Consider the following 121,896-nt stretch of genomic DNA (forward strand, 5'->3'; position numbering starts at 1 on the left):
GCACCCAGTCTCCCCCTCTATCCAGACAGATTCCTCACCCTGTATCCCCCTCTTTCCTGACGGATTCCTCACTCTGTAGCAACGTCTATCCTGACAGATTCCTCACCCTGTCTCCTCTTCTATCCTGTCATTCCTAACCATGTCTCCCCGTCTATCCTGACCGATCCCTCACCTCGTCTCCCCCTCTATCCTGACATTCCCCATCCTGTCTCCCCCTCTATCCTAACAGATTCCTCACTCTGTCACCCCCCTGTATCCTGACATCCCTCACCCTGTCTCCGCCTCTATCCTGACAGATTCCTCACCCTGTCTCCCCCTCAATCCTGACAGAAACCTCACCCTACCTCCCCACATATCCTGACATTCGTCACTATGTCTTACCCCTCTATGCGGACAGATTCCTCACCTTGTCTCCCCTCTATCCTGACAGATTCCCCACCCTGTCGCCCCCTCTATCCGGAGAGATTACTCACCCTGTCTCTCCCTCTGTACTGACAGATTCCTCACCCTGTCTCCACCTCTATCCTGACAGATTCCTCACCCTGTCTCCCCCTCTGTCCTGACAGATACCTCACCCTGTCTCCCCTCTATGCTGACAGAATCCCCTCCCAGTCGCCCCCTCAACCGGACAGATTCCCCACCCATTCTTCCCCTCTATCCTGACATTCCCCACCCTGTGTCCCCCTTTGTCCTGACAGATTCCTCACCCTGTCTCCCCCTCTGTCCTGACAGATACCTCACCCTGTCTCCCCTCTATGCTGACAGAATCCCCACCCAGTCGCCCCCTCAATCCGGACAGATTCCCCACCCATTCTCCCCCTCTATCCTGACATTCCCCACCCTGTGTCCCCCTTTGTCCTGACAGATTCCTCACCCTGTCTCCCCCTCTGTCCTGACAGATACCTCACCCTGTCTCCCCTCTATGCTGACAGAATCCCCACCCAGTCGCCCCCTCAACCGGACAGATTCCCCACCCATTCTTCCCCTCTATCCTGACATTCCCCACCCTGTGTCCCCCTTTGTCCTGACAGATTCCTCACCCTGTCTCCCCCTCTGTCCTGACAGATACCTCACCCTGTCTCCCCTCTATGCTGACAGAATCCCCACCCAGTCGCCCCCTCAATCCGGACAGATTCCCCACCCATTCTCCCCCTCTATCCTGACATTCCCCACCCTGTGTCCCCCTTTGTCCTGACAGATTCCTCACCCTGTCTCCCCCTCTGTCCTGACAGATACCTCACCGTGTATCCCCTCTATGCTGACAGAATCCCCACCCAGTCTCCCCCTCAATCCGGACAGATTCCCCACCCATTCTCCCCCTCTATCCTGACATTCCCCACCCTGTGTTCCCCTTTATCCTGACAGATACCTCACCCTGTCTCCCCCTCTATCCGGACGGATTCCTCTCTCTGTCTCCTCCTCTCCCCAGACGGATTCCTCACTCTGTCTCCTCCTCTCTCCAGACGGATTCCTCACCTTGTCTCCCCCTCTATCCTTATGAATTCCTCACCCTGTCTCCCCCTCTATCCAGACAGATTCCTCCTCGTGTCTCCGCGTCTATCCTGACAGGTTCCTCACCCTGTTTCCCCCTCAATCCTGACAGATTCCCCACCCAGTCTCCCCCTCTATCCAGACAGATTCCTCACCCTGTCTCCCCCTCTATCCTGACAGATTCCTCATACTGTCTCCCCCTCTATCCTGACATTCCTCACCTTGTCTCCCCCTCTATCCTGACAAATTCCTCGCCCTGTCTCCTCTATCCTGACAGATTCCTCACTCTGTTTCCCCCTCTATGCTAACAGATTCCTCACTCTGTTTCCCCCTCTATGCTAACAGATTTCTCACTCTGTCTCCCCCTGTATCCTGATATCCCTCACCCTGTCTCCGCCTCTATCCTGACAGATTCCTCACCCTGCTTCCCCCTCTATTCGGATATTCCTCACCCTGTCTGTCCCTCTATCCAGATGGATTCGTCACCCTGTCTCCTCCTCTATCCAGACGGATTCCTCATCCTGTCTCCCCCTCTATCCTGACGAATTCCTCACCCTGTCTCCCCCTCTATCCAGACAGATACCTCCCTGTGTCTCCGCATCTATCCTGACAGATTCCTCACCCTGTCTCCCCCTCTATCCTGACGCATTCCTCACTCTGTAGCAACCTCTATCCTGACAGATCCTGTCATTCCTCACCATGTCTCCCCGTCTATCCTGACTGATCCCTCACCTTGTCTCCCCCTCTATCCTGACAGTTGCCTCACCCTGTCTCCCCCTCTATCCTGACAGATTCCTCACCCTGCTTCCCCCTCTATTCGGACATTCCTCACCCTGTCTGTCCCTCTATCCAGACGGATTCCTCAACCTGTCTCCTCCTCTATCCAGACGGATTCCTCAACCTGTCTCCTCCTCTATCCAGACGGATTCCTCAACCTGTCTCCTCCTCTATCCAGACGGATTCCTCATCCTGTCTCCCCCTCTATCCTGACGAGTTCCTCACCCTGTCTCCCCCTCTATCCAGACAGATACCTCCCTGTGTCTCCGCATCTATCCTGACAGATTCCTCACCCTGTTTCCCCCTCAATCCTGACAGTCCTCAATCTGTCTCCCCCTCAATCCTGACAGATACCTCACGCTGTCTCCCCCTCTGTCCTGACAGATTCCTCACCCTGTCTCCCCTTCTATCCTGATGCATTCCTCACTCTGTAGCAACCTCTAGCCTTACAGATTCCTCACCCTGTCTCCTCTTCTATCCTGTCATTCCTCACCATGTCTCCCCATCTATCCTGACAGTTGCCTCACCCTGTCTCCCCCTCTATCCTAACAGATTACTCACTCTGTCTCCCCTGGTATCCTGACATCCATCACCCTGTCTCCCCCTCTATCCTCACAGATTCCTCGCCCTGTCTCCCCCTCAATCAGGACAGATTCCTTACCCTGTCTCTCCTTCTATCCTGACTGATGCCTCGCCCTGTCTCCCCCTCACTCCGGACAGATTCCTCACCCTGTCTCCACCTCTTCCTGACAGATTCCTCACTCCGTCTCCTCCTCTCTCCAGACGGATTCCTCACCTTGTCTCCTCCTCTATCCTTATGAATTCCTCACCCTGTCTCCCCCTCTATCCAGACAGATTCCTCATCCTGTCTCCCCCTCTATCCTGACAGATTCCTCATACTGTCTCCCCCTCTATCCTGACATTCCTCACCTTGTCTCCCCCTCTATCCTGACAAATTCCTCGCCCTGTCTCCTCTATCCTGACAGATTCCTCACTCTGTTTCCCCCTCTATGCTAACAGATTCCTCACTCTGTCTCCCCCTGTATCCTGACATCCCTCACCCTGTCTCCGCCTCTATCCTCACAGATTCCTCACCCTGCTTCCCCCTCTATTCGGACATTCCTCACCCTGTCCGTCCCTCTATCCAGACGGATTCCTCACCCTGTCTCCTCCTCTAACCAGACGGATTCCTCACTCTGTATCCCCATCTTTCCTGACGGATTCCTCACCCTGTCTCCTATCCTGTCATTCCTCACCATGTCTCCCCGTCTATCCTGACCGATCCCTCACCTCGTCTCCCCCTCTATCCTGACGTTCCCCATCCTGTCTCCCCCTCTATCCTAACAGATTCCTCACTCTGTCTCCCCCCTGAATCCTGACATCCCTCACCCTGTCTCCGCCTCTATCCTGACAGATTCCTCACCCTGCCTTCCCCTCTATCCTGACATTCCTAACCCTGTCTCCCCCTCTATCCAGACAGATTCCTCCCCGTGTCTCCGTGTCTATCCTGACAGATTCCTCACCCTGTCTCCCCCTCTATCCAGACAGATACCTCCCTGTGTCTCCGCATCTATCCTGACATATTCCTCACCCTGTTTCCCCCTCAATCCTGACAGTCCTCAATCTGTCTCCCCCTCAATCCTGACAGATACCTCACGCTGTCTCCCCCTCTGTCCTGACAGATTCCTCACCCTTTCTCCCCCTCTATCCTGACGCATTCCTCACTCTGTAGCAACCTCTGTCCTGACAGATTCCTCACCCTGTCTCCTCTTCTATCCTGTCATTCCTCACCATGTCTCCCCGTCCATCCTGACTGATCCCTCACCTTGTCTCCCCCTCTATCCTGACAGTTGCCACACCCTGTCTCCCCCTCTATCCTAACAGATTACTCACTCTGTCTCCCCCTCAATCCGGACAGATTCCTCACCCTGTCTCCCCTTCTATCCTGACAGATGCCTCGTCCTGTCTCCCCCTCACTCCGGACAGATTCCTCACCCTGTCTCCACCTCCTCCTGACAGATTCCTCACCCTGTCTCCCCCTCTATCCTGACAGATTCCTCACCCTGTCTCTCCCTCTGTACTGACAGATTCCTCACCCTGTCTCCACCTCTATCCTGACAGATTCCTCACCCTGTCTCCCCCTCTATCCAGACAAATTCACCAACCAGTCTCCCCCTCTGTCCTGACAGATTCCTCATCCTGTCTCCCGCTCTGTCCTGACAGATTCCTCATCCTGTCTCCCCAACATATCCTGACATTCCTCACCTTGTCTCCCCATCTAACCTGACATTCCCGACCCTGTCTCCCCCTCTATCCTGACAGATACCTCACCCTGTCTCCCCCTCTGTCCTGACTGATACCTCACCCTGTCTCCCCCTTTATGCTGACAAACTCCCCAACCAGTCTCCCCCTCTGTACTGACAGATTCCTCACCCTGTCTCCACCTCTATCCTGACAGATTCCTCACCCTGTTTCCCCCTCTGTCCTGACAGATACCTCACCCTGTCTCCCCTCTATGCTGACAGAATCCCCACGCAGTCTCCCCCTCAATCCGGATAGATTCCCCACCCATTCTCCCCCTCTATCCTGACATTCCCCACCCTGTGTCCCCCTTTGTCCTGACAGATACCTCACCCTGTCTCCCCCTCTATCCGGACAGATTGCCCACCCTGTCTCCCCCTCCATCCATACAGATTCCTCCCCATGTCTCCGCGTCTATCCTGACAGATACCTCACCTTGTCTCCCCCTAAATCCTGACAGTTTCCTCACCCTGTCTCCCCCTCTATCCTGACAGATTCCTCACCCTGTCTCCCCCTCTATCTTAACAGATTTTTCACTCTGTCTCCGCCTGTATCCTGACATCCCTCACCCTGTCTCACCCTCAATCCTGACAGATTCCTCACCCTGTCTCCCCATCTATCCTGACATTCCTCACATTGTCCCCCACTCAGTCCTGACAGATTCCTCACCCTGTCTCCCTCTCTATCCTGACAAATTCCTCACCCTGTCTCCCCCTCCTCCTGACAGATTCCTCACTCTGGTTCCCCCTCTATCCTAACAGATTCCTCACTGCGTCTCCCCCTGCATCCTGACATCCCTCACCCTGCCTCCCCCTCTATCCTGCCATTCCTCACCATATCTTCCCCCTCTCTACAGATGGATTCCTCACCCTGTCTCCCCCTCAATCCGGACAGATTGCCCACCCTGTCTCCCTCTCTATCCAGACAGTTTCCTCATCCTGTCTCCCCCTCTATCCTGACGGATTCCTCACCCAGTCTCCCCCTCTATACAGAATGATTCCTCCCCCTGTCTCCCCCTCTATCCTGACAAATTCCTCCCCCTGTCTCCCCCTCTATCCTGACAGATACCTCCCCCTATCTCCCCCTCTATCCTGACAGATTCCTCCCCGTCTCCCCCTCTAACCTGACAAATTCCTCCCCCTGTCTCCCCCTCTATCCTGACAGATTCCTCCCCTGTCTCCCCCTCTATCCTGACAGATTCCTCACCCTGTCTCCCCCTCTATCCTGACAGATTCCTCACCCTGTCTCCCCCTCTATCCTGACAGATTTCTCACCCTGTCTCTCCTTCTATCCTGATAGATTCCTCACTCTGTTTCCCCCTCTATGCTAACAGATTCCTCACTCTGTCTCCCTCTGTATCCTGAAATCCCTCACCCTGTCTCCCCCTCTATCCTGACTTTCCTAACCCTGTCTCCACCTCTATCCAGACAGATTCCTCCCCGTGTCTCCGCGTCTATCCTGACAGATTCCTCACTCTACCACCCCAAAAAACCTGACATTCGTCACCATGTCTTACCCCTCTATGCGGACAGATTCCTCGCTTTGTCTCCCCCTCTATCCTGACAGATTCCCCACCCTGTCTCCCCCTCTATCCTGACAGATTCCTCACCCTGTCTCTCCCTCTGTACTGACTGATTCTTCACCCTGTTTCCACCTCTGTCCTGACAGATACCTCACCGTGTCTCCCCTTTATGCTGACAGAATCCCCACCCAGTCTCCCCCTCAATCCGGACAGATTCCCCTCCCATTCTCCCCCTCTATCCTGTCATTCCCCACCCTGTGTCCCCCTCTATCCGGACAGATTGCCCACCCTGTCTCCCCCTCTATCCTGACAGATTCCTCATCCTGTCTCCCCCTCTGTCATGACAGATACCTCACCCTGTCTCCCCTCTATGCTGACAGAATCTCCACCCAGTCTCCCCCTCAATCCGGACAGATTCCTCACACTGTCTCCCCCTCTATCCTGACAGATTCCCCAACCAGTCTCCCCCTCTATCCTGACAGGTTCCTCACCCTGTCTCCCCATCTATCCTGACATTCCTCACATTGTCCCCCGCTCTATCCTGACAGATTCCTCACCCTGCCTCCCCCTCTATCCTGCCATTCCTCACATTGTCCCCCGCTCTATCCTGACAGATTCCTCACCCTGTCTCCCCCTCTATCCTAACAGATTCCTCACTGCGTCTCCCCCTCCATCCTGACATCCCTCACCCTGTCTCCCCCTCTATCCTGACAGTTTCCTCACCCTGTCTCCCCCTCTATCCTGACAGATTCCTCATCCTGTCTCCCACTCTATCCTGACAGATTCCTCGCCCAGTCTCTCCCTCTGTACAGAAAGATTCCTCCCCCTGTCTCCCCCTCTATCCTGACAGATTCCTCACCTTGTCTCCCCCTGTATCCTGACATCCCTCACCCTGTCTCCGCCTCTATCCTGACAGGTTCCTCAACCTGCCTCCCGCTCTATCCTGACATTCCTAACCCTGTCTCCCCCTCTATCCAGACAGATTGCTCCCCGTGTCTCCGCGTCTATCCTGACAGATTCCTCACCCTGTCTCCCCCTCAATCCTGACATTCCTCAATCTGTCTCTCCCTCAATCCTGACAGATACCTCACCCTACCTCCCCACATATCCTGACATTCTTCACCATGTCTTACCCCTCTATGCGGACAGATTCCTCACCTTGTCTCCCCCACTATCCTGACATTCCCCACCCTGTCTCCCCCTCTATCCTGACAGATTCCTCACCCTGTCTCCACCTCTATCCGGACAGATTTCTCACCCTGTCTCCCCCTCTATCCTGAAAGTTTCCTCACCCTGTCTCCCCCTCTATCCTGACAGATTGCCCACCCTGTCTCCCCCTCTGTCCTAATAGTTTCCTCACCCTGTCTCCCCCTCTGCCCTGTCATTCCCCACGCTGTCTCCCCCTCTATCCTGACAGATTCCTCACCCTGTCTCCCCCACATATATCCTGACATTCCACACCCTGTCTCCCCCTCTGTCCTGACAGAATCACCACTCAGTCTCCCCCTCTATCCTGCCATTCCTCACCCTGTCTTCCCCCTCTCTACAGATGGATTCCTCACCCAGTCTCCCCCTCAATCCTGACAAATTCCCCAACCAGTCTCCCCCTCTGTCCTGACAGATTCCTCATCCTGTCTCCCCCTCTATCCTGACAGATTCCTCACCCTGTCTCCACCTCTATCCGGAGAGATTCCTCACCCTGTCTCTCCCTATGTCCTGACAGATACCTCACCCTGTCTCCCTTCTATGCTGACAGAATCCCTACCGAGTCTCCCCCTCAATCCAGACAGATTCCCCACCCATTCTCCCCCTCTATCCTGACATTCCCCACCGTGTCCCCCTTTATCCTGACAGATACCTCACCCTGTCTCCTCCTCTATCCGGAGAGATTGCCCACCCTGTCTCCCCCTCTATCCTGACAGATTCCCCAACCAGTCTCCCCATCTATCCTGACATTCCTCATATTGTCCCCCCCATCTATCCTGACAGATTCCTCACCCTGTCGCCCCCTCTCTCCCAACAGATTCCTCACCTTGTCTCCCCCTCTATCCTGACATTCCCCACCTTGTCTCCCCCTCTATCCTGACAGATTCCTCACCTTGTCTCCCCCTCTATCCTGACATTCATGATCCTGTCTCCCCCTCTGTCCTGACAGATTCCTCACCCTGTCTCCCCCTCTATCCTGAAAGATTCCTCACCTTGTCTCCCCCTGTATCCTGATATTCATGATCCTGTCTCCCCCTCTGTCCTGACAGATTCCTCACCCTGTCTCCCCCTCTATCCTGACCGATCCCTCACCTTGTCTTCCCCTCTATCCTGACATTCATGATCCTGTCTCACCCTCTATCCTGACAGTTTCCTCACCCTGTCTCCCCCTCTATCCTAACAGATTACTCACTCTGTCTCCCCGTGTATCCTGACATCCCTCACCCTGTCTCCCCCTCTATCCTGACAGATTCCTCGCCCTGTCTCCCCCTCAATCCGGACAGATTTCTCACCCTGTCTCCCCCTCTATCCTGAAAGTTTCCTCACCCTGTCTCCCCCTCTATCCTGACAGATTGCCCACCCTGTCTCCCCCTCTGTCCTAATAGTTTCCTCACCCTGTCTCCCCCTCTGCCCTGTCATTCCCCACGCTGTCTCCCCCTCTATCCTGACAGATTCCTCACCCTGTCTCCCCCACATATATCCTGACATTCCACACCCTGTCTCCCCCTCTGTCCTGACAGAATCACCACTCAGTCTCCCCCTCTATCCTGCCATTCCTCACCCTGTCTTCCCCCTCTCTACAGATGGATTCCTCACCCAGTCTCCCCCTCAATCCTGACAAATTCCCCAACCAGTCTCCCCCTCTGTCCTGACAGATTCCTCATCCTGTCTCCCACTCTATCCTGACGGATTCCTCACCCAGTCTCCCCCTCAATACAGCAAGATTCCTCCCCCGTCTCCCCCTCAATCCTGACAGATTCCTCAACCTGTCTCCCCCTCTATCCTGACAAATTTCTCACCCTGTCGCTCCCGCTATCCTGACAGATTCCTCACTCTGTTTCCCCCTCTATGCTAACAGATTCCTCACTCTGTCTCCCCCTGTATCCTGACATCCCTCATTCTGTCTCCGCCTCTATCCTGACATTCCTAACCCTGTCTCTCCCTCTATCCAGACAGATTCCTCTCCGTGTCTCCGCGTCTATCCTGACAGATTCCTCACCCTGTCTCCCCCTCAATCCTGACAAATACCTCACCGTACCTCCCCACATATCCTGACATTCGTCACCATGTCTTACCCCTCTATGCGGACAGATTCCTCACCTTGTCTCCCCCTATATCCTGACATTCCCCACCCCGTCTCCCCCTCTATCCTGACAGATTCCTCACCCAGTCTCCCCCTCGATCTTGACAGATTCCTCACCCTGTCTCCCCCTCTCTTCTGACAGATTCCTCACCCTGTCTCCCCCTCTCTTCTGACAGATTCCTCACCCTGTCTTCCCCTCTATCCTGACAGATTCCTCACCCTGTCTCCCCCTCAGTGTCCTGACAGATTGCTCCAAGGATTCTTCACCCTGTTCTGTCCTGTATCCTGACTGATTGCTCCATGGATTATTCATCCTGTCTCCCCCTCTATCCTGACGGTTTGCCCAATGGATTCTTCTCCCTCTGTCTCTCTCAGTATCCTAACAAATTCCCCCATGGATTGTTCACCCTGTCTCCCTCTCACTATCCTGACAGATTGCTCCTTTGTTTCTTCACCCTGTCCTGTCCTCTATCCTGACAGATTGCTCCATGAATTCTTCACCCTGTCTCCCTCTCAGTTTCCTGACACATTGTTCCATGGATTCTTCACCCTGTCTCCCCCTCAATTTCCTGACAGGTTGCTCCATGGTTTCTTTACCCTGTCTATCCCTCTATTCTAACAGATTGCTCCATGGAATCTTCACCCTGTCTCCCCATCTATCCTGACAGATTGCTCCATGAATTCTTAACCCTGTCTCCCCCTCAGTTTCCTGACAGGTTGCTCCATGGTTTCTTTACCCTGTTTATCCCTCTATTCTAACAGATTACCCCATGAATTCTTCACCCTATCTCTCCCTCATAATCCTCACAGATTACCCCATGAATTCTTCACCCTGTCTCCCCCTCAGTTTCCTGACTGATTGCTCCCTGGATTCTTCACCCTGACCTGTCCTCTATCCTGACAGATGCTCCATGGATTCTGCACCCAGTCCCCTATTCCCCACAACACCCCATTCCATCAGCCCCCAAATATAGGCTCCAGTGAATTAAACTAACCTCCTTCAGCATTGGGTCCTGACTCTAAATTCAGCTGTTGTAGTGAGGTGCTGCTTTTGATAGTCCAAGTGTGAAATTGGTGAACACAACTTTCAGAAAAAGATGAGCCACAGCACTAACTGACACTTCACTGAAAAAAGCCAGAAGATTGGCTTCTGTGTGGATTGGAAGTGAGCATCTCCCCTGAAGTCAGGTCAATGCATGTTCTCAAGTTCGCATCCTTTGAACATCACTGGTGTGTGTCGCTGTCACTGGGACAGCTATGTGATCTTCCCCATTCCTACCCCCAGACTTTGCTTCATTCACGCAAAATGTTGCAGCTTAATTATCATTCCCAGAACTTTTGAATCCCACTTGTCATTTTTTTAAGTAAACAATGCCAATGAATTTTGTGGGAATGCTCATTGAAAATCAGGACATGTTAATGTTTGAGGGAAATTTACAGTGTAAGTGAAGTAAAAACATTTATAACACCAAAATTTGAAATAAGTAGTATTAAAATCATAAACGTTAATAAAAGGGTGTGTAAATGGCAAATTAATTTTAATATTGACATGGGAGGTGGTATATTTTGATGGGGGGGGGATAAGGGATCCATGTACTCCTTGGGAAATAAGAATCTAAATGGGATAAAGAAGCAAAGGGATTTATGTACAGATATACAAATCATCAAAAGTAGCAATGCAAGCCCATTAAATTCAAAACTCACTGGGGTTCATTTTTAGAGGAATATAATTGAAAAGGAGGTAAGTTATGTTAAACTTGTTAAACTTTGGTTTGACCCATTCTACTGTATACATTTTTGGTCTCCAGACAACACATGCTGGTAGGTGCAAAAATGATTTACAAGGTTGTTACCAGAACTGAGGGTTTATAATTATCAGGAAAGACTGTACTCTCTAGAAAAAAAGATGGAGAGGTGACCAAACAGACACCATTGAATTTTGTAAGGGTTTGATGTGGTAGAGGCAGAGGAGTTGTTTCCTTACTGTAATTAACATAAATGTCAGGTAGTCACTAGTAAATCCAATGAGGAATTCTGAAGAAACATCTTTGCCCAGTTTGGTCAGAATGTGGAATTACCACAACAGGAATAGTTAAGGCAAATAGCATAGATGCATTTAAAGGAAGCTAGATAAGTACATGAAGGAGAAAAGTATAATGATATGTGGATGAGGTTGGATGAAGTAGGGTGGGAGGAGGCTTTTGCAGAGCATGACTAATGGCATCTTTATTTTCTGTAATTTCTTTGTAACCCTAACCTTGTCACTTGTTTATTCACTTTATGCACAGTTTCAATGTCCTTCCTGTAGTGTGGAGCCTAGAGCTGCACACAGCACTCAGTGTAATCTAATTAAGGCTCCATATATACACATTTAACATTTTCCCTGCAAGCAAAATACTGTGGATGCTGGAAGTCTGAAATAAAAACAGAAAATGCTGGAAAAACTCACATTTCTACCTCTTCAACTCTGAAGAAGAGTCACACTGGCTCTAACATTAACATTTCTCTCTCCCTGAATGCTGCCAGACCTGCTGAGTTTTTCCAGCATGTTATGTTTTTATGCCTGCTATTGTGTATTCTGTTCCTCTGGAAATGAACCCTTATATGTTTTTGTTCTCTTTAAAGCATTATCAACCAATGTGATTTACTTCATTGTAAATGCTGTGTAATTCTATGTAAGGGAACATGCAGTTCAATGAAATATAGACATGGATGGAAATGGATTGTAATTGCAGTAAGAGATTACACGTCGGAGCTTGATAACTATGACAAAATGATGGAAGGATAAGTGGAAATAAAAATATCAGTGCAGAAAGAAAATTAAATAGAACTGTAGAAAGAAAGAATTTAAATTAATATAACAACTTTTATGCACTCAGGACACCCCTGCAGGTAAATTGCATTTCACTACAACCACTGGTTTTGTAGTCAAACATGATAGCCAGTTTGTGTACAATAAAGTTTCAATAACCTCAAGTGGGAAACGAGAACAATTAGTGTTTTTGGTTGTAGGCAGGAAATCTCCCTGATCCTATGCCATCAACTCTGGTGTTTCCCAAGGATCTATCCTTGGCCCTCTGTTATTTCTCATTTACATACTATGACATCACTTGAAAACGTTGTCTGTTCCCACATGTTCCCACATTGACGACACCTCACCACCACTTCTTTCAACTCCTCCATTGCTGCTAAATTGTCAGACTACTTGCCCAAAATCCAGTCCTGGATGAAGAGAAATTTTATCCAACTGAACCGAAGCCATTGTTTTCAGTCCCTGCCACAAACTCCATTCCCAAACCATCATGCTCCCTGGCAATTTCCTGAGGCTGAGCCAGGCTGTTCACAACCTTGCCATATTTGACTCTGAGATGAGCTTCTGACCATCTATCCACCCTGTCTATTTCTACCATCATAATATTGCCCACTCTCTCTCTGCCTCAGCTCATATTGCTGCTGAAACCCTCATCCATGCTTTTGTTACCTCTAGACTTGACAATTCCAATGCATACTCATCTGGCCTCCCACTTTCTACTCTCTGAAAACTTGAGTTCATCCAAAGCTCTGCTGCCATGTCCTAAGTCACACAAAGTGCTGTTCACCTATCAGTCCTGAGTTCGCTGTGCTACATTGACTGGCTCCCAGTTAAGCAATGCTTCGATTTTAAAATCCTTACCCTTGTTTTTGAATCCCTTCATGACCTTGTCTCTCCCTGTCTTTGTAATCTCTTCCAATCCTAAAACCATACAGGACATGGGCATGTCTCCAATTCAGACCTCTTAAGCATCCACAATTCTAATCACTCCAATAATGGAGGCTATGCTTTTAGCTGCCCAGGCCCTAAGCTCTGGAATTCACTCTCTAAACTTCTTCGTTTCTCTAGTTCTCGTTCCTCTTTTAAAAAAGGACACTCATTAAAGCCTATTACTTTGGCAAACATTTTGGTCACTAGTCCTATTTTTTCTCTATATAGCTCAGTGTCAAATTTTGCATCATGCTCCTGTGAAGCACCTTGCAATGTAAAACAGCATTAAAGGCAGCACAATATATAAATGCAAATTCTTGGTGATGTTGGTTGAGGCAGGAATGTTGGCCAGAATATTGGAAGAAATCCATGTGTATCCATGGTGCGGGTGGTTGAAGATTGTGTGGCTGGGATGTTTGGTGGGTTGTGATTGTTTAGGACTGATCTGTGATTATGGACAGTGAAAAAGAGAAAACTTAAGAAAAGGAAGAGCAATAAAAACGGCAAACAAAGCCAAGAACCATCTAGGTTTAAAAATAAATGGATCAGAATGTCAATTGAATATTAGCAATTTGCAGGAGTGTGGGAGCAGGTCTGGTGATTTGTTTGATTGGGTGGGGCGAAGGGAGGGGTGCTCATACATGCACGCTGGGAACCTAATAAGGAATTTGAGTTAGGAAAATAGGTACACTAAAAGAATGATATCTGTATTGAAAGAGGTTTGAGTGAACAATGCCAGTGGGACAGAGGAGGTGTCCTGTGGTTCTAATGTATGGTGTTGCTAACAGTTGTCACGATAATATCTGATTGTGGGTTGTGGAGTCCAGTATTAGATACTATATGGTACTCGGCACTATATATATGGGGTCACCTGACCTGAGGGTTGAAGGTCAGATAGCACATTTTGGAGCCTATCTTGATCGAGCTCAGATACTGCAGATATGTGTTCATGTTAGGAAAATGTATTATCAGTAAAGTTAGCTCAACTACAATGTAGACGGGTGTGCATCTTTAAAAAAAGAAACAAGACAACAATGAGACAGATTTTATAAGAACTGTGGTACCAAGCAAGTAATATTATTAGAGACATTTAATTAATTAGCATTGGGAGTCATCCTGGGATCTCAGAGTAGAGTCCAGAGTCTGACTGCAATAGGATGGTATCATCAAGTCTAACAGTACTTCACAGAATCACAGAATAGTCACAGTGCAGAAGGAGGCCACTTGGCCCATTGTGTCTGCACTGGTCCTGTGAGCATTTTAGCTCAGGAGACTGGCACATGCCAATCTCCTGCCTTTTCCCTGTAATCCTGCACGTAGTTTCTATTTGGGGGAGGTGATGGCATAGTGGTATTGTCACTGGTCTAGTAATCCAGAGACCCAGGGTTCCTCTGGGGACCCAGGTTCGAATCTTGCCGCAGCAGATGGTGGAATTTGAATTCAATAAAAATTTAGAATTAACAGTCTAATGATGACCATGAAATCATTGTCAATGTTGTAAAAACCCATCTGGTTCACTAATATCCTTAGAGATTCCAGGAAATCTGTCATCCTTACCTGATCTGGCCCACAAGTGACTCCAGACCCACAACAATTTGTTGGCTCTTAAATGCCCTCTGAATAAGCCTAGCAAGCCACTCAGTTGTAAGAAACCACTACAAAGTCACAAAAAAGGAATGAAACTGAACAGACCACGCAGCAGAAACCTAGGCACCAGAAACGACAATGGCAATCGCAGCCCTGTTGACCCTGCAAAGTCTTCCTTACCAACATCTGGGGGCTACTACCAAAATTGGGAGAGCTGTCTCACAGACTAGTCAAGCAACAGCGTGACATAATCATCCTCATGGAATCGTACCTTACAGATAATGTCCCAGACTCCACCATCACCATCCCTGAGTATGTCCTGTCCCACCGGCAGGGCAGACCCAGCAGATGTGACAGCACAGTGGTATACAGTTGGGAGAGAGTTGCCCTAGGAGTCCTCAACATCGACTCTGGACCCCTTGAAATCTCATGCCATGAGGTCAAACATGGGCAAGGAAACCTCCTGCTGATTACCGCATACCGCCCTCCCTCAGCTGATGAATCAATGCTCCTCCATGTTGAACATCACTCGGAAGAAGCACTGAGGGTGACAAGGGCACAGAATGTACTCTGGGTGGGGGGACTTCAATGTCCAGCACCAAGAGTGGCTCAGCAGCACTGCTACTGACCGAGCCCTAAACGACATAGCTGCTAGACTGGATCTACGGCAGGTGGTGAGAGAACCAACAAGAGGGAAAATCATACTTGACCTCATTCTCACCAACATGCTTGCCGCAGATGCATCTGCCCACAACAGTATCAGTAGGAGTGACCACCGCACAGTCCCTGTGGAGACGAAGTCCTGCCTTCACATTGAGGATGCCCTCCATCGTGTGGTGCAGCACTACCACTGTGCTAAATGGGATAGATTTCAAACAGATCTAGCAACTCAAGACTGGGCATCCATGAGGCGCTGCGGGCCATCAGCAGCAGCAGAATTGTACTCGAAACAATCAGTAACCTCATGGCCCAGCATATCCCCCACTCTACCATAACCATCAAGCCAGGGAATCAATACTCTTTCAATGAAGACTGCAGGAGGGAATGCCAGGAGCAACACCAGATGTACCAAAAAATGAGGTGTCAACCTGGTGAAGCTACAACACAGGAGTACTTGTGTGCTAAAACGGAAGAGGCAGCAAGTGATAGATCTAAGCGATCCTACAGCCAGTGGATCAGATCTAAGCTCTGCAGTCCTGCCACATCAAGTCGTGAATGGTGGTGGACAATTAACTCACTGGAGGAGGAGGAGACTCCACAAATATCCCCATCCTCAACGATGAGGGAGCCCAGCACATCAGTGCAAAAGTTAAGGCTGAAGTATTCGCAACAATCTTCAGCCAGAGGTCCCGAGTGGATGATCCATCTCGGCCTCCTCTGGAGGTCCCCAGCATCACAGATGCCAGTTTTCAGCCAATTTGATTCACTCCACGTGATATCAAGAAACGGCTGAAGGCACTGGATATTGCAAAGGCTATGGGCCCTGACAATATTCCAGCAATAGTGCTGAAGACTGGTGCTCAGAACTTGCCGCGCCTCTAACCAAACTGTTCCAGTACAGCTACAACACCGGCATGTGGAAAATTGCCCAGGTATGTCCTGTGCACAAAAAGCAGGACAAATCCAACCTGGCCAATGACTGCCCCATCGGTCTACTCTCGGTCATCAGTAAAGTAATGGAAGGGATCATCAACAGGGATTTGAAGCGGCACTTGCTTAGTAATAAGCTGCTCACTGAAGTCCACTTTGGATTCCGCCTGGGCCACTCAGCTCCTGACCTCATTACGGCCTTGGTTCAAACCTGGACAAAAAAGCTGAACTCCTGAGGTGAGGTGAGAGTGACTGCCCTGACATCAAGGCAGCATTTGACTGAGTGTGGCATCAAAGAGCCCTAGCAAAACAGGAGTCATTGGGAACCAGGGGGATAACTCTCTGCTAGTTGGAGTCATACCTAGCACAAAGAAGACGGTTGAGGGTGTTGGAGGTCAGTCATCTCAGCTCCAGGACATCACTGTAGGGGTTCCCCAGGGTAGTGTCCTAGGCCCAACCATCTTCAGCTGCTTCATCAATGATCTTCCTTCCATCATTAGGTCAGAAGTGGGGATGTTCACTGATAATTGCACAATGTTCAGCACCATTCACGACCCCTCAGATACTGAAGCAGTCCATATCCAAATGCATCAAGACCTGGACAAGATCCTGACTTAGGCTGACAAGTGGCAAATAACATTTGAGCCGCACAAGTGTCAGGAAATAACCATCTCCAACAAGAATCCAACCATCACCTCTGGATGTTCAATGGCATTACCATCACTGAATCCCCTACCATCAACATCCTGGGGGTTACCATTGACCAGAAACTGAACTGGACTAGCCATATAAGTACTGTGACTACAAGAGCAGGTCAGAGGCCAGGAATCGTGCGACGAGTGACTCACCCCTGGACTCCCCAAAGCCTGTCCACCATCCAATCTACAAGGTACAAGTCAGGAGTGTGATGGAATACTCCCCAATTGTCTGAGTGCAGCTCCCACAACACTCAAAAAGCTTGACACCATCCAGGACAAAGCAGTCCACCTGATTGGCACCACATCCACAAACATTCAATTCCTCCACCACCAACGCACAGTAGCAGCAGCATGTACCATCTACGAGATGCACTGCAGGAATTCACCAAGGCTCCTTAGACAGCACCTTTCAAACCCATGACCACTACTACCTAGAAAGATAAGGGCAGCAGATAGATGGGAACACCACCACCTGGAATGTCCCCTCCAAGCCACTCACCATCCTGACTTGGAAATATATTGTCGTTCCTTTACTGTCAATGAGTCAAAATCCTGGACTCCCTTCCTAACAGCACTATGGGTGCACCTACACCACATGGACTGCAGCAGTTCAAGAAGCCAGGTCACCACCATCTTCTCAAGGAAAACTAGGGATGGGCAATACATGCTGGCCCAACCAGAGAAGCCCATCCAATGTCCCCTTGAATGCCTCTATTGAACCTGCTTCCACCACACTTCCTAGGCTGTGCATTCCAAACCCTAACTACTTGCTGTGTGATTTTTTTTTTCTCACCTCGCATTTGCTTCTTTTGCAAGACATTTTAAAACTGTGCCCTCTGGTTCTCGATCCGTCTATGAGCGGGAACAGTTTCTCCCCATCTACTCTGTCCAGACTCCTTGGGATTTTGAAAACTTCTATCAAATTTCCTCTTAGCCTTCTCCTCTCCAAGGAAAACAATCCCAACTTTCCCAATCTTTCCTCATATCTGAAGTGTCTCATCCCTGGAACCATTCTTGTAGACCTCTTCTGCACTCTCTCCTATGCGTTCACAATTTTCCTATAGTATGGTGTCCAGATCTGTACACAATACTCCAGCTGAGGTCTAACCAGTCTTATATAAGTTCATCAAAACCTCCCTGCTCTTGTACTCTATGCCCCTACTAATGAAGCCTAGAATACTGTATGCTTTAGCAACAGCTCTCTCTACCAGTCCTGCCACCTTTTATGACTTATGTACATATACACCCAGGTCTCTCTAGTCCTGTACTTCCTTTAGAATAGTATCTTTTATTTTATACTGTATCTCTATGTTCTTTGTACCAAAGATTATCACCTCACACTTCTCTGCATTGAACTTCATCTGCCACCCATCTGCCCACTCCACCAACGTGTCAATGTCCTTTTGAAGCTCTACACTGTCCTCCTCACAGTTTAGAATTCTCCCAAGTTTTGTGTTGTCTGCAAACTTTCAAATTGTCCTTTGCACACCAAGATCTAAATAATTTATATATATCAGGAAAAGCAAGGGTCCCAATACCAACCCCTGGGGAACTTCACTACAAACCTCCTTCTAGCCTGAAAAATATCCACTAATCATCACTCTCTGTTTCCCATCCCTCAGCCAATTTTGTATCCATGTTGCTACTGTCCCTTTTATTCCATGATCGATAATTTTCCTCACAAGCCTGTTGTGTGGCACTGTATCAAATGCCTTCTGGAAGTCCATATACAGCACATCAACAGCCTTGCCCTCATCAACCATCCCTGTTACCTCTTCAAAAAACTCCCAACAAGTTAGGCACAATTTTCCTTTAACAAATCCATGCTGACTCTTCCGAATCAATCCACATTTTTCCATGTGACTATTAATTCTATCCTGAATAATTGTTTCTAGAAGTTTCCCCACCATTGAAGTTAAACGGACTGATCTGTAATTGCAGGGCAGATCTTTATATTATTTTTGAATAAGGGCGCAATGTTTGCAATTCTCCAGTCCTCTGGCACCTCCCCTGAATCCAGGGAACATTGAAAGCTTATTGCCAGTGCCTCTGCAATTTCCACTCTCACTTCCTTCAATATTCTTGAATGCATCTCATCCAATCCTGGTGCCTTATCAACTTTAAGTACCGACAGCTTATCAAATATCTCCTCCTTATTAATTTTAAACCCTTCTAGTGACTGAGTTTCCTCCTCTGTCACCATGGCCTCGGCAGCATTTACCTTATAGGTAAAGACAGGTGTAAAGTATTCATTTAACACTTCAGCCATGCTTCTTGCCTCAATGTGTAAATCCCTTTTCCGGCCTAATTGGCCCTACTGCCCCTTCTGCCACCCTTTTACTGTTGATGTTCTTATAGAATACTTTGGGATTTCCTTTTATGTTAGCTGCCAGTCTTTTTTCATAATCCCTCTTTGCTTCTTGTGTTTGCTTTCTCATATCCCTTCTGAACCTTCTGTATTTGGCTTGGTTCTCAATTGTATTTGCTACCTGACAACAGTCATAAGCACGCTTTTTCTTCTTTAACTTAATTTCTATCTCCTTTGACATCCAGGGAGCTCTGGATTTGTTTGTCCTATGCTTCCTTTTTGCAGGAATATACCTGGATTGTGCCCAAACCATCTCCTCTTTGAAGGTAGCCCATTGTTCAGCTACTGTTTATCCCACCTACCTTTGGTTCCAGTCTATCTGACCCAGCTCCATTTTTAGAACCATAGAAAATTTACAGCACAGAAGAAGGCCATTTGGCCCATCTTGCCCATACCAGCCCAAGGACACCAAGGTGCCCTTTCTAATCCCACCTTCCTGCACCCGGCCCATAGCCCTGCAGCTTACAGCACTTTGGTGCCGGTCCAGGTACTTTTTAAAAGAGTTTAAAGCTTCTGCCTCTACCACCTTGGGCAGCGAATTCCAGACACCCACTACCCTCTGTGTAAAAAAGTTTTCCCTCATGTCCCCCCTACACCCTCTGCCACTTATTTTGAATCTATGTCCCCTGGTTCTAGAACTCTCCATCAAGGGAAACAATTTTATCCTGTCCACTCTATTCCCCTCATAATTTTGTACACCTCAATCAAGTCACCTCTCAGCCTTCTTTGTTCCAGGGAAAATAAGCCCAACCTATCCAATCTCTCCTCATAGCTACACTTTTCTAACCCTAGCAACATTCTCGTAATCCAACTCTCCAGAGCTATTATTTCCTTCCTGTAAACCAGAACTGCACACAATATTCTAGTTGTGGCCTCACCAGTGTTTTATACAATTCCAACATTATATCCTTACTTTTATGTTCTATACCTCTGCCAATGAAGGAGAGCATTCCATATGCCTTCTTTACAACCTTGTCTACTTGAACTGATGCCTTCAGGGACCTGTGTACTTGTACACCAAGATCTCTCACTTCATCTACCTGTCTTAGTATATTTCCATTTAATGTGTAATCCCTGTAACTGTTTGACCTCCCTTAATGTATGACCTCACACTTCTCTATGTTAAAATCCATCTGCCAGTTTATCACCCACTCCACCAACTCATCTATATCATTTTGGAGATTATGGCTATCCTCTACACTATCCACTACTCAGCCAATCTTTGTGTCATCTGCAAATTTCCCAATCATGACCCCACGTTCATGTCCAAATTGTTAATATATAACACAAGCAGCAAGGGTCCCAACACCGAGCCCTATGGAACACCACTTGAGACAACTTTTCATTCGCAAGGGTATCCATCGACCATTACCCTTTGTTTCCTGTTACAAACCTAACTTTTTATCCAGTTTGCCACATTACCCTGAATCCCATGGGCTTTTATTTTCCTGATCAATCTGCCATGTGGGACCTTGTCAAATGCCTTGCAAAAATCCATGTACACAGCATCCACTGCACTACCTTCATCAACCCTTCTTGTCACTTCCTCAAAAGAATTCAATCAAATTTGAGAGGCAAGACCTTCCTTTAGCAAATCCATGCTTACCATCCCTGACTAGTCTATGCCTTTCCACATGACATTTAATCCTATCTCTCATGATTGATTCTACTAATTTGCTCACCACTGAGGTAAGACTAACTGGCCTATAATTGTTTGGCATTTTCTTTGATCCCTTTTTAAACAATGGAACTACATTTGCATTTCTCCAGTCCTCCGGTACCTCCCCTGTATCTAGTGAAGATTGGAAAATCATCCTCAGAGCATCTGCTATCTCCTCCCTGACTTCCTTCAGCAGCCTCGGAAACAATCCATCTGGCCCTGGTGACTTATCAACTTTCAAGGATTTCAACACTTCAAGTACTTCCTTTCTCTTTATGACTATCCTGTCCAATATCTGTGTTCCTCCTGGCCTACTATATCTACATTCTTGTCCCATTGAAATCCGCTCTCTGCCAGTTCTTACTCTGCATTGACCAATGTCATTTTTCACCATAATCCTAAACTTTATGATACAATGATCACTGTCCCCTAAATGTACCCCCACTGTCACTTGATCTACTTGGCCCACCTCATTCCCATGAACCAGGTCTAGCAGTGCCTCCTTTCTTGTTGGACTGAACACATACTGCTGTAAGAAATTCTCCTGAACACAATCTAGGAACGCTTGTCCCTCACACTACCACTATCCCAGTATATATATGGGTAATTAAAGTCCCCCATTATATCTAAGCTACAATGTTTACACCTCTAATTTCCATGCAGATTTGTTCTTGCACTTTGAAGAACAGGAATTGGGGTACAGGGATGTGTCAGAGAGAATTTCTAGAAACACTGGGGCAAATCCTGGGATCATGAATTACTAGAAGAGAGGTTGTGGAAGCAGTGGTCCTTGGATCTGGGGCAATTCTCTGGTCTGGGAGCAAAAGGAAGGGTTTGGGGTCAGGAAGCACTGCTCTTGAGGTCCCAGGGTAGTGTCATGGATAGAATTTATATGTTCCTTTTTATTGCCCATGATCAATACATTTGTGTGTAAAAGATGTGTTTTCTTCTCTCAGAGTGATTGTACCAATTTAAGTAATCCCAGCAGCAAGCATTTTCTGAGTTTAAAAAAGTTATTTATTATCACACACTTGTCTCAGATGTTTAAAAAAGTGAAGTCGCACTTGTTCAACTCACACACAAAGCTTTATAAAGATGAAGTTAAAACAATGCAACTACAATTTAGGATTGCTTCAGCCTCTTTGGTGGCAGGCCCTGTAGTTTTAGATGGGTTGATTGTGAGTTAAAGTTAACGTCATGTAAAGCGGAGGATTCTCAGTAAGCTGTGAGGCTTCTTGAAGTTGAACGTCTAGGATATTGGTTCTTAGGCGAAATCAATGTTGGAACATATGTGGTGGGGGCAGGGGTGTCATCCTCCCACTGTCAAGGTATTACTGTTTATTACTTTGGCTGCTTAGCTGACTTGCAGCTGGTTTGCTGGGTTTCTGATGGAACTCTGCTTTTAAAATAAAGAGAATTTCTGCAGCCAACAAGATGGCTTCCTCGACATGCGGCTTGTACAAGTTCAGAGTCTTTTTTCCAAGAGTCGATTACACATCCTTTGTTGTTGTTTGACACCCTGAAATTCACCCAGTCTAGTATGGATGAGGGACCATCATAATACAATGGAAGGTCGATGGGATCATTCACATTCATCTAACACACATTGGGTTTCGATGTTTCTTTTGGCCATAGTGAAACAGAAAGGCGAGAACACAATAGTTCTTTTGGTGATGCATCATCCTTAAACAAAGGGATGTATGAATTCCCGGAGGTCAGTGAATGTCCATATGTAATTAGGTACTTCCTTGATACTCAGGACTTTTGAGAGCTTGAAGTGCAAATGGTCACATGCTTTGCAGTGGCCATTTTAAATAGTCTATGCTCAAAATTTTAAAGTATTAACTGAAAGTTCATAATACACTCAAACATGACAGTAGTCTGGGGTGTTTGTGAACAATGGAAGCGGGGGGGGGCAGGGGGGAGATGTACATCTGGGATTAAGAGGCTGCAGAGTCCAACCTCTCAAGTCCTTCAGGGTGCAGGAAGAACCATGGTGGGAGGGCTTTGGTGTCAGAATCTGATCATACTGTTGGAGTTGGGTGTAGAGGGTCTGGCACCTTGAAAAGGAGGAAGATTCAGTAAAATAGGGCTCACAGTGCCCTTGCAGTCTTTTGAACTGTGCAGCATCTTCCCAAGCTTTCCCTGCCCTCAGCTGGAATTTGCCTTTACGCAGTTAGTACATGATTAGAGTGTTTGGTAACTTATAGACTGGGGTTTCCATTTCTGTGCTTACCATCTCATAGCTTTCCACCTGTTAAAATGAACAGATGGTAATTGCTTTGCTGCTGAGCAAAAAGCATGGAAAAAGCCCAGCTCTACTTTTCTAAATAAACACAAATTTCCATTTACTCAGTTTATCTCAGAATACAGTTTCTAAGTTCTTTTACAAAATTTAGGATGAAAGGTTGACTATCATTACAAAAAAAATCCTCTAACTGAATTTGAAGCCAAAAAAAGAGAAAAGGAATGGAGAAACGGGGTCAGAGGGAACCAAACTATAATGCTTTTCACCTTTACCACAGAGAGGAAAAAACACATTCTTGACCTAGCCAGGTGTTTTTAAGCAGGGTCACAAAATACGATGGGTGGCTAGTCCACCCCCGACTCATAATACGGTCCCCATAATAGTAAGTGGGCGGGTGCTGATTTTGCCATTTATAAATAAATAATTAGTGGGCAATTGAGCTTGTTAACAAACCAACTGACCCAAATAATACTGTCCATGCCATAAAATGGAGTGGGTAGGTGGGCGAAATTCAGAAGGCCATTTTTTTAAGTTACTTTGTGGAAAATAGAAAGGAATTGGGGGGGGGGGTGCGGGGGATACATTTTTTTTTAGGGTGCCCCGTGCACATTGGGGGCACCACTCCTGATCTTGAAAACACACTCCCCACCCATCTCACCATCCTCCCTATAGGCCCCCTGATTCCTTCCCACCTAAAAGCCAGCGACTTACCCTAGTCCAGGATCCATCAATGTTTTCCGTGCCTCCTCGCAGTCTCAACAGCGCTCAGTGATTGGCCAGAAGCTCTCAAAGGCAGGACTTCCTCCCACTGAGGGGTTGAAGTCCGACTTACCTGCTTAAGGCCACCCGCAGCTTGTTATTGCTGTCGGAAGGCTTTGTTGAGCATTGGTCAATGCAGCACCGAGTTTCCTTCCGGGCAGGAGTCGGGGTGGCAGGATTGGCCAGAAATATACACCCATCCCCTCCCACCCTGTAAAATTTGTCCCATAATAAAATGGAAACCGTTTCACACATGCCGATCACAAAAATAGATGGCATTGTAAAAAAAGTGTGTGGATGGAAGCAGAAAATTAGAGATATTGATAAATTAAGTGGCCAAAACTATGGCAAATGGATTTCAATGTAGGCAAATGTAAGGTCATCCAATTTGGACCTTAAAAAGGATAGAACAGTACTTTCTAAATGGTGAAAAGCTAATAATAGTGAAGGTGCAAAGAGACTGGAGGATCCAAGTACATAGCTCATTAAAATGTCATGGGACATGTACAGAAAATAATAATCAGAGAGGGAAATGGAATGCTCTCCTTTATATAGAGGAATAGAAAACAAATGGATAAAAAGTTAAAAAATTAAACTTTTATTTTGCTAGCTATACAAAGTTCTTGTTAGACTCACCTTAAAAACTGTCAGCAGGTTTGGGCACCACACTTTAGGAAGGGTCTATTGGCGTTGGAGGGAGTGCAGCATAGGTTTCCCAGAATGAAACCTGGACTCCAATGATTAAGTTTCAAGGAAAGATTATAGTCATAGAGGCCTATAGCACAGAAAAAAGGCCCTTTGGCCCATCAAGTCTACACTGGTCAAACAAGTACCTAATTATTCTAATCCCATTTTCCAGCACTAGGCCCATAGCCTTGGCATCACAAGTGCAATCCAAATACTTCTTAAATGTTAATAGGATTTCTGCCTCTACCACCCTTTCAGGCAGTGAGTTCCAGATTCCCACCAACCTCGGTGAAAAAATTCTTCCTCACGTCCCCTCTAAACCTCTTACCCCTTACCTTAAATCTGTGTCCCCTGGTTATTGATCCCCCCACCAAAGGGAAAAGTTCCTTCCTGTCTACCCTATCTATGCCCCTCAATTTTATTCACCTCAAATCATGTCCCCCCCCCCCCCCCCGCCCCCTCAATCTCCTCTGCTCCAAGCAAAATAACCCCAGTCTAACCAATCTCTCCTCATAACTAAAACTCTCCAGCCCAGGCAACATCCTGGTAAATCTCCTCTGCACTCTTTAGTGCAATCACATCCTTCCTATAATGCGGATTCCAGAACTGCATGCAATACTCTGGCAGTGGCCTAACCAGCATTTTATACAGTTCCAGCATAACCTCCCTGCTCTTATATTCTATGCCTCGGCTAATAAAGGCAAGTATCCCATATGCCTTAACCACCTTGTCTACCTGTCCTGCTACCTTAAGGGAAGGTGGACACGCACACCAAGGTCCCTTTGATCCTCGGTACTTCCCAGGGTCCTACCATTCATTGTGTATTCCCGTGCCTTGTTTGTCCTGCCCAAGTGCATCACCTCACATTTATCCAGATTAAATTCCGCTTGCCACTGATCAGCCCATCTGACCAGCCTGTCTATATCCTCCTGTAATCTAAGGCTATCCTCCTCACTATTCACCACCCCACCAATTTGTGTCATCCACAAACTTACTGATCAACTCTCCTACATTCAAGTCTAAATCATTTATACGTACCACAAACAGCAAGGGACCCAACACCGATCCCTGTGGAACCCCAATAGACACAGGCATCCAGTCACAAAAACATCCCTCGACCATCACCCTCTGCTTCCTGCCATTCAGCCAATTCTGGATCCAATTTGCCAAGTTGCCTTGGATCCCATGGGCTCTTACCTTCATTTAAGAGTCTCCCACACAGGACTCTATCAAAAGCTTTGCTGAAGTCCAAGTGGACTTCCAAGTACATCAAATGCATTGCCCTCATCTACACACTTGGTCACCTCTTTGAAAAATTCAATCAAATTAGTCAAACATAACCTCCCCTTAACAAAACCATGCTGACTGTCCTTGATTAATCCATGCCTCTCCAAGTGTATATTAATTCTGTCCCTCCGAATTGCTTCAAATAGTTTCCCCACCACTGAAGTTAGACTGACTGGCCAGTAGCTCCCTGGTTTATCCCTTCCTCTCTTCTTGAATAACGGTACCACATTGGCTGTCATCCAGTCCTCTGGCACCTCTCCTAGCCACCAGAGGTATTGAAAATTGTTGCCAGCACCACTGCTATCTCCTCCCTTGCACACAACAGCCTGGGATATTTTTCATCCAGGCCTGGAGGTTTATCAACTTTTGAGCCTGCCAGACCACTTAGAACCTTTCTACTCTAATTAATTATAATCAGTTCTTCTGCCTGATTTCCATAACTACATCATCCCTCTGACTTGTGAATACAAAGTATTCATTTAAAACCCCACCTACATCTTCCAGCTCCACACACAAATTACCACTATGGTCCTTAATGGGCCCTACTCTTTCCTTAGTTAACCCCTTACTCTTAATGTACTTGTAAAATAACTTTGGATTTTTCTTTATTTTACCTGCCAATGTTTTTTCATGCTCCCTTTTTGCTCTCCTAATTTCCTTCTTAAGTTTACCCCTACACATTCTATACTCCTCTTGGTCTTCCGCTGTTTTGCGGTCTCTGTATCTGCCATAAGCCTCCCTTTTTCTGTTTATCCAATCCTGTCTATCCCTTGACATCCAGGGTTCCCTGGATTTTTTGGTCCCACCCTTTGTCTTTACTGAAATATATTGGCCCTGCACTCTCCCTATTTCCTTCTTGAATGAGTCCTACTGCTCTGACGCAGATTTACCTAAGAATAACTGCTCCCAGTCCACTCTGGCCAAATCATATCTGATATTAAAATCACCCTCCCCCAATTTAGAACTGATTTCTGGCCATCTGTGTCCTTTTGCATAACAACCTTGAATCTAAGAGTTGTGATCACTATCTGCAAAATGCTCCCCCGCTGATACTTCTACCACTTGCCCGGCTTCATTCCCTAAAATTAAGTCCAGGACCGCCTCCTCTCTTGTAGGGCCTTCTACGTACTGGCTTAAAAAGCTCTCCTGGGTGCATTTTAAGAATTCCATTCCCTTTAAACCTGTCACACTATGACTAGCCCAGTTAATGTTGGGGAAGTTGAAATCCCCCACCATTACTACCCTATTATTTTTATACTTCTCCAAAATTTGCTGACATACCTGCTCTTCTATTTCTCTGACTGTTTGGGGGCCGATAGTACACTCCCAATGTGATTGCTCCTTTTGTGTTTTTCTGTTCTACCCATATGGCTTCATTTGAGGAGCCTTCTAAGATGTCACTCCTCCTTACTGCTGTAATTGATTCCTTGATCAATATTGCAATACCCCCTCTTTTGCCTCCTGCCCTGTCTCACCTGAAGACCCTATATCCTGGAATATTGAGCTGCCAATCCTGCCCCTTTCTCTGTGACAGCAATGACATCATACTTCCATGTGTTAATTTGTGCCCTCAACTCACCTGCCAGACTCCTTGCGTTAAAATAAATACCATCCAACCTTGCCAAACTCCCTTGTGCCTTAACTGGCCTATAAATTTTATAAAGAAACAGAATTACCTGGAAAAATTCAGCAGGTCTGGCAGCAGCAGAGAAGAAAAAAGAGTTGACGTTTCGAGTCCTCATGACCCTTCCACAGAACTGTTTCGCAGAGAGGAAAAAAAACTTCAAGGTAGGCATTTCTTGAAGAGAAGTGGCAGTCAATTAAACACAGATAAAAACAAAAAACTGTGGATGCTAGAAATCCAACACAAAAACAGAATTACCTGGAAAAACTCAGGTCTGGCAGCATCAGCAGAGAAGAAAAGAGTTGACGTTTTGAGTCCTCATGACTATAAATTTTGTGCCTTCCAGACTCACTTGCTCTCTAATTTTGGCTGTGCATCTCCCCCTGCTGAACCTCCTCTCAGGATTCCATCCCCCTGCCAAGTTAGTTTAAGCCCTCCCCAACAGCACAAGCAAACCTCCCTCCCATTCTGGTTCAGGTGCAAACCGTCCGCCTTGTCCCACCGCCCCCAGAAACGGTCCCAATGTCCCAGAAATCTAAAGCCCTCCCTCCTGCATCATCTCCCCAGCCACCCATTCATCTGGACTAACCTCTTATTTCTAGAATCACTAGCACATGGCACCAGAAGTAATCCAGAGATTACTACCTTTGAGGTCCTGTTTTTTTAAACTGTTTCCTAGCTCCCTAAACTCTACTTGCAGGACCTCATCCCTCTTTCTGCCCATGGTGTTGGTACCAATATGTACCATGACCTGTCTGTTTGCCCTCCCCCTTTAGATGGCCCTACAGCCAGTGACATCCCTGACCCTGACACTAAGGAGGCAACACACCATCCTGGAATCATGTCTATGGCTGCAGAAATGCCTGGCTGTTCCCCTTATTATCGAGTCTCCTACCACTATTGCTCTTTCCCTCTTTTTCCTCCCCACTGTGCAGCTGAGCCACTCAGTGCCATGAGCATGGCTGCACTCCCCAGCGGAACCGTCACTCTCACCGTTTTCGAACATAGAAAAATAGTTCTTGAGTGAGATGCACCCTGGGGATTTCCTGACTACCTGCCTGACACCTTTCTTCTGACTGATGGTCACTCATTCCCTCACTGTCTGCACTTCCGTCAGCTTTGGGGTGATTACATCTAAAAACATGCTACCCACGAAAATCTCAGCCTTGCGGATGCCCCTCAGAGCCTCCGGCTGCCGCCTCAAGCTCCGAAACTCAGAGCTCAAGTAACTGCAGCTGATGGCACTTCCTGCACATGTGGTCGCTCAGAGCAGAAGCAGCGACACCGGCGGCAGGAGATGCTCCCCAGCTCGGGGTGATTGGATCAAAGTTTAAGATGTCAAGGGGAACAGATTGAGTATTGAATCATAAAATTGTTACAACACAGGAGACCATTTAATCCATGGTATCCATGCTGACTCTGCAAGAACAACTCAGCTAGTCTCACTCCCCTGCCTTCTCCCTGCAGCCCTGTCAATCTTTTCTACTTAGATATGCGGCGGGAAAGACGAGCAGGACCTCAGTGAACTGACTTCTGGCTTTGGAACAGGGCTGGATGTTGGGCCCTGCCCACTGCAGAACATCCCTTGTAGAACAGTGGGTCCCCACCAGCAGAGGCTGTTGGCCAGGGAGAACGACTGGCAGGGAATTCGGTCAGCCCTGTGGGCCCTCTTTGGGACAAGGGATGCCCTCGGCAGGTTGAGGGTGGAGCTTGAAGCGTGGGCTGAAAGCAGTGTTGCAGAGTCTGGAGCCCAGAGTGTGGGCTGGGGAGGCCAGAAACCAGAGGGTGAGGAGAGCAGGCAGCAGCAAGAAGCAGAAGTCCACAGCTGCTGAGTCATGGCGTCAAGGACCCCTAGCCATGAATATGACAGATCGTAGCTGCCGACAGTGGCTGGAACACCTGGAAGTGGCAGTGGAGTGGGCGAACAACTGAAGATCTAGGCAGGCCTCTTGGATAGCACTCCTGAGCTCGAGAGGCCTCAAGAACAGGGACATTCCCTTTGTGTCTGAGAGACAAAGTAACCTGGGGTCACGTAGTTATGGGAAGTTAGCAGTAGGAGCTCCACCAACTGAACTCTGCTACCCAGATCTCTCAATGGTATTCCATTGGATCTTGAGTATCAGCCATGAGCATCCATTGCAAATCATTTTTTCATTTAAATTATGGTTTTCCATTAACGTTTCTCAAGATTGATGCCAGTGTCATAAAAGATCCTAGTTTTATAACTTCCACACAGTCAGTGTGCTTGAAACTCTCATTATAGCTAATTATCCAATTCTTTTTGAAGGTCACAATTGAATCTGCCCCCACATGCTCAGGCGGTATATCCAGATCCAAACTACTCATTGTGTTAAAAAACCCTCTTCCTCATATCAACTTTGGTTCTTTTGTCCTTCACATTATATCATTGTCTCTCATTCTCGATCTTTCCGCCAATGGGAACAGTTTCTCCCTATCTACACTGCCCAGACCCTTCATGATGTTGAAAACCTCCTTCAAATATCCTTTCAACCTTCCCTCAGAAGAACAGCCCAGCTTCTCTAATCTATCCAAGTAACTGAATCCCTTGTAAAGCTTTTCTACACCCTAACACCTTGACATTGTTCCTAAAATGCAGAATTGGGCTCAGTACTCTAGTTGAGGCAGAACGAGTAGTGTTCTATAAATGTTATTTATAATTCCCAATGATTTGTGTCAGGTTCCTCTACTCCCTTTTAGAATTGTACCCTTTGTCTGTTCTCATTCTTCCTACCAAAATGAATAATTGTAATTTTCTGGGTTGGATTAAATTGCATCTGCCAATTGTCTTCCCATTCCACCAACCTGTCTATGTCCTTTTGAAATTTATCACTATCCTCCTCATTGAGTTCACAATACTTTCAAGCTTTGTCATCCACAAATATTGAAATTGTGCCCTGCACAAAGGGTAGTAAAAGGAGGAGTGGAGTCTCTTAGGGCCCTAAAAGGGGATTTATACATGGAGGCAGGGAGCATGACTGGGTACTAAATGAGTACCCTGAACACCCAAGTTGCAGTTATTAATATGCATCAAGAAAAGCAAGGGTCCTAACACCAATGCTCCATTCTGAAAAAATAACCATTCACCACTACTGCCTGTTTTTGGTCACTCAGGCAATTTCATATCCATGCTGATAGTCCTTTATTCCATGGATGGTAATTTTGCTGACAAGCCTGTTATATGGCACTTTATCAACTGCTTTTTGGAACTCCACCTACACCACATCAACCGTCCCTGTTAACTCCAAAACTCAAGCAAGTTAAACAAACATTTGCTCTTAACAGATCTGAGATAGTTTTCCTTGATCACCACTCGTTCAAGAGACTGTTAACTTTGTCCCAGATTATTGTTTCTAAAAGCTTTCCCACCACTGGGGATTAAACTGGCTGGCCTGTAACTATGGGGCTTATCTTTACACCCTTTGGTGTCAGAGTCATAATAACACAGTAAGAGTCTGTTTGGTCCATCAAGTCTATGCCGGTTGTCTGTGGAGCAGTCCAATCAGTCCCATTCCCCAGCTCTATCCCTGTATCTTTAAGTTTTTCCCCTCAAAGCCCATGCAATTTCTATTTGAAATCATAGTTTCCACGTCTGCCGCCCTTGTAGACGTTGAGTTCTAGGTCATTACTTTTTAGACAATGATGTAACATTTGTAATTCTCCAGTCCTCTGACCCCACCCATTTATCAAAGGAATATTGAATGATAATGGCCAGTGCCTCTGAAATTTCCACCCTTCCTTCAGTAACCATGAATGCATTTCATCTGATCTTGGTGACTTATCTAAGATTTTGGCCCAGTGATAATGAAGGAACGGCGATACATATCGGAGTCAGGATAATGAATGGTTGAGAGGAATTTGCAGATGTTGGTGTTCCCATATGTCTGCTGCCCTTGTCCTTCTAGATGGTAGTGGTTTTGGAAGGCACTGCCTAACGATGCTTGGTGAGTTTTAGCAGTGCATCTTGTAGATGGTACACACTGCTGCTACTACTGTGTGTAGGTGGTGGAGTAAGTGAATGCTTGTGGTTGGGGTGCCAATCAAGTTTTTGTCCTGGATGGTGTCAAGCTTCTTGAGTGTTGTGGGAGCTGCATTCATCCAGGCAAGTGGAAAGTATTCCATCACACTCCTGACTTGTCCTTGTAGATGGTGGACAGGCTGAGAAGTCAAGAAGTGAGTTACTCACCGCATGACTCCTAGCCTCTGACCTGCTTTTGTAGCCACAGTATTTATATGGCTAGCGCAGATCAGTTTCTGGTCAATGGTAACCTCCAGGATGTTGATGGTGTGGGAATCAGTGATGGTAATGCCATTGAATGTCAAGGCATGATGGAGATGGTCATTGCTTAGCACTTGTCTGGTGCAAATGTTGCTTTCCACTTGTCAGCCCAAGCCTGGATATTGCTGCAGTTGGACATGGACTGCTTCAGTATCTGAGGAGTCATGAATGGTGCTGAATGTCACACAATCATTGGTGAACATCCCCACTTCTGACCTTATGATAGAAGGAAGGTCATTGATGAAGCAGCTGAAGGTGGTTAGGCCTAGGACACTACCCTGAGGAACTCCTGCAGTGATGTCCTGGAACTGAGATGAGTGACCTCCAACAACCACAACCATCTGTTTGCCCTACTTTCCGCTTTGTGGGAATGACCATAAGACAAAGGAGCAGAAATTAGGCCATTCAGCCTATCGAGTCTGCTCTGCCATTTAATCATGGCTGATAAGTTTCTCAACTCCATTCTCCCTGTAACCTTTGATGCCCTTACCAATCAAGAACCTATCTATTTTGGTCTTAAATACACTCAAAATGACCTGGCCTCCACAGCCTTCTGTGGCTATGAATTCCATAGATTCACCACTCTCTGGCTAAAGAAGTTTCTCCTCCTCTGTTCTCAAAGGTCCCTTTACTCTGAGGCTGTGCCCTCGGGTCCTAGTCTCTCCTACTAATGGAAACATCTTCCCCACGTCCACTGTATCCAGGCCTTTAAGTATTCTGTAAGTTTCAATCAGATCCCCCCTCATCCTCCTAAACTCCATCGAGTATAGACCCAGAGTCCTCAAACGTTCCTCATATGTTAAGTCTTTCATTCCTGGGATCATTCTTGTGAACCTCCTCTGGACCCTCTCCAGGGCCAGCACATCCTTCCTGAGATACGGGGCCCAAAATTGCTCACAATATTCTAAATGTGGTCTTACCAGAGCATTATAAAGCCTCAGCAGCACATCCCTGCTTTTATATTCTAGTCCTCTTGAAATAAATGCTAACATTGCATTTGCCTTCCTAACTACCAACTCAACCTGCAAGTTAACCATAAGAGAATCCTGGACTAGGACTCCCAAGTCCCTTTGCACTCCAGACTTCTGAATTCTCTCCCCATTTAGAAAATAGTCTATGCCTCTATTCTTCCTACCTAAAGTGCATGACCTCACACTTCCCCACGTTGTATTCCATCTGCCACTTCTTTGCCCATTCTCCTAACCTGTCCAAATCCTTCTGCAGCCTCCCCACCTCCTCAATATTACCTGTCCCTCCACCTATCTTTGTATTATCTGCAAACTTAGCCAGGATGCCCTCAGTTCCTTCATCTAGATCATTAATGTATAAAGTGAAAAGTTGTGGTCCCAACACTGACCCATGCGGAACTCCACTAATCACCAGCCGCCATCCTAAGGACCCCCTTATCCCCCCACTCTGCCTCCTGCCAGACAGCCAATCTTCTATCCATGCTAGTACCTTGTCTCTAACACCATGGGCTCTTATCTTACTGAGCAGTCTCCTGTGCGGCACCTTGTCAAAGGCCTTCTGGAAGTCCAAGTAGATAACATCCATTGGCTCTCCTTTGTCTAACCTACTCATTACCTCCTCAAAGAATTCTAATAGATTTGTCAGGCATGACCTTCCCTTGATGAAACCATGCTGACTTTGCCCTATTTTACCATGCACTTGCAAGTATTCTGAAATCTCATCCTTAATAATGGACTCTAAAATCTTACCAATGACCAAGGTCAGGCTAAATCAGCCTATAATTTCCCATCCTCTGACTCACTCCCTTCTTAAACAGGGGTGTTATGTTAGCGATTTTCCAGTCCTCTGGGACCCTCCCTGACTCCAGTGATTCCTGAAAGACCATCTCCACTATCTCTTCGGCTGTCTCCTTCAGAACTCTGGGGTATAATCCTTCTGGTCCAGGTGATTTATCCACCTTCAGACCTTTGTTTTCCTAGCACCTTCTCCTTGGCAATGGCCAGCATACTCACCTCTGCCCTGACTCTTGAACTTTGGGGATGTCACTCATGTCTTCCACTGAAGACTGACGCAAAGTACCTACTCAGTTCCTCCGCCATTTCTTTGTTCCCCACTACTACTTCTCCAGCGTCATTTTCCAGCGGCCCAATGTCCAAATTTGTCTCTCTCTTACCCTTTATATATCTAAAACTCTTGCAATCTTCCTTTATATTACTGGCTAGTTTAACCCTCATTTAATCTTCTCCCTCTTTTTTTTTAGTGGTCCTCTGTTGGTCTTTGTAGGCTTCCCAATCCCCTGGTTTCCCACTGCTCTTCGCTGCATTGTATGCTTTCTCTTTAGCTTTTATGCTGTCCCTGACTTCCCTTGTCAGCCATGGTTGCCTCATCCTCCCTTTAGTATGTTTCTTCATCCTAGGGATTAATTTTTACTGTGTCTCCCAAATTACTCCCAGAAACTCCTGCCATTGCTGTTCCACTGTCTTTCCTGCTAGGCTCATCTCCCAGTCAATTCTAGCCAGCTTCTTCCTCATGCCTCTGTAGTTGCCTTTATTCAACTGTAATACCGTTACATCTGATTCCAGCTTTTTCCTCTCAAATTGCAGGGTAAATTCTATCATATTATGGTCACTTCCTCCTAAGGGTTCCTTCACCTTAAGCTCCCTTATCAAATCTGCCTCATTACACGTCACTAAATCTAGAATTGCCTGTTCCCTAGTGGGCTCCACCACAAGCTGCTCCAAAAAGCCATCTCGTAGACATTCCACAAATTCCTTTTCTTGGGATGCACTCCCAACCTGATTTTCCCAGTCTATCTGCATATTGAAATCCCCCATGATCACTGTAACCTTGCCTTTGTTACACTAGGAGATAGAAAAGGTGTGTATCTTGTACCCCACATCCTGACTACTGTTCGGAGCCCTGTACATAACTCCCATTATGGTTTGTTTTTTTTTTTAAACCTTTGCAGTTCCCCAACTCTACCCACACAGATTCTACATCTGACCATACATCATTTCTTGCTATCGATTTAATTTCATTTTTTTTTTTACTAACAAAGCAACCCCACCCCCTCTGCCAACCTGCCTACCTTTGATAGGATGTATTTCCTTGGATATTTAGCTCCCAGTCCTGATCCCCTTGCAGCCATGTCTGTGATGCCCACCACATCATACCTGCCAATTTCAATCTGCACCACAAGCTCATTTACCTTATTTCATATACTGCGTGCATTCAGATACAGCAACTTCAGTTCTATTTCCTGTCCCCTTTCTCATTGTCGTCCCTTTATCTGATGTGCTTGAAGATAGATTCCTGGCCCTTTCCAAACACTGTCCTATTTTGTGTTCTGCAGACTTTAATAGCCTCTCCTGGGCTCTTTCTTTTGTTTTTTCATAATTTTCCATGAAGTTGAATCCACACCCCCCCCCCCGGCTAACCTGCTGCTTTGTTTCCCATTAGTCATACGTCTTGGAGTTTTACCCTTCCTTCCCCCCACACCCCCCCCGGCAACTCCTGAACACAGGATCCCTCTACCTGCCTCACTTGCAGTCACACCTGCTGACCGTGACCACTGACCGAACTTGAGGTACTTAATCTACCGGGTGTGACCACATCCTGAAACAAAGCGTCCAGGTAACTCTCCCCCTCCCGGATGTGCCGCAGTGTCTGGAGCTCGGACTCCAGCTCATCAATTCCGAGCTGGAGTTCCTCCAGCAACCAACACCTGCAGATGTGGGCACTGCGGCTCGCAATGGGATCTGCCAGCTCCCACATACAGCTACAGCACATCACCTGCCCAGCCATCTCGACTTAGATAATTAATTTATTAATTAGCTTTGCAGTGTTTTTATTCAAATTTGGTGCAGATTTCCTACCAACTAATCAGGTCACAGCTTTCCTGTGACGTCACTTTTTCAGTTTTAGCTTCAGTTACTCTGTGCCCCAAGGTTACTGCTCTGGTGTTCCTCCCTCAGTCTGCTCCCTGGAGACAAGGCTGCAAATCCTTGAGGTAAGCTAGATTTATACTCACTGCTCCTGTGTGCCTCCCTCCTAGTCTGCTCCCAGGATTTACTCACCAATCAGCTGCTTTTTCTTTAAAATCCACTTTCAGAAGAGTGTCCCTCGCAGGTCTGGTGCACTCCTGAAAGCACTGCCTCTTCCTCTCTTTAGGTTTGGGGAGGAGGGAGTGATGTAAACACTACAGCAAATGTAATGTTTGGGGCTATTCCATTCTTTGACAGTGGGTCCTCCTCAATTCCCTCCTGAGTCATGGTGACTGCGATGACTTCTCCCAGAATGCTTCAGTCACTTCTCACCAGTGCCCTCTTTTGGATGGGCCTTGGCTGTACTCATTATCTCCTCTTTAAAGGCAGCCTGTTGATCAGTTATAGTTCTGTCTGCCAATCTTTGATCCCAATTTACCTGGGCCAGATCCATTCTTACCCTATTGAAGTTGGCCTCCCCCAATTAATTATTTTTTCTGAATTGCCCCTTGACCTTTTCCATAGCCAACCTAAACTTCATTGTCACTAACTGACCCACATCATTCTCCAGATCCAGCTTCTTCATTGAACTGGAAATGTTGTATTCAGAAGAAATTTCAACATCAGTCTAGAAACTATTGCCCATCTCTGCTGATTGCACTGTTACTCTTCAAGTCTATGTTAGAATTATTAAAGCCTCCCATTATAACTTGTAATTCTTGCACCTCTCCATAATTACCTTGCAAATTTGTTGTATATATTTCCCAATAGTTGGTGGCCTGTAGAGTGCACCCAGCATTCTAATGGTACCTTTATTGTGAATAGATCTAACCAAACCAATTTCACCCTTGATCCCTCTAGGACGTCCTCTGTCTCCAGCACTAATGTTCTTCTTAATCAATAGTGCTACTCCTCTTCCTTTCTTTCCTTCCCTACCTTTCCTGAACACCTTGTATCCTTGTACCAGTCCTGCTCATTTGAGCCAGGTCTCCATTATCACTATCATTTTATTTCCACATTGCGATCTGTGCCTGCAGCTCACCAACCTTATTTACCACAGTACACACATTCATTTCCATGCATATTAAACCTAATTTAGACCATATTATATTCCCTCTTACTCTGGACTCATCTCATACCTTACTCTTCCCTACTCTAGTGCTATCTGTCTCCCAGTATTCTATGCACCTTGGTTTTTCCTCTTACATTGCCTTCTGTTTCCCACACCCCTGCAAGCTAGTTTAAATGCCCACCCCCTCACCCCCACCAATAGCACTAGAAAAAAAACTGTTCTTGCAGAGTTCTGTTCAGGTGCAACCCTGCCTGTACAGGTTACATCTATCCCAGAACCAGTCCCAATTTTCCAGGTATTTAAAATCCTCCATTCTGCACCATCTCTCCAGCCACACATTCATCTGCTCTATCCTCCTATTTCTGTACTAACTCATACATGGTACTAGGAGTAATCCAAATATTACTCTGCCTTTGTTGTGAGGAGACTCCCAAGTTATGGAAAATGATCCACATTTTACTTTTACTCTGCTTTCTTACCTTTATGCCACTATCAGCACCTTTATTAGCCTTTACCAGCACCATTAACACTCCCTTTGTCCTTTAGTTCATCTCTTTTGTCAATCTCTTTGTCCCCCACCTTTCGTTGGCCTTCTATCCAGCTTCACTTGCTCCACTCACCCACCCCTTAAACAGTATGAATTTCGTCACATTTCTACTTCTCTTTAGCTCTGAAGGGTCATATGGACTCAAAACGTTAACTGTTTCTCTCTCCACAAATGCTGCTAGACTTGCTGAGTTTTCAGCATTTTCTGGGTTTTTTTCAGAATTACAGCATTGGCAGTATTTTGCTTTTATCACTTTTTCCAGGATCTCGTTGTTGATCTTGATTGATGGGGGAAGGTCTTTAGCTGTAGGAGCTGGTTGGACCCTAGTTTTTCCTGCATTACGTGAAAAGGTCAATTTTCTCATATGCTTTGGAGAAGCAGTTAATGACTGGGAGATCAGTTTGAGAGAGCAACCAGAACTGACCAGAGTACACAGTGTGGTCCAACCAAGGTTTAATACAAGTTTAGTGTAAATTTCACTACTTTAATTCCAACCCTCTATAAACAAACTTTTGGTTGGTTTGCTATTGTTTTGCCTTATAAACCTGCATCAGTACTTTTACAATTTGTGTATTTGTACTCCTAGTCCCTTGTCCTGCTATTAACACATTCTGCTTTCTTACCTTTATGCCACTATCAGCACGTCCTTTAGTCCTTACACTACAAAGATGTCTTTCCATCCATGACATCTTTGTCAATTTCTCCTTAGCCTCTATAATCGCTGACCTTCTTTCCAGCTTCACCTGCTCTATCCCCTTTAACAGTATAAATTTCACCATTTCTATTTCTCTTTAGCTCTGAAGGGTCATACAGACTCAAATGTTAACTGTTTCCCTTTCACACAGATGCTGTCAGACCTGAGTTTTCCAGCATTTTCTGTTTTTATTTCAGATTTCCAGCATCTGCAGTATTTTGCTTTTACCTTTGCTCTTCTACCCCATTTAAGCATTTAAATCATTTACCCCCTTATTTTCCCTCCCTCATATTTATGTTGAAATTTGTTTTCCACTTATACCCATTGAGTGTTTATTAACCTCTTGTAATTTGTTCCAACCCTCAGTATTGATTATCCCCCAATTTGGTGTTGTCTGCAAATTTAGAAACCATGGCCAGAATTTTCACTATGACGGAGAGCCTGACCCCATAGTGAAAATGGCAGATGTGCCAGGAAATTGGAAGTTCCGCCCCCAAACAAGGCATCTACTATTTTCACAGGAGTGGGAATTGGCCTGTGGTCAAGATTTGCATAGGTGCATTTTACATAGGTAGCTGTCCATATAAAATCAGCAGCTACCTCTACTTTTCAGACACCTGTGAGATCAAAATCTGAAACGTCACATGCAGAGTAAACCTGGTAGGAGCAGGTCTGAAATTTGTGCATGTCTTTGGATAGCCAGGGTACTCTTTGGAGAGGTGCAGGTAGCCCTGTGGAATTTGCTTTAAATTTGTCTTAACTGCCCCAGAATTGGCAAAAACTCAATTCAAACTGTCCTGTTTTAACACAATGGTATAGGAGAGTGGGTTTGTTCACAGGACAGTAGTTTTGTTGCCCCTCCTGACTCATGCATCCAGGTGCCAGGAAGAACTTCATGCTTGAGAAGGACAGTGCATTTTGTGCAAAAGGAAGATACAATTTGGGCATGGTACCCTTACACAGATGCCATAGAAACCAGTCAATATGAGCAGCCAGAGCAAGGGCAGAAGGTCAGGAGGAAGAGGTAGTGCCACATGCACCAAGAAGGAGGAGAGGCAAGGGTGCCTGTGGGAAAAGGTATATAGACCTAATACATCATACCTCAATATGATGGAGAACCTGGTGCTGAAGACAACTGAGACTAAGCTGTAAGGTGGTGGCTGACATATGTTGCATGGTCCAGCAACAACTTGAGCCAAACTATTGCCCCCATGCGCTGCCAGTGGCTGTCAAGGTAAATGTCAGTCTTAATTTTTATGCGTCAGGCTCTTTTTCTAGGGCTCAGTACATTCCAGGGTTCATCAGGAGACTTGATGGGTATATTCCAGTTAGCAGCACATAGCTACACTAAGGCTGTAACTAATGCCCTGTTTGCTCTTGTGGGGTTCACATTAAATTACTCTGTAGATTTGGTGTCTTGAAGCAGAAAGCCATGGCCTTTACCCAATTAGCAGGCTTCCCTCAGGGGCAGGGTGTTATTGATTGCACCCCCCATATTACCATGACTCAATTTGGACACTTTTGACAACTGAAAGGCCTTCCTTTCAATCAATGTACAAGTGGTTTGTGACCACAACACGTTGTGCAAGGTTCTCCTTCATATTAAAAAGGAGTTCCTAACTCCATTAGCTATTTCAGCCACCCTCGCAGATCCTTGGTTGGCTTCTAGGGGACAATGGCTACCCCTTAAGAGCCTGGATAATGACCCCCTTTAGGGGTCATAAAACTAGGGCAGAGTGCAACTACATCTGCAGCCATGTCATCACAAGGAGTACATATGAGCAGGGCATTGGCATTTTGAAAATGCTCTTCAGGTGCATCGATCACTCAGGAGCATCACCCAGCAAGGGTATCAAGAATAGTGGTATGCTGCGCTGCACAGTAGAGGGGCCTAGAAATCAAATTACAATGCCATGGGCAGAGTTCCAACCTCTGCAGATGAGGAGGAAGCCCCTGTCCATTCTGATTGTTCCCAAATGAGGATGGCCATTCAGATGGTTCCCAGGATGAGGAGGCCACCAATGGCAGAGCAGCTGGGAAGCATGGCCATGTACCCAGGGCTGACTCTGCAGGAGGGGATCATTGCCAGGTCTGTCCTTGTGCATAATCAATTCTTCTTAAATAAAATTCTTTGAAAAAGGTCACTGGCTAGGCCAGTATTTATTGTCCATCCCTAGTTGCCCTTAAGGTGGTGAGCTGCCTTCTTGAACCACTGCAGTTCATGTGGTGTAGATATACCCACAGTACTGTTTGGAAGGGAGTTCCAGGATTTTGAGACAGTGAAGGAACGGTGGCATATTTCCAAGTCAGGATGGTGTGTGGCTTGAAAAGGGAACTTCCAGATGGTAGTGTTCCCATCTATCTGCTGCCCTTGACCTTCTAGATAGTAATGTTCATGGATCTGGAAGATGCTGTCCAAGGAGCCTTGGTGAGTTTCTGCAGTGTTGTGTAGATGGTACACACTGCTGCCACTGTGCATCGGTGGTGGAAGGAGTGAATGTTTGTGGAAGGGGTGCCAATCCCAGGATGGTGTCAAACCTCTAGTGCTGTTGGAGCTGCACTCATCCAGGTAAGTGGAGAGTATTCCATCACACTCCTGACTTGTAGATGAACATGCTTTGGGAAGTCAGAGGTGAGAGTTACTCGCCACAGGATTCCTAGCCTCTGACCTGTTCTTGCAGCCACAGTAGTATTTAAAAGGCTAGCCCAGTTCAATTTCTTGCCAATGGTAAAACCCAGGATGTTGACAGAAGGGGATTCAGCGATGGCAATGCTATTGAAATGTCAAGAGGTGATGGTTAGATTCTCTCTTCTTGGTGATGGTCATTGCCTGGCACTTGAGAGATAGAAAAACCTTACAGTAACATTCATGCCACTTGCCATTGGCCAGTCCTTGGTGAGCAAAACTCAAGCCAATATTCTTTTACATTGGCTCCACAGTTACTCAAGGAATGAGAATCAACTTCAATGAGTTTGAATCAGTCACATTAAAATGTCTGAAACCTTCACCATCATAACCATGAACCTCGTCATATTACAGACACATGGTAATAAGTCCTGCATGACCTGGCCTCCTCACATAAATGCCAGTGTCTGTAAATGTGGTGATAAAGCTGCCACCTTGTCCATAATCAAACTATGTCCACAATCCTAAACGTGACATGACTTAAGAATTAACACCCTCTACATGCTGATTGAGATTGCATGTGCCAGCAACCATGCAGATAAGGAATATTGCGCACAATAGGCCACCAACTGTGCAACAACAGCTCTTTGAAAATCTTGTGCACAATCCATTCCAGCCAGTGGTCCAGTTCCTGAGATGGGTACCATATGCAACAATCCAGGCTTCCATAAACCTCTGCTTCCCTCAAAGCACATCCTCTGCCACCTAGATGCAAATGCTGCCTCATGGGGATAGCAGTTGAACAATATTCCCTGGAGCAGACATGGCATCTCAAGCTGCAATGCTTACACCTCAGCTAATGCATGACAGTGCTGTGCGGATAAGTGCGTTGTAGCCAGAACTCATGCTTGAATTGCATCTGCTGCCCAGCATCTGTTTGGGGAATCTGATCATTGAGCCTCCCTTAAAGTCAAGTTTGGATGGATGGTGAAAGATGCCAGGAGCATCAGTGCTTGAGCCTTTTAACACTGGATTCTTTTGTGATAGACCAAAAAAGGAAGCAGCCCTTTAATGCCTCACAAACATGGTTCATGATGTCAATGCAAGATGGACCTATGCTGCCTTCAGTGTCACTAGAATGCTGTATCATTCTTTTGGAGTTCTGTAGTGTACAAACACACCAGCTCATGAGTGCATTTAAATATATTCAAAAAGTGCTCAAATATATACAACGTGAGAAATATAACCATGGTGAACTCTAATGTTGTAGGCGAGACAGTGCCCTGCACTCAGGCACACTCCTACAATAGGTGCCCCCTTGCTGCCTCAGAGGGGGTGGAGGCAAGCTGCTCACTTCAGTCTAGACAGCAGTGAGGACCGTGGTGGTCGGCCTCTGTGCAGGCACCAGTTTGGGGACCTCCTTCAGACTGCAGCTTCTGCATCTCTACATAGGGAGTCATGGTCACTGGTAGATGTGGTGCAGACAAGGGCTCTGGCAGAGGGGCTGGTGGAAGGTAAGGGTGCTGGAACATTCCAGGTGCTTTTATCCTCCTCAGTTACTTCCACAGCCCTGAGCTGCCCTTCAGGTGGGGTAGACGGGGCTGGCTGCTGATGCACAGCAATCACTGCCCCCACTGTGACTGTCCTGTTAAGGATACGCAACTCCTTGTATTCCTGAATGTTAGTGCTCATTGGAGAGGACTGGTCCAGGCTACTGAGGGGTCTTTCCTGGCCAAAACACTTCTCTTCCATCCACTGAGTGCTGCTACATCTGTCTCTCCATGAAATCGGCCAGTCTCTCATGGTTGGTTAAGTCCCCAGGACAATGTGGAGCTCATAACAGTGATGAATCCACTATTCATGTCTTAGAGCTCCCACTGCCTCAGGGAACTCTGCCAGATGTCCACACATCTGCTGATTGTCCAAATATTTTGCCCCAAAAAAGTTTACTCCTGAGGTGCCACATTCCTGCCATTGGAGCATCATGACTTCCCTCCCTACTCCAAGGGGAATTGTACATATATATCTGACTGACACCTCCACTCTGGTGTGGTGACTTTTACCCTGTGCTACTGACTGTAGACACATACTACATCCCTCTGAAGTGCTTGTTTGTTCTGGCAGAGTGTGGCTTAGTCAGATGTTATGCTGCCTCCTTGGACATCTCTTTCTCCTCATGTCACCTGAGAGGGCTGATCTAGCCCAGATCAGGAGGTCAGGGGTGCATGCAGTGGAGGCAGAAATGGGACCCATGAGAGAGACAAAAAAAAATGAGTTCTGTAGGTTGTGAAAGTATGCTCTGATGCATGCCATTTCCTTTAACCATGCTCATCCTGCCCTTATGACCCAACCCCATCCTTGCACTCCCTCTCATGTCAATGTCCCCTTGTGCTCAGTGAACAGACATCATGACCTCCACCATTACCACCATGTTCCTAAGTCATTTTAACACCATTTTTAAAAATCACCTTCTACCAGTTGCCACACCTGGATGAAGACTTCGAAGGCATGGTCAGTGATTGCCTTCCATGCCAAGAAAGGAAGTCTTCTCCTGCACCTGGTCCATTCCATCCATGGGCTTGGCCTGACCCCCCATGGCAGAAACTTCATGTGGACTTTGCTGGACCACTTCTCAGACATACGTTCTGGATTGTGATGGCTGCCCGCAAAACAGTGGCCTCAAGTTATTCCAATGAAGTCAACTACTTCAGCAAAGACCATTGATGCTCTCTGGAATGTGTTCACTACTTTTGGATTGCTGGAGCAGATTGTGTCTGACAATGGCACAGTCACATCATGTGAATTTCAAACATTTCCTGAAAAACAATGGGACCAAGCAGATTCTCATCTCACCTTACCACCATCCTCAAATGCTGAAGCAGAGCACTTTGTCCAGACATTCAAATTGGCCATATTGAAGGGGAGGACACAAACAGATTGGAAGTTGAAGCTGATGAACATTGATGATGTATTGTAACACTCCACATTCAACAACAGGTGTATCTCCTGCTGAGCTGATATTTGGTAAATGACTGAGTACCAGAATGGACTTACTATGTCCAGATTTGAAAGGAAAGATTGGTTCAAGGCAACTTGATCAGAAAAGATCACATGACCCAAGTAAACCAGCTCATGAGTTTTATCTGAATCAGTCCGTTTGGGTCTGAAATTACTGTGGAACACCAAAGTGGCTCCTGGGAAGAATCATCGAGCGTCGATGACCACTTACCCATAATGTTGAATCTTCCTGTGGAATCTGGAAGAGACACACTGACCAGATTAGAGAAGCCAATCCAAGGAACCAAATTTCCAGGGATCTCTAGTCAGTGGAAGATTTCTGGGAAACATCTGCTCCAGTTGGTGAAACCTGAACTGATTCAGCTGACAAACCTGTAGCTACAACTGTTGAACCTGAACAGAAACAAGTGGAACAGCAGAATCTTCCATTTCTAAGCAAACAAACTGAGTACCTACGCCAATACTCCTCTCTAGAGGAAAGCAAATCTGCAAACCACCTGACTGATTTGTTCCTGGCTAAAGGGGGAAGAGATGTGACATTTGTGTTTTAATGTTTAAAATATCCTTTAACAAAAAAGCATATTTTACTTAAAAAGGTGCTATATAAAAAACCTGACAGTAGGATGTGCCAAATCCCAGATATATTGCCCTCTGGTTTAGAATAAGGAATAAAAGGAACCTTGTGTTTCTCCCCCCCCCCCCCCCCCCCCCCCCCCCTCCCCCCCCCCCCCCCCAACAGGAAGTTCAGGTTCAGAAGCAAGGGCGTGCATGCTCTTAATTGTTAAGTGACAAAACACTTGCAAGCATGCAGATGTGAGGGATCTGTTGAAGGTTCAACTGTTTGGGCACATCCTGATAGATGGGCAACAAGAGGCCAGTTGGATGGGATAACAACCACATATTGTTCATCATTCATCCACTGAGCCTTGGCAGCTAACTACATGACTGTGGAATATGTGTACCAGATATTGGTGGCAAGACAATGCCATCTCCATGGCTGTGTCATGTGAATTCACTCCATGGTTTCAGTGCTTCAGTACATTACACTGAATAGGCAGTGACATTTTTTTTCCCTTGGGCCATCCTTTCCTGGGTCAGCTAACAGTTGAACATTTACAGAGTTCCTACTCACCTGACAAGTCAATGATGTCTCCTATGGAGGTACAGTGACCCCACCACTATGGACCACCAACCTCAAATGGGCTTTTGAGGGTCCACTTTTCAGCTGTGCCCAAGCTACCCAACCTGTATTGGGCCTCTGACCGCCCCCCCCCCCCCCCCCCCCCCCACCCATCCCACATCTAGGGCCCTCTGCACTGACTCCTAATATAGACGCCCTGGAGCAAAGATCTGAAGTTCGGTCAGACACTTACAGAAGTCAGGTTCATAGATCTGGGAATTCTCCTGAATCTGCAGTGGACGAAAATCTAGGCCCATTTCCAAAGTCTAAATTGTTGATATAAATTGTGAACAGTGGTCCCACACTGATCCTTGTGGATCTCATTTCCCAGGTACTCTGTATAGCTACCCTTGATCTCTCTACATTCTGTCTTGAAGGCAACTTGTAGCAATTCATTCTGCTACTTGTTCCCAACTCTGCATGCTCTCACTTTATTAATTTGTCTATTATATGCTATTAATTTGAAGCCTTATGGAGATCTTGATATATTACCTTTAATAAATTAGCCTCCTCTATTCCCTGTTACCTCATCCAGGAATTCAATGAGCTCAATCAAGACTTTCCCTTTTGAAACTTTGCTGACCATTGATTTATGTTTTTCTATTTTCTCCTTAGATAGAGATTCCATTATTTTTCTAGCATCAATGTTAAGCTATCTGATTTATCACACTAAGCATGTACTATCTCCCTATAGCTCTAATAAAAAGTTCTCTGGCGCTACAAGTTTTTGATGTTTTTTTTAATGAGCTAGTGCCTCTATCTCTTCCCTATATTCTTTAAAAGTGTGGATTCAATCCGCCTGGAACGGGAGTTTTATTGTCTTTAAGTTTTCAGTTTATTTAATGGTTTCTCCTCTTTCTTATATGATTGTGATACATTTAAAATATGTTAAATCTCAAGTTGTTTCCAAGCCAAATAGGTAAATGTCACTAACTAGCACAGGTGGGTGACCTGAAGGACTGTAGAGCTTTTGAAGGGATGCAATCAGGTTTCTTGCAAGTATCTTTGTGCTGCCAAAACCAGAGATGGAAAAGCTACAACTGCAAATGGCTCTGAACAACAGCAGTGTGCCCCCTAAGAGTTCCTTTGTCTCTTCCTTATGTTGAAAGAAGGTTGGTTTGCTGACATTTTGGCTCACCTACTCCTATACACAAGTTAACATGTGGAAAAAGTTAATGTTGACAATTATCCTCCACTCCTGGAAGGAAGAAAGAAATGATGCAATATCAGAAGATTGGGTAACTTTTGATGGTTGGAATGCATGAGTGAGTTGGTTCATTCATTTTCTAGCTTTCTTTTAGTAGGTTCTGCTGACAGGGTCATTCAGGATTGATTATTTTCATAAGACCTTTGTAACTCTTGAGTACAAACACATTTCCATCTGTTCCTATTCAAGTTACATTGTTTCATAGTTTGCCACAGATTTGAACTCTTGATACTCTTTTGAGTAAACCTGTTTCCATCTGTTTCAGATGAAGTTACATTGTTTCATAGTTTACCATTGTGAGATGTGAACTCTTGATCTGGGGGTTACAAACCCAGTACCATAACCACTTGGCTATTTAGGCCAAGCATAAGACCTTTGTAATCAACAACAATTTTTTTGTTACTCACAATAAGAGTTTGTAATAGAAGAATTAATCCAGGCAGGTCTTTTGATGCAAGCTGGGTAATTTTTAAAACTGCTCCTCATTGCTACTGACTTCCACCCAAAGTGTTCCAGCTGTGTCTTTTTATTCTGTTTAGATGGGATAATCAATGCCCACCACCTGTTTAACTAACAATTGTCTTTAACAAGGTGACCACCATGTAGTGTGATTACTTATACATTGACAGATTCCCCTCTTCTTTAAATTAAAGCTTTGCAAAAAAATTAAACATTCTTTTTGAAACAAACAGAAAGAAATAATGTCACATTTCTGTATCTATAGATCTATTCTTAACCTTTTTTCAGTGACACTTTATCGAATGAACATTATCCCAAAGAGACTGGTTATCAAGATAACATTCTATGGGTAAATGTTTCTCACATTGTCAGTATATTGAATAAGTAAACTCCCATGTCTGATGCTCTACTAAGGCCAGTGTTTCAGCAGCTATGCTGCTTTTCATTACCTTTTATTTTCTTGGCCTCCCAAGCCAGCAGGAAACATGTGTCATTCCCACCAAAAATATATGATAAACCCTGCAGTGCTAGTGTACCCATCTGGAAGATTGCTTCACATGCCATTGCTAAAAATGACCAATCTTCTGGATCATCCAAGGCTGGAAACTTGAGCATGCATCTCAGAATTTAAATTTTTTTTTTTAAATGTTTTATTTGCTCTCAGAACTTAATTGTAGCATGTTTCACCACAATACTTAGCTCCAATACATCTTAACTAGCGTCAGGCCTAGTCTGAGTGCACAAAAAATTCAACTGCCTGATCAAACTTTTCAACTGCTCAGTTTCTTCCTTGGTAGCAGGATCCTCTTTGTGAGGACCTAACTAGAGTTATTGGGATTTGATTAACATTTTCTCGATAAGATTGTTGATTCAATGTCACTCCTAACTTGCTCGGCTTAATGTCTAAATCTATGTATTTAAAGACCCCTGAAGCCTGACTTCTGACCCTCATTTTCTTGGTTACCCATTGTTCAAATTCTACAGAGCCTCCCCACAGGAAATCATCAACATGCATGATAAAGATTCCAGCTACTTTCTCCTTATGGTACCAGTAGAACATTGCAGGGTCTGCCTTTAACTGAATGCCACCTGTTTTCAACAGGACATACCTCATGGTAAAATACCATATGCTTGATGCATCATTCAAACCATTAATGCACTTGTTCAATTTCCATAGCTTTCCTTCTACATCCCAGGCTTCTTTGGGCTGTTTCAAAAAACTTCCCCTTGTTTAAAAAAAAAATGCAGCCTTTATGTCAATAAATTTGCACTCCTAGGAATAGGATGCCAAAATACCTAAAAGCAATCTTCAAACTTACCTTCCCCACAGAAGGCAAGTCCACTCTGACATCCTGATCCTCTAGTCTCCCTTCAAAGCCTTGGGCTACTAATCTCACTTTGGCCTTATATGTGCCATCTGGGAGTACCTTTTCTGTACAGATCCATTGGCGAGATAAAGCTGGCTGTCCACTGTCAGGTATTTCAGAATATACCCCAAATTCCTTCCAACTTTCTAACTCTGTCTGTTTGGTTTCCTTTATCAGCTTATTCTCCAATTTATTAGCAGTGACTAAAATCTCAGTCATAGGCACTTCTCTTGAGATTCCTCGCTTGCTCTCTGGCCTTTATTCTTGTTAAGTTACAGCATCTACTCACATTCCTCTCCCTTTCTGGGCTGCTACTTTATGATCTCCCATGTGATTAGAACCCCGTTTGGAAGTCCGAGATTTTGTTTCTAGGGTCACAACCACTTTCATAACTCATACTGCACTTTAGATTTCTACATCTTTACCTCGGTTTGCCAATCCATAGGTCTTGTCTCCTATCCTTCATCCTGCATATTTAGCCAATGTTTGTATTTACCAGTAGTCTTTCCTGCTCTCCCTATGATGGTGGCATCCCTCCACACACTGCTCCCTTCTGACAAGTATGTTACCTTTCTTCCTACTTTGGGTAGTTGCCCTTTTGGACTAATAGCATTACCCTGTACCTCAGTGTTAATTTGTTCATAGTCAACCCTGTATCTGCTCCTCATAACTAGTGTTAGGCATGTGAGAGAGATGTGTATGGTGCCTCCTTGTGTTCTATGTCCTATTCAGAGCCTGCAAAAGTATACTTAGCACAATTTAGCTGTGAAGAATGTACCCTAAAAGTTTAATTGCAGTGTTGCACAATTACAGCTTTCCTATCACTCCCATTACCTTGCCAGGTCCTTTCCAATCTTTTTGGCCTTCTCTTTTAATATACCATGTCTCCTTATCTATAGTCCCGATTATCTTATGCAGTGCTGTAGGGTTCGCCGAATTTCCTCTGAAACCTCAGCTTTAATGAAAGCTTTTCTCCCTACCTGCAAAACATTTAGATGAACAGAAAAGGTGGAGTTAATGCTAGTCCCTTCTAGAGCATGGGGAGCATCCAATAACATAGAAGGCAACTTCGGATTACTTCCGTACACCAACTGGTACAGACTGTACCCCACAACCATTTAGAAAGAGTTCTTTGCGAGCACTGTCCATGCTAACACCGTTTTCAGTTTACAACCTGGTTATCAGCCAATATTTTATGTAACATGTTGTCTATTACTGCATGGTTTCTTTCGCAAAGACCATTACTAAAACAGGCTCAGCTGCAGTGTGCATAACTATGATGTTTAAATTTTTGCACATCTCAAAATTGCTCGTTGGCAAATTCCCCACCATTATCTGTGTGGAACTTCACTGGTGTTCCTAATCCTGTTCACACCCATTTCTCTATGACCTTATCAACAATGGTCCTTTTGTCTTTACTATGTATTACAGTGGATAGGCTAAATCTGGTTGCCATATCTATGAAGTGTAATTAAAAAAAATTACCCCAATCCTTGTCCCAAACTTTCAAGTCCATTCCCACTGCATCATTAAACTCCTTGGCTAGTGGCAAGCTCACAACAGGACACAGTGGTGACTTGTGATCTTTGAGACAAATTTCATACCGAGCAGTGATTTGTTCAATAAAGGTCATTGTATCCTTTATCAGCCACTCCCACATCACAAAGTAAAGTTTTCAGTTTCTGTAGTGCCAAATGTGCATACTGTCCATGTAATTTCAAAACCATCTTGTGGTCCACCAAATTCTTATTCTCAGCAGTTAACAAAACTTCTTGAACTTTTTGATGAGAAATCTCTGGCTTCCTTAGTGGCAGGCAGTAATGGCTTGACTGAGTAAATTTGTAGATCCACATTTTTTCCAAGTTTGACTGCTCTATCATTCTTCATATCTAGTGTCATCTGAGCCTTCATCACAGATCGACTTACCAATAGCAGTATCTCGTTAGAAACCACACCTGTACTGATAAAGATTGATCCCTGCTATCTTACAAGTGAGGACCACCCTTTTGAAGGATGTTAATGCATTGTCATCTCCAAACCTGAAGCAGATAGAGCTTTCATGTTCCTTAACCTTCCACTGGTCTTCCCTCATCGAGAAGCTCCAGATAGCAGTCAAGCCAGTCCATTCCACACACTGTAGAAGTGCACTACTGTCCAGAACTGCACAGTTGAAGGAATCTATCAAGAAACTCATCACTGGATGCAAACTCAGTGATCAATACAACTCCATCATGGCAGTCACTATCATCATTTTCAGTTTCAGATGAATCCACCTGGTGTGTCACTTCAAAGAATTGATGATTCCTTTGGTGTGGGCAGTTCATCACAATGATACTGGGAAGTACACCGATTAACCATTCCCCATTTTGGGTTTAAGTGCCTATGGTCACCATCCCAGACATGCTTTTTGACCTGAATCTCAAATTGACTAGCATTATTAACCCAAATCTCAAATTGACTAGCATTATTAACCCCATCTTTGCATTGCGATCTTTGTCTAATATTTGGTCAACCCAAAATTCAGCCACCATTGAATCATCTATCCTTTGTTTCACAGCATTGTTGTTTGCATTTGCTAAGAAAGTGGCAGGGAGTGACTGTTTCCCCAGAAATTTTGAGCAGTAGCCATTTGATCCAGGAGAAACTCTTTCCTCTGGAATTGAGTTTCTGTTAGTACTAAAAGCTATCAATGTGGGAAATGCAAGCACAGCCCAGTAATTAAAATGCCAATACTGATTCCAGAATATCAAGTTCAAATTTCCATAGACTCCTGTACCATTTATCAAAATCCTTGATATATTCTTCCATGGACTGATCATATGATTTCCTAAACCTATCAAAGATCATCCAAGCTTCATACACTTCCAATAACTCATCCTTTTTGTAAAACTTATCCAAAAATTGTAACAGAAGGTCCAATCCCTCTCCATGATCCAAATATCTACTATCCACTCTGAAAATACCTCACTCCTTATCTTACTTTTGGCTTGTAATGATAACACCAAAGCCATACCTTGCTTCTTCCAGGGTATGGAAGTAACCAGGGTCCACATTTCAACTTCAGCCTTCTATTGCTGATAAGGTTCAGAGTCAGAAAAAGAATTGGCAGATAATCAAAGCTTGTGATTTTGCACCATTCTTCCACCATTTCATAATTTAAATTGTCAGCAACAGTACCCTTCTTTCCCCTCAAGAGGACTGAGACAAAAAGCTTCTTTTACAGCAATCAATCAGGAAAGCTTAAAGTTCATCCTTTGCTACCATGTTACTCACAATAAGAGATTGTAGCAAAAGAATTAATCCAGGCTGGTCTTTTGATTCAAGCTGGCTAATATTTCAAGACAACTCTTCAGTCCTACTGACTTCCAAGTAGCTTCCACCCAAAGTGTTCCAGCTGTATCTTTTTATTCTGTTTAGATGGGATAGTCAATGTCCACCACCTGTTTAACTAGCAATTGTCTTTAACAAGATGATTGCCATGCAGTGTGATTATTTATATATTGACAATTTTCTCATCACTTCCATCATTATTTATTTGCCCATTTCCAATGTTCCCTCTAAAATTTCTTTGTACTGGGTGGGCTACAAACTCTTCTGAGGCCAACATTTTGTCCACGGGCAGTTTACATTTTAGAAGTCACTGAACTTTCATGAAGTTATGAACAGCTAGTTTATTTCAATGCACGATTTATTACAGATTTTAAAAATACATATTTGGGATTTGGGCATCACTGGCTGGGCCAGCATTTATTGCCCATCCCTAGTTGCCCCTTGAGAAGGTGGTGGTGAGCTGCCTTCTTGAACCGCTGCAGTCCATGTGGTGTAGGTACACCCACAGTGCTATTAGGGAGGGAGTTTCAAGATTATGACCCAGTGACAGTGATGGAACGGCGATATATTTCCAAGTCAGGATGGTGAGCGGCTTGGAGGGGAACTTCCAGTTGGTGGTGTTCCCATGTGTCTGATGCCCTTGTCCTTCTAGATGGTAGTAGTTGTGGGTTTGGAAGGTGCTGTCTAAGGAGCTTTGGTAAGTTTCTGCTGTGCATTTTATAGATGGTACACAATACTACCACTGTTTGCCAGTGGTGGAAGGAGTGAATGTTTGTGGAAAGGGTGCCAATCATGCAGGCTGCTTTGTCCTGGACGGTGTCAAGTTTCTTGAGTATTGTTGGAGCTGCACTCATCCAGGTAAATGGAGAGTATTCCATCACATGCCTGCCTTTTGCCTTGTAGATGGTAGACAGGCTTCGGGGAGTCAGGAGGTGAGCTACTTGCTGCAGGATTCCCAGCCTCTGACCTGCTCTTGTAGCCACAGTATTTATATGGCTAGTCCAGTTCAGTTTCTGGTAAATGTCAACCCCCAGGATGTTGATAGTGGGGGATTCAGTGATGATAATGTCATTGAACATCAAGGGGCAATAGTTATATTCTCTCTTGTTGGAGATGGTCATTGCCTGGCACTTGTGTGCTGTGAATGTTACTTACCACTTGTCAGCCCAAGCCTGGATGTTGCCCAGGTCTTGCTGCATTTGGATATGGACTGCTTCAGTATTTGAGGAGTTGCGAATGGTGCTGACCTTATGTTGGAAAGAAGGTCCTTGATGAAGCAACTGAAAATGGTTGGGCCGACGAAACTGCCCTGAGGACCTCCTGCTGTGATGTCCTGGGGCTGAGATGATTTACCGCCAACAACCACAACCATCTTCCTTTGTGCTGGGTATGACTCCAACCAACAGAGATTCCCATTGACTAGTTTTGCTAGGGCTCCTTGTTGCCACACTTGGTCAGGTGCTACCTTGATGTCAAGGGCAGTCACTCTCGCCTCACCTCGGGAGTTCCGCTCTTTTGTCCATGTTTGAACCAAGGCTGTAATGAGGTCAGAAGCTGAGTGACACTGGCGGAACCCAAACTGAGCATCAGTGAGCAGGTTATTGCTAGAGAAGAACTGCTTGATAGCACTATTGATGACCCCTTCCAACACTTTACTGATGATCGAGAATATACTGATGGGGTGGCTGGGTTGGATTGGTCCTGCTTTTTTTGTACAGGACATACCTGGGCAATTTTCCACATTGCTGGGTAGATTCCACTGTTGTAGCTGTACTGGAACAGCTTGGCTAGGGGTGCGACAAATTCTGGAGCACAAGTCTTTAGTACTATTGCTGGAATATTGTCAGGGCCCATAGCCTTTGCAGTATCCAGTACCTTCACATGGAGTGAATCAAATTGACTAGGGACCTATAGAGGAGGCAGAGATGGTTCATCCACTCGGCACTTTTGGCTGAAGATTGTTGCGAACGCTTCAGCCTTACTTTTTGCACTGAAGTGCTAGGCACCTCCATCATTGAGGATGAGGATATTTGTGGAGCCTCCTCCCCCAGTGAGTTGTTTAATTGTCCACCACAATTCACAACTGAATGTGGCAGGACTGCAGAGCTTAGATCTGATCTGTTGGTTGTGGGATTGCTTAGCTCTATCGCTTGCTGCTTATGCTGTTTACACACAAGCAGCCCTGTGTTGTAGCTTCACCAGATCGACACCTCATTTTTAGGTATGCCTGGTGCTGCTCCTGGCATACCGTCCTGCACTCTTTATTGAATTAGGGTTGATCCCCTGGCTTGATGGTGATGGTAGAGTGGGGAATATGCTTGGCCATGAGGTTACAGATTGTGGTTGAGTACAATTCTGCTGCTGCTGATGGCCCACAGCACCTCATGGATACCCAGTCTTGAGTTGCTAGGTCTGTTCAAAATCCATCCCATTTAGCACGATGGAAGGTATCCTCAGTGTGAAGATGGGACTTTGCCTCCATGTGGGGCTTGCCGTGGTCACTCCTACTGATACTGTCACCTGCAGCGTGCAGGTTAGTGAGGATGAGGTCAAGTATGTTTTTCCCTCTTTTTGGTTTCCTCACCACCTGTCACAGATCCAGTTTAGCAGCTACGATCTTTAGGACTTGGCCAGCTTGCTCCATTGTGGTGCAACCGAGCCACTCTTGATGATGGACAATGAAGTCCCCCATCCCGAGTGCATTTTGCTCCATTGTCACCCTCAGTGTTTCCTCCAGTGGTGTACAACATGGAGGGTACTGATTCATCAGCTGATGGGGGGAAGGAGCATGTGGTAATCAGCAGGAGATTTCTTTGCCCATGTTTGACCTGATGCTATGACACTTCATGGGGTCCAGAGTTGATGTTGAGGAATCCCAAGGCAACTCCATCCCGACTGTATACTACTGTGCTGCCACCTCTGCTGGGTCTGTCCTGCTGGGGGGATGGTGATGGTGGTGTCTGGGACATTGTCTGTACGGTATGATTCAGTGAGTATGACTGTGTCAGGCTGTTGCTTGACTCATCTGTGAGAGAGCTCTCCCAATTTTGGCAGTAGCTCCTTGATGTTAGGAAGGAGGACTTTGCAGGGTCGTCAGGGCTGAGTTTGCCGTTGTTGTTTCTGGTGCGTAGGTCGATGCCAGCTAGTCCACCCTGCTCCATTCCTTTTAGGCTTTTTAGCGATTTGATAAAACTGAGTGGTTTGCTATAACAAAAACAGAAAATGTTGGAAAAACTCAGCAGGTCTAGAGCATCTGTGGAGAGGGAGACAGAGTTAACGTTTTGAGTCTGTATGACCCTTCTTCAGAGACTGAATGACTTGCTAGGCCATTTCAGAGGGCATTTAAGAGTCAACCACATTGCTGTCCATCAGGAGTCACGTGGGCCAGACCAGGTAAGGACTGAAGATTTCCTTCCATAAAGGGTGTTAGTGAACCAGATGAGTTTTTACAACAATCAACAATGGTTTCATGATTTTCAGATTAGTTCCAGATTTTTATTGAATTCAAATTTCACCATCTGCTGTGGTGGGATTTGAACTCAGGTCCCCAGAGAATTACCCTGGGTAGTCCAGTGACAATATCACTATGCCACCACCTAACTCCATAAACTTTATTTACCCTATGAGAATTTGCACATGGGTCAGGTAATAATCCAGAGATTACTACCTTTGAGGTTCTGTTTTTTAATTAGTATCAACTCCTCTATGCAGAACCTCTTTCCTAGTGCTACCTATTGTCATTGATAGCTGCATGGACCACGACGACTGGATCCATCCCCTCCCCACTTCAAGTTCCTTTCCAGCCCTGAGCAGATATCCTGAACCTTGGCACCGGGAAGACAACACAGCCTTCTGGATTCTCACTCTCGGCTGCAGAGAACAGTGTCTATCCACCTAACTTTACTGTCCCAAATTACCACTACATTCCTTTTATTTCCCCCAACTTGAATGGTTTTCTGTACCATGGTGCCATGGTCAGCCTGCACATCCACACTGCAGTCCTCGCTTTTGTTCGTACAAACTGCAAGAACCTCATACTTGTTGGTCAGTTGCAAGGGCTGAGGCTCCTCCACTTCCATCTTATCAATCCCCTTACCTGCCTGTGTCACAATCACATCCAACTGACCACTGACCAAATCAGATGACGCTAACCTAAGGGACGTGACTGACTTCTGGAACAAAGTGCCCATGTAACTTTCCCCCTGCCTGATGAGTTACAATGTCTGCAGCTCAGCCTCCAGCTCATTAACTCTGCCCCAAGGTTCCTCAAGCCATAGAGACTGCAGTGGCATCCAGGTGTACCCACATGCTGCAGCCTTGACACATTACCCATTCTGTCATCTGTATTGTGTTAATTAAATAAATTTATTTTTCTTAATTAATTTATAGCTCCTCTCTTCATTGAACCCACTTCCCAACTCCCCGTTTGACACTTTGCATTCAAAGCAGTGCTTTCAGTGCAGACCAAGCAGCACTGAGGACCCTCTGTTTTTATACTTTTTGAAAAACAAATGGGCCAATCTCTGAAAACCAGTTTAAGCTAGCTACCTAATTAACTAGCTGCGGCTTCTCTCAGAGAGATTGTGTATCCCTGTTTAAGGCTGGAATAAACTTAACTTCTCTTAACTTAAAGAGTAATTTTTTGTTGATGGCTAAATTAAAGAAAAAACTAGATATTAGAAAGAAATTAACACTTAAAACTCAACAGACACAGTATCACTCAGTGCAGATCCATGTTGCTACTGTTCCTTTTATTCCGAGCTCTAATTTTGTTAACAAAACTATTGTATGGCACTTTTTAAAATATCTTTTGGAAGTCCATGTAGACCACATCAACAGAATTACCCTTATTAACCCTCTCTGTTACCTCATCAAAAAACTCAAGAAAGTTTGTTCAGCATGATTTTCCCTCAATTAATCCATGCTGGCTTTCCTTAATTAACCTACATTTGCCCGAGCGACTATGTATTAATTTTGTCCCACATCATCATTTCTAGAAACTTTCCCACCAGCGAAGTTAAACTAATTGGCCTGTAGTTGCTGGGCTTATCTTTACACCTTTTTTTGACCAAGGGTGTAGCATTTACAATCCTCCAGTCCTCTGACACTGCCCCTGGGTTTAAGGAAGATTGGGAAATTATGGCCTCTGCATCCATAATTTCCACTCTCACTTCGCTTAATACCCTTGGATACATCTCATCTGGTCTTGGTGCCTTATCAACAATGTCCAGTTCCATTTGCAACTTCTCAGATACTGAAACCTGCCCTCATGCAGCAAGACCTGGACAACGTTCAGTCTTGGATGATAAGTGGTAAGTAACATTCGTGCCACACAAGTGCAGGCATTGACCCCTCCAACAAGGGAGAATCTAACCACCTCTCTTTGACATCACTGAATTCCCCCAGTATCAACATCCTGGGGATTACCATTGACCATAAACTGAACTAGACCAGCCATATAATACTGTGGTTACAAGAGCTGTCAGAAGCTGGGAATTCTGTGGCGAGTATATCACCTCCTGATTTCCTGAAGCCTATTTTACCAGGCGCAGATCAGGTGTATGATGGAATACTTCCCACTTGCCTGGATGAGTGCAACTCACACAACACTCAAAAAGCAGTGTGTACCATCTACCAGAGGCAGCAACTCACCGACGCTCCTTCAACAACACCGTCCAAACCCACAATTTCTATGAGCTGAAAGAACAGGGGCAGCAGCTGCAGGGGAATATCTCTCCTGGCAAGTTCCCCTCTAAATCACATACCATCCTGACTTGGAAACATATCGCCTTCACTGTTCCTGGGTCAAAATTGTTGGACTCCCTCCCTAACAGTACTATGGGTGTACTGACACTACATGGATTGCAGTGGTTTAAGAATGTGGAAAATTCCCTCTTCTCCAGCCCTCACTGCTCTTCCAATTACAAATTTTCCTCTCTTCCATGCTTACTGTTCCTCTAATCACAATTATACTTTTTCCCACCTCTCCCCAGCCATTCACACTTTTGCCTTTGGGGTTTGATGGTCAGCCCAGTCTTCTCTTGAATTTGCCGTTGCGAGAAGCCTGTCTATTACATTTCAGATTATTGCATGGCTGTTTCCAAGACAGCATATCAACAATCTTCACAAGGACTATCCCACAATGGATCAAGCTGCCGAAGGAAATAGTCACTGCACATCATTGGAAATCTTCAAGAATCTTCTTTAGATTATTTTCATTTATATGTTTCTATTACCAGGACATTAGCAGGCCATGCCTGGTTTAACTAGCACTATCTGCATAAATGTTGGTGGAATACAGATGTTGGTCTGTGATGCTGACACAACTAAAGCAATAGCAGAAGAGACCATGTACATCTTAAGTGAAAAATTGATTTGCTGCCGTTTTACTCAACAAATTGTGTAGCAATAAAAGTAGAAATGTTCTGAAAGTATGTGTGACAAATGGTGTATATTGGTTGCAAGACTTTTCATAGAAACATAGGAAATAGGAGCAGGAGTAGGTCATTCAGCCCTTTGAGCCTGCTCTGCCATTCATATGATCATGGCTGATTCTCTCTCTCAAAGCCATACTCCTGCTCTCTCCCTGTACCCCTTGATGCCTTTAGAGTCCAGAAGTCTATGTATTTCTTTCTTAAATATATTTAGTGACTTGGCCTCCACAGCCTTCTGTGGTAGAAAATTCCACATGTTCACCACCTTCTGAATGAAGATGTTTATCCACATCTCAGTCCTAAACAGCCTACCCCGCATCCTGAGACAGTGACTCCTTGTTCTAGACCCCCCAGCCAAAGGAAACATCATCCCTGCATCCAGTCTGTCCAGCCCTGTCAGAATTTTATATGTTTCAATGAGATCCTTTCTTGGGTAAGGAGATCAAAACTTCACACAATACTCCAGGTGTAGTCTCACCAAGGCCCTGTATAGGTGTAGTAAGACATCCTTGCTCCTGTACTGAAGTCCTCTTGTAATGAAGGCCAACATACCATTTGCCTTCTTAACTGCTTGCTGCTCCTGCATGCTTGCTTTCAGTGACTGGTGTACGAGGAGCTGATCCCTTTGAACATCAACATTTCCCAATCTATCACCATTTAAATAATGCTCTGTTATTCTGTTTTTCCTACCGAAGTGGATAACTGCACACTTATCCATGTTATACTGCATCTGTCATGTATTTGCCCAGTCACTCAACTTGTCTAAATCACCTTGAAGCTTCTTAACACCCTCCTCATCCCTCACAGTACATGTCCCATAGCTTTTCTTAGCAGCAAGCATTTTTACAACTTCAAACTTATGAAAGAAAATTTCGGGGGAATTCCAGGAAAGGTCAATTTTGTAATGGGACAACAAATTTGTGATTATGGTAAATTGCAGATGACTATGCCCTTGCTTATTGTTGTAAAACAATAACCTTTCAATTCACTGTGACCATTGACATGAAAGATGTAACAATAAAATATTAAACATCACAACATAAGAAATAGGGTCAAGAATGGGAATTTGGTTCATCATATTTGCTTCAATAAAATCATTGCTGATCTTCTACCTCAGCTGCACATTCCCGCACTATCCACATATCCCTTGGTTCCCTTAGTACTGAAAAATACATCAATCCTAATTTGAATATACTCAATGATTGAGTATCCACTACTCTCCACAGTAGAGAATTCTAAAAGTGAAAGAATCTTTCCACATTTTAATCCTAAATGACTGACTCTTTATTCTGAGACTGTGACCCATAGTTCTAGACTCCCCAGTAAGGGGAAACATCCCCCAGCATCTATTCTGTTAAGCCTCATAAATATTTATATTTTTCAATGAGATCACATCCCATTCTCCCAAACTCCAGACAATATAGACAAAAAATGCTGGGAAAACTTAGCAGAACCCAGAAAAATCTGAAGAAGAGTCATATTGGACTTGAAATGGTATTTCTGTTTCTCTCTTCACAGATGCTACCAGACCTGCTGACCCAGTGCTTTTTGTTTTTATTTCAGATTTCCAGCATCTGCAGTATTTTGCTTTTATTGCAAATAATACAGGCCTAGACTACTCAACATCTCCTTAGAGGAGAATCCCCTCTTTCCCAAGAATCAACCTAGTGACTCTCCATTGCAGTCCCTGCAAGTAAATTATTTCTTAGGTAAGGAGACTAAAACTACACAACACTCCAAGTGTGATGTCACTTTCAGCCTCTATACAATTGCTGTAAGACTTCTTGACCCTTATACCCCAATTCATTTGTAATGAAGGCTAACATACCATTTACTGTCCAAATTGCTTGCTGTACTTGCATGTTAACTTTGTGATTCATGTACAGGGATACCCAGGGTGCTCTGAATACTAACATCTCCCAATCTCTCAACATTCAAAAAAGTTATTGACTTACTTTTTTTCCAACCAAAATGAATGTCTTCACATCTCTCCACATTATATTCCAACTGTTAAGGTTCTTGCCCACTCACTTAGCCTGCCTATATCCTTTTGGAGCCTCTTTGTTTTTCCTCACAGCTTACTTCCCCACATAACTTTGTATCATTAGCAAAGCTGGATGCATTGCAATTGGCCATTGATACACTGGTAGATTGTAAATAACTGAGGTGCAAGCAGTGATCTTTGAGGTTCTTAAAGTTTTGAGTATATATAATAACCTGTTCAGTCAGACATATTAATTATAAATACGGCTATGATAGCAGGTCAGAGACTAGGAACATTACAGCAAGTTACTCACCACCTGACTCCTCAAAGCCTGTCCACCATCTACAAGCCACATATCAGGAGTGTGATGGACTACTCTCCACTTGCCCGGAAGATATAGACGGAATAGTCAAATGGACAGATAAGTGGCAGATGGAATTTAACCCTGAAAAGTGTGGGGAGATACACTTTGGAAGGAGTAATTTGACAAGGAAGTATTCAATGAACAGCATGACACTAGGAAGTTCTGAGGAACAAAGGGACCTTGGCGTGTGTGTCCACAGATCTCTGAAGACAGAGGGGCATGTTAGTGGGGTGGTGAAAAAGGCAAATGGGACACTTGCCTTTATCAATTGAGGCATAGATTACAAAGTAGGGAGGTCATGATGGAGTTGTATAGAACCTTGGTGAGGCCACAGCTGGAGTACTGTGTGCAGTTCTGGTCGCCACATTATAGGAAGGATGTGATTGCACTGTAGGGGGTGCAGAGGAGATTCACCAGGATGTTGCCTGGGATGAAACATTTAAGTTATGAAGAGAGGGTAAATTTGGGTTGTTTTCGTTGGAGCAGAGAAGACTGAGGGGTGACCTGATCGAGGTGTACAAGATTATGAGGGGCATGGACAGGGTGGATGGGGAGCAGCTGGTCCCCTTAGTTGAAGGGTCAGTCACAAGGGAGCATAAGTTCAAGGTGAGGGGCAGGAGGTTTAGGGGGGATGTGAGGAAAAAATTTTTTATCCAGAGGGTGGTGACGGTCTGGAATGCACTCCCTGGGAGGGTGGTGGAGGCGGGTTGCCTCACATCCTTTAAAAAGTACCTGGATGAGCACTTGGCACATCATAACATTTAAGGCTATAGGCCAAGTGCTGGTAAATGGGATTAGATAGGTAGGTGAGGCGTTCCTCACGCGTTGGTGTAGACTCAATGGGCCAAAGGGTCTCTTCTGCACTGTGTGATTTTGTGATATGTGCCACTGAAACCACATTCAAGAAGATTGACATCATCCAGAACAAAGCAGCCCACTTGATTGGCACCCCATCTACAAACATTCACTCTGTCTACCACAGATGCACAGTAGCAGCAGGTGTACCATCTGCAAGATGCACTGCAGTCACTCACCAAGGCTCCTTAGACAGCGCCTTCCAAATCCATGACTGCTACCATGTCGAAGGACAAGGGCAGCAGATATATGGGAACACCACCACCTGGAAGATCCCCTCCAAGCCGCTCATCATCCTGACTTGGAAATATATCGCCGTTCCTTCACTGTCGCTGGGTCAAAATCCAGGAACTCCCTTCTAACTGCACTGTGGATGTACCTACACCACATGGACTGCAGCGGTTCAAGAAGGCAACTCACCACTATCTTTTCAAGGGCAATTAGGGATGGGCAACAAATGCTGGCCCAGGCAGCGATGCCCACATCCCACAAATAAATTAAAAAAGAATCATCCTAATATTTTCAATCATACCTGCGTGTTATTACCTAAGCTATATCAATCTACATGTATATATTTACTTTTGATTAAGACCCGCCAGTTCCTGTTTGTGAGGTTAAGGGATTTGATTCCTCTCTGGGCCTACTTAACATTTCCCAGTTCCCAGTAGCACCAGATTGCCAAGCTAACCTCCCTTGGACTGTTCCCACAGCAATCACCCTGACCCCTTTTAAAGAATATTATCTTTGCGGGAACTAAAGCAATGTTCCTGGCAGATCAGAAATTCATTTTAATTTGGATTAGCATACAGAACATTTTGCTGGAAGAAGTTTAAAGAAAGAAAGACATGTATTTATACAGCCTTTTACAACCTTGAGATATCCCAGCCCATGAAATAGCTTTGAAGCGTAGTAAATGTTGTAATGCAGGAAACACTTCAGCCAATTTATGCACAACACAACCCCGCAAACATCAATATGATGACCATACAATCTCTTTTAGTGCTGCTGATTGGCAGATAAATATTCAGCTGGGAGATCTCCACTGCTGTTCTGCAAAATAGTGCCCATGGGAGCTTTCACCTCCATCTGAGAGGGCAGCCTTGGTTTTGTGCCTCATCTGAAAGACAGCATCTCTAACAGTGCAGCACTCCCTCAATAGCGCACTGGAGTATCAGTTTAGATTTTTTGCTCAAGCTCCTGGAGTTGGACTACAACCAAAAACCTTCTGACTCAGAGGCGGGAGTTTAGCCACAGTTCACATTTAAATTTGCTGTTGGTATTTCCGGAAAAAGCCCTACAAGAAATAACAAGCATATAGGTTCTGATGAATATCACAGACATGAAACATTAACTTTGTTTCTCCAAAGACGCTGCAAGATCTGCTGAGTATTTCAGATTTCCAGCATCCGCAGTATTTTACTTTTGTATAAGTTTATTCATTTCAAGCAAGCGTCATTAAAATGCATGAAGTTACAACTTCAAATTGTAACTCTTGAGAAAATCTTACACAGAGTAAAGTATTTGAACATTTATGTGGTTGTTGTGAACACAGGTTGACCAGACTAAATGAATGCCAGAGCAAGTTTTCAACTGATATACAACACAAAATTCAAAGAACCGTCTTCAGCCTGGAATGAAGCTGAAGCTCCAACAACTCATCGACACCAACACCCATCCAGGATCCTCCACCCCTGCCTGTTCCTCTGTCCCCACCCTGTCTTCACTATACCCCCTGACCTTGCCCTCTCCGACGCTGAACATTCAGTGCTCAGCAAAGGCCATTTCACACCTTTCCTATTTTTACTTAGCTCTGTTGAAGGGTCATTCGGACTCGAAACGTCAACTGTGCTCTTCTCTGCCGATGCTGCCAGACCTGCTGGGTTTTTCCAGCTTTAAAGAGGGGGGGGGGGAGGAGTGTTGTTGGGACAAGCAAGCAGTGATAGGAGGAGATAACCAAAAGATGTCACAGACAAAAGAACAAAGAGGTGTTGAAGGTGGTGATATTATCTAAAAGAATGTGCTAATTAAGAGTGGAGAGCAAGACAGGCAAGGTACAGATAGCTCTATTGGGGGTGGGGTGAAATAAGACTAAAAGGGCATAAAAGATATAGATAAACTATGGGTGGAATACATTTAAAAATAATGGAAATAGGTGGGAAAAGAAAAATCTATATAAATTATTGGAAAAAACAAAAAGGAGGGGGAAGAAACAGGAAGGAGGTGGGGATGGAGGAGGGAGTTCAAGTTCTAAAGTTGTTGAATTCAATATTCAGTCCAGAACGCTGTAAAGTGCCTAGTCGGAAGATGAGGTGCTGTTCCTCCAGTTTGCAATGAGCTTCCCTGGAACAATGCAGCAAGCCAAGGACAGACATGTGGGCAAGAGAGCAGGGTGGAGTGTTAAAATGGCAAGTGACAGGGGGGTCTGGGTCATGCTTGCGGACAGACCGAAGGTGTTCCACAAAGCGGTCACCCAGTCTGTGTTCTGAGTTTTTCCAGGTATTTCTGTTTTTGTTTTTGTTTTGGATTTCCAGCATCTGCAGTTTTTTGTTTTTCTATCTGAAGATGCAATGGCCCATTCAACAACACACTCCTCCCTCTGACTCCGCCCACGCCTTCTGATCCCTCCCCTCGCACCGGCCCCGCCCATGCCCTCATATCCCTCCCCTCGCACCGGCCCCGCCCACGCCCTCTTATCCCACCCCCCGCAATGGCCCCGCCCACGCCCTCTGATCCCACCCCTCGCAATGGCCCCGCCCACGCCCTCTGATCCCACCCCTCGCAATGGCCCCGCCCACGCCCTCTGATCCCTCCCACTTGGCTTCGCGCTTGATGTATTTGAGATGCCGCATTGTGCGCCTGCGCACATTGATATGGTTCCTGTGCAGAATTGGCGGCTGCTCAGGTTTGTCACCGCGGGAGGGGGATGGACCCGGACCCGGACCCGGACCCGGACCCGGACCCGGGGTGGGAATCGGGGATCGGGCCCCGGCGATGTGAGGGCCGGATGTCCCGGGAGCGGGAGCAGCCTGGCGGCTCGGGCCAGCTTTATCCGGCTCTCATTAACTGGCTTTAATGTTAACATCCTTATGTTGTTTTAATTTGGATCAAAATGGGAAAAGGCGCTCAGTTAAACTACCCTCTCCTCCCCCCAGTCCCCCCCATGCCCCTCCCGATCCCCCTCCCTTCCCCAATTCCCTCCCCAATCCCTCTCCTGCCCCCAGTCCCCCCCAATGCCCCTCCCGTGCCCCCTCCCCCTATTCCCTTCACCCTCCCCCAATTCCCTTCCCTTCCCCAATCCCTTTCCTGCCCCCAGTCCCCCCCCAATTCCCCTCCCCCTCCCTTCCACAATTCCCCTCCCCCAATCCCTCTCCTGTCCCCAATCCCCCTCCCTCCCCCGATTCTCCTCCTTCGATCCCCCCTTGCCCGATACCCCTCGCACGTTGCTCCCCAATTCTCCTCCCCCAATTCCCCTCCCTCGCCCGCCCCTGATCCCCCTCCCTCTCGTGCCCCCAACCCCCCTCTCTCGCCTGCCCCCAACCCCCCTCCCTCTCGTGCCCCCGATCCCCCTCCCTCTCGTGCCCCCGATCCCCCTCCCTCTCGTGCCCCCGATCCCCCTCCCTCTCGTGCCCCCGATCCCCCTCCCTCTCGTGCCCCCGATCCCCCTCCCTCTCGTGCCCCCGATCCCCCTCCCTCTCGTGCCCCCGATCCCCCTCCCTCTCGTGCCCCCGATTCCCCTCCCTCTCGTGCCCCCGATCCCCCTCCCTCTCGTGCCCCCGATCCCCCTCCCTCTCGTGCCCCCGACCCCCCTCCCTCGCCTGCCCCCGACCCCCCTCCCTCACCTGCCCCCGACCCCCCTCCCTCGCCTGCCCCCGACCCCCCTCCCTCGCCTGCCCCCGACCCCCCTCCCTCGCTTGCCCCCGACCCCCCTCCCTCGCTTGCCCCCGACCCCCCTCCCTCTCGTGCCCCCGATCCCTCTCCCTCTTGTGCCCCCGATCCTCCTCCTCTCCAGTATCTTTCTACTGCCCTACTTGGAAAACTAATATTTAACACTCTCAGTAAAGAAGATCTCCTTTATAACATTTTATATTTACTTTTCCCTGATTTGTCTTCTCTGATGTCGCTAGTTTAATTTGCAGTAACCTGAGTTCATTTTAAACTAATATTTTATATCCCTTAACTGGAATTTGTTAAATCTTTCCTTGCATTTCACTTCTTTTGCAGTTGGAATCAATTTTGTTTTTCTCTGTTGCCCATGCTTTTATGGACTTAATGATTAGAATTGCCCATAGTATAAGATGATCTGACCAGTACCTTAACAACCTCCTGACACTTCTGTTGTTCAAGTTACTATTTTATCTGTCCTGACATTTTTATTCTCTCACCACATTGCATAGACACTGAAAATGGTGAGACTGCTGGCACTGTCTTGTTCCTTTCTCAGTCTTCCTTTGTTAATTAAATTCAATTCATGAATTATTATCATGTATATGTTTCAATGAATCAACAATACATTGGGCAGTGTTAAATTTTATTTGCCATCTTTCAGCTGTATTGTATGAATGATCTGAATCCAGACATAATTCTTTTGTTGCATTTTCTTGCCTCTACTCTCCCTATTTGAGAACCTTTAATATTTGATTATCCAGGTTTCTAAATGTAAATCAGAAATAACAAATCTAAGTGCTGATCCTTGTGAAACTTCAGCCATTTTCCCAGTTAAATATTACGTACCCCATAATTATTCTGTTTTCTCTCTTCCCACCTTCTAAGTTCCAATTTGAATCCTATTGGTGGCATGGGCGTCCAATGATACAGAATGATGGGAAAATACTTGCCATGTCTTCATCAATTCTACAAGGAGTTGTTGGCAGGAGAGAGGCCAAGCAAGGACAGTCAGGAATTGGCGGCTTTGCTTTCTCCCAATGTGTGCATGGAAGATTCAAACCTTCCTCTGGAAACCAATGAATTTATTGAACCAAGTAGCCAAGCTTTTCATTTCCATGGGAGCATATTGACTGTGGATAGTCATGGCATGCCACATGATAGCCACTCAACCACAAATGGCAGTCAGAATGATATCCTGTTGCTTCAGATATCCTTAATTCAGATGATGGGTTCTAAATTACATTCTGAAATACTGAATCAAGATGTCAGAGAATCCTACATGAAGGCGACAAGAGTTTTATTAGAAGATATGGACATTTCATCTAAGCTGGTGAGTGTGATTGGGTATTCTGATAAGAATCATTCTTTTATGTTTTATGATATGAAAGCAGGCCATTCAGCCCAACTAATCAATGCCAGTGTTTATGCTCTGCACAAACCTGTTGCTCCTCTACCCTATCGGCATAATCCTATTCCTTTCTTTTATCATGTGTTTATCTAGCTTCCCTTTAAATACATCTATTATTTGCCTCAACTTCCTGTGGTAATGAGTTCCACATTCTCACCACTTTGAGTAAAGAAGATCCTCCTGAATTCTCTATTGGATTTATTAATGACTATTTATATTTATGGCCCTTAGTTCTGGTTTCCCCCACAAGTGGAAACATCAGTCGTACATCTATCCTATTAAATCCCTTCATAATATTAAAGAGCTCTATCAGGTCACCTCTCAGACTTACCACCTTAAAGGCAAGAACCCCAGTCTGTTCAGCCTTTCCTCATAATTGTACCTGTTTGGTTCTTGTATCATTTTTGTACATCTTTTTGTACCTTTTCCAGTGTTTCTATGTCCTTTTGCAATACAGAGATATAACTGTGCACTGTACTCCCGAGCCTGATTATGTACTGTGTTATCATTGCTTCCACTAATCATTATTTGAAAGATTATGTTTAGTTATTTTCGTATATTGTTGCTGAGTACGTTGTGGAGCTAATTGCTTTCGGCTGGGGTTAGTACACCACTGACCTGTGAGTCACTTGTGTGAAGTGTAACTGACAATAGATTCACTGCGCTGTGGGCTGTCACTCACTTTGCCATCTAAGCTCTGTGTATGTAACTATTTTTAGCCTTGAATCAATTTAATTGAGTTATAGCTCAAGATTTGAAGTGTGAAACTTTGGCACCTTGCTAGACCCCAACCTCAGCTTCCTTTTGCCTGACCATCAAAATCCATTCTTTTACCAAAAATATGTCCTTCTGCATCTGTAGCGTTTTCCGCTCCTTTCCCACTGAAACTCTAATCTATGTACTCGTCATCTTGAGGCTCGATTTAACCTCCCTCCATCAACTACTCGGCAAAAACTTGTCCTTTCTAAGTGCCACACTCTCATCACCCATTTTCATCATTCGGTTTCAATTTCTCGCTCTTGTTTTCGGATGTCTTTATGGACTTGATTCTCCCTGAATGATTCCCTGTTTCCTGATATCCTTGCACACACTCAAACGCAAACTTCTCCTCATGCCATGCTCCATTATCTTTCAACTCTTACCCTGCTGTGCTCTGAAGTTTTCCATCTGCTCTCCCACATAACTCAAGTCCCTCATCCCTGGTACCATTCTAGTAAACCTCTGCCTTGACTTCTTCTAATAAAGCCATTACATTTATTAATAAAGCCAGAATTCCTTTATGTTTTTTTGACAGCCTTCTATATTATTATCATCTTCAAAGATTAGTGTGTACACAACCCAAGTCTCTCTGTTCCCACATTGTATCATTTACTTCATATTGCCTTTTCTCATCTTTCCTACCAAAATATAGCACTTCACACTTCTCTGTGTTGAATTTAATCTGCCACAAATCTTACCATTTCTAGGTTTATGACTTCCTGAAGTCTGCTACTATCCTTTTCAATGCTTACAACATTTCCAAGTTTTGCCAGAGGCCTGAAGCCACATACAGGCCAGACCAGCTGAGGATAGCAGATTTCCACCCGTAAAGGACATTAGTGTACCAGATGGATTTTTATGACAATATGCTAGTTTCATGGTCAGCATTCCTGAAGCTGCTTTTTATTCCAGATTTATTTATTTAACTGAATTTGAATTCCATTGCTTCATGGTGGGATTTGAACTCATGTCTCTGGATCATTAGCCTCTGAATAACTGGTGCAGTAACATAATGACTATGCTACCATACTTTTTTCTTCCACATTGTCTCTCTAAACTCCCCTTTTGCAGTTACTATGCCTCTATCTGCCCCTGATGCTTTTGCTATAGGATCAGGGACTTGCTCAGTCACCTTAACTTCTCCCTTCATTATTCAAATTCCTTCTTCAGTCAGATTGTGGTGACAGCTACCAAACCCATGAGTTGGAGAGGGTGAGAAACGCTGTATAATGTGAAGTTATTGAGTGCAATCAATGGGAACAGGATAGAGGCAGCAGAAGTTTTGCCCTGCACCTTGTGGTATTGTAGTTCAGCATTCTGTTTGCTCCACTGCAAAGAATGTAATGCCCATATTGAGTTTCCATCACTTCCAGATATCTTTCAGCCACCCTCCATCTCTTTATGTAAGCGTGTCCACATATTTTTCTTCAGTGTGTGACTTCTTTCTCTGGGAAACTGCACCAACAATGAAATTGTGATTGAAAACAATTTGAGTTGTTAACATGCATATAGCCATGCCAACATTAAGGACAAGCTTCCCTGGCCAAAAATTAAGATTCTTTTTGTTCCCACTAATTGTTAAGACCTGCCATCTGGAAATTGGATGTTTGGAGCTAAGCTAACCGATCAATACTGCGGAAAAGATTGGTAAAGAAAATAAAAAATGAAAAATTCATGGGTATTATATCTAAAGCATTTCATTAAAATTAAATCCCGATGACCCTGGTTAACAATGACGTTTCAACACACTTTTTTTTGGCAGTGATCTATCCCCCTCGCCCATGGTGAAACCAATGTACAAAACTTGGAAACGCTGACACGGCTCCAAAAAATACTTGACAATATTTTTAAAAACAGCATGTCCTGTTCCTCCCTGCTGTTCATTTACTGAGTTTCTCACTTTGGCACCCAAATGTCCCTAACCACTTCCATTCTCTTTACCTGGTCACTTCTTGCTCTCCTTTTGTTCTGTTCCTTTTCCTTTCGGCCGTTGACCCTTTCTCCATCACATTATCTTCTCTGCCTCTTTTTGTGTGTCTCACTTTTTTCACTTGTCTCTCTTGCCATTTCCTTTTCCTCTCCCATTCTCTTCTTTCATCTCTTCAGTTTTCTATTCTATTCTATTCTGTGGCGCTTCTCTCATCCGATCATTTTCTGCCTACTTTCTGTCCTCCTCCTTCCCACTTCCTGCCTTTTGCTGTTAACTCTCACCATTGTCTCTTTCTTGCCCCTTGACAGTGGGAAACAGTCGGGAGGGAGTTGCCCTGGGAGTCCTCAGCATCGACTCCAGAGCCCATGAAATCTCGTAGCCTCAGGTCAAACATGGGCAAGGAAACCTCCTGCTGATTACCACGTACCGCCCTCCCTCAGCTGATGAATAGGTGCTCCTCCATGTTGAACATCACTTGGAAAAGGACTGAGGGTGGAAAGGGTACACAATGCACTCTGGGTGGGGGGACTTCAATGTCCATCACCGAGTGTGGCTCGATAGCACTACTACTGACCTAAATGACGTAGCTGCTAGACTGGGTCTTCGGCAGGTGGTGAGGGAACCAAAAAGAGGGAAAACCATATTTGACCTCATCATCACCAAGCTGCCTGCCGCAGATGCATCTGTCCATGACAGTATCAGTAGGAGTGACCACTGCACAGTTGTTGTGCAGACGGAGTCCTGCCTTCACATTAAGGATAACCTCCATTGTGTTGTGTGGCACCACCACTGTGCTAAACAGGATAGATTTCAAACAGATCTAGCAACTGAAGATTGAGCATCCATGAAGTGCTGTGGGGCATCAGCAGCAGCAGAATTGTACTCGAACACAATCTGTAACTTTATGGCCCAGCATATCCCCCACTCTACCATTACTATCAAGCCAGGGGATCAACCCTGGTTCAATGAAGGGTGCAGGAGGGCAAGCTAGGAGCAGCACCAGGCACACCTAAAAATAAGGCGTCAACCTGGTGAAGCTACAACAAAGGACTACTTGCGTGCCAAACAGCATAAGCAGCAAGTAATAGACAGAGCTGAGTGATCCTACAACCAACGGATCAGATCTTAGCTCTGCATTCCTGTCACATCCAGTTGTGAATGGTGGTGGACAATTAAACAACTCACTGGAGGAGGAGGCTCGACAAATATCCCCACTCTCAATGATGGAGAGGCCCAGCACATCAGTGCAAAAGATAAGGCTGAAGCACTTGCTACAATCTTCAGCCAGAAGTGCCGAGTGGATGATCCATCTGAGCCTCCTCCGGAGGTCCCCAGCATCACAGATGCCAGTCTTCAGCTAATTCGATTCACTCCATGTGATAAAAAGAAACGGCTGAAGGCACTGGACACTGCAAAGGCTATGGACTCTGACAATATTCTAGCAATAGTACGGAAGACATATGTACCAGAACTTGCCGCGCTCCTAGCCAAGCTGTTCCGGTACAGCTACAACACTGGCATCTACCCGGCTATGTGGAAAACTGCTCAGGTATGTCCTGTACACAAAAAGCAGGACAAATCCAACTCAGTCAATTACCACCCCATCAGCCTACTCTCAACTATCAGTAAAGTAATGGAAGGGGTCAACAACAGTGCTATCAAGCGGCACTTGCTTAGCAATAGCCTGCTCACTAACACCCAGTTTGGATTCTGCCAGGTCCACTCAACTCCTGATCTCATTACAGCCTTGGTTCAAACATGGACAAAAGAGCTGAACTCCTGAGGTGAATTGAGAGTGACTGCACTTGACATCAAGATCACATTTGACCCAGTGTGGCATCAAAGACCCCTAGCAAAACTGGAGTCAGTGGGAATCAAGGGGAAAATTCTCTGCTGGTTGGAGTTATACCTAGCACAAAAGAAGATGGTTGTGGTTGTTGGAGGTCAGTCATCTCAGTTCAAGGACAACACTGCAGGAGTTCCTCAGGGTGGTGTCCTCAGCCCAACCATCTTCAGCTGCTTCATCAATGACCTTCCTTCCTTCCTTCTACCATAAGGTCAGAAGTGGGGATATTCGCTGATGATTGTACAATGTTCAGCACCGTTCGCGACTCCTCAAATACTGAAGCAGTCCATGTCCAAATGCAGCAAGACCTGGACAATATCCAGGCTTGGGCTGACAAGTGGCAAGTAACATTCCAGCCGCACAAGTGCCAGGCAATGACCATCTCCAGCGAGAGAGAATCCAGTCATCGCCCCTTGATGTTCAATGACATTCCCATCACTGAATCTCCCATATCAACACCCTGGGAGTTACCAATGACAAGAAACTGGACTGGACTAGCCATAGTGGCTATAAGAGCAGGTTGGAGGCTGGGAATCCTGCACCGAGTAACTCACCTCCTGACTCCCCAAAGTCTGTCCACTATCTACAAGGCACAAGTCAGGAGTGTGATGGAATACTCACCACTTGCCTCATGAAGCTTGACGCTGTCCAGGACAAAACAGCCCACTTGACTGGCACCACATCCACAAACATTCACTCCCTCCACCACGGATGCACAGTAGCAGCAGTGTGTACCATCCACAAGATGCACTGCAGGAATTCACCAAGGCTCCTTAGATAGCACCTTCCACACCCACGACCACTACCATCTAGAAGGACAAGGGCAGCAGATAGATGGGAACACTACCACCTGGAGGTTCCCTTCCAAGCCACTCACTTGGAAATATATCGGCCGTTCCTTTACTGTCACTGGGTCAAAATCCTGGAACTCCCTCCTTAACAGCACTGTGGATGTACCTACACCACATGGACAGCAACGGTTCAAGAAGGCAGCTCACCACCACCCCCTCTCCCCCGCGGGCAGGCGCTCTCTCTCCCTCCCGGCTCGGGGGCGGGCGCCCTCCCTCCCGGCTCGGGGGCGGGCGCCCTCCCTCCCGGCTCGGGGGCGGGCACCCTCCCTCCCGGCTCGGGGGCGGGCGCCCTCCCTCCCTCCCGGCTCGGGGGCGGGCGCCCTCTCTCCCTCCCGGCTCGGGGGCGGGCGCCCTCTCTCCCTCCCGGCTCGGGGGTGGGCGGGCGCCCTCTCTCCCTCCCGGCTCGGGGGCGGGCGGGCGCCCTCTCTCCCTCCCGGCTCGGGGGCGGGCGGGCGCCCTCTCTCCCTCCCGGCTCGGGGGCGGGCGGGCGCCCTCTCTCCCTCCCGGCTCGGGGGCGGGCGCCCTCTCTCCCTCCCGGCTCGGGGGCGGGCGCCCTCTCTCCCTCCCGGCTCGGGGGCGGGCGCCCTCTCTCTTGCATGAGCGTTTGTCCCTTCTCTCGTGTCCTCTCTCACCCGCATGCGCTCCCTCTCCTCACACGTTTGCCCCCTCTCCTTGCTCGCATGTACGCCACCTCTCTCCTGTTCGCGCGCACCCCCCTCACCTCCCTTCCTCCCTAGCACACTCATCACTCCCATCGCACCATATTTTCATTCCTTAGGCTGAAGAAAGCTGCTCCACCAATCAGAGTCTAGTTCACCCCCACATTTGCTGCTGATTTGCTCACTAGTGGTCCTAGCAACAGCAAATGTAGGAGAGAAGCGGATTGTGATTGGTTGGGGCAGTTCTTTGAAGAATCTTCAAATTTACTTAGTGACATTTTGAACACTGCGTCCACAGGCCAGGCAGTGTATTGGACGAGCCTGTTGTAGATGGTACACACTCCTGCCACTATATGTCGTTGGTGGAGGGAGTGAGTGTTGAAGTTGGTGGATGGGGTGATGATCAAGTGGGCTGTTTAGTCCTGGATGGTGTCAAGATTTTTGAGTATTGTTGGAGCTGCATTCATCCAGGCAAGTGGAGAGTATTCCATCACACTCCTGACTTGAGTCTAGTAGACAAGTTTTGGGGAGTCATTCCCAGCCTCTGACTCATCTGGCAACCACAGTATTTATTTGTTGGTCCAGTTCAGTTTCTGGTCAATGGTTATTTAGATGGCTGGTCAAGGGTTAGCCCTCTTCCAATTTGCAAGTTCTACTTTGATTTGTTTCTTGTTCTGTTCCATTACTTATCTAAGCCTTATGACATGATGATCACTCTTACCAAAATGCTTCCCCAATTCCAGATCCAACAATGCCTCCTTTTCAGTTGGGCTGAGTATGTCCTGAGCACATTTCTGAAATTTCTCCCTTTCCTTCTCCCTTTACTCGAACATTATTGAAATTGATATTTGGGTCATTAAAGTCCCCCAGTTTCGCTGCACAATGGTTCTTTCACATCCCTGTGATTTCCCTGCAGATTTGCTCCTCTGTCCCTTGGTGGCCTATAGAGTCATACTCTTTTTGCTTCTCATCTCCAACCAGCTGGATTCTCTCCTTTTCTCCTCTCTTTTCAACACCACGTCTTCCCTAATCAGAACTTTCACCCCACCATTTTTTTAAATTCCCTGTGCTTTCTGAACACTTTGAATCTGTGAATATTAGGCATCCAGTTCTCACCATTCCATTATTACCATTACATCATATTCCCACATGGCTGTTTGCATTTGTATTTTGCACTCATTCACCACATTTTGTGCATTTACGTGAATACACTCTAAACCTATCTTTATATTCCTCATAGAACTTCTTAGTCCCCTTGCCAATTTAGTTTAAACTTTCCCCAACCACACTAGTGAACCTCCCTGTCCTATCCTGTTGAGGTGCAAGCTGTCCCTTTGAATTAGTGCCTCTTGCCCCAGACCTGGTCCCAATGCCTCAAGAATCTGAAGCCCACCCACACTCCTGCACCATGCCTCAAGCCACACATTGATCCTCCCTCTCTTCCTTTTTCTACTCTCACTGTTGCATGGCACCAGGAGTAATCCAGAGATTATACAATCCTCAAGGTCCTACTTTTTAAACTTACTCCCTAGCTCCTGAAATTATGACTATAGGACCTCAATACCTTCCTAAATTATTCCACAGCCTTGTCATATAGAAAGAGCAATAACAGCTTTATTTTTCATTAATTGCTGCACTCTTGAAATGAGTGACGTATAATGTATTCCATCCCCAGGTTCCACTGTTTGGCTGCCCAGACAAGCTGTTGTCTCACATGGCTGTGAAATGCGTTGCATCACTGATCCTAGTTCAGATTTTGGTGTTGGTGAGTGTGAACTGTGGATACAGTTTGTAAGAAAAGAAGCACTTTACTATTAGATTCAAATGTTGGGTTGATCACATGGCATTGCGTATAGGCAAATATTGTTGCCTCTGTTGTCTGAGGTAGGTTTCTGAAAAAGCACTATTTGCAATGCTTGTGCACTTGTGGTTCTATCGCACACTTGTGGCTTCTGTCCACAAGAAGAGGGACCCTACTGAGACCAAAAACCATCAAGACATTTCGCTGATACCAGTGGCTATTAACTTGGATCTTCAGGTTACATTCAGCGATATCAGATGCTGTGAAGTCCTGACCTTATGGGTGAGTTTATTTAACAGCCTTTGGAGACATTCCTAGACTTCCATCACATTTCAGTGTTTTATAAAGAAAGAAAGACAGCCATCTTTCTGACCAGTAGACAAAAATTTACGAACAACTGCAAACTTCCATCAACAGCATTTAAACTCATTAAGTTGGTGTGAAAGAAAGGGTCCATGTTAAACACACCTACATCTTCACAGAATAGCACATTTTCTGTTACATGATGCAGCATAACTTCTGACTTACCATGAACAATGCTACAGGAGGTCTGGTAGTTACAACTATAAAAGGCTTGCACCAATACTACAGGTTTTTTTCAGTCTCGCTATGCAAAATGGGCCACTGTAGTTGCACAACTCAATTTTCTGTGATTGATTCTGAATGCACAGGAATTAGTTAATGAATCAAAAACCCAGATTTTTAAAATTATATTAAAGAAGTAAACTACTCCTTGAAACTTCAGTAGTTGTGCTGCATACTGTTTGTATTCATTCATCTGATAAGTATAATTATGTAATTAATGCTTCATTGTTTAATGTTGAATTAGGGAACGCTGAAATAATTAAATAATTGGCTGCCACTTCTCCTTTAAGCAATCCCTAGATCAATATGAAACACAATCAAGTGCACATTATGACTGCACTAAAAAAACTTTCAAAAGCAGGTTGGATGGTTTTATAAAGGTTAATGGCTTGCATGAATCAGTACTTTACACAATGCCAATGCTCAGATGACAGTTTTCCACTGTTGGTGGCACGGGGGATTGGGGGGGGTGGGGGGGGGGGGGGGTAGTGGGCGGGTTAAAATTATTTTGTAGAAAGTACAGAACTGCCAGTGATAAAGGAGGTTGCCAGTGAGATGATTAGTGAATTAGAATGTTTACAGGGTCAATTATTAATCATGGAACTATAAGCTTTCTGTAATCCCTTATCTGTAGTGAATCATGCAGTGGCTTTTGACCTTTTAATCAACCATTTTGGGAACGAAGGATCCAATTTCTAAATGTAATTACATGTCAGTAGTCCAATCCAATTTTAAATCCATTTTGTAATTTGCACAACAAAATCCCATCATTTAAAATTGAGATGTTTTGATGGCCAGAATTACAAAATGGATTTAAAATTGGATTGGACTACTGACATGTAATTACATTTAGAAATTGGATCCTTCGTTCCCAATGTGATTGACGTCATCTTCAGCGTCGGTGTGTGGGTCCACCCCCGTTTGCCGACCTGAAGATTCTGGCCATCAAAACATCTCAATTTTTAACGCAGTGACGTCAGGTGTGTGTCCCGACGTCACTGCGCGTTATTCCGATTTTCAGTTCGGCGGGCACACACTGGAGTTGGCTGCACGCCCACCGAACTGTCAAAGGCCTATTGAGGCTATTTAAATATCAATTGAAATACTTACCTGAGCTGCCCGTCCAATCTTAAGGTTGGTGGACAGGCGAAGAGCCCAGGCGGCCTTCACATTTATCTTGGAACCTCACCCACAAGCGGGATGAGGTTTCATGAAGTGTCTATAAATTGAATAAAACATTTTATTAAAATTCATAGACATGTCCCAGCTCATGTGACACCTTCACAAGAGGGGACATGTCTGAAATTTTTTTTTTCTTTATTAAAATTTTTAAAAATCAAACTAATCTCCCTGAGGTAGCTCCGTGCCTCAGGGAGATTTCAGCACTCTTTCATGCGCAAAGGAATGCAGGCCCGACTCAGCCTACTCCCCCCGCCCGCACAGGGAACGCTCAGCGCTTCTGAGTGCACGTCATGTAAAATAGCGGCGCGTACCCACTCCCACCCAATCCCCCACGACGGGGAGAAAATTCGCCTCATAAGTAGATAGGAAGAAACAGTTTCAACTGGAGGAAAGGTCAGTAACCAGAGTGCACAGATTTCAGATAATTAACAAAAGAAAATTTGTGAGCCTAACTAACAACAAACAGTTGGACTGACAGCCATAGTAGCGAAAATACTTGAGTCCATCTTAGGGATGTGATAACAGGAGGCTTAGCAAATCACAATATGATTAGACACAGTTAGCAGGGATTTATGAAAGGGAAATCATGTTTGATGAATCTATTAAGAGTTTTTTGAGGATGGAACTAGCAGGGTAGGTAAGAGGAAACCATTGGATGTACATCTGGATTTTCAGAAGGCACTTGATAAAGTACCACATGAAGTGGTTACACAAGATTGGGCTCGTGGGGTTTGGAGTAATGTATACCAGCATAGAGAGCAGGAATAAGTAGATCATTTTTGATCACAAGGATCAATGCTTGTGTCTGAGTTATCAATGATTTGGATGAGGGGAGTGAGTGTAACGTAAGATGATACAAAATTACGTGGAAAAATAAGCTGTGAGGAGGATGCAAAGAGGCGGAAAAGGAATATGGAATATAGGTTGTATGTGTGGACAAGAAGGTGGCAGATGGAGTATGATGTAGGGAAGTGTGGGATTATTCACTTTGGTAGAAAGAATAGAAAGACAATATTTTTTAAATGGTGAGAAACTATTAAATGTTGTTGTTCAGTGGGATTTGAGTGTCCTTATACACAGAACACAAAGTAAACACGCAAGGACAGCAGCCATTGGGAAAGCAAATGTTATTATGTTTGCCTTTATTGCAAGGTGGTGGGGGGGGGGGGCGGCGCGGGTGGGTTTGGAGTTTGAGTAAGGATATCTTCCTGCAATTGTACAGGGCTACTATATAGAATACTGTACACAGTTTTGGTCTCCTTCCTTAAATTGATTCCTGGGATATGAGGGTTGGCCTATGAGAAGAACTTGAATAGAATGTACCTGCACGCTTTGGAATTCAGAAGAATGAGAGGTTATCTCATTGAGAGACATAAAATCCTTAGAGGATTTCACAGTGTAGATCCTTAGAAGCTGTTTTCCCCTAGCTGGAGTGTCTAGAACTAGGGTCAAAGGGTCGGTCATTTAGTACTGAGATGAGAAATGTCTTCACTCAGGGACACAGCTCTTTAGAATTCTCTATTTCAAAAGGCTGTGGACGCTCAATTGTTGAATATATTCAAGACTGATATCAATGGTCTTTTGGACTCTATGGGGAAACAAGGGTTATGGCGATAGGTCAGAAAAGTGGAGTTGAGTAGGATATCAGTCATGATCATTTTGACAAGTGGAGCAGGCTCGAGGTCCCAGCTGGCCTACTTCTCCTGTCTCATACGTTCTTATCATCAGAAATGCACTACCTGGAAAAGTAGTGGAAACAGATTCAATAGTGACTTTCAAGAGAGACTGTGCACTAAATATTCCTGAATACAAGGTGTTCAGGAGAGATAGGGTAGCATACAAAGGATGAAGAGTGGCAGTATTGATTAGGGGGAAAATTTACAGTGCTGGAGAGAGAGGGTGTTCTGGAGGGTTCCAGGACTGAAGCTATTTCATTAGAATTAAGAAACATTTAAGGTGCCATTATACCACCGAGTGTATTCTATAGGTCATCAAATAGTGGGAAAGATATAGAGGAGCAAATTTGCAAGGAAATGACATAAAGATGAAAAACCTATAGAGTTGTGATAATGGGAGACTTTATCCTAAAATAGACTGTGTGATGAAACTCAAATGCTTCCCTTTAGTTTGTAGGTTGGGAATGTCGGTTCCTGAGAAACCTCGGGCCTTCTGTGCATGTGCCAGCCAGGAAAAGGCTGCACGTGCACGGTTTGGGTTTTTGCACTCTTCAGACTGGCGAGCGGCCCTGCATGTCTGCGCAGAAGAAAAGAAACAAAATGGTGTGAAAATGCTGGTCAAATAACCTGACATGGAGCGCCATAGTTGTGTCTGTGTCTCAGGGAGGGGGAATGGGAAGAGGTCCCAAATCAGGGAGAGGTTCCAAAAAGAAGTCCTAGGTAAGGGACAAAGCCAGGGGGTGGAAATGTGTCCCTTCAGGGAAGTTAAAGAAAGAAACAGAGTAATAGGCTCCCAGCTCACGAAAGAGCCGCAGGGAGCAGACTTTGAGCGAAGTGGGCACGAGAGGAGCCCTGAAGATCCAAGAAGGCAGCTGATGGGCAGGGCAAAGGTACCCCTTTGGAGCAGTGGTGTTCTGCTTGGCATAGCCAAAGATCTGAGAATGTGTGTGGAAAGTGGAGCTTGAGTGTACGCGGAGATCCAGGGGAAAAGAATCCCAGAAGTCTAGATTGAAACCCTGCAAGGTGGGTCATCGTTGAAGACGTCCAAGTGGGAGTGACTTTTGGAGAGAATTCTAAGGTGAGATCTTCAGATGTGGAAATTGGAAACCCTCAAGAGAAGACGGAAGTTTGTGAGATTGGTTGGCTCACAATGGGACAAACATCTGAGTGGGTTATTGAGAAATCCATGGAAGCTGTTTTATTGGAATGTTGGAGTATAAGATATTGTAAATTGTTTTATCTTTCTGAACTTGTATAGTAAAGTTTATTTTTGTTTGTTTCAAACCCGTGGAATCTTGTGGCTTTATTCACTTACGAGGTGTCTTGAGTGTTAAACTTTATTTGCTATAAACAAAACTTATTGGTCCTTAACCGGATCTCCTCCATGTCCCAGGCTCTGGCCAAGGATCATAACAACTGGGATACTAATAGTATAAAAGACAGAGAAGGGGAAGTGTTTCTGAAGTACATTCAGAAAAAAATGATTGATTAGTATGTTTCTGGCCCAACGAGGATGGATGCATTGCTGGATCTGGTTCTGGGGAATGAGGTGGGTCAAGTGTCACTAGGGGAATGTTTATGGAACAATGATCATAGTATCATAAGGTTTGGGTTATTTATGAAAAAGGCCAAGGAGCAATCCAGGGTCAAAGTACTTAATTGGAAGAGGACCAGTTTCAGTGGGATGAGAATGGAACTGTCCGGGATAAATTGGAATCAAAGATTGGCAGTCAAAATGATACATGAATAATGGACTACCTTGAAAGAAATGATTCAAGCAGCCAAGAGACGCTCTCACAAGGCGGGGTAGGTAGAGCAGTTGGCACCAGAGCTTCCTAGATGACAAAGGAGAAAGAGAATAAAATGTATAGAGAAAGGGGATGTAAGACAGATGTCAGGGTTTATAATACAAGTGAGAATCGGGCTGAATGTAGAAACTTCAGAGGGGGAATGAAAAAGAAAATGAAGCAAAGAGAGAGCATGAGAAGCGACTGGCAGCTAACAGCGACTGGCATCTAACATAAAAGGCATCCAAAAGTCTCCTACTAGCATATAAATAGTAAAAGGGAAGTAGAAGGACGGGTGGGTCATGTTAGTAGCGAAACACCACCTCAGGTTGCAAACTTTGTCTAAGCCATGTCTTGTGGAATTTGCTGGATTGGAAGTAAAATTGTGTACTAATGTCATCTATCTCCAAAATGCTTACAGATTCCCAGCGCCCGTCTTCATTTGCTCCCACAGATTTCTCCTCCAAATCTATCATACTGTTTACATCAGTATTCACAAATCTCCTATATCTTTCAGCTAATGCTCAAACTTTTGATCTAATGTTTTGTGTTTTTAAGGATCATGAAATTATTTTAGATTGCCCAATCATCCCTTGTTATATGTCTGACTACAGTTAAGGGATTTGAAGGTGGCAACAAATTAGTAATATTTGCTAAATGCAAGCTAGGTTTCAGTTCAAGCTAGATTTTTTAATGGTCATCTCCTTAACAGGAATAAAAACAGATAATGCTGGAAAGAACTCATCAGGTTAGACAGCATCTGTGTAGAGAGAGACTCTGAATTAATGTTTCAGGTCAGTGACCTATCATCAGTACGGTATAGTTTTGTTAGTAACTTTTAACAATGGGTTCTGTTGTCACTTGTTTTTAGAATCTGTCCATTGAAAGCTGGATGAACAGCTGTTTGTACACACTATCAGAAGACTCTGGAAGCAGTAAAGCAGCTGAATGGCTGCAAACAATTACATTTGTGACTAAAGAAATTTTAAAGGGAAAATCCCTGAACAAGACAGGTTAGTGCATCCTTATCCAAGATAAAGCTGCAATGAATTGTGTATTTTTAAACTTCATTGTGCACATATTAAAGAAAGGGTGGGAAAAATGATCATTGTGATCACCCTGCCCATACTTTAGATAGTACCTCTGCACTCTGACTATTGCACTGTCCAACTTCAGTATGATGGCCTTAGACTCCACTGATCTGGCAATACAACCTAGTACAAAAACAATTACCTGGAAAAACTCAGCAGGTCTGGCAGCATTGGCGGAGAAGAAAAGAGTTGACGTTTCGAGTCCTCATGACCCTTCAACAGAACTGATTTTTCTTTACAAGGATAGGCGTGAAATATAAGCTGGTTTAAGGTGGGGTGGTGGGGGGAGAGAAGTGGAGGGGGTTGGTGTGGTTATAGGGACAAGCAAGCAGTGACGGGAGCAGATCATCAAAAGATGTCACAGACAAAAGAACACAGAGGTGTTGAAGTTGGTGATATTATCTAAACGAATGTGCTAATTAAGAATGGATGGTAAGGCACTCAAGGTATCGCTCTAGTGGGGGTGGGGGGGGCATAAAAGATTTAAAAATAATGGAAATAGGTGGGAAAAGAAAAATCTATATAAATTATTGGAAAAAAACAAAAGGAAGGGGGAAGAAACAGAAGGGGGGTGGGGATGGAGGAGGGAGGTCAAGACCTAAAGTTGTTGAATTCAATATTCAGTCCGGAAGGCTGTAAAGTGCCTAGTCGGAAGATGAGGTGTTGTTCCTCCAGTTTGCGTTGGGCTTCACTGGACCAATGCAGCAGGCCAAGGACAGATATGTGGGCAAGAGAGCAGGGTGGAGTGTTGAAATGGCAAGCGACAGGGAGGTTTGGGTCATTCTTGCGGACAGACCGCAGGTGTTCTACAAAGCGGTCGCCCAGTTTACGTTTGGTCTCTCCAGTGTAGAGGAGACCGCATGGGGAGCAACGAATGCAGTAGACTAAGTTGGGGGAAATGCAAGTGAAATGTTGCTTCACTTGAAAGGTGTGTTTGGGCCCTTGGATGGTGAGGAGAGAGGAAGTGAAGGGGCAGGCGTTACATCATTTGTGTGGGCATGGGGTGGTGCCATAGGAGGGGGTTGGGGAGTAGGGGGTGATGGAGGAGTGGACCAGGGTGTCCCGGAGGGAACGATCCCTACGGAATGCCGACAGTGGGGGTGAAGGGAAGATGTGTTTGGTAGTGGCATCATGCTGGAGTTGGCAGAAATGGCGGAGGATGATCCTTTGAATGCGGAGGCTGGTGGGGTGATAAGTGAGGACAAGGGGGACCCTATCATGTTTCTGGGAGGGAGGAGAAGGCGTGAGGGCGGATGCGCGGGACACGGTTGAGGGCCCTGTCAACGACCGTGGGTGGAAAACCTCGGTTAAGGAAGAAGGAGGACGTGTCAGAGGAACTGTTTTTGAAGATAGCATCATCGGAACAGATGCGACGGAGGCGAAGGAACTGAGAGAATGGGATGGAGTCCTTACAGGAAGTGGGGTGTGAGGAGCTGTAGTCGAGCTAGCTGTGGGAGTCGGTAGGCTCGTAATGGATATTGGGGTGGACAGTCTATCACCAGAGATTGAGACAGCGAGGTCAAGGAAGGGAAAGGAATTGTCAGAGATGGACCACGTGAAAATGATGGAGGGGTGGAGATTGGAAGCAAAATTAATAAATTTTTCCAAGTCCCAACGAGAGCACGAAGCAGCACCGAAGTAATCATCGATGTACCGGAGAAAGAGTTGTGGAAGGGGGCCGGAGTAGGACTGGAACAAGGAATGTTCCACATACCCCATAAATAGACAGGCATAGCTGGGGCCCATGCGGGTACCCATAGCCACACCTTTTATTTGGAGGAAGTGAGAGGAGTTGAAGGAGAAATTGCTCAGTGTGAGAACAAGTGCGGCCCATCTCCCGCGCATCCACCCTCATGCCTTCTCCTCCCTCCCAGAAACATGATAGGGTCCCCCTTGTCCTCACTTATCACCCCACCAGCCTTCGCATTCAAAGGATCATCCTCCGCCATTTCTCCAGCATGATGCCACTACCAAACACATCTTCCCTTCACCCCCACTGTCGGCATTCCGTAGGGATCGTTCCCTCCGGGACACCCTGGTCCACTCCTCCATCACCCCCTACTCCCCAACCCCCACCTATGGCACCACCCCATACCCACGCAAAAGATGTAACACCTGCCCCTTCACTTCCTCTCTCCTCACCGTCCAAGGGCCCAAACACTCCTTTCGAGTGAAGCAACATTTCACTTGCATTTCCCCCAACTTATTCTACTGCATTCGTTGCTCCCCATGCGGTCTCCTCTACATTGGAGAGACCAAACGTAAACTGGGCGACCGCTTTGCAGAACACCTGCGGTCTGTCCGCAAGAATGACCCAAACCTCCTTGCGCTTGCCATTTTAACACTCCACCCTGCTCTCTTGCCCACATATCTGTCCTTGGCCTGCTGCATTGGTCCAGTGAAGCCCAACGCAAACTGGAGGAACAGCACCTCATCTTCCGACTAGGCACTTTACAGCCTTCCGGACTGAATATTGAATTCAACAACTTTAGGTCTTGAGCTCCCTCCTCCATCCCCACCCCCTTTCTGTTTCTTCCCCCTTCCTTTTGGTTTTTTTCCAATAATTTATATAGATTTTTCTTTTCCCACCTATTTCCATTATTTTTAAATCTTTTATGCCACGCCACCCCCACTAGAGTTATACCTTGAGTGCCCTACCATCCATTCTTAATTAGCACATTCGTTTAGATAATACCACCAACTTCAACACCTCTGTGTTCTTTTGTCTGTGACATCTTTTGATGAAATGCTCCTATCACTGCTTGCTTGTCCCTACAACAACACCCCCCCTCCACTTCTCGCGCCCCCCCCCCACCCCCACCTTAAACCAGCTTATATTTCGCCCCTCTCCTTGTAAAGAAAAATCAGTTCTGTTGAAGGGTCATGAGGACTCGAAACGTCAACTCTTTTCTTCTCCGCCGATGCTGCCAGACCTGCTGAGTTTTTCCAGGTAATTCTGTTTTTGTTTTGGATTTCCAGCATCCGCAGTTTTTTGTTTTTAATACAACCTAGTTGTTGGTTTGCTTTATTGATTCAAAAACAAAAATTGCTGGAAAAATTCTGCAGGTCTGACAGCATCTGTGGAGGGGAAGACAGAGTTAACGTTGCGAGTCCATATGACTCTTCATCAGAACTTAAGAGGGGTAGAAATGTGGTGAAATATAAGCTGTTTAAAGGGGGTGGGACAGGTGGAGCTGGATAGAGGGCCAGTGATAGGTGGAGGCAAAGGAGAGATTGCCAAAGATGTCATGGACAAAAGGACAAAGGAGTGTTGATTCTAGTGATATTAGCTAAACAATGTGCTAATGGTGACATTAAGGGTAGAAAGTAGGATGGGCAAGGGACAGATAGCCCTAGTGGGGGTGGGGTGGGGGGAAGGGATCGAAATAGGCTAAAAGGTGGAGATAAAACGTTGGATGGAAATAAATTTAAAAATAATGGAAAAAGGTGGGAAAAGAAAAATATATGTATAAAAAATATATAATTATTTGAAAAAAGGGATCAAAAAGGGGGTGAGGATGAAGGAGAGAGAGTTCATGATCTAAAATTGTTGAACTCAATGTTGAGTCCGGAAGGCTGTAAAGTGTCTAGTCAGAACTGTTCCTCCAGTTTGCGTTGAGCTTCACTGGAACATTGCAGTGCCAAGGATGTACATTTGGGCATGAGAGCGGGGTGGAGTGTTGAAATGGCAAGCGACAGGGAGGTCTGGGTCATGCTTGCGGACAGCCCAAAGGTGTTCCGCAAAGCGGTCCACCTAGTCTGCATTTGGTGTCTCCAAAGTAGAGGAAACCGCATTGGGAGCAGCGAATGCAGTAGACTAAATTGAGGGAAGTGCAAGAGAAATGCTGCTTCACTTGAAAAGAGTGTTTGGGCCCTTGGACGGTGAGGAGAGAGGAAGTAAAGGGACAGGTGTTGCACCTTCTGCGGTTGCATGGGAAGGTGCCTTGGGAGGAGGTTGAGATGTAGGGAGTGATGGAGGAGTGGACCAGAGTGTCACGGAGGTAATGGTCCCTACAGAATGCCGATGGAGGTGGTGAAGGGAAGATGTGTTTGGTGGTGGCATCAGGCTGGAGTTGGCGGAAATGGTGGAGGATGATCCTTTGAATGCGGAGGCTGTTGGGGTGATAAGTGAGGACAAGAGGGACCTTATCATGGTTCTGGGAGGGAGAGGAAGGTGTGAGGGTGGATGCGCGGGAGATGGGCCGGACATGTTTGAGGGCCCTGTCAACCACCATGGATGGGAAACCTCGGTTAAGAAAGAAGGAGGACATGTCAGAAGAACTGTTTTGGAAAGTGGCATCTCCGGAACAGATGCGATGGAGGTGAAGGAATTGTGAGAATGGGATGGAGTCTTACAGGAAGCAGAGTGTGAGGAGCTGTAATCGAGGTAGCTGTGGGAGTCGGTGGGCTTGTAATGAATTTTGGTGGATAGTCTATCACCAGAAATTAAAAATGTTATTCTTTGTGGCTGTCACAATAATTTCCCACTGTATCTCAAAATCTAAAGAACAATCAACCTATAACAGTAAGCATCTATTAAGGTCAACATAACCAACAATTCACAAACTTTACATATGCTACCCAATTGACATTTTCCCATTGCCAACTTGCTTAAACTCCAACCAGAATAAGGTGGTCGCTTTTTTGCCTAATACCTGCCCACTAACAGTGATCTATGAACGTATGAGTTAGAAGCAGGAGAGCCTGCTCTGCCATTCAATAAGCTGATGGCTGATCTGAATGTAACCTCCTTCCTGCCTACCCCTGATAACCTTTCACCTCCTTGTTTAACAAGAATCTACCTACCCCTGCCTTGGAAACATTCAAAGATTCCGCTTCCACTGCCTTTTGAGGAAAGGAGTTCCAAAGACTCACTACCCTTTGTAGTCCGTAGACCCAGTGTTAGTCCTCCACATCCCAGAACCAGCTAGAATTAAATCCATACCTGACAGAAGAACAAGATGATGAAGCCACCCACACCCCTGCAGACTGAGAACCCACCCCCTACCCCCTTTGCTGCCCTTTCCCCATCCCTAGCCTTTCCCAATTTCCCTCTCCCTCCTCTCTGCCATCTACTAACATTTCCCCTCTCCCCATCTTCATCATGGTCCATTTAATGTAATTGACCTGCATAGCTCTGCAAACTTGCAAACAGCATTAAAATGCTTTCCTGATTTGTTAGTGCGTTCTTCGGATTCTATTGTCCCTCTATTGGTTCATTATTACAAATTTGACTGTGTTACTTTTGTTTTCTTTTTGGAGATCAAAAGCAGTGATCCCTGGAACTCTAGGACATCTCCCCAGGCAGGCATCAAACACCTAACTACTGCCTGCTACTCTCTCTCAGCTAATTTTTCATCTACCTTCTAAGTTTTATCTAACAACCACAACATGAAATGGTGTAGCAGCCTTTCATGGGGACCTTTTATCAACAGCTTTAAAGAAGCCATGTTGATTATATCACAGCTTTCTATTTGAGATGCTGCTTCCTCAAAGACATCACTTGTTGGTGAGGCAGGACTGGTTATTTTGTGCTACTACTAAGCTGTTCCCTATAACTCAGTCCATTATTGTGCTAGTCACTGATATGAAACCAGTGATCTGTAGTTACCCATGTTTGCCTTATTATCTTTCTTGAAAATGAATACCACTGTATTACTTTTATTTCCAGTCCAGTGGGTACTTTCTTCTATTTACTGACTTGATGACAGTCAGCACTGTGGATTTTGGCTGGAGACTTTCTTGGAGCTGTTCATGCTCTGCTGCACTAACTTAATGGAAAGTGCAGCAGAAGCCCCATTTATGTTGTAGGGTTTCCATCACACTGCTGGCAGGGTTACAGTGGCAGAGAGTGAGTAAATTCAAGGAAATTCTTGGCGTTTGTTTCTAGTCTCCCTGAGCCCTGTGGCATCATATTTGTAGCAAGGGAATTCATTGATTTTTGAGCTAGTTAAACTTTTTATATGTTATGTTGGCTTCCCTCAGAGGGCAAAATGGTTTCCCCTCCCAATTTTTTCACTGTGTTGGAGAAGCAACTGAATCATACAGACCAACAAGGTTCGGCTGATATATCCACTAGTCCTGTCCACCAGCCGTCACTGTCTACTGCGGCAGTAGAATCACAGCCCAGCAGATTGGGTGGGGGAGAAACATTTGGCCAAAAAATCCACAGAATACATGCAAAACATAGAACTCAGTAAGGTTTTTGTAATGGGCTTTTGTGTCTTTTGCTTTGACGTCTCATTATGGTGTTTTCTGAGGTAAATATTGAGATGTCTCATTTTTCTCCAGTTCATGAGATAATGAGTTGGAACTGCCAGTTGAAGAATTTAAAGAATCTGAATGATCTGCAATATTGGGGGAATAGTATGTTTCAGCAAAAACAGGTGGCATGAGGGCTGACTGCTGCAAACCCAATAGCACCACCAGAGGACATGCAGTTCCACATACTGAGACACTCCATAGTAAAATCTCTGAAATGCAAAGTTCACAAAAATAGAATCATAGAGTTATGTAGCACCTCGGCCTATCATGTCTGTGCCAGCCATCAAGCACCTATTTATTCTAATCCCATTTTCCAGCACTTGGCCTGCAGCCCTGTATGCTATGGTGTTTCAACTGCTCATCTAAATCCTCCTTAAGTGTTGTGAGGGTTCCTGCATCTACCACCCCCTCAGGCAGTGTGTTCCATAACCCAATCACTCTCTGGCTGAAAATTTTTTTCTTCAAACTCCCTCTAAACCTCCTGCCCCTTACCTTAAATCTATGCCCCCTGGTTATTGACATCTCTGCTAAGGGGAGAAGTTTCTTCCTTTCTCTGCTATTTATGCCCCTCATAATTTTGTATACCTTTATCAGGTCCCCCCTCGGCCTTCTCTGCTCTAAGGAAAACAACCCTAGCCTATCCAGGCTTTCTTCATAGCTGAAACACTCCAGTCCAGGCAACATCCTGGTGAATCTCCTCTGCACCCTCTCCAGCTCAATCACATCCTTTCTATAGTGTGGAGACCAGAACTGCGCACATATTCCAGCTGTGGCCTAAATAGCATTTTATACAGCTCCAACATAACCTCCCTGCTGTTGTATTCTGTGCTCAGCTAATAAAGACAAGTATCCCATATGCCTTCTTAACCACCATATCTACCTGTGGTGCTGCCTTCAGGGATCTATGGACATGTACACTAAGGTCCCTCTGATCCTCTGTACTTCCTAGGGTCCTACCATTCATTGTGTATTCCGTTGCTGTGTTAGTCCTCCCAAAATGCATCACCTCACACTTCTCAGGATTAAATTCCATTTGTCACTGCTCTGCCCATCTTACCAGCTCATCTATATCACCCTGTAATCTAACGCTTTCCTCCTCAGTATTTACAACACCACCAATTTTCATGTCATCTGCGAACTTACTGATCATACCTCCTATATTCATGTCTAAATCATTAATGTGCACTGCAAACAGCAAGGGTCCCAGCGCTGATCCCTGCAGTACACCACTTGTCACAGGCTTCCAATCACAAAAATAACCTTCGACCATCACCCTCTGCCTCCTGCCACTAAGCCAATTTTGGATCCAATTTACCAAATTGCCCTGGATCCCATGGACTGTTGCCTTCTTGACCATTCTCCCATGTGGGACCTTGTCAAAAGCCTCACTGAAGTCCATGGAGAACATCAACTGCACTACCCTCATCTACACAACCAGGCACCTCCTTGAAAAATTCAATCAAATTTGTTAGACATGATCTCCCCCCTCCCCTTCAAAGCCATGCTGACTATCCCTGATTAATCCCTGCCTCTCCAAGTGGAGATTAATCCTGTCCCTCAGAATATTTTTCCAATAGTTTCCCTGCCACTGATGTTGGACTCACTGGCCTGTAATTACCTGGTTTATCCCTACTACCCTTCATGAATAATGGTACCACATTTGCAGTCCTCTGGCACCTCTCCTGTGGCCAGAGTGGATTTGAAAATTAGTGTCAAAGCCCCTGCAATCTCCTCCCTTGCCTCACATAGCAGCCTAATATACATCTCATCTGGACCTGGGGATTATCCACTTTTAAGCCCGCTAAAACCACTGATACCTCCTCCCTTTCAATGTTAATTTATTCAAGTATATCACAGTCCCTCTCCCTGATTTCTACATCTACTTCGCCCTTCTCCATAGTGAACACAGATGAAAAGTAATCATTTAAAATTCACCTACGTTCTCTGGCTCCACGCACAGATTGCCACTTTGGTCCCTAATGGGCCCTACTTTTTCCCTGGTTATCCTCTTGCCCCAAATATATTTATAAAATGCCTTGGGATTTTCCTTTACATTGCCTGCCAGTGCTTTTTCACGCCCCCTCTTCGCTCTTCTAATTACATTTTTAAGAACCCCTCTACACTTTCTATACTCCTCTAGGGCTTCTGCTGTTTTCAGCCCTCTGTATCTGCCATACACCTTTTTTCCTTATCCAATCCTCTATATCCCTTGACATCCAGCGTTCCCTGGACTTGTTGGTCCTACCCTTCACCTTTACCGGAACATGTTGGCTCTGAACTCTCACTATTTCCATTTTGAATGACTCCCACTGATCTGATACAGACTTTCCTATAAGTAGCTGCTCCCAGTGCACTTTGGCCAGACCCTGTCTTGTCATATTGAAGTCGGCCTTCCCCCAATTCAGAATCTTTATTTCTAGTCCATCTTTGTCCTTTTCCATAACTACCTTCAATCTTACAAGTTATGGTCACTATCCCCAAAATGCTCCCCCCACCGACACTTCTGCCACTTGCCCGGCTTCACTCCCTAAGCTTAGGTCAAGTACCGCCCCTTCTCTTGTAGGACATTCTACTTGCTGAGTCAAAAAGCTCTCCTGGATCACTTTAAGAATTCTGTTCCCTCTAAGCCTTTCACGCTAAGACTATCCTAGTTAATATTGGGGAAGTTGAAATCCCCTACTATTATTACCCTATTATTTTTACACTTCTCTGAGATTTGCTTACATATCTGCTTCTCTAACTCTCCCTGACTGTTTGGAGGCCTATTGTACACTCCCAGCAAAGTGATTGGCCCCTTTTTCTTTTTATGTTCTACCCATATGGCCTCATTTGAAGAACCTTCTAAGATATCATCCCTCTTTACTGCAGTAATTGACTCCTTGATCAATAGGGCAATGCCACCTCTTTTACAGCCTTCCCTGTCACACCTGAAGATTCTGTACCCTGGAATATTGAGCTGCCAGTCCTGCCCTTCCCTCAACCATGTCTCTGTGTTAGCAACAATATCATATTCCCATGTGGTAATCAACGCCCTCAGTTCATCTGCCTCACTTGTAAGACTCCTTGTGTTAAAATAGATGTAATCCAGTTTTGCATTATTCCTTTGTGCCTTGACAGGTCTATATTTGCTCTGCCTTCCAGACTGACTTAGTTTCTCTTCTGTTTCATGCATCACCCCCTCCTGTACCTCCACTCTATATCCCATTCCCCCGCCAAATTAGTTTAACCCCCCCCCCCCCCCCCCCCCCCCCCCCCCCCCCCCGCCACCAACCTCCCCGCAAGGATGTTTGTCCCGTTCCGGTTCAGGTGCAACCCATCCGTACTTGTACGTCCCACTTTGCCAGAAACAGACCCAGTGATCCAGGAAACTAAAGCCCTCCCTCCTGCACCATCTGTTTAGCCATGCATTCCATAAGACGTAGGAACAGAAGGAGGCCATTCGGCCCATCCAGTCTGATCCGCCATTCAATGAGATCATGGCTGATCTAATAATCCTCAACTCCACTTTCCTGCCTGTTCTCCATATCCCTTGATTCCCTTACTGATTAAAAATCTGTCTATCTCAGCCTTGAATATACTTAATGACCCAGCCTCTTCAGCCCTCTGCAGTAAAGAATTCCATAGATTGACTACCCTCTGAGAGAAGAAATTTCTCCTCATCTCTGTTTTAAATGCGCATCCCCTTACTCTGAGATTATGCCCTCTGGTCCTAGACTCTCTCTCACAAGGGGAAACAACCTCTCAGCATCTACCCTGTCAAGCCCCCTAAGAATCTTATGTGTTTCAATAAGGTCACCTCCCATTCTTCTAAACTCAATGAGTACAGACCTAACCTATTCAACCTCTCCTCATAAGAAATCCCCTCCATCCCCCGGATCAACCTAGTGAACCTTCTCTGGACTGCCTGCAATGCCAGGATATCTTTCCTTAGATAAGGGGACCAAAACTGTTCACAGTATTCTAGGTGTGGTCTAACTAGTGCCTTGTAAGCTTTAGCAGGACTTTCCTATTTTTATACTACATTCCCTTTGAAATAAAGTCCAACATTCCATTTGCCTTACCTATTACCAGCTTAACTTGTATATTAGCTTTCTGTGATTCATGCATGAAGACTCCCAAATCCTTCTGTGCTGAAGCTTTCTTCAGTCTTTCTCCATTTAAGTAATATTCAACTTCTCTATTCTTCCTGCCAAAATGCATAACCTCACATTTTCCCACATTATATTCCATCTGCCACTTTTTTGCCCACTCACTTAATCTGTGTATACTCTCTGTAGACTCTTTGTGTCATCCCACCTATTTTTGTGCCATCTGCAAACCTGGTGATAGTACACTCATTTCCCTCATCCAAGTCATTAATATATATTGTAAATAATTGAGGCCCCAGCAGTGATCCCTGTGGCACTCCACAAGTTACAGGTTGCCACCCTGAAAATGCCCCCTGGATCCCAACTCTCTTTTTTATTAACTAGCCAGTCCTCTATCTATGCTAATATATTACCCCCAACACCATGGGCTGTTATCTTACTAAGTAGCCTTATGTGTGGTACCTTGCCTTTTGGAAATCCAAATATATTACACCTACTGGTTCCCCTTTATCTATCCTGCTTGTTACCTCCTCAAAGAATCCTAATAAATTTAGCAGGCATGATTTCCCTTTCATGAAGGCATGCTGAGTCTGCTTGATTATATTATAAATTTTTAAATGCTCTGCTGTTACATCCTTTACAAGACTCTTAACATTTTCCCAATGACAGATGTTAAGCTAACTGGCCTATAGTTACCTATTTTTTTGTCTCCCTCCCTTTTTTAGAAAGGGTGTTACATTGGCAGTTTTCTAATCCTCTGGGACTTTCTCAGAATCTAAGGATTCTTGGAAAAGAATCATCCTCTTTCATCATTCATCCTTTCCATCCTCCTATTCCTATACTCACAAGCACATGGCACAGGGAGTAATCCAGAGATTACAATCTTTGAGGCCCATCTTTTTAATCTGCTACCTAGTTCCCTAAATTCTTGTTGCAGGACCTCATCCCTCTTTCTACCTATGTCGTTGGTAGCAATGTGAACACGACCTCTGACTGTTCGCCCTCCCCCTTCAGAATGCCCTGCAGCCATTCTGTGACATCCTTGACCCTGGCACCAGGGGAGCAACACACCATCCTGGAGTCACGTCTATGGCCGCAGAAGCACCTATCTACACCCCTCACTATTGAGTCTCCTACCACTATTGCTCTTGCACCCTTAATCCTCCCCCCTTGTGCAGCTGAGCTACCCACAGTACATGAACGTGGCTCTGTCTGCACTCTCCAGAGGAACCTTCACCCTCACCATTTTCCAACACAGGAAAACTGTTCTTGAGTGAGATGCACTCTGGGGTTTTCCTGACTACCTGCCTGCCTCCCCTCTCCTGACTGGTGGTTACCCATTCCCTCTCTGACTGCACTTCCTTACGCTGCAGAGTGACCACATTTAAAAATGTGCTATCCACATAACCCTCAGCCTTGCAGATGCGCTGCTGCGTCTCCAGCTGATGCTCAAGCTCTGAAACCTGTTTCTCACGCCGGTGAAGCCGGTGGCACTTTCTGCGCATGTGGTCATCCAGAGACTCTTACATCTGTAACGTTGCTTTAAAGTTGAAAAATAAACAACTTATCCACTACCTACCAATCAGCTGTCTCCCTTATCCTGACGTCACTCCTTTTGAATTCCAGCACCACCGAGTGTCTGGGTGAGAACCGGCTCCCTCATAGGTAAATGCCGCTCCGCTCCCTCTCAGGTAAACTCTGGCTCTTAAAGTCCTCTCGCACTCTCCTCTATGTGCTGCTGACCGTCTGTCCCAGGGTCCTCCTCTCGCACTCTGCCATTGATGCTGCTGACTGACTGTGCAAGGGTCCTTCACTTCCACTGTCCTCTAGGTGCTGCTGACTGCCTGTCCCAGGGTCCTCCCCTCACATTCTCCTCAAATGACTTGTTTAAAAAGAAAAGAAATTTTAGTGACTGCAAAAGTGCAAATGCCTGCAGCTATCTAATTCTTCAGCTAGTTATTGCACTCTGTGTCCTTGCATGAAATTAATGGATGTTATCGTTTTAACGCAAGGATTCTGAATTATTGGATATTTAATATCACAACTCAGCAGATAGATGTGGATTTTTTGAAGCCCTAGTTTCTAAGAAGGCTCCAGGGTGGCTTTATGATTAGTTCATATTGAAAAGCTTGGCCATTTTAATCTTTGGGCTACAAGTGTGACCATTATTGAGAGTGTATCTATAAAAGGAATGACTTTGTGATATGTCGCTGATTTTCATTGTAAAATAACAATCTTTTTGTCCCTTCCTCAGTTGTTTTTCTTTTATTCATTCATGGGATGTGGGCATCGCTGGGTGGGCCAGCATTTATTGCCCATCCCTAATTGCCCTTGAGAAGATGGTGGTGAGCTGCCTTCTTGAACCGCTGCAGTCCATGTGGTGTAGGTACACCCACGGTGCTGTTAGGAAAGGAGTTCCAGGATTTTGACCCAGCGAAAGTTAGGGGACGGTGATATATTTCCAAGTCAGGATGGTGAGTGACTTGGGGGGAAACTTCCAGGTGGTGGTGTTCCATCTATCAGCTGCCCTTGTCCTCCTGGGTGGTATTGGTCGTGGGTTTGGAAGGTGTTGTCGAAGGAGCTTTGGTGAATCCCTGCAGTGCATTTGTAGATGGTACACACTGCTGCTACTGTGTGTCGGTAGTGGAGGAAGTGAATGTTTGTGGATGTGGTGCCAATCAAGGGGGCTGCTTTGTCCTGGATGGTGTCCAGCTTCTTGAGTGTTGTGGGAGCTGCACTCATCCAGGCAAGTGGAGATTATTCCATCACACTCCTGACTTGTGCCTTTTAGATGGTGGACAGGCTTAGGTGTCAGGAGGTGGGTTACTCTTCGCATGATTCTTAGCCTCTGATCTGCTCTTGTGACCATGGTATTTATACGGCTAGTCCAGTTCAGTTTCTGGTCACTGGTAACCCCTCAGGATGTCAATAGTGGGGGATTCAGTGATGGTAATGTCATTGAACATCAAGGGGCAGTGGTTGGATTCTCTTTTGTTGGAGATGGTCATCGCCTGGCACTTGTATGGCGCAAATGTTACTTGCCACTTATCAGCCCAAGCCTGGATTTTGTCCAGGTCTTGCTGCATTTGGACATGGACTACTTCAGTATCTGAGTAGTCGCGAATGATGCTGAACGTTGTGTAATTCATCAGTGAACATCCCCACTTCTGATTTTATGTTGGAAGGAAGGTCAGTGCTGAAGCAGCTGAAGATGGTTGGGTCGAGGACACTACCCTGAAGAACTCCTGTGGCGATGTTCTGGAGCTGAGATGACTGACTGACCTTCAACAGCCTCAGCCATCTTCCTTTGTGCTAGGTATGACTCCAACCAGTGGAGAGATTTTCCCCTGATTCCCATTGACTCCAGTTTTGCTAGGGCTCCTTGATGCCACACTCAGTCAAATGTGATCTTGATGTCAAGGACAGTCACTCTCATCTCATCTCGGGAGTTCAGCTCTTTTGTCCATGTTTGAACCAAGGCTGTAATGAGGTCAGCAGCTGAGTGGCCCTGGCAACACCCAAACTGGGCATCAGTGAGCAGGTTATTGCTGAACAAGTGCCACTTGATCACACTGTTGATGACCCCTTCCATTACTTTACTGATAGTTGAGAGTAGACTGATGGGGCGATAATTGGCCGAGTTTGATTTGTCCTGCTTTTTGTGCACAGGGCCTATCTGGGCAATTTTCCGGGTAGATGCCAGTGCTGTAGCTGTACTGGAACAGCTTAGCTAGGGGCATGGCAAGTTCTAGAGCACAAGTCTTCAGTACCATTGCCGGAATATTGTCCGGGCCCATAGCCTTTGCAGTATCCAGTGCCTTCAGCCATTTCTTGATATCACGTGGAGTGAATCGAATTGGCTGAAGACTGGCATTAAAAGATACTGGGGACCTCTGGAGGAGGCCGAAATGGATCATACACTCGGCACTTCTGGCTGAAGATTGTAGCAAATACTTCAGCCTTGTCTTTTGCACTGATGTGCTGGGCTCCTCCATCATTGAGGTTGGGGATGCTTGTGGAGTCTCCTCTTCCAGTGAGTTGTTTAATTGTCCACCACCATTCACAACTGGATGTGGCAGGACTGCAGAGCTTAGATCTGATCTGTTGGTTGTAGGATCGCTTAGCCCTGTCTATTACTCGCTGCTTATGCTGTTTGGCACGCAGGTAGTCTTATGTTGTCGCTTCACCAGGTTGACACCTCATTTTTAGGTGTACCTGGTGCTGCTCCTGGCATGCCCTCCTCCACACTTCATTGAACCAGGGTTGATCCCCTGGCTTGATGGTAATGGTAGAAAGGGGAATATGTCAGTCCATGAGGTTACAGATTATGTTCGAGTACAATCCTGTTGCTGATGATCCACAGCGCTTCATGCCCAGCCTTGAGTTACTAGATCTGTTTGAAATCTATCCCGTTTAGTACTGTGGTAGTGCCACACAACACGATGGAAGGTATCAAGGCAAAGGTGGGACAATATGTGTTTTCCACAATGACTATGCGGTGGTCACCCCTATCAATACTGTCTTGGACAGATAGATCTGTGGCAGGCATGTTGGTGAGGTCAAGTATGTTTTTCCCTCTTGTTGGTTCCCTCACCACCTGCCGTGGACCCAGTCTATCAGCTGTGTCATTTAGGGCTCGGTCAGTGGTGATGCTACCAAGCCACTCTTGGTGATGCGCATTGAAGTCCCCCATCCAGAGTACATTCTGTACACCTCCAAGTGGTATTCAACATGGAGGAGCACTGATTCATCAGCTGAGGAGGACGGTACGTGGTAATCAGCAAGAGGTTTCCTTGCCCGTGTTTGATCTGATGCCATGAGACTTCATGGGTCAGGGAGTCGATGTTGAGGACTGTATACCACTGTGCTGCTATCTCTGCTGGGCCTGTCTTGCTGGTGAGACAGGACATATCCAGGGATGATGATAGTGGTGTCTGGGACATTGTCTGTAAGGCATAATTCCATGAGGATGACTATATCAGGCTGTTGCTTGACATGTCTGTGAGACAGCTCTTCTAATTTTGGCACTAGCCCCCAGAAGGAGGACTTTGCAGGGTACACAGGGCTGAGATCGTTTCCGGTGCCTAGGTCCGGTTTCATTCCTTTTTTGTGACTTTGTAGAGGTTTGTTACAACTTGCCTATTTCAAAGAGCTTTTAAGAGTCAACCACATTGCTGTGGGTCAAGTGTAGGCCTAGTAAGGACAACCGATTTCCTTCCCTAAAGCGAAGTGAACCAGATTTTTACAACAGTCAACAATGATTCAGTCACCAGACTTTTAATTCCAGATTTTTTATTGAATTCAAATTACCCTGGGTCTCTGGATTACTAGTCCAGCAACAGTACCACTATGCCATCACCTCACAGCTATTGTCATTGCCCTGATCTTCATGAAGCACTGACTGCAATATCCTTTTTCATCTTAAATCTTAAGTATGCTTCAAGAAACCTGTTCACCAAAAAATAGTCCACCTTCTCTCAGCAGCTGATGTTCAGCTGGAAACAAGAAATTTGCCACCTTTTATTTGTTAGGGTAATGCTTCCTGATGTAACCTTTGTCTCTGTGTGGCTCCCTCTTATAAGCAGCATCATCTCAGCCCCCAGTCACCATGGGCTGAATTTTACACTTGGGGCAGGTCTCCATCTGTGCTTGCCTGGCTTGTACTGGAGCCACTTAATGGCTGCCGGGCATCTAATTGACTCAAGGCAGGCCTTGTGCCCCCATCAGGAGGAAGTTCTGTCTCCTGGAACTGCTAGCCAATCAAATGCCTGGCAGCTGTCTTATCCCAGCAGCACCTCTGGGAGCAGTGAGGCCACTGCTGGGACTGCAGACAAATAGAGCCTTGATTGAGAGATGGGCCCAGGCTAGCAGGGGGTTGGGAAACACAAGGATGGGGGTTGGTAGAATATCTCCCGGTGGGGGGGCGACTCCAATGGGCACAAGGGAGGCCTGAAAAGACGGCTGCCCCCTCCCCTTGCCGGCCACCCCCTCCCCTTGCCGGCCACTAGTCCGCCAAGTTTCACCTGGCAGGCTGGATGTTTGATGCCAGCCTCTACAACTCTACAACCACCACCAGCATCAATAAGTATCTCTTGATACTCTTGTTTCATCAGTAAACCAATGAAATAAACAAATTAACAATCTCAAGATAAAAGCAAAATAATGCGGATGCTGGAAATCAGAAATAAAAACAGAAAATGCGAGTAAAGCTCAACAGATCTGGCAGCATCAGTGGCGAGAGAAACGGAATTAACATTTTGAGTCCGTATGACTTCTTCAGAGCTAAAGAGTGGACCAAGAGAGCCAAGTGTCTCTTTATATTCACTCACAAAGTGAGACATTACAAACTACAATTCGTGCCATTGCTGATTTTGGCACTAGCTACTGTAGCCTAGTGGCTATGTTACTGAGCTAGTAACCCAGCAGTTATGGAGGTATGAGTTCAAATCCCACCATGGCAAGTGATGAATTTTCTTTATATTCTTTTGAGAAAAACTCAAGCCAGATGAATGCTGCACTCGTGCACAGATGGGGACCTGCCTCTTTAGCTCTGAAGAAGAGTCATAGGGACTCAAAACGTTAACTTTGTTTCTCTCTCCACAGATGCTGCCAGACCTCCTGAGTTTTGCCAGCATTTTCTCTTTTTATTTCAAATTAACAACCCCTGTTAAAGGGGTACTTCCATGTTATTGTAACTAAAACAGAAACTTTAACAGAAATTTAGCGTTTCTTTATACTCTTTTGAAAATCAGATCAAATAGTCAGATGATCAACCTATAACTTTACTGTGACAGCAAAACACTTCAAAGAAACTTACCAAATTATAATGTCAATGCTGAGGCTCGTGATGCACTCCAGCCCCTGCAGCACCCACTAGTCGCAGAAGGCCTCGAGATGGACACTGCATGCTCCCTCTTCAGGGACACTAGGGTGTGGACATAATGACAAAAGAGTGGCAAACAGTTAAGTTGAATGATCCCCCTCAACTGCCAGCTGCCTGGACCTGTTTATAGCCACTTTTGCCAGGCTGCTGCACACACCACCCTCCATTCCAAATCCCCAGTGGAGAAAGGGAGGATTCCCGCAATGGAGAGCCCTCCACTGGGGACCCTCCTCCAGCAGGATGGAACGCACAGCGTGAACAGACAGCTGTCATGGGCAGGGAAGTGGAGCAGAGTGGAATGGCATGGAGGGGATTTCAGTGTGACGGCTCAGATTGTGGGTCTGAGGTTTCAGGACACCAGGTCAGTGAGAAATTCCGTCCAATTGGGAGTCAGTTTGGATGGGCGTGCTCCACACGCCTGAGCTGCTTCCACACAAGTGCACTCGGGGCTGAGCACCACGTTTGTAAGGCTCTGGATGGCTTGGGCTGCGAGCTGGACATCCACCATCTGGCAACCTCAAGCCTGCCAAGTGTCTCTTTATATTTATTCAAAAAGTGAGACATTACAAACTACAATTCGTGCCATTGCTGATTTTGGCACTGGTTACTGTAGCCTAGTGGCTTTGTTACTGAGCTAGTAACCAAGAAGTTATGGAGCTATGAGTTCAAATCCAACCTTGGCAGGTGGGGAATTTTCTTTATATTCTTTTGAGAAAAACTCAATCCAGATGAATGCTGCACCCAAGCCTGGAGCAGGTCTTGAAACCTGGACCTTCTGACAAGTAGACCGAGTAGATTGAGGAACTCGGATTCTATAAGTCTCTTTTTGTACTGGACTCATTTGAGTATCAAATAAACTAACTCATTAGCATCCCTTTAAAGTGGCACTAAAAACAAATCTTTAAAGGAAATTCATCAAATTTAAATTAAAATACAATTTTGGGGGGACTATGATGCATTCCAGCCCCTGCAGCACCCACTGCTTGTGGAAGGCCTCAAGCTTACTGTGGACACTGTGTGCTCCCTCTCCAAGGACACCCTGTGCGGATGTAATCACAGAAGAGGAACAGACGGTTAGGACAAACAACCCTCTTAACCTTCTGCTGCCTAGACCCGTTAATGGACACCTTGGTCAGGCCCAGGAGCGGGCTTACACCTGCCCACCTCCATCCATACCAGAAGGCCAAAGGTCAGGAGCGTGGGGCTGAAGTGCAAACAAAATTTAAGGGCAGCCCACTCAAAAAGTTGGAACGGAGCCACAACCTAGGTAGACGTGGAACAGGGACTCCTTAAGGCCACAGAAAGGCAAAGTGTCTCCTTATATTCTTTCGAGGATACCAGATAAACAAATGAACTAATGAGCAAATTAAGTGTGCATGGGTTATTATCCAATGAGTGGCCCACACCTGTAGACACATATACTTAATTTATGCAGTTAACATATAGAACCATGTGCTAGTGCTCCATTAAATCTTTCACAAGTGAACCATTCTTGTACTCTTGAGTATATTAATAAAACAAATCAATAAATTAACTGCCCATTAAAGATGCATTGTAACTAAAAGCAAAAATTTCAATTGAAACTTATCAAAATAGTATTTTGGGGGCTGGCAATGCCCGCTATTGGCAGAAATCCTCAAACATGTACCAGCAGACACCAGGGACACCCAGGCATGGATAATAACCACGGAAAAGTGGCAGACCGGCGAGTCGAAAGACTCCCCTCAACCACCCCCTGCCCATCTTAGCCAGGCCCAGGAAGAGCCTCTGATCTGCCTTTCTGAACAGGTTGCCAAATATCAGGAGCAGCCCCCTCAAAAAATGAAAAAAGAGGCTACAACCTTGCACAACCTGCGTAAATGTGGAACACTGACTCTTGAAGGCTACAATAATTACAGGCAAAGTGTCTCTTTATACTCCTTTGAGGATACCAAATAAACAAAAGAACTAATAAACAAATTAAGTTAACAGTGTGCATAGGTTATTATCCAATGATTGGCTCACAACTTTAGACACATAACCTTAATTTGTAGAATTAACATAAAGGACCATGTGCCAGTGATCCTTTAAATCATTCACAAGTGAACCATTCTTATGTCTACCAAGTCACTGGCTGCTGACTATTGATAGGCGAGAGAGAGAGAGGGGAAATGGCAGAGACCAATCCTGTACTTGTGGAACATGCATACACACACACTTCCCAGGAGAGGTCACTAGATACAGTGAACAGCAGCCGTGCGTCATTTTATTCTCTTAGGTCAATTGTAGAGATGAGCTAGCTTGGCACAGATCATATCAAATCTCAGTTTCCTGATTTCATTGGCATACTTGCCATCGGATTGTCTGTAATTTAAATGCTCGTGTTGGAAAATTACCTAATTGTCTGAAGACCTGTCTTTGTTTTTATTATTCACATGCCACAAGACAACTTCTGCATTAACCCTCACAGCACCAGGCATAATATTGCTTATCTAGGTGCAGCTGAGCTCTGACGACTGCTTGTGAGTGTTAGTTGGTTAGGGCTGTCTGCTGCTTTGACTCATTTTTAACTCCATGGATTGACCTGGATTGACACAATGCAGTCATATTCAAACCTAAGTTGGGTCAGTCAAGTTTCTCTGATCTGAATAATGAGGTTTATGATCCTGGAAGAAGAAAACAGATAAAGCACGATTCTTAAAGGAAGAAAATTAAAGTGGAGAGATTGGGTAAAAACAGGTTTTAAAAACTAGTTAAAAGAGATAGGGAATCTGGAGAAAGAGAAGACAAAATAAGAAGAGTTAGTGTTTAAATCTTATTTAGAGACTTCAGTGGTTATTTTTTGTAGTTTAGATTTAATCTGGGAGCTAAAAAACAAACACTTCTCACATTCAAGTAGTTTCTTTACTATAATATTAATATTTATCACAATTCAACAGTATGAGATAATTGGCAGCCCAGAGGTGATTATTTCCCTGGAATTCTCAGCGGTGTAAAGGTTATAGTCAATGCACCAATATAATGTTTGTATATAATAATATACATGGCCATTTTATTTCATAATGGTGTTCGTTCAAAATAATGTGAGATTCCGTTTGCACATGCACAGTCATTTCGTTCACCATGTTGCAAACCTTATTGTGCTAAACACAAAGATGTAAGAGAATTTATTCAAATCTCTGAGGAAAACATTGCAGTTAGCAAAATTTTTTGGATATTGTGTTTTGAGAAACGAGAAGGATATGAAAGAAAATCAAAAAGCAGAGCCCAAGGGTTTTAGTGATGTTTTTCTGACTGAATCAGAGCAAGGCCAACTCCACGGCACCAGCTAATAACTCATTGAGTAGTGCGAAGCACAAGCCCCCGAAGAATAAGGCCGCGGCAGCCTGCTTCGCGGAGTCAGGCAAGAAGACTAAAGCCAAAGCTGCTGGACCCAAGAAGTCTGTGAGACAAATGGACTATTGACTCTCCTGTGGAATGTTTGGAAGCCATGTTCCCGGTGTCAAAACAGGGAAGCAAGCAGCTGAAAACTATAGTTGAAGCTCTGTGTGCCAATAACAGTGCCAACGGTGGTAGGTGTGGCTGTGCAAGCGGTGCTAATCAGTCACATCAGACGAGAAGAAGTCACCACACTCAAGCTTGCCTATACGAAGACTTAGCTGATTATGACCAATTCTCCGACTCAACCCCCTTTGATCTCTATGCTGAACAGCTTCATGGGAGCACTGATGATGAGTATGAACCACCTGATACTTATAGATCTAGATCTAGTGCTCTGCTGATGAAAGACGGACCACCCATGGGAACCTAATTGGCTGTTTGTGACAAAAATACAAACCAGCATGAAAAACAATCGATTGGTTTTGCATCCAGATTTGTGTCCTCCACTCCCCCTCTGCCCGAGGAGGGGACCTGCTGAGTGATGAACATCTGGAAAAGGTGAATTATTTTTTTGAACAAGTCCCCTTGAGGAGAAATACATGTCAGAAATATGCCAGACTTACCTCAAGCCAGGTAACTACAATTTGATAGTCTCAAAGGTGAATCCCTTGATCTGGGAAAATCTGAATCATTCAGTTTGCAGTTTGGACATGAAATTTCAGAGGTGCCAAAGGCCCCTAGTGAAGGGGCTCGCAGTGTTCTTTAAATCTACAAATGACAGTGCTCTCAACAGGATGCTATTTCTTTGCAAGCCAACACCAGTCTCGAGCTGAATCAGCTCAGTGAAGACCTAATAAAGCCTGATCTCAACTTGAGATACACACATCCATACAAACCGAGTGTAAAGAGTGGTTGTTCAGAGATGATCTCCGTAAGACTGTGAAAGAAATAGATGAGGAACAAAAGACAGCAAGTGTGATGAGAAGCTGCGCTCAGTTGAGAATGTGCTATAACCCATATCGCATTCCTATGGCAGGCAGTGCAAGTAGGCTTCTTCCTCATCAGAAATACCAGGAAGCAGAATGGATACCATCCAAGAGGAAAGTACCTCAGTGTTATTTTAGGGTCAATCATCACTTCAACCACCCACATTATCTGCAGAACAGGCATTAACAGGGACAAAGACTGAGACACAAGTATAGGAAACTGCCCGCAGACAGCCGCCAGCTGAGCCAGAATTAGGAAACCTTTCAACCTCAACAGCTGTACTAATGCATCTCAAGTGAAAGTGTGAAGCTTTATTTTCGTGTCTCAACTGAAATTGAGTATATTGGAAGTCGATTTAGCAGCTATAAAGATGCTTAGGCAATGATAACATTGGGCCAAACCATTTTGAACATTGCTCTGGGTATGAATTAGAATTTGTTTTTTTTATGTCCAGCCAAGCAAGTTTTTATACCTCAACCATACAAATTGAACAGTGAAGAAATTAAAGCTGTTGTTGAGACTTCAATACAAAGGCATGATTGAAAAGACTAAACCCCAGCATGGAGACTATGTTTTAAATATTTTTGCTCAACAGAAGAACGATGGTGGATATCACACAATCCTGGATCTAATATCCTGAACTAACAGATATACCACATTTCAAAATGTACACCGTAGACATTGCTGTGCAATTTCTCACCAGGGGCTGTTTTATGGCCTCAATAGACTTCAAAGATGCATGCTATATGGTACCAATTGCAAGACAACAAAGGAAATATCTAAAGTTCAGATGGAAAGGGACACTATGGTAGTTTAAAGTATTAACAAATAGACTGAGCTCAGTACCACATGTTTTCACAAAAGTTGTTGAAACCACCATTTGCAATCATGAGGAGCAAAGGTCACACTGGTGGCAAAAAGAGATGACACCTTGTTGCCAAAATGAAGGAGAACAATGGATGCAGTCAGAGAAACTGCCCAAATACTAACTGACCTTGTTTTTGTCATCAACCGCACAGATCAGTCCTTGACACAGTAGAAAAATTACGTTTCTAGGATTCATACCTCTACAATGCAAGTCAGTAGTCTCACTGAAGCAAAGTCAGAGGAAATATGTTATTTCTGCAAACGTTTGTTGGCCTCACATTCACCATCAATATGATTTGTTTCCTCTGTGACTTGCAAATTAATGGCTGCTTTTCCTGGTGTATGGGCCATTGCATGACAGAGAGCTTAAAAAGGAAAAAGCATGGATTTTGAAAGAAAACAAAGGGCAATATGACAGAAAAATGATTCTTTCCCCTGCAGCTCATGATGAGCTCACTTGGTGGGTTGACAGTGTGTAAGCCTCAGTCAATGACATTGATAAGTGAACACCAACAATACACATCACAAGCAATGCTTTAGGATTAGGATGGGGTTATCCAATGGTACCACACACACACACTGGAGGAAGGTGAAATGCTGAAGAAACAGCACAAGCAGAAAGAAATGAAATTGCTTTGAGTTGAAGGCGACTGCCTTTGCCTTGCAAGCTTTTTTGTACACATAACAGTCGTGTAAATGTTGCTATGCAACCAGACAATACAACTGGAGTGGCATACATAAATAATATGGGAGGAACAAAATCACAGGCACATAATGAACTAGTCAAGATTTTCTGAAAATGATGCTTATCTAGAGATATTTGGGTCACTGCTAAACATTTGCCTGGTGCCTCGAATCAAATAAATCAAGGAAATTCAGTGACCAGCTTGAACGGAAGCTAGATGGGACTGTTTTCCTATAGCTGTGTAATTTGTATGGAAAACTAGATATTGACCTTTTTGCATCACATTTAAATGCACAGGGAGAAAACTATGTTTCTTAGTTACCAGACCCTGGTGCCATGGCAACAGAAGCCTTTTCAATCACCGGGTAAAGCTATTCTTTCAATGCATTTCCACCATTTTGTAAGATAAGTAGAGACTTTCAGAAAATTGAAAGGGAGGAAGCTGATTTTCTTCATGATAGTGCTGAGATGACCAACACAGCCATGGTTTGCAAAGCTGTTGAATTTACTTTTGCAAGAACCAGCAATACTCCAATCAATGAATCATTGAATTTCTCAACCTACATCAACAGTTTGCCACCTACTTTGAGCATCTTAACCTTATGTCCTGCAGGTTGTCAGGAAAAACCTGCAAGATTGAGGGCTTTGCAACAGAAAATGCACCCACTACCCACTCTCGTGACTTTTCATACAACTTTAAATTGACATGGAATTGTATTGAAGTACATGACAGATTATATGTTTTCACATATACTTCATTACTGATTACACGTGTCACTCTTCAGTGCTAAGTACAAAAGGAAACTCAATAGTTGGCACTGAGAGTTTATGAACTCTGCCCTCACTTTTAAGACTAGCTAGCTGTGCATGTGTGAATCAGAGCTAACATTATATATCACTCCAGCTACCTAATAAAATGAAGATCAAAGATCAAACAGGTAAGTTTTTGTTTAATCTTTCCATTTTATTTATTAAATATGTAATTTAGCTAACGTAACAAATTTGATGCCTATCCCAACCCTGTATTGATTACTAATTGCTATCGCCAGTGTCGCCCAAAAATAATATACAATGAAAGGTCTGGAGATAGTAAGTAAACTGAGTTTTTCTCCTGTGGCAGTCCTTGTTCCTGCAGAGGAGATTTTGTTTGGCTGAGCTTTTATTTATCTAGTGTTATAATTAAACTGTTGCTGTGATATTTAGATATGTAGTTGTCAGAATTTGTTGTGGTGTCACCCATAAATAGTGGGCTTGTCAATAAGTGACATGTGTGAGCCCAGAAAAGACCCAGCTGTCTATCCAGCTGGTCCCAAACGGAATCCCTTTTAATTGCAACCTCCATCAAATATCTCTCCAATTATCCCTTAAATAGTTCCCATTCACTGCTTCCTGGGGTACTCAACACAGTGTTGTGAGAACAAGGGGTCATGTTTAAAAATAAGGGGTCGCCCATTTAAGACAGAGATGAGAAATTTTTTTCTCCGAGGATCGTGAGTTTTTGGACTCATCCCCAAAAGGTGGTGGAAGGGGAGTCTTTAAATATTTTTAAGGCAGAGGTAGACAGACTTTTAATAAAGGCTATTGGGGTAGGCAGGAATGTGGAGTTCAGGTTACAATTAAATCAGCTTTTATCTTATTAAATGGCGGAGCAGGCTTGAGGGTCCAAATGGCAGATTCTTGCTCCTAATTCATATACTTGTATGTTCTACCTAACTGTGTGCCTCCGCTCTCTTACACTTGAATGATTGTGCTCAATGACCATACACCGTCTTCAGTTAACTTAACTTTAGAAATGTTTCCATTTTGCAGTGACCATACAGAAGCTCCTCATTCCGTTGGACTCTGTATTCGATGGTTTTTACTCTGTCACGTTTGCCTCATATTCTGGTGACTGCAGAACAAGCGGAGCCACAACAAGACCCGATACTGAGAACATTGCCACAACCAACCAACTTCCATTCATAGATTTGCTTGAAGTTTTTGCTGCTATTAGAATCCAGCTGAAATTAAATTTCTCTTGTCTGAGGATATTATACCTGTGTGCCTCACAAATACTGCACTGTGTCATTTCCTCTGCTCATTATTTGGTTAAAAAAAGGCTCCTTTTGCTGCTCAAACAATGTATCCTTTGCCAAGCTGGTGAAGATGATGCCGATTCCTGTTGTGCAATATCTCAGCAAGATAACCACATGCACTATGATTTACTGGCTGTATCTAATGCAGTGTTACAAGCTTTGGTGTCAGGTTGGTTAAGGCAAGTTCCTGTGAGTCCCAAGCCATCTTTCTTTGGAGGTAGTGAGATATTTGGTGTTGAAGATTCGAACTGTGGGCCAGATCTGGTGACGTTAAGGGCTGTAAGTCTAATTCTAATCAAAGCCATGGAAATTAAGGTGCAAAACATGACCTTTGCAGACAAAGAAAAAGGTAATAATTTAGCATTTTATTCTTTAACTAACCTGAAGACTTAAAGTAGTAAAGGTTGCTTACAATTATCTACTGTGTTGGTGTCTGACATATCCACAGAATAAGTAGAGAAAGAAAATTATAGTTTCCAGATGTTACGGGAGTCTTCAAGATCACAGTAAACAATTTTACTGATGAAAATAATACTTGAGCAATCTACTAGCACTTGGCACTGCCAGCCAGTGAATGTTCAGCTGTCACTAATCAATAGCCTATCAGTACTATCAAAATTCTTAAACTTAAAATGACCTCGTATTCCCCTGCTCAAATCCCACTCTTCCAGCCACTTGTCATCCTTATTTTCAAATCCCTCGATCTCTGCAACCTCCTCCAACTCTACAACTCTTCAAGCTCTCTGCACTCCTCCAATTCTGGACTCTTGCACAACCCCAGTTTTCATCGCTACCTCGTTGGCAGCCATGCCTTCAGCTGTCTGGGCCTTAAGCTCATGTTCTCCCCACTGCCGCCGCCCTCCCACCCCCCCTAAAAACCTCTCCCCTGACAGGAAAGTGAGATGAGGTAGATGATCAACCATGATCATACTGAATGTTCAGAAGACTTGAGGGGCTGTATGGCCTATTCCTCCTTTTTCTTATGTTCACCAGTCTACCTCTCTCTCCTCCTTTTAAGGTGCTTCTTAAAACCTATTTCTTTGACCAAGTATCTCTCTTAATATCTTCTTGTGTGGCTTGGCATTGAATTTGATTTGATGATGCTACTAGGAGGTGATTTTTTTTCCAACATTAAAGGTGCTTTATACAGGCAAGTTGTTATTACCTCACACCTTTAAAACTGTTGTCAAAAAACATCCCTTTGAACAAACCATTGGTCAGTTCTTCTAAGCCTCTCTCAAAATCTCAACATTTGCTCCTTTCTATTTCCAAAGCTCTTTGGGGCATTTTTTATACTGAAATTACTAACAAAATATAAATTGTTTAGCTGTACCCAATCAAAATTGTTGGCCTATCCGATCTACACATAATGACTGTGCAGAGATGGTAGAAACTCCAGTAGCTCCTGAGACATTACTTATTCACAGTGACTGCACCACTAAATGCGAATAGTCCCTGAACTGAGCACAGAAATTTCACTGAATAGGACAGATATTTTTAATTGGAATATCAGCTTGCTGAAATGCATTTTACATGGCACCACCAAGCTTGCAAAGAGTCAAAGAGACAATGAGGTAAATCAAGGAGTGATGATTAGGCGATTCCAGGCTTTGCTTTTAAAGATCTAGAGATTATACGAGGCCAGAGAGAGACTAATGGAGGTTAGACATTTTGAGGTGAATTAGTGTCTGGTGCTATGGGTCTTGATTTCAGCACCATGAAGATGAAGGAAGGAATACAATTGTTGGATGTATTTTCAGCCTCAGAAGAATAAGAAGGGAAATATAAAAGAGCAGAGGCTTCATTAGCCACAGCAAAGAGAAGTAATGAAAGTTAAAAATAGATCATTGGTTCTGGAGTTGAGAGAAGGCTACTGTGGCAGGGACAGTAAGTTGATACGGCATTAACAAAGGGTTGGGATTGTTGGTTGGTTTCGTGAAGGGTTGGAGCTGATGTACTCCAAGAGCCAATGTTGGGTCTACCATTTCTCTGCATTTAGATGATTTAGATTTGGGTGTCGTGAGCAGGATATTGGAATTTGCTACTAAACATAAGAGTATTTTGCAAACAACAGGAGGACAGTAAAATACTTCAGGAAGACATAGACCAAGTGGAAAGTGCAAGCTGGTAGATGAAGCAGTTTATTGTGGAAAAGAGTGCGGTAATTCATTTTGGAAGGAAGAACAAGGAGTGACAATCAATGGAAAGATGCAGAGGGTATTAATGAACAGAGAGACTAAGCAATTCTGTACTGAACCAAGGCTGGCATCTAAACTGACAGATTGTGGACTGACCAACAAGCCACACAGGAGCACAGCTTCATTGTGTTGAAACTACATCCACTTCTACTCTTCCACCTCAGGAATGTGGAATTTCTTATCCTGTCATTCCGTAACTCTTGCTTATCACCTTATCATTCTACATTTAATGTTTACAGGTTTCTCTAATGTATTTAAGAGCTGATTGTAAGAGCAGATCTTGAGGTGGTACTGACTTTACACAATGTTTTTAGGGTGCCTGAGAGCTGAGCTCCAGTCTTGGATGTCCCAACTGATGACGTTTCTGAGGATGCATTTCCAGTGCCCTGAACGTTCCCAGCTGCTCTCACATCCATGCACCTTGGTTTCATTGGTTTTCGGGGAGCAGGATGATGATATGGTGGAGGCTGCCAGAGCGCTGTTAAACATCTATAAACGTTCCTACAGGTTGGTAGCTCTTTTGTATTTTGATCAGATTGTTTAAACTTGATGCAAACTGAGTCTACAATTTAATATTCCCCTTGGTAGCAAATCTGCAGTTTTGAAATATGTTTATTTAATTTAGTTCCAGCTCCTCTGTAGTGTTGATTCTTGTCCAGAGGTTTTGCTTTTAAGAACATTAAAGAAATAGGAGCAGAAGTAGGCCAATTGGTCCTTCGAGCCTGCTCTGTCATTGAACAAGATCATCACTGACCTTCTAACTCAACTCCTCCTCCTGTTCTATCCCAATATCAATTAATTCGCTTAGTTCCCAATAATTTATTGACCTCAATGACTGAGCTTCAGCAGCTTTTTGAGGTAGAGAATGCCAAAGATTCACAACCCTGCTGAAACCCTTATTCTTGCCTTTGTTACCATTGGACTTGACTATTCCAATTCACTCATGGATAGTCTCCCACATCTCTGCTGTAAAACTTGAGACCATCCAAAACTCTGCTGCCCATGACTTGACTTGCAGCAAAACTTGTTCCCCCATCACCCCTGTGCTTGCTGACGTTCATTGGCTCCCAACCAGGCAACCTCTTGATTTTAAAATTCTCATCTTTGTCTTCAAATGCTTCCATGACCTACCCCTCCCTATCTCTGTAATCGCTTCCAACTCCACAACTCTCTGAGATCTCTGTGATTCTGGCCTCTTATGCATTCCCAAACATAATTGCTGCACCATTGGTGACCTTCAGTTGCCTAGACCCCAAGCTTTGGAATTCCCTCCCTACATCTCTCTGTCTCTCTCTACCTCACTTTTCTCCTTTAAGACACTTCTTAAAACCTACCTCTTCGACCAAGCTTTTGGTCAATTAACCAAATAGTTCCTTATGTGGCTCGGTCATGAAAACCCGTGGCAGAAGCTCGTGACCCTGAGTAGGCATCATCCTCGAATAGAGGGACAGCCAACAACAATGTGGCTCGGTGCCATGTTTGTTTTATAATGCCCAAGTGATGCATCTTGGAATGTTTCATTGTGTTCAAGGCACTATTCAGATATAAGTTGTTGTGTTATTTGAGTGAAGAAATGTTTCCTTCTCTCAATCCTAAATGGTTGACCCCTTATTCTGAGACTATGACCCTGTGATCTAGATCAGTGCTTCTCAAACTATTTTGTCTGCAGGTCACTTAGGCAGAGTGAAAGACCCCATGGGTCACCTACAGGTCCTACCCACCCACTTTCATTTGTCACAGCAAAGCACTGATCTGGAACATGGTCACAGTCACAGGATCAGGGGTCAGCCATTTAGGATTGAGATGAGGAAAAATTTCTTCACTCAAATAACACAACAACAATTTATGCTTATATAGTGCTTTCAATGCAATGAAACAACCCAAGACGCTTCAGAGGAGCATTATAAAACACTGAGCCACATAATCAAAGCAAAAAAATCATCAGAATTAATAGGAAGATGGAACTTCTTTTGATGAGACTCCAGTGAGATGATGTCTGGTTCCAAGCTGAACAGTTTCAGTCTCATGTCAGGCTGCACGTTCAGCAGGTTCTTCTTGTTTTCAGCCCCACAAGTTTTGAAAATCCAATCTGATAGTTGTATGTTTTGTGAATGTCAGCAGGTGCTTCACACTATGTCAATGAGTCCAGGAAACGTTCGATGTACATGCAGGTAAAAGTTTGTAAAACTTTTCTCACCAACTAACAGCTTCAGTGACTTGCATTGTGGATCAGCCCTGGACCACCTGGGAACACTGGTGTTCCACAAACCACACTTTTAGAACCATTGCTCCCTGAACCTTTGCATCTGTAAAACCCGCACTCTTGGCTCCCTCTACTGGATCTTGATCCTCTACTGGAGAGCAGAGTACACCACTGCCCAGTGACCCTGACTGGAGAGCAGAGTACACCACTGCCCAGTGACCCTGACTGGAGAGCAGAGTACACCACTGCCCAGTGACCCTGACTGGGGAGCAGAGTCCACTGCTGCCCAGTGACCCTGACTGGAGAGCAGAGTACACCACTGCCCAGTGACCCTGACTGGAGAGCAGAGTCCACTGCTGCCCAGTGACCCTGACTGGAGAGCAGAGTACGCTGCTGCCCAGTGATCCTGACTGGAGAGCAGAGTACACCACTGCCCAGTGACCCTGACTGGAGAGCAGAGTACACCACTGCCCAGTGACCCTGACTGGAGAGCAGATTACACCACTGCCCAGTGACCCTGACTGGGGAGCAGAGTCCACTGCTGCCCAGTGACCCTGACTGGAGAGCAGAGTACACCACTGCCCAGTGACCCTGACTGGAGAGCAGAGTCCACTGCTGCCCAGTGACCCTGACTGGAGAGCAGAGTACGCTGCTGCCCAGTGATCCTGACTGGAGAGCAGAGTACACCACTGCCCAGTGACCCTGACTGGACAGCAGAGTACACCACTGCCCAGTGACCCTGACTGGAGAGCAGAGTACGCTGCTGCCCAGTGATCCTGACTGGAGAGCAGAGTACACCACTGCCCAGTGACCCTGACTGGAGAGCAGAGTCCACTGCTGCCCAGTGACCCTGACTGAAAAGCAGAGTACACCACTGCCCAGTGATCCTGACTGGAGAGCAGAGTACACCACTGCCCAGTGACCCTGACTGGAGAGCAGAGTACGCTGCTGCCCAGTGACCCTGACTGGAGAGCAGAGTACACCACTACCCAGTGACCCTGACTGGAGAGCACAGTACACTGCTGCCCAGTGACCCTGACTGGAGAGCAGAGTACGCTGCTGTCCAGTGACCCTGACTGGAGAGCACAGTACACTGCTGCCCAGCAGCCTCTTCTGAGCTCCTGTCCGGTTGGGAGAGCAGCCACATGCAGACAGGAGCTGAGAAGAGGATTTAGTTTGATTATGATGCCTCTTGCAGTTATATAGCGGTACATACTCACTGTTGGGGCTCACACAGGAATTGACAACTGTGTGACTTGTTGGGGTGGGGAGAGGGAGCCAGGAAGTCAGGGTCACTGGGCAGTGGTGTACTCTGCTCTCCAGTCAGGGTCACTGGGCAGCAGTGGACTGTGCTCTCCAGTCAGGGTCACTGGGCAGCGGTGTACTCTGCTCTCCAGTCAGGGTCACTGGGCAGCAGTGGACTGTGCTCTCCAGTCAGGGTCACTGGGCAGTGGTGTACTCTGCTCTCCAGTCAGGGTCACTGGGCAGCGGTGTACTCTGCTCTCCAGTCAGGGTCACTGGGCAGCAGTGGACTGTGCTCTCCAGTCAGGGTCACTGGGCAGCAGCGTACTCTGCTCTCCAGTCAGGGTCACTGGGCAGTGGTGTACTCTGCTCTCCAGTCAGGGTCACTGGGCAGTGGTGTACTCTGCTCTCCAGTCAGGATCACTGGGCAGCAGCGTATTCTGCTCTCCAGTCAGGGTCACTGGGCAGCAGTGGACTGTGCTCTCCAGTCAGGGTCACTGGGCAGTGGTGTACTCTGCTCTCCAGTCAGGGTTACTGGGCAGTGGTGTACTCTGTTCTCCAGTCAGGGTCACTGGGCAGTGGTGTACTCTGCTCTCCAGTCAGGATCACTGGGCAGCAGCGTATTCTGCTCTCCAGTCAGGGTCACTGGGCAGTGGTGTACTCTGCTCTCCAGTCAGGATCACTGGGCAGCAGCGTACTCTGCTCTCCAGTCAGGGTCACTGGGCAGCAGTGGACTCTGCTCTCCAGTCAGGGTCACTGGGCAGTGGTGTACTCTGCTCTCCAGTCAGGGTCACTGGGCAGCAGTGGACTCTGCTCCCCAGTCAGGGTCACTGGGCAGTGGTGTACTCTGCTCTCCAGTCAGGGTCACTGGGCAGTGGTGTACTCTGCTCTCCAGTCAGGGTCACTGGGCAGTGGTGTACTCTGCTCTCCAGTCAGGGTCACTGGGCAGTGGTGTACTCTGCTCTCCAGTCAGGTCACTGGGCAGCAGTGGACTGTGCTCTCCAGTCAGGGTCACTGGGCAGCGTTGTACTCTGCTCTCCAGTCAGGGTCACTGGGCAGCAGTGGACTGTGCTCTCCAGTCAGGGTCACTGGGCAGTGGTGTACTCTGCTCTCCAGTCAGGGTCACTGGGCAGTGGTGTACTCTGTTCTCCAGTCAGGGTCACTGGGCAGCAGTGTACTGTGCTCTCCAGTCAGGGTCACTGGGCAGTGGTGTACTCTGCTCTCCAGTCAGGGTCACTGGGCAGCAGCGTACTCCGCTCTCCAGTCAGGGTCACTGGGCAGCAGTGGACTGTGCTCTCCAGTCAGGGTCACTGGGCAGCAGCGTACTCCGCTCTCCAGTCAGGGTCACTGGGCAGCAGTGGACTGTGCTCTCCAGTCAGGGTCACTGGGCAGCAGCGTACTCTGCTCTCCAGTCAGGGTCACTGGGCAGCAGTGTACTCTTGAGTTTTCCTGTTCCAGGCTCTGAGTGTGTGGAAGTCTATTTCATTAATGTATTGCTACTCCATTTCATCGGCTAACTCATGCTGGAATCTGGAACACTCCTGATCTGTAGTGTGACCTCCATTTATCTATTCAGCCATCCCATGAGCCAGTCCAGGATTTCAATCAGCCCTGTCCACTGCTGTTTGCAATATTGAGAGTTTTGGATATCGTGAGATTTGAACTGGTTAGTTTGAACTGCTGTGTTTCATTTGCAGGATATTTATAATCATTTCATCTGTCTCTACAGATCGTTGGATAGCTACTCTCAGGGAAAGACAGACATCTCTCTTGAGACACATGAACATTGCTTCAATCCCCATTGTATCTTTCTCCTGATGCTACAGAATTTAGCTTTTGATCATTGTGTGCTGCTGGATTTCCTGATTTCCACTGAAACCTGCTTCCTGGAGTATTTAGTGAGATATCTGCGACTTCTTCAAGAGGACTGGCACCCCTTCCACTGCATTTGTGTTCAGTTTGATGCTGCTGCTGAATCATTTTGTTCGCCTGCAATTAATGATATCCGTGATGATCTCAATCTCACTGCTAGTGTAGAGCGAGACAGGACCAACAATCAAACTGTCATCGGAGGCTCAAAAGAAGCAGTTGTAAGTTGCACAGCACCACACCTTGCACCCAAGGGGGAGCTGAGGAACAGTGAAAACAACTCTGGACTTCTGGTGAGCAGTAATAGGCCTTGGCCACTTGAGCAGCCCCAAAGCCTAGTGGATTACGAGAGTTCGGAGGACTCGGATAGTGATGGAATGGAAGCTCCCTACCTGAATATCGTCAGCCTGAAAGGTAGTCAGGGTAATGAAGAGATGAATAACACAGAAACACCTGGTGAAATAGTGAACCATGTTCCAGAAAAAATAGGAAGCATCAACGTTGTAAGTGGCCCAAGGGATGCAAGTTCACACAGTTGTGAAAAGCACACAAAAATGTCCTTTGAAGGAATGTTTAAGAAATCAATGAGGTGTTTGACTGAATTGAGAAAAACCATTAGCCGTTTGCAGGGAAGAAGTCTTTTTCCATATAATGCAACGGCACTGCTAAAACTGCTGTTAGATATTGAAACACGCAGCAGAAAAGATAGTTCAAACCCTGCATAACTGCCAGTGAAGAATAGATCCTTTGACAGTTCAGACAATGAGTTTCTCCAAAAATTCTATTATACTGATTTATGATTCATTCTTGTAAATAAAACTTAGCAAGAAGTTAGTTAACTTCTTTGGTAAAATATAAAGTTTGCAATGAACAGAATGAAGAACAAGATGTGAAATTAGATACTTTAATTTATTCTACATCTCTTCAAATTGAAACTTGTATATATATCAATATTAGAGAGATTACACCGAGTTTGTGAACTACCTGAGTCACAGTGAGGCTGAGACACAGAGCAAGTTACGGATGGTTATAATTTATATCCTAACATTTTATTATTTGGTTGAATTTTTTAAAAAAATCACAAAGGAATGAAAACTGGAAAAAAACTGGGGTCTTCTTATTAGAACAAAACAGATGATGGGACAACAAGGCAGATAGAAGCAAACTGTTACAATATTTGAGGGTTCAGGAATGAGGGCCCATAGATATAAGATAAAATCAGTGATTTAGAACAGAGAGCAGGAGAAACTTTGCGCATTCAGGAGGTTGTGGAATTCACTTACAGAGTTGGTGGTCGAGGCAGAAACTATGTCAAAATTCAATATTAGATTGGCTAATTGGATGAAGGAAAGGATAAAGGGAGATGGGAATAGTGACTGTGATTCAAATTATTTGCTCACATGGAGATTAAACATTGAATTGAACTGTTTGGCCTGTTTCTGCAATGTGTGAAATGACCCAGTGACACTGAAAGGCAAATCACAGAAGAAACTAATGATATTAAGGCCAGAAACTTGTTAAATACAGTTGACCAAAAACTGAGCTGGACTGGCCATATAAATACTGTGGCTACAAGAGCAGGTCAGAGGCTAGGAATCCTGTGACAACTCACCACCTAACTTCCCACTTATCTGGATGAGTGCAGCTCCCACAATACTCAAGAAGCTTGACACCTTCCAGAACAAAGCAGCCCACTTGATTGGCACCACATTCACTCCCTCCGCCACCAACGCACAGCAGCAGCAGTGTGTACTATCTACAAGATGCACTGCAGGAATTCACCAAGGTTCCTTCGACAGCACTTTCCAAACTCATGACCACTAGAAGGACAAGAGCAGCAGATAGATGGGAACACTACCACCTGGGAGATCCCCTCCAAGTCACTCATCATCCTGACTTGGAAATATATCGCCGTTCCTTCACTGCCACTGGGTCAAAATCCTGGAACCCCCCCTTCCTAACAACACAGTGGATGTACCTACACCAAATGGACTGCAGCTGTTCAAGAAGGCAGCTCACCACCACCTTCTCAAGGGCAACTAAGGATGGGCAATAAATGTTGGCCCAGCCAGCGATGCCGACATCCTGAGAATGAATTTTTAAAAATACACCACAAGAATCCTCGTCAGCTCGTGTTACAAAGCAAATCACTGAGAATGACCGAATGTCAGAAGTTATTCTCTGATTTAGTGTTGGTTGCACTGGACCATTTTGTGACGTGGTTTAATTCATGGCCTATTTGTAATGATTTTCTGTATTATTGGTGCCAGGCTGAGCACGTGGTGAAACGGGTGTGAGAACGACTGAAAGTCCGGGTCCATGTTAGGAGTAATGATATAGATAGAAGCACATTTGAGATGGTGCTGAAGGAGTTAATGGAGTTGGAAAACTCAAGGAAGATTAATGCAGAGCTGGACCATGAGGAAAGTATTTGCATTTGTTGAGAACTGGAGAGATTTCTAGAAGAAGAGATATCTGTACCGCCTTCATCTGAACCTAAATGGCTCATTATCCATAAAATGTAAATGGAACAGCAACAATTGGGACCGGTTCTGCAGGAGATGAGGCCAGTACAAACTGGACGGGTTACACCTGGGCAGGACTGGCACTGATGTCCTTGGGGGGACTATTTGCTAGGGTGGTTGAGGAGGGTTTAAACTAAAATGGCAGGGGATTGGGAACCTATGCAAGGAGTCAGAGGAGGGGGAATCAAAGACAAGAACAAAAGACAGAAAGGGGAATAAGAAAAGTGATAGGCAGAGAAATCAAGGGCAAGAATCAAACAGGGCCTCAGTGAAAAATAGTGGGAACAGGACAAGTAATGTTAAAAAGACAAGCCTTAAGGCTTTGTGCCTTAATGCGAGGAGCATTCGCAATAAAGTGGATGAATTAACCACGTAAATAGATATAAACAGGTATGATATAGTCAGGATTACGGAGACATGGCTGCAGGGTGACCAGGGATGGGAATTGAACATCCAGGGGTATTCAGTATTTAGGAAGGACAGACAAAAAAGAAAAGGTGGTGGAGTTGCATTGCTGGTTAAAAAGGAAATTAACGCAATAGTGAGGAAAGATATTAGCTCCAACAATGTGGAATCTGTATAGGTAGAGCTGAGAAATACTAAGGGGCAAAAAACGTTAGCGGGGGTTGTATATAGACCCCCAAACTGTAGTGGTGATGTTGGGAATGGCATTAAACAGGAAATTAGAAATGCATGCAATAAAGGAACATCTGTAATTATGGGTGACTTTAATCTGGATATACATTGGGCAAATCAAATTAGTAACAATACCGCAGAGGAGGAATTCCTGGAATGTATATGGGATGGTTTTCTGGACCAATACGTTGAGGAACCAACTAGAGAACAGGCCATCCTAGACTGAGTATTGTGTAATGAGAAAGGAATAATTGGCAATCTAGTTGTGCGAGGACCCTTGGGGATGAGTGACCATAATATGATAGAATTCTTCATCAAGATGGAGAGTGATGTAGTTGATTCTGAGACTAGGGTCCTGAATCTTAATAAAGGAAACTACGGTGGTATGAGGTGCGAGTTGGCTATGATGGATTGGGAAATGTTACTTAAAGAGATAGGCAATGGCAAACATTCAAAGAGCGCATGGGTGAACTTCAACAATTGTTTATTCCTGTCTGGCGCAAAAGTAAAACAGGAAAGGTGGCCAAACCATGGCTTACAAGGGAAATTAGAGATAGTATTAGATCCAAGGAAGAGGCATACAACTTGGCCAGAAGAAACAACAGACCTGAGGATTGGGAGCAGTTTCGAATTCAGCAAAAGAGGATCTAGGATTGATTAAAAAGGGGAAAATAGAGTATGAGAGTAAGCTTGCGGGGAACATGAAAACTGACTGTAAAAGTTTCTATAGGTATGTGAAGAGAAAAAGATTGGTGAAGACAAATGTCTTCAAATGCCTTACAGTCAAAAACAGGGGAATTTATAATGGGGAACAAAGAAATGGCTGACCAACTAAGTACATACTTTGGTTCTGTCTCCACAAAGGAGGACACAAATAACATACCAGAAATGTTGCGAAGCACAGGATTTAGAGAGAGGGAGGAACTGAAAGAATTCAGTATTAGTAGGGAAATTGTGTTGGGGAAATTGATGGGATTGAAGGCCGATAAATCCCCAGGGCCTGATAATCTACATCTCAGAGTACTTAAGGAAGTGGCCCGAGAAATAGTGGATGCATTGGTGGTCATCTTCTGAGATTCTGTAGACTCGAACAGTTCCTACAGATTGGAGGGTAGCTAATGTAACCTCATTATTTAAAAAGGAAGGTAGAGAGAAAGCAGGGAATTATCGACCAGTCAGCCTGACCTCGGTAGTGGGGAAAATTCTAGAGTCCATTATAAAAAATTTAATAGCTGAGCGCTTGGAAAACAGTGGCAGAATCAGACAGAGTCAGCATGGATTTATGAAAGGGAAATCATGCTTGAAAAATCTATTGGAATTTTTTGAGGATGTAACTAGTAGTGTTGATGAGGGGGAGCCAGTGGATGTGGTTTATTTGGACTTTCAGAATGCTTTCAGCAAAGTCCCACATAAGAGATTAGCGTGTCTGGGAAGAGTGTCCTCTGCAGTCACTGTCGCCGATTGAAAAAACACAGCGTGACATCACAGGAAAACTTTAAGTTCATTGGTTGGTAAGTAACTGCTAGCTTGAACTACCGATTCTAAGTTGATTTCGGATTAAAGGTGACTACTGGAGCCCAGGATCGGAGGCCTAACACTTCAGCTTCAACTCAGCAGAGAGATTTTTAAAAAGTGTATTTTGAATCTCTATTCTAACTTGCTTTCAGATTAAAGGTAAATAGGAGAAATATTTTACAGATTGATAAAGACCAGTAGGAAATTTAAAAACAAATTGAAAAACTAATTAAATAAAATAGAGATGCAGGGCCAGGTGATGTGTTGTAGCTGCATGATGTGGGAGCTGGTGGACCCCATTGTGGTTCCTAGTCACCACATCTGTAGCAAATGTTGGTTGCTCGAGGAACTCCAGCTCAGAGTTGATGAGCTAGAGTCTGAGCTTCGGACACTGCAACACATCAGGGAGGGGGAGAGTTACGTGGACGCTGTGTTTCAGGAGACAGTCACACCTCTTAGATTAACCACCTTTAATTCGGCCAGTGGTCAGGGACAGGAGAGTGTGACTATGAGTGAGGCAGGTAGAGGGATCCAGGAAGTAGCACTGCAGGAGCCTCAGCCCTTGCTATTATCCAACAGGTTCAAGATTCTTGCTTCCTGTGTAGACGAGAGCGGGGACTGTAGGGAGGATGAGCAAACTGACCATAGCACCATAGTGCAGGGAGCCATTCAAGTGGGGGGAGAAAAGAGAAATGTAGTTGTAATCAGGGATAGTATAGTTAGGGGAATAGATACTGTTCTCTGTAGCCAAGATCAAGAGTCCCAAAGGCTGTGTTGCCTACCTGGTGCCAGGGTCAAGGATATATCATCTGAGCTGCAGAGGAACTTGGAGTGGGAGGGGAAAGATCCAGTTGTCGTGGTCCATGTAGGTACCAACGACACAGCTGGAACGAGGAAATAGGTTCTGCTGAGGGAATACGAGCAGATAGGGGCGAAATTAAAAAGCAGAACAAAAAAGGTAATAATCTCCGGATTACTACCTGAACCACCAGCTAATTGGCACAGGGTCAATAAGATTAAAGAGGTAAATGCATGGCTCAAAGCTTGGTGTGAGAGATATGGGTTCGAATTCATAGGACATTGGCACCAGTACTGGGGAAAAAGGGAGCTGTTCCGTTAGGACGGGCTCCACTTGAATCAGGCTGGGACCAGTGTTCTGGCAAGTCCCATAACCAGGGTTGTAGATGGAGCTTTAAACTAAACAGTGGCGTTCAGTTACATGGAAATATAAAAAAAACAAAGTTTAAGGAGAGGGTAAGAGTGCAGGTTAGTGACGAAGCTGATTGTTACCAAAAAGTGAAAGGAAGGGACAGAGTATGTGAACGCCATATTGTACCAAAGAATCATATAAAAGTAGGGAAAATTGACAGTAGGGCAAACTTAAAGGCTTTGTATCTGAATGCGCGTAGCATTCAGAATAAAACTAATGAGTTAACAGCACAAATAGAGATAAATATGTATGATTTGGTGGCGATTACTGAGACATGGTTACAGGGAGAACAGGTTTGGGAGTTGAATATCCAAGGGTACTCTATTTCAGAAGGATAAGCAGGAAAGAAAAGGAGGTGGTGTAGCTTTGTTAGTAAAGGAAGAGATCAGTGCTATAGCGAGGAATGATATAGGCACTGGAGAGCAAGACATAGAGTCAGTCTGAGTAGAAATAAGAAACAGCAAGGGAAAGGAGTCCTTGGTGGGAGTAATCTATAGGTCCCCTAACAGTAGTTCAACAGTAGGGCACAATAAACCAGGAAGTACTGGGAGCATGTAAGAAAGGCACGGCAGTAATCATGGGTGATTTAATATGCACATAGACTGGACTAATCAAATTGGCAAGGGTAGCCTCAAGGGAGAGTTCATAGAGTGTATTAGAGATTGTTTCTTGGAGCAATATGTTGTGGAACCAACCAGGGAGCAGGCTATTCTGGGTTTGGTTTTGTGTGATGAGATGGGATTAATTAATGATCTCGGAGTAAAGGGTTCCCTAGGGAAGAGTGATCTTAGCATGCTAGAATTTCAAGTTCAGTTTGAGAACAAGAAGTGTGAGTTCCACACTGTTGTTCTGGAGTTAAACAAAGGCATGAGGGCAGATTTGGCCCTAGTGGACTGGGCAGGAAGACTACAAGGTAGGACAGTTGATGAACAGCGGCAGATATTTAAGGAGATATTCAATTCCTCCTAAGTAAAATATATTCCAAAAAGGAAGAAAGATGGTAAGAGGGGGAAAGAGCATCCATGGCTAAGCAAGGAAGTTAAAGAAAACATAAAGGCAAAAACTAAGGCATACCAAATTGCAAAGGTCAGTGGCAGGCTGGAAGATTGGAAACTTAAAGAGCAACAAAAGGTTACTAAAAAAATAATAAAAAGAGCAAAGGTAAATTAAAGAAAACTAGCGCAAAATGTAAAAACTGATAGCAAAAGCTTCTACAAGTATATAAAAGGAAAGAGAGTAGCTAAAGAGAATGTTGGTCCCTTGGAGGATGAGACTGGGGAGTCAATAGTGGGGAACGCAAAAATGGCAAAGATGCTTAATCAATATTTTGCCTCAGTTTTCACGGTGGAGGACATTAGTACCACCCCAATAGTGTTAGGTAGAGCAGAGGGTATAGAGAAGGAGGAACTTAGAACAGTCACCATCACTAGAGAAAAAATACTGAGCAAACTATTGGGATTAAAGGGTGACAAGTCCCCAGGACCTGATGGCCTACATCCCAGGGTCTTAAAGGAAGTGGCAGCGGAGATAGTGGATGCATTGGTAATAATATTCCAAACTTCCCTGGAGTCTGGAAAGGTTTCAGTGGATTGGAAAAATGTGAAAATAATGTCCTTATTCAATAAGGGCAGAAAGTTGGAAACTATAGACCAGTTAGTTTAACATCTGTTGTTGGAAAATTGTTGGAATCCATTATTAAGCAAGTAGTAATGGGGCATTTGGAAAGTCAAAATACAATCCATCAGAGTCAGCATGGTATTATGAAGAGTAAATTGTGTTTGACTAATTTGCTAGAGTTCTTCGAAGATGTGACAGGCAAAGTGGATAATGGGGATCCTGTAGATGTAGTATATCTGGACTTCCAGAAGGCCTTTGATAAGGTGCCACACAGAAGATTAATACACAAGATAATATCACATGGAGTTAGGTGTAATATATTAGCTTGGATAGAGGATTGGCCAACCAACAGAAAGCAGGGAGTCGGGGTGAATGGGTCTTTTTCTGAATGGCAAGCTGTAACTAGTGAGGTGCCACAGAGTTCGGTCCTTGGATCCCAACTATTTACAATCTATATCAATGACTTGGATTCAGGGATAGAAAGTACTATAGCTAAATTTGCAGATGACACCAAAATAGGTGGGAAAGTAAGTTGCAATGAAGGAATAAGAAATTTACAAATAGATATGGACAGGTTAGGTGAATGGACCAAAATTTGACAGATGGAATTTAATATGGATAAGTGTGAGGTTATCCATTTTGGTCTGAAGAATAAAAAGGCGACTTATTATTTAAATGGAGGGAAACTTCAGAATGCTTCAGTGCAGAGGGATCTGGGTGTCCTCGTGCATGAATCACTGAAAGCTAGTATGCAGGTACAGCAGGTAATAAGGAAGGCAAATGGAATTTTGGCATTTATTGCTGAAGGAATAGAGTATAAAAATAGGGAATTGTTGCAACTGTACACAGCTTTGGTGAGACAGCACCTGGAGTACTGTGCACAGTTTTGGTCCCTTTACTTGAGGAAGAATGTAGTTGCATTGGAGGCTGTTCAGAAGAGGTTCACTAGATTGATTCCAGAAATGCGGGGCTTGTCTTATGAGGAGAGATTGAGCAGTTTAGGCCTATACTCGCTGGAGTTTAGAAGGATGAGACAAGATTTAATTGAGGTATATAAGATGCTAAAGAGGATAGACAAAGTAGACGTGGAGCAGATGTTTCCCCTTGTGGGGCATTCTAGAACGAGAGGCCATAGTTTTAGGCTAAGGGGTGGTAGATTTAAATCAGAGATGAGGAAGAATTACTTTTCTCAAAG

At 45.1% G+C, this 121,896-nt stretch overlaps 1 protein-coding gene across 3 annotated transcripts; it reads left to right on the forward strand.

The window, feature by feature from the left end:
* Positions 1-63,860: 63,860 nt before the first annotated feature.
* On the forward strand, positions 63,861-114,627 carry lins1 (lines homolog 1). Of its 3 annotated transcripts, none has more exons than XM_041175381.1 (7): positions 63,861-63,919; positions 65,788-66,232; positions 74,031-74,120; positions 80,258-80,399; positions 105,421-106,035; positions 108,199-108,391; positions 113,059-114,627. In XM_041175381.1, exons 2-7 carry the CDS (start codon positions 65,834-65,836, stop codon positions 113,921-113,923), a joined length of 2,304 nt encoding a protein of 767 aa, XP_041031315.1. In that variant the 5' UTR covers positions 63,861-63,919; positions 65,788-65,833; the 3' UTR covers positions 113,924-114,627. The 3 variants fall into 3 exon arrangements, with proteins under 3 accessions (XP_041031315.1, XP_041031317.1, XP_041031314.1); XM_041175380.1 differs by lacking the exon at positions 63,861-63,919 and adding an exon at positions 65,251-65,423; XM_041175383.1 differs by lacking the exons at positions 63,861-63,919; positions 74,031-74,120 and adding an exon at positions 65,244-65,423.
* Positions 114,628-121,896: the final 7,269 nt, after the last annotated feature.

The sequence above is a fragment of the Carcharodon carcharias genome, chromosome 26 (genome assembly GCF_017639515.1).
Source record: "Carcharodon carcharias isolate sCarCar2 chromosome 26, sCarCar2.pri, whole genome shotgun sequence".
NCBI classification, from domain to species: domain Eukaryota; kingdom Metazoa; phylum Chordata; class Chondrichthyes; order Lamniformes; family Lamnidae; genus Carcharodon; species Carcharodon carcharias.

Coding starts and splice junctions, on each gene's coding strand:
- lins1 (XM_041175381.1), top strand. CDS start 65,834: ATGATGGGAAAATACTTGCCATGTCTTCATCAATTCTACAAGGAGTTG. Junction 74,121..80,257: donor TAGTTCAGATTTTGGTGTTG/GTGAGTGTGAAC, acceptor ACTTGTTTTTAG/AATCTGTCCATTGAAAGCTG. Junction 108,392..113,058: donor ATCTATAAACGTTCCTACAG/GTTGGTAGCTCT, acceptor CTGTCTCTACAG/ATCGTTGGATAGCTACTCTC.